Genomic DNA, 110643 nt, shown 5'->3' with positions numbered 1-110643 from the left:
AAATAAATTTAAAAAAAAAAAAAAAGGAAGGTGTGTTGAAATCGGTTTCCTTTGGGAGGGTGGGCATAGCTAACACAACTGTGAACAGACACGTCACACAATCACCTGCTGCTGGCACATGGCCTGGGTCTGCATTTGCCGGCCCCTCCCTCCACCACTGCTGGGGAGGCTTCAAGTAGCAGCTGTGGAACTGACCACTGCTGGGCTTGGGGCGCTTTGGCTGCACCCCTGCTTTCTTAAGTCTTAAGTGATGCCCCACCCAAGCCATGGTCGCCACTCCTCCACTCCCAGCCTTGGCCAAAGCTCCCTCTCCCACTGAAATCGGCTGCGGGTGAGGAATTCAGGCCTTCCCGTCTCCCCACCTTTATCAAGGGGTGCTACTTTCTCCCTCCTCGAGTCCCCTGTTGCCCGTCACCACCCAATACGCGCTGTGGTCAGAAGCCATCAGATGAGGTTGGAAGAGCCCGGCCTCCCTCACTTAGCTCCGGACCACAAGTTCACCTGCCACCAGCCTGGAAAGGGAACCCTGCTGCCACCATCAGCCCTTGAGTGTTGAGCTCGGGTCCAGAGGTGAACAGAGCAGTCACAGGGTAACTCAGACTGGCCAGCGCTCAGGATCCTTGGTGGATATACGCCTAGAGAAAGGCCATGCAGAGTCCTCGGTGCGCATGGTTCTGAGTTGGTTCCTTTTCCCCATAATTGCTTTGCTTTTACACATTGAAGAGGTTTGAGCAGGGCTCTCAGTCACTCTGGCCACCACTGGTCTGATGTGAGCCCGACAGCAGGACACTAGGCCCTGACCCTGGGGCTCAGGTTTCAGTGTTGCAAACTCAGACCCTCGGCAGGGACCCAGAGGAGCTCTGTGTTTGCAGATCGCCACGTTCCCCACTCTGTTCAGGAGGACCACTAAATGTTGAAATGTGGATGCATACTGAAATAAAGGCAATTCGTTGTGTTGCAAAAAAAAAAAAAAAAAAAAAAATCAGCTGGGCTGGATTAAGTTAGAATCAATCGAGAGTAACTGAGAGACAGCCATATTGATTGATTCTCTCTTTGTCTCTCTGTCTCTCTCTGTGTCTGTCTCTGTCTTTATGTCTCTGTTTGTCTCTCTCTGTGTCTGTCTCTATCTTTATGTCTCTGTCTCTGTCTGTTTCTCTGTTTGTCTCTCTCTGTGTCTGTCTCTGTGTCTCTCTCTCTCTGTCTTTATGTCTGTCTCTGTTTCTCTGTTTCTCTCTCTGTGTCTGTCTCTTCCCTTTATGTCTCTGTCTGTCTTTGTCTCTCTCTGTGTCTGTCTCTTTTTCTGTCTTTGTGTCTCTGACTCTGTCTTTATGTCTCTGTCTGTCTGTCTCTGTGTCTCACACACACACAGTTGAGGTGCTTTTCTCTTCCTGCCACAGGCCACCAGAACTCCAGGCTCTCTGGCCTTTAAGCCCTGTCCCAGCACGTTCTCAGGTTTTCGCCTTCAGGCTAAGAATTTCTTCCGAGGTCTTTGGACATGACATGTAACGTGGGCATCCTTGGATATGTCTCAGAACTTCTCAGCTTCCATAATCACATAAACATGAACCCAATAAACCTGTTATTTAGCATTTTTTTTTTATTTTTTATTTTTGTTTGTAAGACAGAATTTCCCCATGTCGTTCAGCTTTTCCTGGTACAAAATCCTGGGACTAGGGAGGTAAGTATATTAGCTGCTATAACCAAATACCGACAGGAAGCGACTTAAAGGAGGAAAAGCTTATGGTAACTCACAGTCTAAGGGTCCAGGTCACCTTCACAGGGAAGACCTGGGCATGGAGGACAGCTGGTGGTTGTGTTAGCTATGCAGTGTGAAGCTACAGCTCACATCTGGGCAATTCGAGAAGCAGAAAAGAAAGTATGAATGTCCCCCAGCTTCCTCCTTTCAACACTATTCAGCCTGGGAATCCCCATCAGTGGGATAGAGCAACCGGCTTCAAGCTCAGGGCAGGCTCCTCTCAGCCAGTCCTTTCTGAAAATGCCCTCAGGGACATAGACAAGGTGAGCCTCGATAATCCAATCAAGTTGACAGAACAAACTGCTTTTGATCTGTCTGTCTGTCTGTCTCCTATTTGTTTTGACCTTATGAACAATCCTACTAATATAAACTGACATCTCTCTTCTCTCTCTCTCTCTCTCTCTCTCTCTCTCTCTCTCTCTCTCTCACACACACACACACACACACACACAGTTGTTGTGAGACTGGAAGTGTCCTAAGAGGCCCTGGCTTAAATGAACAAGTACGCCATTCTGTTGTAAGAAGATGGATGGAAGATGGCAGAGTTCTAGGCCGCCTTTACCTGTCAGCACATCTGGATGACCACCAGCAAGGGACTAAAGGGGAGTCTGCTAACAGCCCAAGGAGTCTTGGGGTGGGGGTGTCTTTCCTCAGCTAAGTCCCTGTGAGACCTAGGCTGCTGTTCCAACCCTATTCTCAAACCCTTGATCTCAGCTTTTGGGAGCTAAAAACAGTGCCAGCCAGCTTTGGTAAGGCTCTCCTGTTCCAGAAACTCAGCGGAGGGACTTCTGCTGGATGGAGCAATTGTCCTGCTGCCTAGAAGCTAGGACCAAGGGATGTCCTTTTAACACTCCCCCCCCCAAGCACACATCACCCCTCCCCCCCAGTTACTCACTTGTAAGGGGGGGGGGTGTCTGTGTGGCTGCTCTAGGTCATGGCTGGGAGTCTTTCAGGCTTCAACTTTTGAAGAGAACATGTACCGCTCAGCGGCTGATTCCTCCAGTGCAGGGCTGAACCTGAAGGCTTACACTACCCTCACAGGCTATCTTGAAAAACACAGATATTTACATTAGGATTCATAACAGTAGCCAAATTACAGTTCTGAAGTAGCAACAAAAATAATTTTATGGTTGGGGGTCACCACAACGGGAGGAGCTGTGTTAAAGGGTCATGGCATTGGGAAGGTTGAGAAGCCCTGCTCTAGTGTGTGTGTGGTTGGGGGTGTTGGTTGGGTCTATCCCTCTCTTAAGAGAGCAGAGGGGACTGTGGGCCCAAGAGCTGTGATACTGAAGTAGTTAGTGCATAGGCAGACAGCTGGGGACTCCTCCTGGGTGCCTCTTGACTGTCTGCTAGGCTGGCCACTGCCCGCAGCTGGCTTGGCTCCTGCGTGCAGAGGGAGTCGGCTTTCAAGAGCAGGAAAACAGAAACATTCTCTTTTCCCTGCTTGGAAGGCAAGATCCACTGTGCTGGCCCCTGGCCCCTTCATATTGGGGAGAGGGAAAAGGTCACAGCTTGAGATCCTTGTCCCAACGCTTTGGAAGCTCTTGGGCTTGTCCTCCAGAACTAGCCTGGACCCTCTGGAGCAGCAGAGGGAGGGCTGGAGTCGGGTTTCCTGTTGGCTCTTGACAAGCGTTTGAAGCCTCAAGGCTGTGCTTCCATACTTCCCCACCCAGCCTGGTCTCCCTGCATCCCACCTCTCTGGCTATCAGTCCCGCCCTCCCTGACCGCCTCTCCCCTCCGCCCCCAATCCCAGGAGCAGTGAGTGTATCAGGAATCCTCTGCCTCCCCTCCCCCAATGCTCCCTTGCACACACAGCTAAACTCTCATCTGCCTAGCTAAAGGGATTGTCCCTTATTAAATTCCTTGGGGGATGATCTCATTAAGCCTCGTTATGGGCCACTTCTATTTCAGGGACAGTAAATTTGCTGCAATCTACGGGCAGCTAGTTAATTGAAACCCGAGGAAGGGGCTGGGGGAGGGGGCAGTGGTGGAGAAGCCTGGACACGCAGGAACTGGGTGGCCGAGCCCGGAGCTGGCACAGGGAATAGGAGGAGGCTGAGGTTCAGGAGGAGCTGGGGTACACACGAGGGCAGCTGATAAAGGGAAGACCTGAGCCTCCGAGGGGGAGGAGACAAACAGCCTGATGCAGCGACGCTGGCCTTGTAGCTGCCTGCCAGGCTTTGTGTTCATCCCAGACAGCTAGAGTCCAGACTGCCCCCCCCCCACCCACCCAGCGATAAGGACCTAGGCTAGGATGCAGCCGCTGCGATGGAAAGGAAAGAGGAACAGGAGAACTTGGAAACTAATTTGATCCGGGGACGAGGGGGAGAAAGGAGCCCAAGATGACCTCTAAAGATCCCTGGAAAATGGGGACAGGTGCCAGAGCGCCAGCCCAGCAGAGGCCTCAGGCCAGTGCCAAGTTCATTTGCTCGATTATTGCGTGCGCATCTCCAGCTCTCTGTCTCCATGCGCATCTCCAGAAAGCGTTTCCGGTCTTCCAGTTGGTCTCTTCTTGCTTTCACTCAGCTCCCAACCTCCTCAGCGCTTAAGCTGAGCCCAGACAGAACAAGTACAAACAGGAGTTCATCTTGGGTCGGACACTCGAAGCCCCTGCGGAGCACTTAGCTGCACTCAGAAGTCCCGTGACTTCGATCCCCTCTCTATAAGCAGTTGTATAACTTTCAGGACAGTTGCGGAAGAGCGAAGAACACAAACACATGAGCGGGGACTTTTGATAGCGCTTGGAGACAAGCGGCCTCTGACCTACTTACTTTGTCCTCTTAGCCTCGACGTCTGGGCTTTATGGTGTGAAAAAGACACAGGTGGGCTTTGGCGATTTCCCGGAACTTTTTTTTTTTTCTCTTCTTTTTCTGTGTTGATATTGAATGAATGTGGAGGACCCTGCCAGTGTGGTCAGGCTGGGATGTACCTGAGTGGTTGAGTGTGGGCCTAACAAGTGTGAGGCCGGGGTTGGCTCCCCTGCACTGCCAGGAAAAAGGAAACCTACTCAAGTGTCTGCCTGTTCTTTTGTTCCAGAAAAGGACCACAGAGGCCTGTGCCATAAACGGTTTGCATTGCAGTTCCTTGTTATTTCTGTGTAGCTAAGGTGCTGTGTGGACCTCCCACCATGAGTGCCTCTGGACTCCCCACCCCACCCCCTCTCAAAATTTATTTCTACGTACCAGGCATGGAGGTACTTTAATTCCAGCACTCAGGAGGCAATGGCAGACAGATCTCTGTGAGCTGGATGGTATGGGGGGGGGGTAACCTGGTCTATACAGAGTTCCAGGATGGTATGGGGGGTAACCTGGTCTATACAGAGTTCCAGGATAGTATGGGGGGTAACCTGGTCTATACAGAGTTCCAGGATGGTATGGGGGGTAACCTGGTCTATACAGAGTTCCAGGATAGTATGGGGGGTAACCTGGTCTATACAGAGTTCCAGGATAGTATGGTGGGTAGCCTGGCCTATATAGAGAGTTCCAGGATGGTAAGGGGCTATGCAGTAAGACCCTGTCTAAAACAAAACAAAACAAACAAAACCCAACCAACCAACCAAAAAAACCCTGAAGAATTTCTTCTTATTTATATGTCTCTGTGTATGGATTTCCAGGGAGACCAGGAGAGGATGTCTGATCCTCTGGAGCTGGAGTTATAGACAGTTAGGCGCTGCCCGATGCGGGTGTTAGCAACTGAATCCAGGCCCTCTGGAAGACCAGGATGTAAGTATGCAGATCCATCTCTCCAGCCCCTCTGGCCTGCCTCTCTTGGAAGGAAGATGACTTGCTTGATACAAGAAGTCCCTGAAGAGGAGCACCCTGACTGGTCCTCTCTGCAGAGCTTGCCTGCCCACAGCCCTTTAGCCAGCTCTCCTGTGAGGCGACCGTCCCAATGCAGAGGCGAGGCTAAGTGTTGCTCTGGAGGGGCGTTCTGTGGTCGCATGCTAGCACAACACTCTGCTGTGCAGCAGGTATCCGTGAAGAGGCCCTTCCACTGTATTTCTTACAGTCTTCTTCTCCACCCCTCCCACTTGCAGGCTACTACCAGGCTGGCGGACCTGGGTGGAAGGAACCGAGGTTACCAGCTCTTCTTGTTTTTCAGGAAAAATCTAAACTTGTTTCCATGTGTGCTGTTGAGTGGGAAAGAGAACAGGGTGAGTGGTGGTGAGGCATTTTGAGAGAAGCAATTCTGGGAGGCTTGGTTGGGAGAAAGATGCTGCTGTGCCCACCCTTGCATAGTCATCCAAGTACAGAAGGGTCCTAAGAGGATCTTGGGGATTCCAGCCTTGGGAAAGGTCTTCCCACTCATGCATGAGGCCAGAGACCCTGCCAGAGTGCATTGGGTTTCAACAAGTGAGGAATGCACCTAGATGAAGGTCTAAATCCTCTGTTTTTGGACAATTGGATTCTGGGAGTGTCTAGCAGCAGGAAAGGGAGAGAATGAGGCCTTGGTAATAATGGAATGAGCCCTTCTGGTAGGTGGGGGCCTTGGAGTAGAAATTAGACTAGTTTGGATGGGGGTATAAGCCAGGCATTGGAGTGGACGAGTTAGCACGTGTGAGACTGTGTGCTTTTTTCTGACTTTGAAGGTAGACAATAGATAAACAGGTTATAGACGGATCGATTTAGGTAAGTAGGTAGAAAGGAAGATAGATGGTAGGTAGTAAGTAGGTAGATGCCTCATTGGGACAGTTCCTATGTGGAAGAGTTAGAGGACAATATTATTATCCACTATACAAGAATTCTGAATATCTCATTATTCCCTGAAATGTTGCTCCACTCCCACCACACAGACACACTGTATAGAAGTGGTGCCAGATCTTTAACGGACTCAGAATCAGCTCTATCCTTCTTCACCATTTTGGGGAGTGTTTTGTCCTTCCCAAGACTGAGTGGGTGGTGGCCATCTTCACAGTGGCCTGTGGCAACTGGGCACAAAGGGACTCTCATCAGTGGATGGATGCGTCCAGCTGAGGACCAAAGGCCCTGCTAACTAAGGAGTCCTTCTATTGATCCAGGATTGAGGACCAGAGTGGAGAACATGGCACAGATAAAGTTCAACCGACTGCAGATGAAGGGCTGCCTAGAAGGGTCTGTGCAGGACAAGCAGGATGCCTCCAACTCTGAAGACTGTGCAGCCAGCTAGTGCCGGGCCTGCCACCAGGGAACCAGAGGTGTCACTTTTGTCTCATGAGGACTCTGAGAAACCACAAGCCCCACTGTCCTCTCTGTAGCCCGGCTGTCTTTGCTGCCCACTTCTCCCATTGTGAAGAGACCAAGGCTCCCTGCAGATCCCATGGCCGACTCTCATTGCTTCCAACCTTGGCTGCCTGGAAGAACCCAATCCGATCTCTACGTAGATACAGCCAGCAAGTCTACACTAGACAAGACAAACCAGAGTGTAGGGAGCCGTATTGGATTTGGGCCTGGCCATTTTGGTGACTGTATAGCTCAGAGTGGCTACGTGACTCTGGGCCGTATAGCCACAGATACTCAGCTCTAATATGACTGCCATAAAGTCATGAGATTGTTTGACAAAAGCCTCTCCTGCTGACTGGCGGCACTGGAAGACTCCGAGAACAACCACGGAATGTCCCCCTCCCCCCAATCACAAAGTGCTCTAGCCTGAGCAAGCACCTGATATCTCCGCCAGGTGATCTCCTCACCCCATTCCCCCTACATGAGGACCTTGGTGCCTACACAAGTTACAACTCCCGCTAATGACTGTGAATTCCAGAGCTCTACAATCAATGGTGCCCAGGTGTTCCGAAAAGGCAGTTAAGCCCTAAATCTCCTAGCTAACAACTGACAAGATACCTCAGTCTGTGTGCTCACCCCCACATTCCATCCCCTTGTATAAAAGAAAGAACCTGTGTCAATTAAATGAGACCTTGACAACAGAACCTTGCTTGGTCTCCTTTCTCTCTCCACCCCCTTGACCCTCAGGTAGCGCCTCTTCGGGACCCTGAATAACTGGACCTGGTGGACGGGTCACCAGAGATCAAAGAGGAGAAGAAAAGGCAGAGCGGGCACAGGAGGCAGCTGTTGTCTTGGGATACCACAGAAGCACACTTGAGGCAGAGGCCTGCCAGTGGGCTGCAGTGACACCTGAGGCATGGCATCTTTTCTGTCACTAGCCTGGCAGACATTGACAGGGAGGTTGGCCTTGGTAATGACTGAACATCACCAACCCCAGTAGCCATGGACAATCTCTTCCTGGAAGACAAGCCGCCTCCTTGCTTTTGCGGGCTCTTCCAGGTCGCCATTACCCGAGTTTCCGGCCGTGAACACAGCCTGCCAAGAGGCAGGCTGAAGGAAAAGGGACTACATGAGAGAAATAGGGAACCTGACCGGGTAGAAGTGAGCTTCCTGCAGCCCCACAGTATGGTTCTCCACTTTGGGTTGCCTCTCCAATCTTTGTTTTGGCATGGACTTGAGATGCAGGTGAAATTTGGCAGTGCTCTGTGAAAAGGCTGAAGCATTCGGAGTTTGCCCATTTGGATTCTTGTGTGTCTTTTTGGGGGGGGGGCGAGCATTCAAAGCAGGGTTTCTCTATGTAACTTTGACTGTCCTGGAACTCACTCTGTAGACCTGGCTGGCCTCAAACTCAGAGATCGCCTGCCCTTGGCCCCTCTGTTCTCTAGTCCTGGGATTAAAAGTGTGTGCCACCAACATCCCATTAGATTCTTCTTTATTTTGTGTGCTAGGTGAGTGCTCTAACCTTCAGCCACTTACCCCCAGCACACTGGAACCCTGGCTACACTTTAATTCCAGCCCTGCTGGTTGGGGAAGAGGCTTTCTTACCCACAAAAGCGATTTCTCTGGGTTCTATAAGAAAGCTGGCTGAGCAAGTACACAGTGCCCCTCCACAGCTCCTGTCGGGTCTGAGGTTCTATTTTGGCTTTCCTCAGTAGACTATGATTCAGGATATCTAAGCCAAATACACCTTTTCCTTCATGAATCACTTTTGGTCGTGTGGTAGCATATCATATCTCACTATAGTAATGGTAACCAGAACCAGTGTAAACTTCAGCTTCACAGTTTAGCTTTAGGTAGAGTTTCCTCTGGTGATGATCATTTCTCCAGGTGATGCGGTTTTTACTATCCCATTAAAGAACGCCTTAGGTCTCTGGAGGTAGTCTGGCCTCTTACACACTTTATGCATTCTTCAGTTTGAAGGATGTGTTCTCCCTGCTTATAGGTATTGGGCACTAACTCTCTGGCTTTGCTGGTCTATTATACTTTGGTGAACCTGTGTAAAAGTTCATGGCTTTTCTATGCTTGTCCTTGCTCTGAAAGACTGACATGGAGACCTGGTATTTTTATTGATGAGCTTCTTACACTATAACGGGGCAATACTGAGCTATTCTGATCCCTCTATGGGGCCTGACCTACTTCTCAGACACATGGAGACACCTGCCATGTGGGGGTTGGCTTGGCTTTCCTCATGGCTCCTCATCTGACCTCCTGGTGAATCGCCTCCCTCTTTTTCCACCCTGGACCCCCTCACTGGGATTGGAAGCCCCACCTTATTCTTTCCTGCCCAGCTGCTGGCTGATCAGCTCTTTATTAACCAGTCAGAAGTGATGGAAAACATTTTTTTTTTTTTTTTTTTTTTTTTTTTTTTTTACACAGCACTGAGACAGGGGATGCTTGGAAATGCCAACTTCAGGGTCTATAACCAGATCTCGGGGCTGAGTGGTCAGCATCTGTATACACAGTACACAGCACCATCCCCCAACAAGTCTGACTTCACTCACACAGTGCACAGAACCATCCCCCAGCAAGTCTGACTTCACTCAGGGAACCTGCAGGTCAGTCTCACGAGGGACTTCAAGACTTTATTATTATTATATGTAAGTACACTGTAGCTGTCTTCAGACACAGCAGAAGAGGGCATCATCTCACTACAGATGGTTGTGAGCCACCATGTGGTTGCTGGGAATTGAACTCAGGACCTCTGGAAGAACAGCCAGTGCTCTTAACCACTGAGCCATCTCTCCAGCCCTCCCCCATTTTTAAAGGAGTGGAGGTTGGGAGTCACAGACAGAACAGGATTTGGTTCCACATCTACCTGTTCTACTTGGGGTTGGTGACTGTCTTAGTTGGGGTTTCTGTTCCTGCACAAAACATCATGACCAAGAAGCAAGTTGGGGAGGAAAGGGTTTATTCAGCTTACACTTCCACATTGCTGTTCATCACCAAAGGAAGTCAGGACTGGAACTCAAGCAGGTCAGGAAGCAGGAGCTGATGCAGAGGCCATGGAGGGATGTTACTTACTGGCTGGTTTCCCCTGGCTTGCTCAGCCTGCTTTCTTATAGAACCCAGGTCTACCAGCCCAGGGATGGCACCACCCACAATGGGCTGGGCCCTCCCACCCTTGATCACTAGTTAAGAAAATGCCTTACAGCTGAATCTCATAGAGGCATTTCCTCAACTGAGGCTCCTTTCTCTGTGATAACTCCAGCTTGTGTCAAGTTGACACAAAACCAGCCAGTACAGTGACCTTGGGCAAGTCAACTGCTTCCTGCTTACTCAGCATTTCCTTGGAATCTTCTGTTAGTCCTTGAGTCTCTACAAAACGATACAATAACAATACTCACGGAAACCTCCTACTAGCCCTATTTAGAGAATGTAATAAATCCACCCTTATTAGCTGGATGTAGTGGTATAGGCCCATAATCCCAGTACCCGAGACTGAGGGAAGAGGATCATAATTGGGGGCTAGCCTGAGCTATATAATGAGACCCTGTCTCACAAAAAAAAAAAAAAAAAAAAAAAAAAAAAAAAAATCAAACCAGGGCCTGGGGAGACGCTCACTGGTTAAGAGCACTTGTTTTTGAAGAGGACCCCCGTTCAGTTCCCAGCACCCACATACATGTAACATGAAAAGAAATGAATCTAAAAATATTAAAATCTCTTCTAACAAAAGCATACCCATGAAAGGGATCGCATAGCAGATACAATGTATATTTGTTGGTATTAATAATAATAATAAAAAAAAGGGAAACAATTCGGAAGTCTGGACGACTGGCTTAGTGGTATCCCCATAGCCCTCCTGCCCACCATCCTCAGCACCTGAGACCTGTCAGCCTCAGTCGCTTGTTATACCCTCTAACTGAGCATGCGCAAAAGTGCTTTCCTACACGAATATAAAGTGGCTATACAAGGAACGGCCCAGGATTCCTCTGCTGGGGGGGGGGGTGCTCGGGGGTGTGTGTGGGGAGGCCCTCTGGTGAGCAGTCTCTGCTGGGGGGGGGCTCGGGAGTGTGTGGGGGGAGGCCCTCTGGTGAGCAGTCTGCTGTTGTGCTGCGTTCCTGTCCCAGCGGCATGGTTTGCAAGCAAGTTTCCTCTGCTCGTTCATGCTCTTTAATGATACAGGAGCATGTGAGAGGAAGCCACGAGTCCTTAGGAGCAAGGACAGGATGGAGCTAGTGCCTTGCACCGAGGCTCAAAGAGGTCTCAAAGACTGGCTTGAGGAAGGGCTGCCTTGGACACACCATTCTCTCGGCAGCTCAAGCACCTACTACAAGAAGCATTACTCTTCAGGCGCTTCAACACCCCTCCCATGAGTTGCTGATGAGTCTGCGCAGTGCCTTGTGCATTGTAAGCGACTTGTGCACTTAACTCTGCTGGTGCACAATAGCTAGGCGGTCACTGGGTGTGCACACGATGATGATGATGATGATGAGGAGGAGGAGGAGGAGGAGGATGAGGAGGAGGAAGAGGAGGAGGAGGAAGAGGAGGGGGAGGATGAGAAGGAGGAGGAGGCGGCTTAGGAGCAGCTTTGTTTAGTTTCACATACTAAAGGATTTTTTTTCAAAGTCAAATTTTAGGACATGTGTGCTAGGTGGGGTGGGGGTGAGGCGGGTTTCCTCCCTTAGGGTTAGGGAGGTGAGGAGGAATGACCAATTCTTTGAGACCAATGAAATTTCCAACCAATCAGCCCGGTGCAGTCTAGAGGGCTCAGTAGGTTAGGTGGTCGGGCTTCTGAGCCCAGCAAGGTTCCCAGGCAACATTCTGTTCCAGATCTGAACACGGGAAGGATGGGGATGTTCCTATGATCTCCATTTATATTCGATAGAATTCACAGAACTCAGATTTAATTAACCTTACTGATAGTGCATTATACTTTCGCCTATGTACTAATATTTGATTTTCATTTTTGAGATAATGTCTCATTATGTTGCCTTGGCTGGCTTGGAACACACTATTGTAGATTAGGCTGGACTCAACCTTGCCGCAGCCATCCTGCCCCACCCTCCTGAGACCTGGGAACACCGATACGGGATCTCACTGTAGGTCAGGATGGCTTCAAACTCACTATCCCCCTGCCTCAACAGCTTATTTGTTGTTATTAGAGGCACTTGCTTCATCTGGGTTTATTTACAATGTGTGTGTGTGTGTTGAGGGGATGGAATCCAATGCTTTATTCATATTGGGCAAAAGTTCTACCATCAAGTCCTAGCCTCAGATTTAAAGTATACATCCAGGAGTCCAAATCAAAGAGAGACAAGGGGCCAGAGGTTAGCTAGGAGCTCTATGTATTACCCAATGTAGGGTACAGCCCCAGAACTTCTCAAATCCCATTATTGGGGGTGGGGGAGGGCAGTTATTAAGGTTTCATTACACAGCCTTGCATGATTAAATAATCAGCCATTGGTGGGCACAGGATAGGTTATTTCTCCACTGGTGAAATGAGCCCATTCAAGACAGATTAGAATATATTAAAGGCAAACTTATTGGGAAGCTGCTCTCGGGTGAGATCACTGACCCCAGGGACCAAGGCCAGGGGAGTCACCATGGGGATAAAAGTGGGGCGGAGTAGGGGGGAGAAAGAGAGAAAGGGTACAAGCACAGAGAGAGAAGGGAAAAAATAAGAAGGAAGTGGGGAAGAGAGAGGGAGGAAGAGAGGGATAGGGGAAGGAAAAGAGGGAAGAGGGGGAAAGAGAGGGAGATGGGAAGAAAGGGAAAGGGGAAAAAAAAGAGGGAGAAGGAGAGGAGGGAGAGAGAGTGATCAAAAAATGTCTGGCTTATATAGCCTCTGTGGGAAAGGCAGCCCAGCCCCTGGGCTGGAAAGTTCAGGGTGGGGGAAAGGGTATGCCAGGTTGAGACTGAGGGATGTTGGAAGAACCTGGAGAATCTGTTTTGATATGTAAAATATGCACCTCAGTCCCTAATCTCAAGAGAAACAAAACCAGAGGCAGCTGAGGCAGGAGGAATTTGAATCTGAGGCTAGCCTAGGCTACATAGCAAGACCTTGTTTCAAACCAACACTCTTTGGCTTTTGGCAGTTGAATCCCATCTCTGGCCCTTCTCCTTCTCCTGGGGCTGGAGGTGAGGAGGGAGGGTGGGAGGAAGGTAGGGCTGAAAGTTAGACCCAGCCCTGTAACTGTAATTTTTGGAGGGTTTACAAAACCCCTTTGTTCCTGAATAACTGAAGGGTGTTTCCATGCTTGCTCTAGCCCATTCTCAATCCTGAATAAATGATGTAGAGACTTGGTATATTTAATAACAAGCTTCAAGCCTAAGCTGCGCAGGTTCTGAGCTATTCTGACTCTATGGCTACCTACTTCCCATGGTGTGTTGCCTGCATCTGAGTCTTGCCCTGGTACCTTCTGGTCCATGTGTGTCCTCATAGCTGTTCCTCCTAGTTCATCTCCACATTGTTTCTCCACTTTTTCCTCCCCATGGTCCTTCTCTACTACTTCTCCCTCTCTGGTTCCCCACCCCCTGACCTCCCTCCCTCCACCTCCATCCCCCTACCCCCAACTTGAATCAGAAGTCAGGGCTCCATTCTCTTCTGCACAGCTAAATGACTGATCAGCTCTTTCATTACCAATCAGGGGTGATGACACCCTCCCTCCCCCAACAGAGACTGGAGATGGCTGACCTTGCCTTAGTTAGGACCTAGAAATCACTATCTGAAAGCACAAAGCACAAAAACAGCTCCTAACAGGGTTCTCTAACTGAAGCTCTCCAGGTTCCCTCCTAGGGTCATGTCATTAGCACAAGGTCAGGCAGGTGCCCTCCAGTTGCTCAGAAATCCCCAGGGTGTCAGGAACCTGCAAGGAGACTGGCAGAGCCCAAATGTCTGTTTATTCTGTCCCCTGGTGCTGCTCTTCAAGGACATAATTATTAGAACCAGGGGAGGCAGAGGCAGGGAGCAGAGATAGTAGAAGAGCTCATAGCAGTCCAGCCCTTTCTTCTCAGCTAAGTGTCTTCTGTGGCCACCCACAGGGAACCTCTGAGGGAGGCCTAGCCTTGCCATTTCCTTCCCCCTTTTCCTCATTTCCTCCAGAGCCTTAGGGTATAGTCTTTTTTTCTCCCAGAGCTCCTACTGGTCTCTCGGGTAGATGGTTCAAATCCTCCACTCCCTCTTCTCTGAACTGTGACTGGGTGAGAAAAAGTCCAGATTCTACTTTCTTCTTTTTAAACATTTCTTTTTTCTTCTCTCTCTCTCTCTCTCTCTCTCTCTCTCTCTCTCTCTCTCTCTGCAACAAGTTCTCACTTTGTAGTTCTACCTTGCTTGGAACTATCTAGATCAGGCTGGCCTTGTGGAGGAGAGGAACATCGATAGGCCTCTTTGATCCTCTTCTAAATGTGGTGAGGGCTGTGAATCTCTTTTCTCCAGCACTTGTCTGCTAATTAGTCTACTGTGGCCAGGTAGCCTAACTTGTGATACCTGCTGGGGTCCAGACTCTGATCCTAACGAGGTCAGTAATGACTAGGAGACACCCATCATAGAGGGTGATTCTTTATTTAAACAAACAGGTGTCATGGACTGGGATGCGGCTCACTGGTAGCGTGCTTGCTGGCCTGCAGGCCTTGGCTTTGATCCGTAGCCATGCAGGAACTGGGTGACTGGGCGTCTCAGCACTTGGGAGGTGGATGGGGATCAGAAATCTTGGGCTCCGCACTGGTATACAGAGAGGGGCAGGGAGTGGGGAGGCTTGTAGGGGAGTTGAAAACCACCTTCTGCATTTATTTCCATTTTCCTTCTTTTAAGATGTTATGTTGGGGCCGGAGAGATGGCTCAGCGGTGAAGAGCATTTGTTCTTGCAGAGGACCCAGTTCAAATCCCAACATCCACACGATGACTCACCGACAACAACAGACCTGGCTCTGTTCTCCATTTGAACCTGAACCTCACGCCAGGATCCTGAGATTGGAATTGTGGACGAACATTGCTAGACTTCCTCATTCCTATTCTAAATGTGATGGCCGCTATGAATCCTCTTCTTTCTTTCTTCTTCTCTTCCTCTTCCTGCTCTTCCTTCTTTTTAGTTGGAAATATGACCTTTATTGAGTTTATCCACCAGAATAGAAATTACATCTGTATAAAACCAAAAGCTTGTTACTATAACTTCTGCATCACAATGAATCCAAACAGTTTTTTTTTTTTTTTTTTTTTTAAACAGTCAACTCAATCAAAACCCACTACTTGGGCTGGAGAGATGGCTCAGTGGTTAAGAGCACTGACTGCTCTTCCAGAGGTCCTGAGATCAATTCCCACCAACCACATGGTGGCTCACAACCATCTGTATCTGATGCTCTCTCTCTTCTGGTGTGTCTGAAGACAGCTACAGTGTACGCACATAAATAAAATAAACTGTAAAAGAGAGAGAGAGAGAGAGACTTCAGTGTACTCATATACACTAAATAAATCTTAAAAAACAAAAAACCCAACCCACTACCTCAGAATCAATAGCTTCTTTGAAGCCATATAGTAACACTTAAACGTGGTTAAGACTTGAGTGCAGAAATTTGGTGGATTAGAAGGCTAATTAAGCTTTAACTTGCTCAAATAGAATTACAAAAAGGCCAAACTGTTTTTCACAGAGATACAGCCCACTGGAATTACCAACACTGGACAGCTGTTAAGACTATTTAGTCCCTTAGACAGTCTTCTGTTGTCCGTTCTTCCCAATCGGGCGGTTTGCGGACGTGTGAGATGACACCACCAGCAGCAATCGCAGCCTTGAGCAGAGAATCCAATTCTTTATCTCCGCGTATAGCAAGTTGCAAGACAAGGGGCAATACGCTTTACCTTTAGTCTCTTGATGCATCCTGCCAACTCAAGTACCTCTGCGGTGAGGTACTCCAGAACAGCTGCCGTGTACACAGTAGCGGTCGCGCCCACACGTCCGTGGTTGTGCTAGATTTCAGGTGTCGACGAGTACGGCCCACAGGGAACTGCAAGCCGGCTCGCTGCGAGTGGGAAACCAGCTTTGTCTTGGCCTTTCCGGAGTTCTTTCCAGGCACCTCGGACTGTGCTGAAGCTCGGACAAGCGGCCAGGGGGACGCTCAGCGAGATCCCGGCGCCCATCCCGCCATCGCACCGTGAATCAAACTGTCACGAACCCCTTCTCCACAGAAATTGTCTCATCACACGTCCTGATCTGCACAGGTTCCAGACAGGCAGATGGTGCATATACTCACATGCCGGTGAAAGTCATACGTATGAAAGAAGTCGAAAAAGGAAGACTTTCCATATGCACCAGGTTTCGTTGGTTTACCTGACACGAGAAGCCTGGGTCTCTGAGCATTTCACCCAGGAATGACTGAGGAATGCCAGTCATCCTGGCAGGAAAGAAAAGGGGGCCTTTCTTAGTCTCCCTTGGTCACCTTCTGGTTCCACCTCATGACATCCTTCTGTGCTGTTCTGTTATGGCTCTGGTTTCATGTGATCCTGTCGTCCTGGGTGTGTGCCTGTGTCTGTGTGTGTGTGTGTGTGTGTGTGTGTGTGTGTGTGTGTGTATGTAGAATCCTGTTGAGATAGAATTGTTATTGTACCAAAGCACTGTGCCTGTACCTCCTTTGGGACTCCCAACATGTGACTAGGGACACTGGTACCAGAAAGGCAGACCTGATTTGTGTGTTCTCTCTTGAGCCAAGGATGGTAACAGGAGCTTTCTATTCATTTCTCATTTCACCTTCACCCCCAAAGGCATCAGGGGTCAGCCTTCGGACCAGCAAGGACTCCAAGGTTCATCGAGATCACTCAATTGCTTGAAGGTCACTCTGATGGAGTGAGGCAGAGCCAGGTCCAAATTCAGACTTGCTGTTATTTGGATTCCTTTGTCTCCTTCTAGATAGCCTTCCCTGGGAGGACGCAATTCGAGTAAGTTAACTCTGGAAGCTGTCACTTGTCTGAGGTTACATGCCTATCACAGTGCAGAGGCTCAGCATGTCCCCAGAGTACACCGCCTTGTACCTTTGACAGGGATTAAAAATACCACCAAGCCCATGGCACTGCTATGAGGTTCAGAAGAATAAATCCATTTAAATAGCAAAGGATCTGTCACATAGTAAGTATTTAATAAAAGTCATTATTATCTCTTCCTCTCATCTTACTTAGGACTAGAAAGTTCTTGTGCCTATAGCAGTTAGCAAAAATGAATGAAGTGTACAGGAGATATATATATATATATATATATATATACATGTATATATATAAAACAGGATACTATATGTACAGGATAATATATATTACAGGATACTATATGTACAGGATAATATATATATATTACAGGATACTATATGTACAGGATAATATATATATTACAGGATACTATATGTACAGGATAATATATATATATACAAAACAGGATACTATATGTACAGGATAATATATATATTACAGGATACTATATGTACAGGATAATATATATATTACAGGATACTATATGTACAGGATAATATATATATAACAGGATACTATATGCACAGGATAATATATATATTACAGGATACTATATGCACAGGATAATATATGTATATATATATATATATATATATATATATATATATACAAAACAGGATACTATATGCACAGGATAATATATATATTACAGGATACTATATGCACAGGATAATATATATATATTACAGGATACTATATGTACAGGATAATATATATATATTACAGGATACTATATGCACAGGATAATATATATATATATATATATTACAGGATACTATATGTACAGGATAATATATATATATATAACAGGATACTATATGCACAGGATAATATATATATATATTACAGGATACTATATGTACAGGATAATATATATATATATATATATATATATATATATATATGAAATGGCATCAGTATATCAAAGAAATCTCTGCACTTGCATGTTTACTACAACCCTGTTCACAAGATATGAATGTGATACACAGTAGAATATTATCCAGCCATGAAATTAAATCTGACCATTTGTTGCAACTTGGGAGGATTTGGATGTTTAAGTGGAGTATATCAGGTACCAAAAGACAAATGCTAAAACTTACTTAAATGTCGGTGTGTTGACTTTTCCAGAGGAAACATGGAGGAAAATCTCCATTCACCCCTGATAGAACATCTAGGACAGATCTAAGTAATGATTCCACTCGAGTCCAACTTAGTAAACCAGTGAGTTTACTAGTTCATTTATTATAGGAGCATGGGGGCTGAGGGGTTACCTACAGGAACTTGGATGATTCAAAAAGAGCTTCATCACGGAAAGGTCCTACTTCAGGAACGTTGTGGGGGGTGGGGTGGGTGATGACTAGTATTCCGGGCTAAGATCCCATGACACACCTGTTTTTTCTAGGATGTGATCTCAGTCCCCTTGCTGTTCTTGTAGACCTAGTTTTTACCGTATTGCTCCATGCCACTACCATGACTATGGGGACAAAGCTATTTCTGCTCCAAGATGGTCATGGGATAGCCATGTTTTGGCTGGTGGGAGAACCGATGTATGACATATGCAGAGGTTAAAGAGTTCCTCTCCCGGGAGCACAAAGGAGGGTAGTTGTTACCAGAGCCTGGGGAGGACACAGGGAGGACCGGATGTAGAGAGATGGTTAATAACAGGTGCGGCTGGGCAGGAGGAAGAGCTTGCTCGGCTTTGACAGCACGCTAGGATAACCGCGGCTGACGACAAGGTATTGGATAGAGCAGCTAGAAGAGAGGATTTTAAATGCTCTCAACAGAAAACAAAACAAAACGAAAAAACCAAAACACCGAGGCAATGGCGCATGTTTTGAAGTGGCACATTGTTCCCCCACAGAAGGTACAGCGAATAAAACACTTGCATACTCTTGAGAGAGCGCTGGCAAGACGACTCAGTAAGTCTTTCTCTCTCTCTCCCTCCCAACAGGATGATAATAATAATCCCGAGTAAACCGGAGAGCAGAGCGACATTAGGGGGTAGCTAATGTTGATGGAGGTGTGAGGTTTGTCTTGGTCCTGTTTCCTCCTATGGAGTTTGAGATGCAGGGGAATGAGAGCTAGCCAGGAGAGGACTCATCTCAGGAAACCTTTACCTTTGTTTCACAAGTCGCAGATGGATTCTTTGCTAGAAAGACCAATGACACGGAAAAGTTATCTGAAGGGTGCAGCGATGTGGCAGACACCAAATAACATTTCCCTCAGCCGCTTATCAAGAGGCGCGTTGGTTTTCCATCTTTTCCTTCCCTTTTCTCCGGTGTGCGTTGTCTCCAGACTCCGCTGACCAGAAATCAGAACAGATCTTTATCAGTTTGGAAAACGGCGAGACCCTGTCTAAAAACTGGAAAAAGGTCTGGGGACGTAGCTGAGGGGCGAACAGTTGCTTCGCATTTGCAGGGATCAGTTCAATTCCCCGTATTTAAAAAAAAAAAAAAAAAAGGTACAGATGACATTTTCTTCTTCAAAACCTTGCATTGTAAGCTTGTCCTCGGCGTCGGTCTCTGGAGCTCGCTACTTGCCAAATGGAGACTCACCCCCTTTTTCTCCAGGTCCCGAGCCCAGCACGTGCCCCGAGCCCATTTTAAGGACAGGTCTGCAAAACTCCTAGTAGTGTGTCACCCTTCCCAGGGCGGGCTGCCAAACCAAGGAGTGACTCTGCAGAGGTGGAATTTTGGGCGTCTGAGGCGTGTGTTGGCGGAGCGGGGTCCCCTGGAGGACTGTGTCACCGGCAGGTGGCGCGCTAGCCGCAAGCCCCGCGGCGTTTTCCGAGCCAAAACTTGAACAGGACGTTAGTGCGGGTGTTGGAAACGAGCGGTTCCCGGGAGCCGAGCTGTTGGCTCCCGCGGGAAAGTGACGAGAGAAGGGAGTAGACACCCTCGGGCACCCTGCTGGAGCAACTCCACGATTCGGACATCGTGAGCGACCTTCGGAAAGGCATCGTGAGTGGGTGAGTATGGGGCAGCCCTCGGGAAGCGGAGCCCGGTGCTTTTAAGGCACGGGGTTGGCATGGCCCGGCATTTCGTCCCTCCGAGACCGACGTTACCAGATAGAACGGAGGGCGCGCGCGAAAGCCCGGGAAGCGGGCGCGCAGGAGCCCGCGCTCAGCGAAGGGCGCGCGCGCGTCCCCGCCGCCAGATGGCGCTGCGCAACTTGCTCCGGGCCGGCCGCCAGCCAGCATAGGTTCCCGCCGCCAGGGCGGCCGCTCTAGCCAGCAGGCGCTGCTCTGTGGTTCCGGGCGGAAGTGAGGCGCAGAGCGGAACGGCCTCTGGTGACATTTTCTTGGGGCGGCGCGGACGACTGAAGGGAATTGGTGTTGGAGGCTGCGGAGGCGGCGAGCTCTACTCTGCCCCGCTGCAGGGGCTCCAGCCGCGCTTCTCTGCTCGCCGCTGGGAGTTGTCCGAAGAGAAGGGGGCGTTGGGGCCGCGGCGGCCCGAATCTGCGGGCCCGTCTGCGCCGCCCGGGTGGGCGCGTGCCCCGACGGGGCGCGCGGGGCCGGCGAGGAGGCACGGACGGCGGGGCGCAGGTGAGGCAAGAAGGGGCGCGGGGCCGCGGCCTTGGTTGCGGGGTGAGCCTCGGGGTCGGGGCTGCGTCCCGGAGAGGTGTTTGCGAGGCGGAGGGGAGCGGGGCCGGGCTCTGCGGCGTCCGAGCGTGGGGTCACGACGGCGGAGGCGCGGCCCGGACCCCTCGCCCGTTCGCCCGCCCGCCCGCCGCGGTGACCCTCGCGTCCTCTGCCCGCCCGTCGAAGGGCCCTCCCCTGGCCGCTGGCCCCGAGCGGGCAGCGGGCTGAAGGGACCGCAGCAGCCCCCAGGCCGCAGAGTTGTGTTGGAGCAACTTTGCGGAGCCCGGCCCGCGGGAGCAGCGGAGGCGGCCCCTCCTCCTGCTCCGTGCCGGAGGCTGGCGCCCACACCAGCCCGAGCCGCGGAGAGCCCTCTTCCCGCGGTGGCCTTGGAGGAACGAGAAAGGGCTTCCCGGACTTGGTGCTGGCCTCTCGCCGCTTCGGCGACTGTGGGTCGGCTGGTGCTCGGAATCAGTGTGCGTGGGTCTCCGATGTTGACCTGCGACTTTCTCAACTTTAGAGGCCAGCGCAGATGTGTTCTGAGGACCCCCGAATTAAGGACTCTCTTGCCTCCCCTGAGTTCTCAGAGTACCCCACCAAGATCACTTCTCACCGTTTATCTTAAAGCACTTATTTTTTATAGTGTATTGTGTTTTTCTATGGAGCAGACTGGTCTGCCATTCATTCTCACCTTTAAGTTACCCTATCTTTATCACAAAGTAGAGAGAGGCTTTCCGGTTGAAGGAAAAAAACCGGTGCAGCCTTTCCAGATCCTTCACCTCTCGGGCAGTTTGTGCTTTGCAGTGCTTTTGGGTTTGTGTTTGAGCCCTGGTATCTGGATCTTTGCATCCATTAGGGTGAACGTTCCATCGATGACTCTTTGTAGAGGTTGGGCCACTTAATTATAAACGGATCTGACAGTTTGTTTAGCTTATTACTGTATAGTATCGTTAGGCTCAAGTTAACAGTTTGAATCTCTTTCTCCTCTTGGGATATTTTAAGGACGGAGGCTATTAACTTTGCATTGTAGTTTTGCTGATCCTGGCAATTTGAATTTCTCCAGTAATCAGAGCATTACCTTTCGGTTTAACTAGCAGTTTAGAGACCTACATATGTATCGTCTGTTATCTTGAAGAATTACAGCAGTACCCCTCCTCCCCTTTGGAGGATCATATTTATATGCTATTATAACGTTAAGTAGAGTGTATGGTGCATAGTACATTGTTGATAAATGTGTAATTATTAGTTAAATTTGAATTTAGGAAGCAAGATGGACTTAAGTGACCTATATACTACTTTAAAAAGAAATTGAAATTTTAATTCATTTCTATTACATGAGAAAAATATTTTTAACATATAAACTGACTCTCAGAAATGCTGTTTTTTTGTTTATTTTGGTATTTGTTTTTGGTTCTCAAGACAGGGTTTCTCTGTGTAAACCTGGATGTCCTGGAACTAGCTTTGTAGACTAGGTTGACCCTGAACTCAGCCCTTTGGCTCTGCCACCCAAGTGATGGCAATAATAAAGGTGTGTGCGACTGCGGCCGGAGCCACTTAGGCTGGCTGTGTACTGCTGGATCCTTCTAAAACTTAAGTGTGTGAGTACACTGTCGCTGTCCTCAGACACCAGAAGAGGGCATCGGATCCCATTAGAGATGGCTGTGGGCTACCAGGTGATTGCTGGGAATTGAACTCAGGACCTCTGGAAGAGCCACTGAGCCATCTCTCCAGCCCCCCTCTGAATTCGTAAAATGGTAAACTATACTGACTCTGCCACTGTCCCCCTTTACCCCCACAATTCTGTGTGTGTGTATGAGAGAGAGAGAGAGAGACAGACACACAGACAGACACAGAGAGACAGACAGGCAGGCAGAGACAGAGAGAGAGACAGTCAGATTGGTTTTGAACTCCTTATTGTCCTGCTTCCATGCTAACTAGGATTACCAGTATTGTTGACATACAAGAAGAAAAGTTAAGATAGCTGTAACTAGAGGACTGAGTTAATCACATTGCTTTCTTTTTAAGCCAGTCTCAGTCCTCCTGCCTCAACTTCTTGCATGCTCAGATTTTTCAGTTTGAGTTAAATTTTTATGTTTGGGTGCATGCACTGTTTGATTAAGTGGCGATCAGAGGAGTTTTCGGGAGTTGGTTCTCTATTTACATCATGTGGATCCCAAGCACTGGGGCAAGTATCTAACTTATGGAGTCATCTTTGGCTCCATAAGTCAGATTTCTTAATGAAATGCCACCTCAACTTTATAGAAAGTGAATTGGATTTTGAAACAAGAAACTTTGTCCACTGTTAGCTTTATAATAAGTTCAGAGTGTATTTGTAATTTAGCTTGTATTTATTTTTTATTTATTGGTGTGTGTGTGTGTGTGTGTGTGTGTGTGTGTGTGTGTTGGGGAGGGACAGGGTCCAGGCTGGCCATGAATTTGTAGCAGTCTTTCAACCTCTGCCTCTGGAGTGCTGGGATTGCAAGTGTGTGCCATTGCTGGTGGCATTATTCACTCTTAATGTGTATTCATATGAGACTGCCATGATGGTTGCTTTATGTGAGAAATTCAAGATAAGTTTAACTTTCAAGTATAATGAAATTCTGCTAGAGCAACCTGTAGCTCCCATCCCCTTTGGGGCCGAACAATAACAAGAGATCCCATTATCAGATATCTGGCATATCAGATATTTACATTATGATTCATAATAATAGCAAAAGTACAGTTATAAAGTAGCAATGAAATAATTTTATGGTTGGGGGTCACCACAGCATGAGGAACTTATTAAAGGTTTACAGCATTAAAAAGGTTGAGATGTGTGCTGTGCTGGAACTCTGTTCAGTGTATGGCCTTTAAGGTTTTGCTCATAATGTTTGTGTTGATATCAATACTTTAGATTTTTTTGTATTCATATTTCTGGCATTGCTACTTTCTTTTTTACTGAGCCAGGTATGTATGATGGCTTGTGTCTGTAATACAGTCTGAGGCAGAAAGATTGCTTTAAGCTCATGGCCAACATGTGTGACTTAGTGAGACTCAGGACAGCCTAGATTATAATGTGGGGTTGAATCTCAGGAATAAATAAATCTGTTTACTACAGAACTGGTAATTTCTGTGAGCCTGTGTGGTTGGTTACTCATTATTCGAGAAGTTGTTTTTGTGGGATCACTAATCTTACAGTTTCGCTTCAACATGTACATGAAGAGACAGGATGGAGAGGTAGTTTGAGTATTTTCTCCACTTTAAAAGCTTGGATGTAGTAGCAAACTAATCCTTAGTTTGGTAACTTTAATAATAATTATCTTAGACCTTCATTTTCCTGAGTAACTAGCTGTATGAAAATAACTTATAGAGCATATTGTATTTACTCAATTGATAATGCGTGACAACTCCAGCAAAATACATTAGTAATGTATGTTCTCTGCATACTGATCTAAGCCTGTTTGTTTATTAAAAAGTTTGTTTGCTTGGTTATTGACAGTCTATATAACCCTGGCTGGCCTGGAACTTTGTAGACACGAGGCTGGCTTATAATTCATAGAGATTTGCTTGCTTCTGCTCCCCTTAATGATTTTAATGTATTATCTTAAGAAAGATTTGGGGCCCAAATTGGTAATTATGTAGGCAAAATGAAATAGACATAATAACCAGTAAAGTGATGGTACCTAGAAGAGATCCGGACAAAGAAGACGGTATTCATGAGGGACTTTTTTTTTTGGTGAGATGAGTCTTGGCTGGCCCGTAACTCGCGGAGATCCTGTCTGTTTCTGCCTTGTCAGTCAGTGCTGGGATTAAAGGCATATATCCCCACACCCTGGCCTCATTTAGCACCTCTTTATCCTCAGCCCTAAGCTATTGATTCTTAACACTTGCCAGCAGTTCCATAGAGCTGTGATGGAGCATGCTCAAGAACTTTTGAACCTAAGGTTTGAGGTAACTTCCTGCTAGGGACAGGCCTGAGTGAAGTCATGTCTATTAAGCTCTGAGTTGCCTGTGCTCTTAGGAAGGAATGGCCGTGTCACACAGAGTAGGGCCAAGTGGTGAGGATTTCTTAGTGCATTAATGGGGGGTTGTGAATTTTCTTTTAAGACGACTTCTTCATCTCTTAGTTGGAATGAGAACCTAATTAAAGACAAAGTATTCTAGCCCAGGCTGGCCTGGGATTTGTGATCCCCTACTTAGCATTCATAGTGCTGGAAGGTACACAGGTAGGTAGTGCTGGAGCAGTCACTGAGAGCTTTCACCCTGATTGACAAGCAGTAGGCAGACATGGGGAACGGGGGACTGAGACTGGGCATCATGGTGTGGGCCACCCCCAGTGACACACCTCCTCCAACAAGGCCATACCTAGTCCTTCTCAAACAGTCCTGCCAACTGGGACCAAGCATTCCAATATATGAGCCTATGGGGCCATTCTTATTCAAACCACTACAGTGGGAATGTGCCTCTTCTGAGCCCTCTCACTGGCCCTGATGGTTATTTTTCTTTAGTTACTTTGAATTTGACTATTGTCATGAAACTTTATAAAGACAATTTTGTCAGTCCTTGTCTTTTAAATGTACCTGCATTCCTTATTCTTTCAGAGCTCTCATTATTGAACTTGAGGGGAAGAAATAGTGCTTCTTGTGTGGGTAGCATCTCTCTCAGATGAGTGGGATTGATGTTCAGTCAGTTTTCGCACTCAGCCTACAGGGCCTTGTGGTAAAAGGAAGGATCAGGGTGAGCTAAGAAAGGAACTTGTTCTTCTTTTCAGTGTTTCTGAGCTCCTAGAAGAGGAAACATGCAAACCAAATATGTGTATACACACACACACACACACACACACAAAGTACAGACTTATCAAAATGTAGGAACAGCAGCTGGTGGTTCCTAATGTGATTTTAAAATGCTTTAGCCTATATGAAAGATTTGGTGAGTTGTTCTATTTGGGATTTTTGGGTTTGACTTGGTTCTTGTAAATTTTTACAAATCTTTACTTAAAATAAGGAACTTTTCTTCACTCAGCCAATAGGTAGACATTGTAAATCCATAAAGTATGAACTTGGCCTTATTTACACATTTTCCAGAATTTTTTTCTTTCTTTCTTTCTTTTTTTTTTTTTTTTTATTTTCTAGTTAGATAAAAAGTGTAACTTTTATCAGCAAATCACACTTTGTGTGAATGTAGGTAAATTTTACAAAGTGATTAAATTGAAATCCAATTTACTGAGTTTTGAAGTAACTCAATGGGGATGGTTATATAGATAAAATAGTTTCTAGCTAAGGAGATGATTCTAGACAACCAGATGATGCCTAAGTCTCCTTCCTGCTTAGAGTGTGAGTGAGAGGAAGTGTGCTATAAGGGGAAAGTACTCACAACAGTTGTAGGCCACAGCTGGGGTTTCCTCTATCATACAGTTTGGAGAGCAGCATTTTTCCTAAATGACTCTCTAAGTTTAAAGTGCTTTAAGACAGACAGACTTAATTCCTTCCTTCCTTCCTTCCTTCCTTCCTTCCTTCCTTCCTTCCTTTCATTCATTCTTTCTTTCTTACTTAATATACTGCCAATTCCTTTGAAAATGCATTTTTTCCACCTGAATTCAAGCTTATTATGTATTAATAAATTAGTGTGGGTGAATAAATTAGTGTGGGTGGTTGTTCAAAGAGCATCAGTGGTAAATCTATTAATATTTTGGAGTAGCTATATTAAAAAATCTTAAAGGTTTTATTTTTATTATTATTATGTGTATCTATGTTTATTTGTGTAAATGTGTGCCATCACTGTGTTTACTCAAGGAGACCAGAAGAGGGTGTTGGATTCTCAGGAGCTGCAATTACAGGGTTTAGTGGCCTTTAGTGGGTTCTGGGGGCTGAACTTAGGTTTCTTGTAAGAGTAGGAAGTCTTCTTAACTACTGAGCCTTTTTTCCCTACCCCCTAGAACAGCCTTCTCTTTTCCTTCCCCTCCCCTCCCCTCCCCTCCTATCTTCTTTCCTCCTTTCCTCTCCTTTCCCTTCTCTACCATTCTAGTCTTTCCCCTTACTCACCCCCTTCTTGGTTTTTATTTATGAATGCTGTTTGATGTAAATCTCTTGAAGATTAAATGTTGTGGAATGCTTTTGTGATTTTTCCCCCCTTATATTCTCTTAAATTTGTTGTATGTTTTTCTGATAGTTGAATTTTCTGAAATTTTATCTTGTCTTAAGTAGCTGCTTCTAAGAATGTGTTTAAGCTAGAAATATGCTTGGCTGGTTTAGAACTAAGCTTTCATTTGCATGGCTGACATTAGAGAGTGAAGATTGCTGACCAAATATTCTTTTTAGAATGGGGTCGTCGGATTTTTTAGACAAACGTTTTTATGATGCTAGAGTCAGTGTTTGTTAGCGGCTGTGTAGTTAGGCAGAAGTATTGGGGATAGGGAAGTTGGGTGTGGAGTATAAAACTCTAGGAAAACAGAGTTGTTTTCCTTTCTGTATTTAGAACAAAAACCTCATGTAGTTGATTTTAAACAGTGTCTTTCCTGTCTGCCTTAGTGTTATCCTAGAACCATATTTTTTCCGAAGAGTTGTGGTGCACACCTGTGATCCTATTACTCGAAAGGCAGCAGATTGAGAGTTCATGGTCACCGTCAGCTACTTAATGAATTTGAGCCAGCTTGGGTTTGTGAGGCCATGTTCCCCCTAACAAATGAGGGGCCCCAGCCACTAAGAGTGACTTTCTGGATTTGATCCTGGGGACTCATGGAAGGAGAGAAGGGATTCCTGCAAGTTGCTTCTGATTGCTTATGGACATATGGATACTGTGGTGCTCAAACCCACACATAAATGAAATAAAATTAAAAAGTATTTATTGAGAAAAGTTGGGTGTTTTATATTATTTTTACACAGGATCTCACTTTGTATCCCAACCTGGCCTGATCTCTAGACAGTCTTCCTGCCTCAGCTTCCTGGATCTGGGAGTATGAGAATGACCCACTATGCCCATCTGATAAAATGGTTTACAATTTTTTAAAAAAGATTTTTTTTTATGTATATGAGTACAGATCTCATTACAGATGGTTGTGAGCCACCATGTGGTTGCTGGGAATTGAACTCAGGACCTCTGGAATATCAGTCAGTGCTCTAACCACTGAAGCATCTCTCCAGCCCCTAAAATTTTTTTTGTTCAATCAACCACATGGTGGCTCAAAACAGTCTATAATGGGATTCAGTGCCCTCTTATGGTGTGTCTGAAGACAGCTACAGTGTACTCATATATAAAAAAAAATCTTTAAAAAGTTTTTAAATTATGTTTAATATACCTTAGGATGGACTCACACTAACTTCATAGCCAAGGCTACTCTTGAATTCTTGATCATCCTGCCTCCACTCTCAAATGCTGTAATTTGTAGGCTTGCACCAGTACTCCTAGGTGAGAAGCATACTCTTTCTTATTTTTTCTGAGGCAAGGTCTCCCTATGTAGCCTTTGCTGACCTGGAACTTGCTTTGTAGGTTCCCCTAGTCCTTGGATTAAAGGACCACCACCATGACTTTATTTTTTTTATTTTTTAAAGATTACTTTTTAAAAATGTATGTATGTGTGAGTGTAAAAAGTGAATGTGAGTGCAGATGCCCAAGAGAGTCAGAAGAGGTTGTTGGGTCCCCTGGAACTTGAGTTGGAGATAGTTGTGAGCCTCCTGGTAATGGGTACTGGAAACTGAATTCCCTGCAAAAGCTTGTTGACCACTGGGCCATCTTTCCAACCTCAAAAAATATTCTTAAATTAACATTTAATCAAGTGTTTGTTTCTCTCAGCTGCAATTGGAAGAACAACTTGCTATTAGCCTGAAGGTATGTATAGTAGATAGAGTTTTGATTTTGTCAGCAGTTTTTCTTTTTTTTTTTGGAACCTGAGATGCCAGCATATGTGGTGACCTATGCTTTGAATCATCTTCTGAGAAAGCTAGAATGACATGAGCAAATGTCTTAGAGAAATTAAAACTGTCTTCAGTTGTTCTTGATTTACGGTAATGGTGCTTCAGAGTGAGCACTTTAGAATGTTTTTCTTTGCTGTAGTACTTTTTGCAGTTGATAACTTCTTTGCCTCCTACTTGATGCTGCTGTATTCCCTGTCCTGGTGCAGGACCAGGTGCATGCCAGAAGTGGTGGCATCTACCCTGTGAGGTGACTTGAGTAGCTGTTATCACTCCTGGCCTGTTCAGACAGCTCCTATCAGTTTGGAGAAGGTTGTCTGGCATATATGCAAAGCTGCCTTTGTGGCCGCAGTCTGGCAGTTTATATTTCTGTGCTTGTTAGGCCAGATCCTGCATGGTCCTGATCATTCCATTCAGCCTTATTAATTTCAGTGTTCCTTTTATGTGCTCCAACCCTTTGGCACTCATTTTCCAGCCAACTTTACCCTTAAGGAAAGAAAAACCAAACAACTTGTAATCACAATGAAGGATAATAAAGTTAATAATTCCAAGTGTCTTGTGGGAGTGTTCAGGGTTCTTCATTATTTCATAAATGTGTTTTTATGGTTATTTAGATCAAGAACCAAATACAGTCTTTGTATTGTTTAGCAATCTCCAGTTCCTCTCTTTCTTTACACATATGAAGAAATCAAAAACTTCCCATAGTCTGTATTTGTTAGTTTTATTGCTGTAGCAGTGGTAAGCATTCTTCAGTGTGTTTGCTAATTAATGTCTTCTGTTATGAGAATTGATTTGTTTCTTTTTCTGTGATGTATATTCTTTCTTGGTCAGTTTTCCCCCCCTTGGATGGCAAAGTCTTTATAGTTAATCTTGAGTACTTACCTCAGGAGGCACATGTTTTGTTTTGTCTGTGATGATAGCCTCTGTTGGTGGTAATTGGCCAGCTCCATTAATGAATTTCTCCTGTTTCATCATTTCCAGTTGTGAGTGTGTGCGTGTTTGTAGCCTCTTTAGGTTTTTCCTTCTGGGAGTTGGGGAAGGATGGATTTGCTGTGGAGAAAAGACTTGTTTTGTACTAGTCTGTGGGTGTTTTTATTCTAATTCTAAGCTTTGGTTCCTGCATAGTTCACATTATTTGTGTTAGTGCTTCTCAGTGGAAAACTAATCTAAAATCCTTGCAAATAATTGAAAGTTGCTGGAAAATATTTTTTTTTTTGAGGCATTGGTACTTAAGAGTACTGTTGTTACCAGGCTTAGTGGCCTATGCCTGTGATCCTATTACTTGGGAGATGTAAGCAGAAAGATCGGGAGTTCAAGGCTAGCCTGGGCTACATGAAACCCTATCTTACAAAAACAAAAAACAAAACCCTCTTTGAAGCATTGTATTTGTTGTGACCATTGTCTGAATAATTCACTCAAGTGTTAATTTTCTTAGATGATGGGTAGTATTACAGTTTTCCACTTATAGCTGTCTGTCTATCTATCTATCTATCTATCTATCTATCTATCTATCTATCTATCTATCTCTCTATCTATCTATTTTTGGTGTAGTGTGGGAATTAAACAAAGGATCTTGTGCATGCTAGGTAAATACTCAGATACTGAGTTACATCATGGGAGTTTTATTTACTTATGTAAGAGTGTTTAGCCTGCATGTAATAAGTGTGTGCTTTGTGTGTGCGGTGGAGGTCAGAAGAAGGCATGGGGTATCCTGGAACTGGCAATATGGGCTGTGGGCCACCACACGGGTCCTGGCAGCAGAACCTGGGCCTCTGCAAGTACTCTTAACCACTGAGCCCTCTCTTCAGCCCTAGGTCTTGGTTTTTTAAAGGTATCTCTGTAGCTCAGGGTGTCCTTGAACTCATAGTCTCAGGTATATGTCATGCTCTGCTCACAGTACTGCAGGAAGGGCCAGCTTGACTAATGATGTGTAAAATAACGGTTTTGATTTTTTTCCCCCCAGTGTTAGGGATGGAACCCTGGACCTTTGCTAGGCAAGCATTCTATTATCATTGAATTGCATTCCTAACTTTTGAAATACTTTACATCTCTTTGTGGCAGTAAGTTGCCCCAAGCAGCAGGATGTAGGTGTACAGCATTGTTTGAAAGTCCTACTTCATTTTAGTTTGATCTTTGTGTGTTATCCTTTGTCTTTGTTTCCAGTCTGAATGTTTCCTGTTCTGTTTCTGTGATTTGGAGACTAAGCAGAGCCAGTAGCAATGGCCAGCCTGGACTTCATGTCAAGGTCCTGGGCTACACATCGAAGCTCTCAGATTCAGAGAACCACCAGCCTGTGCCTCCCCAAATTCTAGGATGAAAAGCATGTATCACCATACCAGGTCAACATTTTATTGTACATTTTAAGTGTAGAAATAGCTCAGAAAAAGGAATTACAGAAGTATGGTTAAATCCCCACAACTTGGTTGTTGTTTTGTTTTTTGAGTCAGGGATTCTCTACATAGCTCTAGCTGTGCTGAACTCACCCTGTAAGCAGGCTTTGAACTCACAGAGATTTTCCTTCCTCTGTCTCCTAAGTTCTGGGATAAAGGCATGTGCTACCTTCCTTGGCCATAACTTGTTCTTAGGGATTTTATTTTTTTGGAAGGGGTGCTCTTGATTGCAACTATTAGAGAAGTGTGTGTTGAAGATGCCAGGGCGTCTGTAACTTAGGTGGTCAGGCTTGGTAACAGGTGCGTGTGTGTTGGTGTAGGTACTCTGGAGGCCAGGAGAGGGCATGGGAAGCCCTGAACTGGAGTTACAGGTGGTCAAGAGCTGCTTGGTGTAGGTGCTAGGAAATGAACCCAGGTTCTCTGCAAGAGCAGCTAGTATTCTTATCAACTGGGTTCATTCTCCATCCTCATGAGTAACTTGTGTGTGTGCCAAGGCAAGCTCTCCTGTCGCTCAGGCTGGTCTTAAGTCCTCAGCTTTCTGCCTCTATAGGCATGTACGACCATGCTGAGTTTCTGTCCGGGTATAGAACCCAGGGCACCATGGTAGACAAGCACTCTTTCTCAGCCTCTTGAATATGCCTACCATATTCAGCTACACTTGTTTTCCATTTATTTAAATAGTTAGTGTGAGTGAGGGGATATTTAGAACATTTAAGGAAAGCCTTTTGCTATGGTCGTAGTTTTTGTATTTTCAAGATTTGTATGTTGAGATCTTTACTCCCAGCATTGGTATTAGTAAGGTGAGGTTTGGGAGGTGATTAGGTCATGAGGGATCTGCCAGAGTGAGCAGGATTAGTGCCTTTATAAAAGAGGCCAGAGAAAGATTAGATGAGATCAGGAGTGTTCAGGCTACATTGGCTGTGGGCATTGGAGAGGTATTAGATTGCTTCTCCCTTCCTCCAAGTGAGGATTCAGTGAGGAGGAGCATTCTGTTAGCCAGGAAGCAGACCTGGGCCAGGTACCAGATCTGCCAGAACCTTGATACTAGGCTGTCTAGTTGCTATGACTGTGAAAAATAAGCTCTGCTGTTTAAGCCACCTAATTTCTGACATGTTACAGAGGCAACCTGAATGCACTAAGCACACTTTTCTTCAAGAACTACTTTTAAGAAAACTCTTGTTGTGTATATGTATGACTAAGTGTGTGTGTGTGTGTGTGTGTGTGTGTGTGTGTGTGTGTGTGTGTTTGGGGCTAGAACTTAATACGGAGACCAGACCAGACTGGCCATGAATTTGTACTGTTTCTCCATTCTGTTTCTTTTTTCTTTTAATTTATTTTTATTTTATGTGCACTGGTATGTGAAGGTGTCAGATACTGGGACATGGAATTGCAGATAGTTTTGGACCACCATGTGGTTGCTGGGAGTTGAACTCAGGACCTGGAAGAGCAGTCAGTGCTCTTAACCACTGAGCCATCTCTCCAGCCTCTTTTCTCTGTTTATTAAGTCCCTGGCTTATTTATTTGAGACAGAATCTAGTTTTAAGCTCAGGTTGGCCTTGAACGTCTTATTGACTCTTTTGTTTCTCAAACTCTGAGACTGCAGACAGGCACTAGTATGTTTGGTTTAAAAAAATTTTTTTTTTAAAAAGGAGTCTGCAGCTGAAGAAAACTTATTTTAAAGGACTGTTTTAAATCTTAGTGTAGTTGTATATTTACCACCTTCAGGGGAAGCTTGCAAGTAGAAGGCCCTCCTGAACAATTTAGTCAAACTTTGTTTCAAAATAATATTAAAAAGGGGTTGATGATTATAGCCCAGCGGTAGAGCACTTGCCTAGTGTGCATTAGGTTATGCCCCAACCCTCAATAATATAAAAGCAAACTTTTACTTACTGATTTGAGGAAAAGTTGATTAATTAACCTTCTCCTTTTCTTCCTCCTCTTTTTCTTTTCCCCCTACTATGTAGTCCTAGCTGGCCTGGAATTTGATACGTAGACCAGGCTGGCCTGGAACTGACAGGAGATCCATTGCTACCTTTGCCTATGGAGTGCTGGGATTAAAGATGTGTGCCACCAAGCCTTGTCCTGTTAAGGATATCATAGCACAGATCTTACTCCAGGGTGTTAAAAGGAAGAGAAACACTGAGAAAGAACACATGCATATCTAGGGCCTGGTGAGTGTGGGCTTTTCAAGGAAGCCTTATTTTATGGCAGGGATTATAGGCATGTCCTAACATACCCAGTTTTTGTGGTGCTGAGCATCCAACCCTGGGCTTTGTGTATGCTATGTAAGCACTCTACCAAGTGATCTCCAGCCCCAGCTCCAGCAACAACTCTTGTCTTTAAAACATTACAATCCAGTTCATCTTTTGTAGAAACCTGGCTGTTTAGAATGTTTATATTTGATTAAGAGGTTGCTATTGTAGCATGGTTCAAGCTTGAAGCAGGATGGAAATTCAGAAAGTGTTCTAAATATATCTTTCTAAATATATCTTGGCTATTGACCTACATATTCTGTTTTTAGAAATGAGTATTTATTTCAGGTTAGTTATGATCAGTAGTAAAAATTAATAAATTGATTTCAAAACCTAAAATAGAATTATTTAAAGAGAGTTATTATTGTCGGTATATTTTGTCTTTTCTGTGCTAGAGATCAAACCCATGGCATCATGCTCTACTACAGGGATACATTTGAAGCCCCAGATTACAGCATGCTTACTTATTTATTCATTTATTTTATTATTGCTTTTACTTTACTTTATCTTATTTTTTGAGACAGGGCTTTTCTGTGTAGCATTGACTGTGCTGGAACTCACAATGCAGACCAGGCTGGCTTCAAACTCAGAGATCTGCTTGTCTCTGCCTCCTGAGTTAAAGTCATGCACTACCACTGCCCAACTACAGCTTTTTAAAAAGCCTAATATATTCAATGTTTAAAATAGAAAAGGTATGTGTGGTGGCACCTGTTTGTTACCTTAGATTTGGGAGATGGAGACAGAAAGACTAAGAGTTGAAATTAGGGCTGGAGAGATGGCTCAGTGGTTAAGAGCGTTGACTGCTCTTCCAGAGGTCCCGAGTTCAGTTCCCAGCAATCACATGGTGGCTCACAACTATCTGTGAAGAGGATTCGATGCCCTCTTCTGGTGTGTCTGAAGACAGTGACAATGTACTCACATTCATGAAATAAATAAATAAATAAGTAAGTAAATAAATAAATATGCTGTGATCCTTTAATAAAGTTGTGGTGACCCCCAACCATTAAAATTATTTAAAAAAAAAAGTTGAAAATTAACCTTTGGTTCAAGGCCATCCTGGGCTATATACAACTATTTCAAAATAATAAACCTTTTAAAATCTAAGCCACTTAACAAATTGTCAAAAATTGGCCATGAACTTATGATCCTCTTCAGTTAGCTTCCCCAGTGCTGGGGTTATAGGCAAAGATTCTTGAATATATGTTTCAATTTCTGTATTCTTGTAGGACATGTGTTTATGTGTTTCTTCATGAGTTTTACTAGTTTTGTTGTGGAAGGGGGTAGGTATATCAAGTTTTCATTCTATTAATCTAGAATCGGAACTCACAGTACTATCTTTTTAAAAATTAAAAAAAAAAAAAAAAAATGTCACCAAGATGTCAACTATACTGTGCAACCTAAGCATTTCTAAACATTAAAACATATAATATGAGAGTATTAATATGTGTACTAGATCTGTAAGAATTTAATACAGTTTTAGTGGTGTGTGTTTTGGGGGTGGGGCACATACACAAGTGGTGGGTCAGGTAAAAACTTGTTGAGTTGGTTCTGGAGGACAAACTCAGGCACTTTGGTAGCAGGCACCCCCTGAGGTGTCTCACCAGCTCCAGTTCATTCCTTTCTGTGATGTCAGGCTCTGGATAGTACATGGGTTGTTGTGGTTTCTGTTTATTTGCTTTTCTGTGTATATCTTTTTGTGTTTTTCTTCTTTCTCCTTTTTCATTTTTCTTTTCTCATAGGATTTGAAGAATCTGTATAGGGTTGTTCTTTGGGAGTTTGAATAGTTTAGTTTGAGTTGATATTCTGTGAGTTGATTCTGTCTCTGTGTGAACCTAGAACTTCATACATTTGAGGTAAGCACTTGACCACTGAGCAGTACCACTAGTTTGTTGTTACTGTTTTAATCTGTATAAATGTTTGAAGACCTTGTCTATTTGTAGCCTGCCCTTGAATTTTTGTTCCTTCTTTCAGCCTCTCAGTGCTGGGATTATAGGCTCATGCTATTATGCCTTGTTTCCTTTGAACATTTTGAAATTTCCTTGTTGTTAACCTTTGGTTCAAGGCCAGTCCCTACTCGGTTAAACTTGGGTGATGAAGATCCTAAGTTGGCAATGCTGTCCTTTGCTTTCTTGCTTTTTCAAGGTTTCTTGACTATATAGATGATATACATTTGAATTCCAATGTGGCTTTATAATGACCCCCATACGTTCATGTATTTGAATGCTTAGTATTCAGGGACTGACACAGTTTAGAAGGATGAGGTGTGTCAATTTTAGAGTAATGGAAGTGTGTCACTAGGAGCAAGTTGTGCTGTGCATGCTGCCATGCCACCTGCCATGATACTGGACTAACCTCTGAAACTGTAAGCAAGCTTACACCAAATAATTTTATAAGTTACCTTGGTTGTGGCATCTTTTCACTTCAATAGGCCAGTGACTAAGACATCTATACAAGTAAGTAAGAGTCAGGCAGTGATATCAAATTCTCTGGGTACTGATCTCCTTGTCTTTCCTGATAGACCTGTTGGCACATGTTGTTTACCTTTTAGCTAATGATAGAAGCCACTATGATGGTCTTGGCTCAAGAGTATTAGATCGGGCTATCTTCTTTGCCCTGGCCTAAAATTTGATCTGTTACAAAATTAATTTGGTACTTGCCCCAAGGCAGCTTTTATTCAAAGTTTTGGCAGTGTTTGTGTGTGTGTATGTGTATGTGTATTGTGGTGGTGGTAGTACTAGGATTAAAGGCAGGTACCACCACTCCTGGCTTTTGACTCTGTTTTTCCCCCTCTTCCCCTCTCCTCCCTTCTCCTCTCCTCTCCCCTCTTTTGTGTCTTTAAATTGAAAACGCATAGAATATATTCTGATCTTGGTTTCCTCTCCTCATCTCCTTTCAGATCCTCCCTTCCTCCCCACCTATCCAACTCTATGCAAAACCAAACCAACCCCCCCCCAAAAAAAAAGAAAAAAGAAAGGAAAGAAAGAAAAAGAAAGCACAAGAAACAGACACAAAAACAAACCAATAAAACTGCAAAATTTGAAACCATAATATACAAGGAAAGACCAGTATGATTTAAAAAAAAATGATGAAACAAGACAATATAAACAGCAAATCTACAAAACACTATTGAGTTTGTTCGAGTTGGCTATATATTGCTGGGCCTGGGTTTATATGACCAGTGGACTCCATTAGAGTCCTTTTTCCTTTCTAAGAGGTCAGTTGGAGTTAGATTTTGGTTAGGGATGGGAGCTCATGTCCATTTCTGATTGTTAGTACTGGATCCTGTCTGGCTTGAACTTGTATTGACCCTATGCATGCTCCCATAGTCTCTGTCTATGTACTAGTCCTATTGTATCTGGAAGACACTGTTTCCTTGGTATCATCCATCCCCTTTGGCTCTTATAATCTTTCCACTTCCTCTTTTGTTTAGCTCCCTGTCCTGGGGAGAGGAGTTTGATGACATTTCTTTGCTTAAGACTGAGTGTAACGAAGTTCCTTACTCTTTACACATTGTCTGGTCAAGGCTCACTGAATTAGTTACCATTTACGGTAACAGGAAGCTTCTCTGATCTTGGCTGAGCAAAATCCTGATTTGTAGGTAAGGTAGTAGGATGATTTGTTAGGAGTCACCTTAGTACTGTGTTCTTTTAGTAGAACAATAGTATTATTTCCCCTATGCCAAATCTAATGTCATGTTCTTGGCTACCTGAGCAATATTAGGCATGGGTTTCATTTCATGGAGTGGGCCTTAAATCTAACCAGCTAGTAATTGATTACTCTCACATTTTTTTTTTTTTTTTTTTTGTGCCACTATTGTGCCAGAGTATTATGCAGGCAGGACACTATTGTAGATATCTGGGGTTGTAGCTGGCTCGGTAGTTACCTTTTTCCTCCTGGTGGTGTGCAGAGTACCTTCCAGTACCATAAAGGTTCTAGTGAGACACCAGCTCTGCATGTACACGTTGAATATTTGTGACTTCACTGAGTGCTTGTTGAACAGGTCTTCAGTCCAATTAGAGAGCTGTTGATTACTGCCGTGGTATGTGTGCCATACTGCACCCTTAGGGTTAGTATGCCATACTGGTTCCTAGGCTGCATAGCTGGTAGGACTGTTGGTTGCCTCCCTCCTTTGGAACTTGCATGGTATCTTCAGCAATAGGTATTTACTTTCCATCTTTGGGGGTGGACAGTAGCAATAGACTGTGTTTGGGACTCTTGGAAAACCCTGGCAAACAACTCAGAGGGATTCTCATATCTGATATTAGGGTTTTGTTAAGTGGTGTTTGTCTCTTGTGGGGGAGCATTGGCCAGTTCAAATGAGAAAAGTTTATTAATATATGTTAACATATGTGTATTAATAATATAGAATTAATCATATTAAAAGATTTTAGATAGTTAATAACTATGATTCATTATAGCTTTCCCAGACATCCTTATTGTTAATTTACCCTCCTTTCTCCTTCTCTACCTCCCTCTTGCTTCCCTAAAGACTCTCCCCTTTTCCATTTCCCTTTTCAGATCACTTGTGCCTGCTATTCCTTTTACTTCACCTCTTGTTCTGTATTTACCTCCTTCCCTCTCCTAAAAGGAATAAATGTTCTCTTTTTCTAGCATCCCCTCCAGCATATAAAGTACAGTGTTCTTTCTTTCTTTTTTTTACAACTTTATTTTAAAAAACAAAGATAAATGTACAGATTTTAAGCATTTATGCATAAAAGTATTCGAATACATTTTTGTCAGTACTTGATTTTTTTAAAGGTTTGATAGTATGCATTAAAATCTTACTAGTTACAATGAGCATAAAATACCTGTAAAACAAGATGTAACCTGGAAATAGTCAAAGTTTTCTTGGTGTGTAAAGATTAAGCATAATGGTTTTTCATTTTCTTCTTTTTTTTCCCTTGAACTTCATATAGTCTGTGAGTTGTTTCTGGGGTGTTCAGAGCTTTCTGGGGTTAGTATCCAATTATCGGTGACTGCATGTTATGTCTGTTCTTTTGTGACTGGGTTACCTCACTCAGGATGATATTCTCTAGATGCATCCATTTTCTTAAGAATTTCATAAAGTCATTGTTTCTGATAGCTGAGTAGTACTCCATTGTGTAAATATATCACAATTTTTGTATCCATTCATCTACTGAAGGACATCTGGGTTCTTTCCAGCTTCTGGATATTATAAATAGGGCTGCTGTGAACATTGTGGTGCATGCGTCTTTGTTGTATGTTGGAGCTTCCTTTCTTTGTTTTTTTTTAAAAGATTTATTTGTTTTATTTATATGAGTTACAATGTTCTTTTTTCTTAAAGATCTAATTTATGAGTATACTGTAGCTGTACTCAGAAGAGTGCATCAGATCTCATTACAGATGGTTGTGAGCCGTGTGGTTGCTGGGAATTGAACTCAGGACTGCTGGAAGAGCAGTGCTCCTAACTGCTGAGCCATCTCTCCAGCCCCTAGGAATAACTTTTAAAAAATACTTTATTCAACTTTATGTGTATGTGTGTGCCTGTGTGTAAGTCTTTGTATTATGTGTGTACCTGGGCTCTGAAGAGGCCAAAAGAAGTATCAGATCCCCTGGAACTGAATTTACCGATGGTTGTGAGCTGTCATGAAGTACTTGGGAGCTGAATCTGGGACTTCTGCAAGAACAGCAAGCACTTTTAACTGCTGAGCTATCTCCCCAGCCCTGTCACTTACGGATAGCTTATGTAATTAATTTGTTAGAGGCAGCAAGAAATTTAACTCAAATTGTTAGCTTTGTTGCCTGAAGAGTTCTTCTCAGGACACTCCCCTTAAAAACTGGTGTGTCTTGGCTTAGATCTTAGGAAAAAAATTTAGGATGAATCAGAATGGAGCAAAGTTGGGGGTTTATTGTAAAAAGAACAGAGTACACCCATGGGGTAGATTATGCTTCTCGGTCTCTAAAATGCCTTGTATGCATGCATGTATGTATGTATGATTTTGAAATTAACATTTTAAAAAGAATACAGTGTGTAAGTGTTTTGGTGCTAGGCATGGGTGCACATGTCTTAATTTCAGCACTTGGGAGGCAGAGATAAACAGATCTTTCTAAATTTGAGTCTAGTCTGATCTACATAGCAAATTCCAGGCCAGCTAAAGCTATGTAGTTTTTTTTAAAAGGCAGTTTATGGGGTGCCTTGTACAGGTTTATATAAAGAAGAATTAATTCTGGTAAAATTAAAGTAAGAGAGGTGATGGTGAGATATCCCTGTGGTTAAGAACGCTACTGCTCTTCCAGAGGACCTGGCTCCAAAGTTTCAGACCCCCATGGTAGCTCAGAACCGTATGTAACTCCATTGCTGGGAATTTGACACCCTCTTCTGGTTCTTGTGGGCATTGCATACACACAGTACACAGACGTACATGTAGGTAGGTAAATACATAAAATATGATTAAAAAAGACTAGGAATTAAATGTTTTTTAAAGCTATATATAAGTCACCAGGAGGTCAAGACATTTTATGTTTGTAAATATGATTCATCATCATGTATGTGAGGTTTTCTTAGGCAAAACCAGTTTTATAGATGAGAAAGAATATTTTTCAAACTTGAATATTTTATTCATGTTTGCATATGCCACACGCATGTGGCTGCCCAAAGAGACAGATGGTAGCAGGAAGCGTGGCTGCACACAGAGACTGGAGCAGGAGCTGAGAGCTACATCTCATTCCATAGGCTCAGAGACGGGATTTGGCATAGTGACGTTTCAAAACCCACTCCAGTGGCACACTTCCTCCAACGAGGCCACACCTCCTAATTCTTTGAATCCTTTTCAAATAGTGCCACTCTCTGGTTACTAAGCATTCAAATATATGAGCCCATGGAAGCCATTCTTATTCAAACACTTCAAAGAGAGATAGTTTAAAATTTCGTTATGTAATGTATCCAGGGAACAATACAATAAATCATTTTGTTTTTGTTTCTTGTGTATCTTTGAGTAAGGGTCTTTTGATGAAGTCCTGACTGGTCTAGAATTTACTATGTTGACCAGGCCTATCTGAAGCTCTTATAGATCTTTCTGCCTCTGCCTCCAGAGTGCTAGGATTAAAGGCATGTTCATGCCTAGCCCTTTTTAGTTATTTTTATTAATTTATTTTTGAGATCATAATACAGTTATAACATTTCTCCCTTCCCTTTCCTCCCTTCAGACCCTCCCTTACTAATTTATGTATTGTTATTGTGCGCGCGCACATGTGTGTGTTCTTCATCTGTATAGTTTTACTTTTATGTATATTTTTCAGGCTGTCTTATATAGATAGATAGCCCTTGAACTTCTACTTTTTTCTACTTTCAAGTAGTGGGACTGTAGAGGTATTTTAGGTAGCTATTATTTTCATGTATTTAATGTTTGCTTGAATTACAAACCTGAAATATAAATGAAATAATTACTTTTTTGTACATTTCAATTATTTTGTGTGTATGTGTGTGCACACATGTGGCATGGTATTACTACAGATCAGAAGACAATTTGTGGGAGTTGGATTTCTGTCTACCACATGGATCTGGGTTTTGAACTCAGGTCCTCAGGCTTCATGGTAAAAAGCTTTTAGGGGTTGGTTCATCTCTCTGGCCCCCTTATATTAACTGGAGGATAAGATTTAAGAAAGAGTATAGACTCTTGTACTCGAGCCCAGCACATTCCCACTGCTTCTTGTCGCTCATTATTTTTAGGGTCATACCACTTTTTTTTTTTTTTTTTTTTTTTTTAAAGATTTTATTTTATTTATATGAGTACACTCTAGCTATTTTCAGACACACCAGAGGAGAGCATTGGATCTCATTGCAGATGGCTGGGAGCCACCATCTGGTTGCTGGGAATTGAACTCAGGACCTCTGGAAGAGCAGTCAGTGCTCTTAACCACTGAGCCATCTCTCCAGTCTATACATACCACTTTCTTTTGGTCTGTGAAGGTCTCTTTGCATTTCTTTTTTTAATTTTGAAAGAATAGCTTTGTTATATTTGGGGATCTTGGTCAACAACTTTCTACCCCAGCACTTGGAAAGTTTGGGTCTACTAATAATGCCTTTTGTTTCAAAAAAGATATCAAATTGCTGAAATAAGGCTCCTTTACATGGGGTGGATTATTTCTGCTTACTTGAGAATTTTTATTTTATATTTTACTTACCTGTGCTGTGGATGTGGACCATTGCCAGTTTATCCTCTCTGAGGGCTCTGAGCTGCTGCTGATTTTTTTTTAAGACTATGTGTGAATTGTTAATTTCTCTCTCTCTCTCTCTCTCTCTCTCTCTCTCTCTCTCTCTCTCTCTCTCTCTCTCTCTCTCTCTCGTCTGGCCTTGAGCTTGCTTAGTAGCTGAGAAAGATATTGTACTCCTGCATCTACCTTTCAAGTACTGGGATTACAAGTGGATGTTACCTACCACTGGCTTTTGAGACCTTTTTTTTTTTTTTTCCCAATTTTATTTCTTGTGTTCTTTTTTTTTTTTTTTTTTTTTTTGAGGATTACCATTAAATGTATGATGGTGTTTATTATTTTACCCATTCTGTCAATCTTCAAAATACTGTTTGTTTTTCTTTTTTTCTTTTTGTAAAGATGGGGTTTCTCTGTGTAGCCCTGGCTGTCCTGCAACTCACTCTGTAGACTAGGTTGGCCTTGCACTCAGACTTCCACCTGTCTCTGCCTCCTGAGTGCTGGGATTAAAAAAACATGTGCCAACACAGCCACTGGGCTTTTTAAAAATAAGATTTTAAAGTGTGTGTGTGTGTGTGTGTGTGTGTGTGTGTGTGTGTGTGAATTTGAGGCTTTGTGCATGTTTGGTAAGCTCTTTATTACTGAGGTTGCACACCAGCCCCATCCTTAAGCTTTTGAACACATTTAAAATAGCTCCTTTGAAGTCTTTAAATTTTTCCTGATGACTACTTTTTTCTTTTTGTATGAGTCACAGTTTCCTGTTTCTTTTTGAAGTCTTAATTTTTTTTTGTTGAAATTGGGCATCTTAGACAAAATATTGTTCCAATTTTAGAATTTGATCTTTGTCCTTTTGAAGATGTTACATTCTTTGTTTAGATAACAGATCTGTGAATGTTTTCACTCTGGTGTATGGCTACTGTTTTTGTTGTTGTTGTTCAATATTATTTTCTTTTTAAACTGTTAAGTTTTGTAAGTGATTGCTCTTCTCGTTTATGATACTGCTCACTGATCTACCAGACATCTGGATGTAGATAGTGGGATACATTTTAAAGCTGAGCCTTTTCAAAGTCTGCCCACCACTGTTGTGCTTTTCCAACGGAGCTCAGCATCTCCATCTGTGTTAGTTACCTTTCTGTGTTAGTGATAAAATACCACTACCAAAAGCAACTTAAGGAAGAAAGGGCTTTTATTTTAGCTCATGGTTCCAAGGGGATAATGTTTAATCATGGTGGGGAAGTCAGAGCATGTTAGCAGAAGCAGGAAACTAGTTGATCACATTTGTGTCCGTATACAGAAGTAGAGGGGTGGTGGTTGTAGGAGTGGGGGATGGAGTGGGGAGAGAGAAACAAGGCTATAACTGTCAAAGGCCACCTTCATTGCACATGTCTGCTAGCAGTTTTCCCCCTTCCTAAAAGGAATCTAAACCCCACCACCAACTGGGGACTAAGGATTCAAATACATGAGCCTTTGGGGAGGGAGGGATATTTCTCATAAGGTACCACATTAGCTGAGGATATGGTTGATACGTTTACAGCCAGCTCTTGGCTACTCTGTTGGATAAGATTATCATTTGCCAGCAATACCTGGATATAGGTTTGGTCTATTACTTCATATTGAAATGAAGGAACTTTGGCAGTGCTTACAGTAGATTCTCAGTACATGTTCCACATTAGGAGACTGCTGAACTTGCAGATCGCCTCAGGCAAGAATGTTAACTCCTGTTGTCAACAAAATTCAATTTTCAAGCATCAGCACTTATTTTTTGTATGCTTTTTTGGTGGATTTCCAGAGAACTGAAATGGTTCTTGTTAGTTTTGCTTTGCTTTATTGTAATTAATATATATTATATATTTATATATTATATATATCTCTTTTCTTTCTCTCTCTCTCTTTCTCTTTCTTTCTTTCTCTCTTTCTTTTCTTTTTTCTTTTTCTTTTTTTGTTTTTGAGAGATTTGCTAGCCCCCAAACTTGCCTATAGCCAGAAAGCCTGTATGTAACACAAGGTCAGATGCTATTCTCTGTTACTCTCCACCTTAGTTTCTAGGAAAGGCTCTCCCAGTGAGCTCCCATGATCCTCTTGTCCCATACTTCTCTGTTCCTTCTAGGGTTGCATACAGACAAATATGCCTGGTTTTTATATAGATAGATTCTGGGAATCTGAACGTAGGTTCCCATGTTTGTGTAGCAAGTACTTCCTCATCACAGCCTGGTCTTTTTAGTTTCTTTTTTTTGTGTTGAGGTGTTCTTATGTGGCCTGGCGCTCATAATCTTCCTTCCATAGTCTCCTGGGTGCTGGACTCTTTCCTTTGTCCATACTTTCAAGTCGTTCTGAACTCGGCCTTCACACTTCCACCTATGGGTAACTTCTACCTTTACATTTTAGTATAAAGGTTCCCTTGCTTTATAAGACATTTTAGGGGCTCTCCAGCCCAGATGGCTCAGTGGTTAAGAGCACTGACTGCTCCTTCCAGAGGTCTTGAGTTCAATTCCCAGCAACCACATGGTGGCTCACAACCATCTGTAATGGGATCTGATGCCCTCTTTTGGTGTGTCTGAAGACAGCTACATATATATAAAATAAATACATAATTCTTTAAAAAACTTAACATAAAAGACATTTTAATGTACAACTAAATGTCTACACATAATCTGTCACTTTGCATGGTTTTGAGCTTTATATACATTTGACACTTTTTTCTTCAGTTCCCTTATCATTATTTCTAAAATTTACCCATATTAATATAGTTGTGCTTAACTTGTTTCTACTTTATATACTTCTTTTACTGTTTTTCAGTACTACATTTTTAAAAAAGAATTCTCAAACTTTTTATTGGTTCTTTGCGAACTTTACATCATGCACCCCAATCCCACTCATCTTCCTTCCCCTCATACTTGCCCTCCATCCTTGCAACCTTTCCCCAACAGAGAAAAAAATTTCATGGAAGCTGTAGTGTATGACAGTGTGTCCCACAGCATTCCCTTTTCTCCACACTTCTTTGCTTGCACTAAAATGTTCGTTGCAATGACATGGTCTCTGGGTTCTGCTCCTCTGTCAGTACTGAAAGCTCACTGGGGCTCCTTTGAGATATCCTGTTGTTACCCTGTGTCATGGAGATCCTCTAGTTTTGGATCTACAGGACTGTCCCCTTCATCCACTCCAGCAGTTCATTGATGGGGTAAATGTTGGGGTGGATCAATTGGAAGCCCTGGATCTAGGCCTGAGGGGTTCCAGAAATGGTCATCTCTCCTGCTCTCATGCCCGCAGGCTGGCTCACCAGCAACCCCTGGCACCAGGGCCAGCTCTACTCTGCTGCCCAGGTGAGATGCAGGGCCCTCTCTCCTTGAGTGCTGCAGCCAATGAAGGACAGATTTTTCTAGATTCAGGCTTGATTCCCATTCAGACCTATCTGGCACTGGAGTGGTGGCTAGCTCCCTGTTCAGATCCTCTGAAACCAGACAGTGTTGGTCTCAGGCATGCTTTTTTCAGGGATTGTTAGGCTACTAATCATTCAGATGTTTGTAGATCAGAACACAGAATGAAGACATAAGTCTCTCTACTGTCACCTACTGATGCACATGTGACACAGCAATCACATCTGCAACACCTCTAGGGGCAGGAACACTACATTTTATTATTGTATCTCTCTCAGTGTGTATGTGTGTTTGTGTGCACATGTGTGTGTGCAAATATTTACAAGTACATGCCTGTGTTCCATGATACTGATGCAGAAGTTAAAGGACAACTTTGGGCAGTCAGTTTTCTACCATATAGGTTCTGTGGATTGAACTAACTCATGTTGTCAGGCTTTGAAGCAAGAGTGCTCTACCCTTTGAGTCATTTTGCTAGCCCAGTGCTTCTTCAATAGAATGTTTCATAATTTATTTTTTTTAACAAATAAATTGTATTTATGTGTTGTATTGTCAACATAGCTTATGATGGGTTATTTTTTTTCCAGGCTGATCTCAAACTCCCTGTTAGCTGATGATGACCTAGAACTTGTAAATTTTCCTTCTTACACTTCCTCATGTTGGAATCAGAGCTGTGTACCACCACTTCTGGCTTGTGTGGCGTTATGGATCAAATCCAGGATTTGTGAGTGCTAGAGAAATAACACATACTCTTACCTTAGTTACATCACAGCCCATGTGTACATATTCTCTAAGGAGTGCTTTCTAGGTTTCAGGCTGCCGTGGGTTATGAAATCAGTTTACTGAATCATGGCCAGAATTACTTTTATTACACACACACACACACACACACACACACACACACACACACGGATTTTTAGTGTATGGGTGATTTGCCCTCATATACGGCTGTGTATTTTCAGTGTGCCTGTGGAGGTCAGAAGAAGGAGTCATAACTGGGACTGGAGTTACAGGACCTCTGAAAGAGGAGCAAGTGTTGTTAACCACTAAGCCACCTTTCCAGCTCCAAGAAAAAATACATCTTTTTTTTCTTTTTTTCCTTCTCTTCCAGAGCTGAGGATCGAACTTAGGGCCTTATGCTTGCTAGGCAAGCGTTTTAACACTGAGCTAAATCCCCAACCCTGAAGAAATACATCTTGAGTGTATTACATGTTAGGGTAGGTTTTTATTTCATGAATGTCATAAAAAAAAAAAAAGAAGAAAAACACACTCTCAAGTCATGCTGTATTTCCTACATGATAATTTCTGGAGAAAGCACTGCACTTCCCTATTATGCGTTCTCCTCTTTCCAACTGTCTTCAGTTTGTACAGTTCTCAGCCTCTTCTGAACCTTTTCCTTTTCCTCACGCGGTTCACTAGTGGTGTTCTTCTCCAGCAGTCCTCGGCTCCTCCTACCTGGAGGGGGCGGTAAGTGGTTTTCATGGTGCTCATTGCCACTCTTCTGATCATTTTTCTTTTCCTCCTTGAATCTATTTTCTGTGTCTGTCTGTTAAATCATTGTCCCTGTGGAACTTGCTCTTTAGTTTCATCTTGTCCATTATTACCTTTTTCTTAATTCTTGGTGATTTCAGTATACATATAGATGATTTTTATTTAATAGCCCCAAAGTTTTGTCAACAACTCTCCTGTGATGATGACGTTATAACGTATGATCTTACCTCAGCCAGGTTGTAGCATGGCCAGTAGTAGTTCATGATCTATCCATTAGAAAGTGATGTGTGTGTGTGTGTGTGTGTGTGTGTGTGTGTGTGTTACTCAGGTTCTGTTCACTTTTATTTGTTTCACTATAGGGTCTCCCTCTGGCTAGGAACTTGCCAAGTAGTACAGACTGGCTGATCATTGAGCCTCTAAGGATCTGCCAGTCTCAGCCTGTCAGTGCTGGCGTCATCAACACACATCATCATTATCATGACAAGCTTGTTTGTTTATTCACTTATTTATCTATATATTTATTTGTTAGAAATAAAGCACATGGGTTCTAGGGACTGAAAGGCAAGCACTGTACTAAATGAGCCATTTTCCCATAGAGCTGAGGCTGGCCTCAAATTCTGAACTTCTAATCCCTCCTGCTTCCAAGTTTTGGGATTACAGGCATGTGTCATCACACTACCAAGAAGAATTTTCCTCTAGGATGCCCTTGTCTAAAAACGTTGCTTATCTCAAGTTAGGTTTATTTGTTCTTAGGAGATAGGGTGAATCTATTCTGGTTGATCTGATCCCACATGGGAAGAAAATGGATAGCAGCAGAGTTGATACTAAAACCATGCATAACAGTGCTGGATATGTTGAGTCAGTAATTGGCATCACTTACTGCATTTACTTCCTAGCACCTACATCAGGTGGCTCTCTGTCTTAAGAGGTCCTGCAGGCATGTTGTGCACATAAGCTCACTCAGATGAATACACATACACGTAACAATCTTTTTTTTTTTTAAATCTTCCATGTTTTTAATTAATAGACATCAGGTATTTACTACAGGAATGGAAATTGACTGATCCATCAAAGCCACCCATTTAGAAAGCAAACCGAGTTAGAATCTGATATCAGGATCTTAGCTTATCCTCAATCTGCGTGTTCAGTCATCAACAAGTTAGTTAGATTGTTCTATGCCCAAATCAGTAAATTCTTAGAAATCTACTCATGGAATGGACCCATTCCCACAGTCTTCTGACCAAAATAAAGATGGTACATCTGCACCACTTTATTCTTTATACAGCTAAGTATTCTGGAGAGTGTGGGACACAGAAATACTGTCAAATATACACATAAAGTAACTTGGCATTTCCTCCAAAGATGCACACCGTCTTGTGACATGGGACTCTTGCTGTGTACTGGACTTTGTCAGTGTGTCTTCCACTCCTAGGCTTAGGGAAGTCTCTGGGCGCAGCAGTCGCGGAAGTCTTCTCGTCTTTCTGCTGACGAGCTCGGCGGCCAGGCGCGTCAACGGATGGACGGGAGCAAACTGTGCTTTTAGCAGCAGAGGTAGGAGGAAGGCCAGCCTGGACTACATAGTGAGAACTTCTGTCAAAAAAAGGGGTGGGGGTGTAGCGTCATGATAGACTGCTCCGTCCCCGTGCACCGGGATTTGAACCCCAGCACTGGAAACACAGAGGAATTGCTGGTATTCCCACTGTGCATCTGACCGGCACAGGTGAAGAGCGGCCACACAGCACTCACACGTAACAATCTTAAACAAGCGAACTTAAAATAGTGGCATTCACTCTACCAAGTTGACAGGAGAGACTTATAGTACTTCTTTTTCTTTTTAAAAATTTTTAAACATTTAATGGTGTGTATATGGGTTAGTGCATGGGTGCACACATGGGTGTGCGCATGCGTGTGTGTTAGTGTGTTAGTGTTCAGTTCAGGTGTGTATTCTATATTGTGAGATGGGGGTGGAGAATGATTTTGGGGTTTGTTATTTTCCATTTGTGACCTGAGATGAAACTCAGGTCATTAGGCTTGCTCAACAAGGGTGTTTTAAACCAATTGAGCCATCGTAACCAGCTCAGACTTCATTTCAAGGCTTCACTCACAGATTCAATTTTATTTGTTTTGCAAGTTTGGCTGTTTCTCAAGCATTGGATCATTGTTACTCTGCTACCAATAAATTTACATATGTATTCATGTGTGTATGTGTGTACAAAGTTAGCAGCCAACCTTCAGGAATTGGTTTTCCCTCCCTTCCTCTCTTCCTGCCTTCCTTCCTTCCTTCCTTCCTCCCTCCCTCCCTCCCTCCCTCCCTTTCTTCCTTTCTTCCTTCCAAATAATTTACTCTGTCACTGTCTTCAGACACATCAGAAGAAGGCACCAGATCCCATTACAGAAGGTTGTGAGCCACCATGTGGTTTCTGGGAATTGAACTCAGAACCTCTGGAAGAGCAGTCAGTGTGCTCTTAACCACTGAGCTATCTCTCCAGCCCTGGTTTTCTCTTTCAAATGTGGGTCCTGAGCTCAAATATTTGGGCTTAGCTTTAAGCTCTTTTACCCACTGAAATGGCTGACCTTTGGTACTTGCATTTCTTGATTCAAATTTAAAAGTATAGTACAGAGTAAAATTGAGAGTATATGATAAGCCCCAGTTTGCAGAATTATTTTGTTTCTAAAAAACCAGATTGCAAAGCAACCAGCTAAAGAAATGACCAAGAAAACTGGGGAGACTTGTAAACGTGGCTTATTACCTTATTTTGTATAACCGAGTCTCAAATTCCCCAGACATTTGTTGAAGAATGGCATGTAATATCGGTAATATCTCAGACTTCTTGTCTAGCTAGTTAATATTCACAAAGTAGCTTATTGTCCAGAACCATTCTTTCAAGCAAATGCAGTGAGTGTTTCTGCGCAGTACTACCCTTGATTTTTAAAAGCATTTTGGCATAAAACTATATGAATATATTTTTGTCAAAACTTGATTCTTTTAAAGGTTTGATAGTATGCATTGAAATCTTGCTAGTTACCATAAGCATAAAATAAAATGTAGACAGTACTACCCTTGTAATGAATGCTTCTGCACAGTACTCCCCTTGGTGCTGCAGTCTTTCTGCAGCAGCAAATGGGCTCCTTACTTTCTTTGCTAGTGGGTTTCTACACTGTACCTCCTGAATATGGATGTCAAAGGACAAATAATTCTATTTACTGTGTGAATCCCAGAGATTAAACTCCGGTTGTCGGGCTTAGCTCAGGTACCTTTATCTGCTGAACCATCTTGTCAGCTCTAGCTTCACACTTAAAAAAAAAAATCATAATTTTCTACTTCCAGCTACTTGATTATCCCTATGAAAAAATCCACGTTTTGGATAGGGGAAAGCCCATGAGACCTCTTCCCAATACTAAGAACTACACTAAGGAATGCACCTAAGGAACAGCTAAGAGCAGGAGAAATAGTCTTCCCCAGGGAAGAGGACACTAATTGGTTATCCAGTACCAAATGGATAGCCCTGAAACCCAAAAGGAGGGTTATATGGGCAGGTCTGGAGGGAGGAAAGGGAAGGGGAAGGAGATAGAATTATATTGTAATCTCAAGAAGAAAATATAAAAAGACAAAGTCCACTTTTTGATAATTTGATTCTTTGGCATGATTAAACAGTGTGTATCTTTGCTGTTGTGCTTAGAGAACTTTATTTAGCTTGGATTTCTGTTTCTAGCGACTTAGACCCAACCCTGTGTTTAATTATAAGAAAATTATATCCTAGACGGAAGGCTTTGTAGAATTTATTGATGAAAAATAACCCAAATGGTATGGTCCAAAATAAAAGCACTGCCCTCTTTCAGAAGACTTATGATAGAGCTTTGAAATAAGTATACAAAAATATATTTATTGTATATGATAACAAAAGAGGTACAGAATTGCACATAATAACATCTTCTATTCCTTGTCCTCTTCTACTTTGTTAAGGATCCTTCTAGAGATTGTGCCCTTTATAAATAAAATCATAAATAAATTTGCTTATTCTTAAACTGATAGTATAACTACCTTTTCTGTTCATTTAAGGTTTATGTGTGTTATTCATGTTGGTGTGTGCATGCACGCACATGTGTATGGAAGTCAGGTTGATATCACTTGTTTTCTCTAGGTCACTCTTCACCTTGTTTATTGAGACAGTCTCTCACTCAGCCTAGAGCTCAAGGACTTGGCTAGGCTGGTTGGCCAGTGAACTCCAGGAACCTGCCTGTTTCCCACTCCACTCACACACCGGGGTATAAATGTGTATGATCCAAATTCAGGTCCTCACGTGTGTACAGCAGACACTTTACCAACTGAGCCTAACCTGCTGGCTTCCTCATTTAGTTTTTCACTGCAACTGCTATTTAGCCAACTGTGACAAAATCTCATTTGAAACTTAAGTTTAAGGATTTTGAAATGCAAGCTAATTGATTGAAGTATAATAGTGAAAATAATATTATACAAAAAAAAGTAGTTCAGATTCATTTGTGCTAGCCATATAACTTATTCCCTGAAGAAACAAAGAGTCATGGGCATTTTAAGTAATTAACAGATTTTAGCTTTTTATTGAACATGTTGCATAAGAGTTTAGTCAAAAGACCATAGCTGGGATGGAGAGATGGCTTGTTGATTAAGAGTACTTGTTCTTACAAGTTTGGTTTGGTTCCCAGTACCCAAATCCGGCAACTGTAACTGCTTGTAACTCCAGTTATAAGCCTTTTTCTGGCCAGGAACACCTTCATACATATATGTGGTGCACATATACTCTGGCACAGACATATGTACATAAAATACATAATTAAATCTTAAAAAAATAGGAACAAGACCAGACTAAAGTTAATGTCATTATAACTGTCTTGAATTCTTTTTCTTTCTAAGATTCATTTTTATTTGTGTGTGTTTGTGGAGGGACAGTCATACTCATACACAGAGGGAGGGGGAGGGAGGATATGATTATGAAAATGTATGTAACATGTGTATGTGTGCCTGAGGAAGTCAGAGAGAAGCTTATGTCCACTCCAGCCAGAGCGACAGGCTGTGAACTGCTGCCCAATGCTCGTTCTAGAAACAATGCAGGAGCTCTGGAAAGGCAGCAAGTGTTTGTAACCATCACTCCATCTCTCCTCTTCTTGCCCACTCTCTCGATCCTTGTTTCTTGTTTCATCTTTCTTGTTCTGATGCAGCAGTAGGTGGGGCTTCTGCTAAGAGTAATGCCAACTGCATGAGCAGGTCCAGCAACCTGTGTTGCGGATGAGACTCCTGGTGCTGACATTGGCTGGGACTTTGCTAATAAGTTAGACCAGATGGTTCAAAATGCACACCAGCTGCTTACATGAGCTGTGCAGGTCACCTCATCATCTTGCAGGATGAGAGCAGAGCAGATGCAGGTAAACATGGAGATAAGCCATGGTGGACATGGCGATGATACTGGGGAGACTGCCATTGCTGGGTGTTGTGCTAGTCTCGAGATGGAACAAGGCCCTCATCCAATGGCAGCACTGAGGAAGGGCCAATAAATTATTTTTCAGTCCTATGTTATGTTGTAATACTTTGAAAAAGTGTAATGCTCCCTTCTTCCAAAACTACACTTTGATGTATTTGTTATAATTGGCAGTATTTTTATTTTTGTATTTTTATTGTTAGATATTTCAATTTTAATGAAAAGAACTCTTAATAGAGGGAGGGGAGGCTGTGGCTGGAATGTATGAGAAAATTTACAAACAAAAAAAAAAAGGGAAAAAAAAAACCTCTCTATTTTAGAGTATGAACGATTTGAAACAGAAGAATCAGTGTTTTCTCTCTCTCTCTCTCTTTAGGCAAAGTCTCAGCTTTAGCTGGCCTTGATCTTGTTAAGTAGCCAAGGGCGGTGTTGAACTTTGATCCTCCCAATACTGCTGTGGATCTGTCTCTGTGGTGTCAGGATTACAAACAAATTTAACTGTGATTTGTTTGTGTACTGATTGAGCTTGAACCCAAGGCTTTTGTGTTTTAGGCAAATACTCAGCCCCCAAACTCTGAGCTCATTTTTTTACATTTACTTATTGAAGGGTGGGGATACACACATGTGATGTGTGGTAAGAACACATGGAAGGTAGTTGCCTTTTTCAACCCTGTGGGTTCCAGGGACTGACCATGTTGTAGGCTGGGGACATAGGGGACAATGCTCTTACTTATCTGTTCCCATTTTGCCAGACCAGCCTTTTCTCCTTTACTTTTATTAGAAAAAAATGGGCTTTTCAAATGCTTCTGTTGATAGCAGACTTTATTAGTGACTTTCATCTATTGACTGAGCTCGTGCTTCCTCTGTTAGCTCACATTTCTTTACAACGGTTAAGCATCTATGCTTGTTTTCATTTAGTTAAAAATTAGCGTCTCAAGTTAGTAACTACTCAATAGGAATAAATATTTTAGTCTGAATTTGTTAAGGAAACTATTGCAGTGCTTATTTTATTAGAGAACAGGGCTATGCAAGGAAGAAAAGACATAAAATATCATGATTAAATCAATAAAAATGTTGCTTCAAATTTTACACCAATAAAGAAATTTTTTTTAATATTTTCTGTTTTTTTCCTTCCTTCCTTCCTTCCTTCCTTCCTTCCTTCCTTCCTTCCTTCCTTCCTTCCTTCCTGTCATAAAAGGAACTGATATTTGGTAGACCCAAGTGATAGAGATACTGTATTACACATTACTAGCATACTGCTAAGATTAACGTTTGCATCTCTTTGACCTATGGGGTCATTATGTTACCTTCTGTAACATTCTACGTACAGAGCGAGGGAAGTAGTTTGCTTTGCTTCACCTGTCCTGCTAGGGAAAAGCCTAGGGAAAAGCCTAGGGAAAGGCCTGAGTGAAGTCATGTCTATTAAGCTCTGAGTTGCCTGTGCTCTTAGGAAGGAATGGCCGTGTCACACAGAGTAGGGCCAAGTGGTGAGATAGCTCGCTTTCAGAAGACCTGACTTTGATACTCAAAGCCCATGTTAAAAAGTCAGGTACTGGGGAGGCAACCTCCTAAAAATCACTAGCCAGCCAGCATAGTGTGATTGGCCATCTCCAGGGAATTTTCTCAAAAAACAGGCAGATGGCTTTTGAGGAATGACACAGGAGATTTTCCTCTTGCCTCTACATATAGCATACATACATGCATAAGAAAACACACCACCAACCCCTTAACAACCCATAAGTGTACATTAGATAGCTCTCCTTTTTATAATCTCCTCTCCTTTGGGGAATTGAGAATAGAACCCATAATTTTAGTTGCAGTGACTCCAGCACTAGTGCTGTATGGAATGTTTGGTGGTGCTGGGGCATTGTACATGTTAGGCATTAAAAGATTTATTTGTTTATATGTGAGTACACTGTAGTTGCCTTCAGACACTTCAGAAGAGAGCATCCTATTACAGATGGTTGTGAGCCACCATGTGATTGCTGGGAACTGAACTCAGGACCTCTGGAAGAGCAGTCAGTGCTCTTAACTACTGAGCCATCTTTATATCTATGTTTTAATGTGTAGAAGTATGTGTCTGCATGTATATATGTAGCAGGAGTATTTGATCTCCTGGAATTGGAGACGTGGGTCTGGGGACCTAAACCCAGATGTTCTGCAGAAGCAGCAAGCACTATTTATTAACCTCGGAGCTATTTCTCTAGCCCTTTATTTCTCATTTAAGAGGGAGTTCCCAAGTTGTCCAAGCAGGCCTTGACTCTGGGATCCTCAGTTCTCACTCTCCCAAGTAACTGGAGTTATATACCTATACTACTATGCCTAGCTCAGACTATTATTTGATTTTTGGTTTTTGTTTTCTTTTTTGATATAGGCTCTCATGTATCTCAGGATTGCCTGAAATTTACTATGCATGACCTTTGACTTCCAATTCTCCTGCCTCTACTTATATAGTCCTGAAACTACAGGCATGTAGCATCATGTCTAGTGCTATGTAGTAGTGAGGATTGAACCCCAGCTTCACGTATGCAAGGCAAACCTATTACCTACTAAACTACATCTTCAGCCTCAGAAGAGTCTTATTTCAAACCATTCTTTTCATTTATATTAAAGTCGAGTCCACATTAATTATATCAAAGTTTTTCAAAGATTTCTTTCTTGAATGTTTTAAACTTTTCTTATTTGGTGCTGAAGATTGAACTCAGGGCTTCATGTACCCCAAACAAGCATTATACAGCTAAGCTACTTTCCAACCCTATCTAAAGTTCTAAACTTAACTCTTTGGATACTTGCTGTAATTAAAATAGAGGCTAATATTCTGTTTTTAATAGATAAGACTGCTTGGATTTTGCTGTTAAATTCTTTGAATCTGACTGCCAGTCAAGCAGAGTATGGGCACAAAGTGTCTTAAAGGGCTGTTGTGTAAATGATACCTTTTGGCACTCACTTAGAAATATAGCATGCTGCATAGGTTAAATAATCTTCCATTTCTAGTAATTGACTTTATGTATTTTCATACAGGCTGCTTTCCTGTTGCATCTTTGATATCGTTTCCTAGACACTGTTCCATGATTTAATTTGGAATTCTGAGATGAAGATGGAGGAGGCAGTGGGAAAAGTAGAAGAACTCATTGAGTCTGCAGCCCCACCAAAAGCATCTGAACAAGAGACAGTCAAGGAGGAAGATGGTTCTGTAGAACTGGACTCTCAAGTTCCAAAGGATGGCGGAGCCGACTCTACAGTTCTCTCGTCAATGCCCTGTTTGTTGATGGAACTGAGAAGAGACTCTTCGGAGTCTCAGTTAGCGTCCACAGAGAGTGACAAGCCCACGACTGGCCGAATCTATGAGAGTGACTCCTCTAACCATTGCATGCTTTCCCCTTCCTCTAGTGGCCACTTGGCTGATTCAGATACATTGTCTTCTGTGGAGGAGAATGAACCCTCTCAAGCAGAAACAACAGTAGAAGGAGATACTTCAGGAGTGTCTGGTGCCACTGCTGGACGAAAGTCTAGGCGGTCCCGTTCTGAGAGTGAGACATCTACTATGGCTGCCAAGAAAAACCGGCAATCCAGTGATAAGCAGAATGGCCGAGTCACTAAGGTTAAAGGTCATCGGAGTCAAAAGCACAAGGAGAGGATCAGACTACTGAGGCAGAAGCGGGAGGCTGCTGCAAGGAAGAAGTACAACCTGCTGCAGGACAGTAGTACCAGTGACAGTGACCTGACTTGTGACTCAAGCACGAGCTCGTCAGATGACGATGAAGAGGTTTCAGGGAGCAGCAAGACAATCACTGCAGAGATACCAGGTAGAGGATGTTTTTTAAACTGACTGTAAGCACCTGGTGGCCTTTCTCAGCTGTCAGGCTCAGTTAGATGAGTGACACTTGAAAAAATCCAGGAGACCTGCAGCTCTGTATAAATTTGAAGACTGCAGTCTATTAAAAAGACATGGCCAACTTAAAAATACAACCTATTCTGAGTTGCCAGTGCACTTTTTAGCACATCAGCAAAACATTAAATGGTTAATGATAGGGACAAGATTATTTTTGAGAAATGGAATTCTCACAGGTCTTTCTCTGTAACATACTATCTGAACTTCCGTCATTGCCTTTTTAGCATTGCATAGTTTTAAAATTCATTGTTCAGCATTATACTAAGTACAGGTACATTTTCCTCAGGACTAGGCACCTTGCTTTATTATGTAGCCTCTGCACTTGAGCTTGTGGTGTCAGAAATGATACATTCTTTCATTAAAGCTTTCTAATTACTGGTCCTCCTAAAATAGTTTTTTTTTTCTGTGTCTTCCCTCAAATTTAGTGGATGATAAACTAGTTACCCGTATTGCACATTTTTAAAAAAAATTTATCCTTCCTTGTCACTCAAATTGTAAAGAATGTTCAAAAAAAATCTTCCCTTTTATCTCTCAGGCTTTAAGAAGTTACTTGGAAATTGGCTTGTTTGAGCTCTCACAAATCAAAGGGTCTGTAGTTTGTTATGTGTTCAGCATGTATGTTTTCCCCGTGTTATTGCATCTGCTGTGTGCTACAGAGGCAATCTCGGAGATTTTATACAGGAAGAAAGATGGTCTGAATGGTTCTTAAGTGAAGAACTCTCACTGTTGAAGAGCACTGTATAACTAGGACTGTTTTGTAAGTAACTGATACTAGGGCATGACAGCAGTGTTCATTGCTGAACTAGAGGGGAAAGTTTTGGTTTTCTAAAGTTTTATGGGTGATTTTTTTTTTCATTTTAGTTTTCTATTTTATGCATAAAGCAACACTTCTGGTATACGAAGGATATTTCAAGAAAAAGCATATTGGTTATCTAAATCTATACCTAACCATGTAAGTCCAATAGCAGGAACGATTTAAACAGGAGTTTACAGGTTTAATGTGTAACAATGACTCTTTCATATAGATATTAAATATGAGTTTAAAGGCTTTAGAAATGCTTTTCTGTGATACTATCTTGATTAAATTCCTTTAGTAGTTTCTTATTATTAAAACTAAATGAGAAAAAAGTTAAATGAAGCTCATAAAAGAAGCAGACTTTTGGGTGGTTCTAAGGCATGTTCTAGGTATATTTCCATTTACTATTATTTTTAAGGAAGCCTTATTAAACACCTATAAAATTGTGTATTCTCATATCTGCTCTAATCTGTTAATCAAACTCATTATTGCTCTTCTGAAACTTAGCTCCAGTTAAACGGGTTTTCATGTAACCATGTCATCACTTTGACTTTTCATGGAAAGTGAGGAGGGGGGTGAGTGAAGTTCTCTTCAAAGCTAGAGTCTCATTGTAGAGGTGAGATGAATACTGTCCAATGAACACTTCCTATTTCCCTAACATGGAGGCTAAGTATGTCTTGTTCATATCTGACTATCATTTTTAAGACTGAAACATTGGTATTCTGTTTGCCATCTATTCTTAATTGTGTACTAATCAAACATTTATATATTAGTAAGTTTTTGTCCACTGGGGAGAGGTAACAGTTTCTAAGGTAGTTGTGGAAAATCAAATGGTAGTTGAAGATGAGGTCCCTGTACGGCTGTGGTATGCACTGCTCAGACTTTTGGAGAGGAAGGTAGCTGTATTCACACACAGGACAGGCATAAATGGCCTTTTTGCAAATGATGCAAAGAGGCAAACATAGAACTACCTAGATTTTAAATATAAGGAACTTCAGGTCAGCCATGTTGCTATGTATGAAAAAACTGTGGCCATGTACAGTTCTACTGTAACAGACATGTACTTTTAAATTTTTCTGAGTCACCTGACTGGGCAAGAAGTGAGGCACACTCAACCTTATAGCAAGAGTGGTTGCTGACAGTGTTCTAAAGCAGCATGAGTGAAAAGGACAAGACATCTGGGTAAACTTACACTGGATGTGCCTGAGACAGCCTTCTGGATCCTGACATAACCAGTTTAGTAATTCAGAAGAGTTTATAAGCTTTTGTTTAGTCACGTCTTAAAAATTGAAGGAAGCATCTGATTGTACTATATGCCAAGTAATCTAATAGTATATTTTCATTTAAAGAGTGAAGATAGTGATTCAGACTAGTTCGAGCTTACTAATTTATTTTGATATCTTGGGAAAAAATGTTTAAAAAGTTTTTAAAAAGATCAATTAACTAACTAATGGGCTGTTTAGTATTACATTGTATCATTTCTTGACTTCTTTTGGGAAATAGGGAGCTTTAACGGGAGGAACAAGAAGATAATCTGGCAGTACTTTCATTTGGAGGGCTTAGAGATATTAGAAATATATAGTATTTTATAGTAAATTAGTGTAAAATGCTATGTGAAAGTTATCTTGAATACTCAAGCCTTTTTTCAAAAATGCCTGGCTTATTTCTAGAGTTTTTGGTATGCTTTATATATTACCTTTGCAGTTTTTGTGTGGAGCATTTATAGCCTTTGTTTTTTTTTTTTTTTTTTTTTTTTTTTTTTGTTTGTTTGTTTTTTTTTTTTTTTACAGTTTATAAACATCACTCCTCATGGGGGTTGCAGTTTCTGTACAGCCACTCAAGCTGTGTAAAGTTTGTTGGAAGGATTTGATTTTAATTCATAAGAACAATGGGCATTAGACTACTAAATTCAGGGAATTAGTTTCCTGAGTGTGTGCATCAGTGTATATACATGGCCGTTCAGAAAACATTTTCTTCTGTAAATTCTCCTTTTCATTAATAGTTACCATAGGGTGAGTCTCAAGGTAGTTTGGTCTCATCTTGGCTGTTATGGCCTACATTTGTGTGGTCAATGAGTATCCATTGTGGCAGTAAGAGTCAGTTGTCTCAGCTGGTTTACCTTCTTTGCAGTGAGTGAAGGTGTTATTGAGGACAGCTGTCTAAGATCACCTGAATTCTTAATTTATGTGAGGTGGTCAGACCAGCCCAACCCCACTGATCAGCATCTCTGCATCTAACATCCACCACACAGAGATGTGACAGACTTGCCTAACTTGTTTTTCTATAATTATTATTCTTAGTCAGATAATTCTTGTCTAGAATTAAACATTTTTTGTTTGTTTGTTTTAGAATTAAACATTATTTAAAAAACAAATTTGGGGCTGAGAGATGGCTCAGTGGTTAAGAGCCAGCACTGTTCTTTCAGAGGCTCAGTTTCTAGCACGAACACAGGGTAGCTTACAACTGCTTGGAATGTTAGCTCAGCTGCCTCTGGCAGATACACACACACACACACACACACACACACACACACACACACACACACTCACTCACTCACTCACTCACATTAAAATAAAGATAAATCTTTTACAGAATAGTAAATTGAACTTAGGTCTTCTGCAAGAACAAGTGTTCTTAACCAGTGAGCCTCCTCTGTCGTCTCCAGTAATTCTACTTTTGTTAAGATTTAAGTATATCTTCTATTATATGTAACAAAATTTGTAATAGGATATACATCTGTCTTTGTTTTCTTTATATCATTGCATTTCGAAACTTTAACCACATTACTCTTTAGATTATTTGGATTTTAGATAATTTAATATAAAAGTAACCCCTACTGTTTTGGGCCATTTTTCTATTTTGCTGTTACAAGTAAGAGTATGAACATTTTGAGTTTTTGATCATATATCATAGTAGTATGTTTAACAATACATTTTATTGTATCTTGAGTTTGAGTGTTTATGTATTCTTTCTATAGATAATATATGTTTAGTCTTGTGATTTGGTGGAAGAATTGACACTTCAGGTTAATTTGTATTACTTTGCTATTTAGTGAAGTTGAAAACTACCTTTGCCACTTGTTCTGGTAAACAGTTTTTATATTCGACACACAATTTCTTCTTGGCACATGTGCTTTTCTTCTTCTTAACTTGTAGGAATTCTTAATCTTTTGGGTATCTAATTGTTTAGAAAAGTTTTGATATTAATCTAAGCAGTGGGGACTCATAGTCCCGAGACTCATAATCCCCATGAAGCATTGTTTGTTGACCTAGACTGAATCTGAAGTGACAGTGACTAAAAGCTTCATGGACTTAGTGTGAATAAGTGTCTGCAATCTGGAATTAGTTTGGTGGCTGTTTAGGAGACCTGGTAGATAATGTTGTTAATAAAATACAGAGGCAAAAATAGGTAAAAGCTGTTTTAAGCTTTGTAAATGCTGAAGATTTATGTGGGCTTTTTTTTTTTGTTGTTGTTGTTGTTGTTATTTTTGATTTTTTTTTTAAATCTGGCTTTGTATTTTAATAGCTGTTTAAAAATTCTGGTACCCAGGCCACACTCCAACCCAATCAAATCAGAATCTTCTGGAGTCTGACTCTCCAAATGAACTGCTCAGTGAAGCAAGCCAGGCTGTGTGGGATAATCGGTAGTGGTTAGAATGGGGATGTAGAACTGGTAGGCTGGCCAGTCATCTGAGTTGCCAGTGGGTGTGATGTTTTAAAAAATGGGGTCTGGTTTTTAGAAATCAAAGTTGTAAACTGTGTTTGGTTCTATATTAATTAATAGGCATGGGTACCTTCTTTCTCATTAGGTAACTGGCCTTGACCAGTGATTCTGCTGACTCCTCCTCATTTGCCCACTACATCTGCCCAAGTGTTTTTACAGACATTCTGTAAGTGGATTAAAGTGCCCCTTGAAATAGATATCTTTTGGCAGACTCTTGCTTTAAAGCACCAAAAGACATTACTTGCATCCTTATCTAAAATCAGTGTCAATGCTAACTTTGTATATACATCACAGATTACCTTAGTGTTGATAAAAAGACCATGTTTTTTAAGATGAGATTATCGGTCCTTTTTTAAATTTTTTGTTTGTTTTTGTGTGTGTTGTGAGACAGGGTTTCTCTATTTAGTCCTGGCTGTCCTAGAATTCACTGTAGACCAGGCTGGTCTTGAATTCAGAGATGCACCTGCCTCTGCATCCCAAGTGCTGGAATTAAAGGTATTTGCCACCACTGCCTGGCTTTTATACTTACTTTTTAATAGACTACTTTTTAGTAGTTTTTATTTCACAGCTAATTTGAGCAAAAATTCTTCCAAATTCCTGCCTCTGCATATAGCCTCCTACTGTCAACAACCCAAATTAAAGAGTTTAAGTATACTTTTTTTTCAGTGATAAACCTACATTGACCGTCTGTTATTACCTAAAGTCCTTTATGTATTGTTAGGGTTCACTTAGTTTTTCTAAGTTTTGTGGATTTTGTGTGTCTTGTAGTTCTCAGAATTCATGCTTGTTAGTCAGCAGTCATACTTTTGAGGCTGCAACTTTAGTCTTCTAAGTGTTTTCTCATTGTTTCCTAAGGTCACAGTACCTATTTTTATATTCATCCAAAAATAGGTGATGCCAGTATTTAATAGATCAGCTTTCTGTTTTTTGCCCTACACTTTTTTTTCTACCCAATACATATAATGGGGCTAAAGGGAAAATGGTTACTTTTTAAATTCTGCTTAAGCCAAGTAGGGTGGTGAGCATTCAGTCCAGCACTCCAAAGGCTAAGGCAGTAGCTTAATTCAAGGCTGGTCTGAAGAGCAAGTTCAAGGCCAATCGAAGTCACCAAATGAGGTCATATCTCTCTGTGGTGTGGTGATGCTCTAGTCACTCACAGCCCCCAGGAGACTGACGCAGAATGATGGGAAGTTAGACCAACCTGGGGAACACGATGACACACTGTCTCAAAAACCACAGGAAGATAAAGTGCACATTCTATTGGGTGTGGGTTTCTGAAGGCTGGTATTGTAGGAGAAGATACATCCTTCTCAAAGAGTTATGGATATAGAGAAAAGGCTTTGTTTTTAAGCATTAAAAAAAATGGATTTAGTGGAGAAACGGTAGTCAGAAGAGGAAGAAGATGAAGTTGAGGAAATGTAGGTAACAAACTTGAAAAGTTTTTATTATCAAGTAGAATGGGATTAAATTTGTGCACAAGTCTGTAGGTATAAAGATGGTGTCGTTTAAAAGGTTTTAGTGTCTACAGTTATTCTTGATAAGGAGGCAGTCTTTTGTATCTTTATAAGTAGCCACTAAGTGATGAGTCATGTTTGAAAAAGAACATGTAGTAAACGGGACAGAGCAATTCGTTAGATTGTGTTTTCTAATTTTGTCTTGTTTTTTGGTGGTGCTGGACATCAAGGCCTTATACATGCTAGGCAAGTGTTCTGTTACTGAACTAGATCACAAGGTTAGGTCTGTTCTTCATACAACGTCTTGATGTAGGTAGATGGTAACCCAACATTAGCCATTTTATTCAGAATTCATTTATTTATTTTTGTACCTGCTATACAGTGTTGGGGACATAATAGTGAATGAAGTCTCTTCCCTCATGAAATAAACTCTTCCTGGTAGCCAGGTAATTAATGCATTCATTATCATTAGGTGGTTTCTTACTAAGAATAATAGTAGCAATGGTAAAGCATAGGAAATGAAGACTGAATGGGGGGTGGATAGAAAAGTGATTGTAGATAGTATAGTCAAGAGCAGTGTGAGAAGGCAACCTGTTTAATACTGGTCCTGAAAATGAAGATTTTAAAACTCTTAGTTTTGTTAGAGGCCCAAACCAAGACAATCCAGCTCAAGGATGAAGTTTGTGAAGGGTCAAATCTTAAACCATAATCTGGTGAAACTACTCTTCTATAGATATTACAGTGCACATATTTGGATATGTTTAGATTTTATGAAAAGTTTCTTTACTGCAGGACAACTTAGAATTATTAATATATCCTATATAGGGGATATATGCCCGCCCTGTCTGTCTGTCTGTCTGTCTGTCTGTCTGTCTGTTTACCTTTGAGACAGGGTCCTATTGTAGCCTAGTTTAGTTTGACTTCCAGTTGTGGATGACCTTGGACTTCTGAACTCTCACCTTCCAAATATTGCTATTATAGGAGTGCACCACCACCACATTTGGATTCACGCAGTGTTAGGAATTGAACCCAGGCTTCATGCATGCTAGGCAAACACTCCACAGCCTACATCCTTATTACCCTGCATACTCTAGACTTAAAACCAAGAATCCTTTGCTCCCAGTGGCACACAGTCCATTTGACATCCTGGCAGACACTAAGGTCTTTTCAAGACTCACCCAGAAGTACACATAGATTTTGTACATCCTTTGCATAGTTTTCATACAATTAAAACAAGAGCTATCAGTCAGGTGAGAATTATCTTGTAATGGTTGGCTATCAGTTCACTACAAAGTATTACCTTTTAGAATTCTAAAGCTGACACAGTTAAACTATTCAAATATACAGTGGTTCTCGACCAAAATTATACACTACGTATTATCTTGAAAACTTTAAAAAACAAGTATCTTGGAGCCATCCTGATTTGTGGTATTGTTAAGCCACTCTAGATTCTTAAAACCAGTTAAAGTTATAAGTAAGAGAACACATTTTCCCAGATAGACCATTGAAAAAGGGTAACACCATATGATATTATTTTATACTTTCTTTATAAGAAGTTACTTTGGCTTGGTTAGTGAATTTTAACAGTGCTTATTAGTGCTGTATATATCAGGCTTAAGAAAAACAAAGAAACCAAAAAATAATGCCATTGCCACTTTCCTGAGTTGTGTGCTGAGATAAAAATACTCTTTTCTAGATTATTGTTATGTTGAGTGGCCTCAGTGTCTCAGAGTTGTGCTAGGGGACTTGAATATGTATTTAAGGAAACAGAATGCCAGGACTACTTGACAAAGGGTGTGGTGTGATCGGAACTTCATAGGCAGTGCTCTAGAAGACAGAGTGACTGTTAAGTTACAGAGACAGACAGACAGGTCCTGAATGTATATGGGAAACTAGCTGATTTCTACATTGGTTAAGACCATGGGCAGTCCTTGAATCCAGTGGCCCAAAGCATGACTGGTTACTCCAAGAATTTCCCCTCACCCAGTCAGGTGCTAAAATGCTGGTGCCCAACTTGCAAGTACTGCCACACGATGCTTTGTTACTTAATGTTCCTTGCCTGTTTGAAGGTTGACAGTGTAATAGAATTTCCAAAGACAGTATTTTCTAGATAACTGCTAAAAGTGGGAAGATTTCTCTATCACCTATGAACTTGTCCTTAAATTGTACTGTCTATAGATTAAGGAAAGTGTATACTTATTAAACGTTTCTTTTGATGCCTCTTTAAAGACTGCATAGTAAACAGGTTTTTGTTTTGTTTTCAATTAGATATTGGCTGAGCCTGGTGGCATATACCCATAATCCCAGCACTTGGGAGATAGGGAGGCAGGAAGACTAAGAATTCAAAGCCATCTTCCACTATAGGGGGAGTTTGAAGCTAGCCTGGGCTATGTTGAAACCATTTCCAAAAACAAACAAAATAGTATTTAGAACAGAAAGCAGTAGTTTGGTAAACACAAGTTTAGCTTGTGTTTTATTTTGTAGGTTGGAAGGTAGGTTTACAACACTAGATAGGAAGGAATGATTCTCTTTTATGTTCATGCAAAAGAAAAATCTGAATAAAAAATTTAGTAAAAATGACTCAGTAAAAGCGGGTAACTTGAGATTGTCTTAACCAGTTATCTGTTCCATAAACCTCACTCTGATTCAAATCCTATTTGATTCGATTTTTCTGATTCAGTTTTTCTATGTAGATTATGAAATAATGTACTATATAAGCATTTAAAAATATTTATTATATATATAAATATACTGTAGCTATCTCCAGATACACCAGAAGAGGGCATCAGATCTTATTACAGATGGTTATGGTTGCTGGGATTTGAACTCAGGACCTCTGGAAGAACAGTCAGTGCTCTTAACCACTGAGTCATCTATCTAGCCCTACATAAGCATTTTTATTCCTTGTTATTTAATGAATTTGTCAATAGTCATCATTAAATTATAATATATTATACATGAAAAGCATGTATTACTTTCTTGAGTAAATATTTACTTTTGTACTAACTATGCAATATATTGTATGGAATATCAGGGCATGATATTGCAGGCCTGTAATTCCAGCATTTAAGAGGCTGAGGCTGGAGGATCAAGAGTTTGAGGTCAGTCTGGGTTATAGGAAAATCCTTAAGGGGAAGGGGAAATATAATGAAGGTCACTTTACTGTGGGTTGATTTTCTTCAAGAGGAAAATAGTGCAATAGTTCCCCTTACTGGGAGAGGGTATGTTCTAAGATTTCCAGTGGATACTGTAAGCTTTAGATACAGTCCCGAACCTTGTATATACTGTTTTTTCCCTGTATGTGCATCTCTACTATAAGGCTTAGTGTATAGATTAGTCACATTAAGGTTTATAACAATAATAAAATACAAAACTTACAAAATGACACTGACAGGCTATGTGAATTATTGCCTCAGAATATGCCACTGGACTATATTCACCCTTATTGTGGTGTAGTCAGAGGACAGATACAGTGCCTACATGGCCTAGCGCTGGCTGCATGCAAAGGTTTCTTGGACAGAAGCACTGGGATATTAGAACAGTCTCCTAACTGACATGGTGGCTGTCTTTGGGGATACTGTGGACAAAGGAATGATTCAGAGGTTGAGCTCAGGGCTGTGGAAGATTTCATCACACTACTCAGAATATTGTGAAAATTAACATTTGTGACTTAGTCATTTCTGCATTTTTTCTTTATTAATTGGTCCTCAGTTAACTTTAAGGAATTGAAACAATGGGAAACGAAACTGTCCTTTATTGGGCAGTATTATGTTTCTCATCATACATGGATAAACTTTAATCTTGGGCTTTAAATTAACCCTGGTAGATAGCAATCAGTTGAATCAAATGCGTTTTAACTTTTCTAGTGAAAATAGTTAGTATACTAGTTTAATTCTGTTTTCATTCATTAGACTCAAAATAAATAATCTCTGGTCATTTTAAGTGTCTCCAAAGGGAATAAACATGGCAGAGTTGATGGGCTTGTTGGCCATGTGATAATAGTTTCTAATCCCAGGAGCTCAAAGTCATCCCTGGCTATCTAATAAGCTCCTCTGCCTCTGACACAAAAACAAAGAAAAATCTTGCAGGATGGTAGATGTGTTTGTATATAGGATTTACAAGCATGGTTTTGAGGATTTGTAGGAGAATGGTAAGAGATAGCTAAATTGGCATGAAAGTCTTCAGGTAGGGAGATGTAATTTTGCTAATATTAGCTGGTTTTTAAGCTTTTACTTTTCTTGCAAGAGAAATTTGGCCTTTTCCTTCATATCAATAAAAAAAAAAAGCATTCTGTGTTTTGTAGATTAGGCATGATATTTAGAATTTTATATGTAAAAAATTAAAACCTGTAATTTATCTTAATATTTATCAGTAATCTTACGTGGGGAAAAAAACCCTTGTTTCTTCGCACTTAATTTTGAGACAGAGTTTCTTATAGCATAGGCTGGTCTTGAACACTGTGTAGCTGAGGGAAGGAATCTTAAACTTCTGAACGTCCTGACTATCACATCCAGTTTATGAGGCTCTCAGGATCCAGCCCAGGCATGGGTGTCAGGTAGATGCTCTGCTAACTGAGCTGGTCCAAGCCTGTTTCTTTAACCAGGCCTCATACATGCCAGGCAGCTATCACTGAGCATACAGATATTTGTAACTTTTCATTAGTAGGAATAGTCTAAGCCAAGGTTTTCCTTTTCTAAGAAGGGTTGGATTAAACAAATACTTGTAATTTAAAAAAATTTTCACAATACAAGTGTATGAGAATTGTGAGTTAATTGTGGAAGGTTTAATATGTTTTTGCCTAAGAATATCTTTGTAGATTGATGTTCTTATTACTGTGTAATGAGTTCTAAGTTTATGAACCTTATTTTCAGTCTGTTAGGGTAAACATCAAGATTTTTCCCTGTAATAATATTGGAGTTTCTAAATAATGAGGTTTTCTCTGAAGTGAAAGTATAGTTACAAACTTGTCAGTGTGTGTGTGTGTGTGTGTGTGTGTGTGTGAGTTTTATACCAACGGAAGGAACATACTGTTTTTAGGTAACTGGGTTTTAAATTAATCAGCAATCTTTTCTCGAAATTGAGAGATGTTTCAAAGGAAATTTATTTTGTCTTTACTTTTATTCTAGAATCACAGATTTTATTAGATAGAGACTTATAGACACAAGAAAATACTACTTTCGTTTTGGCATGCTACTATGACTTTTCTAATGCATGCATGAACTGATATGAGTTCTGTTTTTGCTTTTGATAAAATATTTAACATATTAAGCATGACTGAAAATTACATTTACTTTTAAAATAAAAAGACCAATTCTTTTAGGACTAGCATATAAGAAAATTATTGCTGGTATTGATTGCATTGACTGGATATAATCTCATTTTGTTGTTGAATTAGAGCTCTATAGTTTTTTGTTGTTTTGTTTTGTTTTTTGTTTTTTGTTTTTGTTTTTGTCTTACTTTGTAGTCCTTAGCTAGTTTGGAACTCACTATGTAGACCAGGCAGGCCTTGAACTTGAACTCACAGAGATCCACCTGCCTTCCTGAATGTTGAGATTAAAGGCATGTGCCACCTTGACTATATATCAAACAAGGAAAAAATTCAATGAAATTGGAAATTTCAAGTAATAGTTAATGTTGTAAAGTGATGGAATAGTGTTTTAAGTACCTGAAGAGATGTTAAACACTTGTCATTTTGGGAAGTCTTTTCTGCAAAAGTTTGGATAAAGATATAGAAGTGAGTTTTGTAGAAAGAGGGACTCCATAACACTGATTTAATTCAAAGAATATATACTAAAATATTAAGAGTTTATCTTAGAATAAGACTTGGCATTATATAGTTTGAAGAGTTTAGCCTTAAGGGTAATTTTGCAGTAGAAACATACAAAAATTTATTCTGATTGAATTTTCACACAGTGCCTTAAAGATAATACATTACTACTGGATTATTGTTTTGAGAATAGATTGCTCTAATGATAGCATCATTTCCAGAATGCACAGATTCAAAATTTGTCCTTTAAAATAACTTGAGTTTGTATTATAGACTCTTAAAGAAGTGGACTATTAAATTTGCCTTCAGTGTCGCTGTTATGGAAGTGCCTAGTAGTCTACACTTCATTTCTCGTGAGTTTCTGTAGTTGTACAGCAACTTCAAAACAATGATAGAAACTGCATCCTGTTTGGACTTACTTGTAGTCTATAAAGGGATAGTCCTGGCAGGAAGCATCTTTCAACCAACAACACTAATCCAGGGGTTGCTGAAATGCTTTTCTATCAGTGTCACCCTTTATTTGGACTGTACTGTCTTCTGACATCTGTGTATAGCATTGTCTTTTATCTATCAGTTGTTTTCATTCATGGGCTTTTCACGTTGAAGACTTACCAACACGTTGTTAACCCACTTACTGACCAGTTTCCTCACCGCATTTTACTTTAGTTTGTAGCATCTGAAGGCCACAATCCCCTCACTAAGTTTAACATTTTCTCATCTTTCTGCAGCCTGTTTTCTCCTTGCTATTTACTAGTTTGGCATTCTGCAACATTCTATACCTAATCATTTTAAGAGACTCTTACTAGCAGATTAAAGTAATCCAGTTATTAGAGCCACTTATGAGACAGTAACAACTATATTGATATATATTTATAGGCATTATTGAAATTGAGGTAACTTTAAAGTTCAAGTAAAATTTTAGTTTAGAATACATGAGAAATTAAAAGCTTAAGATTTAATATTTTGCATGAGTTTTTAATTTAAAAAATATTTTATTTGTATAAGTGTCTTGCTCAAATGTATGTATGTGTGCCACAGTTAGCCTGTTGCCCTCTGAGGTCAGAAGGCAGTGGATCCCCTGGAATCTGAGTTACAGATGGTTGTTAGCCACTATATGAGGCCTGACCTCCAGTCTTCTGCCAGAGCGATTGCTCTTAGCTTAATAAGAACCATCTCTTCAGCCCCCTCATGAAGTTTTTAAAATAAGAAATTTACCTTTAATTTTCTCTTTCTCTTTCCTTCTCTTCCTTTTTTCTTTGCTCATTTCTTTCTGTTTTGTTGTCCTAAGCAGCAGTAAAAAGGGGTCTAATCTCAGGGAAGTGTCATATATACACATATATACCTATCAGCATAATTCTGAATTCATCTAAATTGTATTGGATGAGTGGCTAGAGGCAAATTCCAGTGTAGTAGTCTGTACTGATAGAATGGATCCAGTCATTAATACAGTACCCATTCCTTGCTTCCTAACGTGGGGTTTGGGGATGGGGAGGAAATGGTCTGCTCAAATATATACTTAGTTATTATACATAAATGGAAGAAGCTAAAGTGGGGGAAGACTTTACTTTTAAGACAGTATTTTGGGACATAAATTATTGCTAACAGGCCAAATTAAAAAAAATGTATGAGAGCTAATCTGGCATGGTGGTACATTTCTTTAATCCTCGCACTTGGGAGACAGAGGCAAGTGGATCTGTTGGTTTTTTTTTTTTATGCTAGCCTGGTGAACATAGCAAGTTCCAGGCCAGTGAGGGCCGTGCAATGAGATCCTGTCTTTAAAAGGCAAAACAGACATACAGACAGACAACCCCCTCACAGACACAAATGAATTTGTCTTGCTTACTGTTACGTAGGTTTTAAGAGAGGGCCTCTGAATATAGGTTTTTCTCAGCTTATGAAGGCTGTATGTAACTCAAACAAGCATACTGTCATTAATGAAAGAGTTACATAGTATATCATTTTGTTCAACAAGGCATCTTGAATCAATAATAATCTTGTGTTTTGTTAATGACAAGGTCTTGTGGTGCAGCTGCCTTTGAACTTGTACCCCTCCTGCCTTGGTGCTGCTGTTCCCTGAGATTGCAGGCCTTTGTCCCCTTGCTCGGCTTTCTTCCTCTTCTTGATTTTTCTTGATTTTTTTTTTCATTTATTTATTTTTATGACAGGGTCTCTTATTAATGCAGGTTGGCCAGTACTGTGTAGACAAGAATAATCTTGAACTCCTGTTCTTCTTGGCTCCACCTCAGTTCTGGGATTGCAGTTTTGTATTATCACACCAGGTCTGTCTCATTCTTAGTATTGTAGTTGACTTTGCCCAGTGGCAAAGTTACATTACAGTTATAGGAAAAATGGTATGTATGCAGGTGTCTTGTTATCTTCATGAGTACATAATAAAAGTTACAGGCAAATTACCTTACCAAAAGGCAGTTTTCTAAAAGTATTATATTTTATTTAGTTTATATTTTTTATTATTTCAAAAATGGTTTAAATAATAATAATGCATGGGGGTGGTGAGAAGATTTTGTGTTATGCCACATGTTAGAAATATAGTATTAAAATAGTCCTGTCAAATTTATTAAACTTACACATTGATTGAATATATTTTGTTAATTTGTTATATAAAATTCTTTTAGGTCGTCTCAAATCCTCTTCAAAAATGGCACAGGTGCCTTTAATCACAGTATACACGAGAAATATCTTGGTTTATCTAGAAGGTACATGAATTTACAAATGTAGATAACACTGAACATGACTTCATTTCTGTGCTCTTGGAGGAGTTCTTCCTTCCTAGAGCACTAAACATGGGGGAGGTGGCTGAATTGCTGTATTAGGTCACCACAGTCTTACAGATATGTCGTAAACAAAAATGTGTTATTTTTATTAGAACTTTCAAGATTTGAGAAGAATGTTATTTAATTGCTGTTTTTATTTTATTGCATTTTCTTTATAATCTATACATCTGTGCATCTGGAGTGTAACTAATAGATCAAATAAAGCATTTGAAAAAAATGTTTCTTGTTACTCTATTGAGGACTCTTGTAACTTTAGTCATTTCCTACTAGCGAATTTATAATTATTCCAGATAAAACTAGCAGTATACTGAAAGGAAGATAAAATACCATTATAAACATAAAAATCTCTCTATTAAACTATATGCTTTCCTGGTTAGCATGTTAAAAATCGGGGTCTGGAAAGGTAGCTCAGTGGATGGCAGCATTGGCTTCCCAATTTAATTCCCAGCAACACACAGTGGCTCAGATCTATAATGGAATCTGATGACCTGTCCTGTCTGTCCTCTTGTCATGCAGACATACATGCAGATAGGGCATCCACATACATTAAATACATGAATAAATCTTTTAAAGGAATTAAGGAATATTCGGAAAAAAATGTAGACTGGGTCTGTTTAAAGAACTCAGTGAAATATTGAATGAATGACTCTTTAGGAAGGAGCTAGACTGGGAGAGATGGTTAAACTAGTGTGTAATACATGCGCTCTCTGGTGGTGTGCAGTGTCTGCTTTAGTCTGTTTCTATAGCTCTGAGCCCTTAAAGCAGATGCCAACCTCTTCAAATACTCTGGGCCTGTGTTGGGTTCCTGTAGGTATCTCTATAAATGATTCTGCCTTCTCTTTTCATTGAGCCAGCACATTCTTATCTTTGTGCTAATGCTGATGTGTTAAGCTGTCATTTCCTTCTGATCAACTTTTTGGCATTCTGAGTATTTTGAAGTACCCTTTACCTCTTTTATCCTTTCAAAGTGGTAAATGGAACTTGTTCATCTATCATAGGTGGCTTTTTGTCTGAACAAAATGACATATTGTTTATCAGTATGAGACAATGTTATAATTCCTAAAACTATTTCCATGGTTGGAACTTTATGAAGTTTAAACTTTTTAGTTATTGAGATTAGCAGACTGTCTCCTTTTTATTTTAAAGGCAGTATAATTCCTAAACATAACGCAGTACATAAATTTTATTATGGTTAGCTCCCTGTTGGACATTTTGTTATATTAAAATAGCTTTATGATGTCATTCAGAAGAAAACTAACACAGCCTTTTATACTTAAGCTTGCTGAAGGTTGCTTGTCCAGAGACAACACTTCTTTGTTTTACTTTTGTTTTCTGTTGACACAATTCTTTTCTAAGAGTTATTTGGCTACTTTCTTATATATTCAAAGGGTTCTGGATTTGTACTTTTTTCTTTGATGGTAATGAAAAAAACAAAATAAGTATTATCAAGCATTTTTGCCACTTACAAATATAAATTTGTGTTTCAGTATTCTAGAATATAGTAAGATTAGTGTTTTTAAAAGTAGGTTCTTTTAGAATTCACTCTCCTTATATCTTTAAGTCTGTCCCTTTTCTTTGGTTCCTCAAGCCTACAGGTCATTCCTGCTAGCCAATAGCAACACTTTGGGAATAACTTGTTTGAAAGTCTTTATCAGTAGAAATACAACTTTTGTATCTGTTATCAAAATCTCAAGACTCACTCTCAGAGTCTTTCTTTAATAGTTCTACCCAAGGAACATAGGTATTTCATCTGTTCTAAAAAAAGTTGGGTGGGGGTAGGTACCTAGGCTAGACCCTGTTTCAGAACTTTAAAAAGGCCATGAGTATAGCTTAATGGTAGTGCCCTGAATTCATGAGATCCAGTTCTGGAAAATGGGGGATGGGAAAGCAGTTAAACTATGTGATTAGCTTGTATAGTTATAAAATGGTATGCTTCTAGTTACCAAATTTGAAAGGAAAAGTCATTATGGATAAGCATATTAAAGAAATACTTTATTTTTTAAAGTGTGATTTTTATTCTTTTCCCATTAGAACACATTTGAAAAGAAACTAGTTTTATTAAACATTTACTATCAATAGTGGAGAAGGTTGGAGATCAGAAAGAGTAAACCTCAAATTTATCAGGAATGAGTAGCAGTACAGATTCATCAAAGTTTGTTTTTGAAGAGTTAGGAACCTGCCTGGGGGGAACCAGCTCACTTCGTAAAGCACTTGCCACACAAGCTTGAGGAGATGAGTTTTCAGGTCCAGAACCCGGGTAAAAAAGCCAGGTAACACTGTACATTTCTAGTTCCGGTGTGGGGTAGAGGAGGACCCCTGGGCTTGTTAGCGAGGCAGCATAGCCTACTTGGAGAGTTACAGGCCAGCGACAGTTCTTGTTTCAAAACTACAACAAAAGGCCAATGGTGCCTGAGAAACGATTCTCCGGGTTGGTGCACTCACATCTATGTGTACCAGCTGTGTGTGTGTGTGTGTGTGTGTGTGTGTGTGCGCACTCGCGCGCGCATGTGCGTGAAGATTGATTGATTAGAACCTATTCATAAAGGAGCTTAGGACAGACCTAGCATGGTGTATTGTGTTGCTGGAAATTAAACCAGAACCTTGTGCGTGCTAGGCAGGTTCTTGACAACAGAACTACTTCCCTAGCTTTGGGTTGATGTTCTTACATAAAAGGTGGTTGGCAGACTTTGGTTTTAAGACTTTTTTTTTTGGTATTTGCAGCAAGTTATAGGAGACTCAAAAATATTTCTGCCAACTGGACATAATAGGTGCATGTCTGTAACCCTAGCTGTCCTTCCCTAAAGCAAACAGTGAGGGAAACAGCACATGGATAGACTACACATTGATGTTATTAACTAATTGTATTCAGTTTCCACGTATAAGGAGATACCTTTAATATGATTTATGAACACTAGCAAATTTACTTTCATGTGCTGATGTCTATGGCTGTGATTGCTTTCAGTAGACCGATGGGAGGATATAGTTTGAGTAGCCTTATGTGTTGTATGGAATATGTTTATGCTAATAATTGAATCTTTTTTTTAAAGATTTATTTGTTATTTTATGTATTTGAGTACACTGTCAACTGTCCTCAGTTGAGAAAGGGAATCAGATCCCCGGATGGTTGTGAGCCACCATGTGGGTGCTGGGAATTGAACTCAGGACCTCTGGAAGAGCAGTCGGTGCTCTTAACCACTGAGCCATCTCTCCAGCCCCTAATAATTGAATCTTAAACTTAGTGTTTCCATGTAGGCCTACTTGAAGTGAATATTTGGATATTTTTGAAAGTTAAAACAATTTCTTAGTAGGAATTGAGTTCTTCAAAGAGCATTCAAGAATTAACAAGAGAACAAGAAGAGTTATGCACTGACAGAGTTCAGCCTTTCTGTTAACAGAGTTTTCCTAAAAAAGCAGATAAAAGGGTTATAAAATGGCTCAGTGGATAAGGGTGCTTTCTGCAAAGCCTGACCTGAGTTTGAGCCTCAGAACCCACATGATGGAAGGAGAAAAACTGATTCCTACAAGTTGTCTTCTCACCTGTCCATGCAAATGGGTGCTCTCACACACTCCCATAGTAAATGTTATATTTAAAAAAAAATTATGTTCTATGCAGCCAGAAAATCCTGTCAAAAACTGTCACCATTAGTTAGCTAATATCACATACATTTAGAGATCAGACCCTGGTGCCAATGCCTTACACTTATTGTTCTTGGTGGTGTAAGAGGACCTTGGGACATATACGACCTTTAATAGTGCTTTTTCACCTAAAGTCGATGTTGGAAAGGTACTTTACTAAAATTTGTATAGTTCTAAGTTGTCATTGTTTTATTCTATTGGAAATGAAAACTGACAGTGAACATAATTTAACTGTTAAGTATAATAAAAATGAAAATATTGCTGTCTTTGTTTATGATAAATACTAAATTTAAGCTAAGTTATAAGGTGTGCGGTTTGGAAATATGGAAGATACAAGAATGAAGCCAGATAACAAGTTTATGCTTGTATTTTCTACTGATGAAGACTTTCAGACAAGTTGTTCCCATGGGTAGGTGATGTGACTCTGCATGTATACATACATTCGTACTTATTTGCATGATCATACATGTAGGAGTAGTACAATTTTGACTTGACTGGTGACCTCTTTCCTCAGTTTGGGGGCAGAGGTGGGGAATACATGGGTATTCTATATTGTTATTGCTTATATTCATTTTAGAATAATCAGTAAATAATTCATTGCAAGCATCTGAAGAAACCCACAAAGCTCTTTCAAAAGTAGAACGTACGGTCACATAGTCAATATTGTACTTGGCCCCTTCCCTCTGTCCTTAAATATTTGGATGCTACCCACTATCACGATTCCATAACAATCATTTTGAACTCTGACGAGATTCTGTAGAAAGATGTACTTTTTTTTCTTTTTTCTTTTTAAAGAAAAGAAACCCCCAAATGAACAAATTTTGCTGTTTGAACTAAAATCTATCACCATCTTGTTAAATTTTACGGGCTCTGATGACTTTATTTACCCCTGTAAGGGAACTGGAAATGATTTTTTAATGGTCAACTAAGATTGCCATGATCGTCAGAATTTCATATTGTGATGTGTCCGTCCTTTATATAGTGGCATCTGACAACTCATTTGCTTTTTTATGTTTGATCACTTTTTATTTTAAAAAATGTTGCCATATAAAATATGGGATAAATGCTTGATTTATATTCTGTGTTTGTTCAGTGCTAGTTTATACAATGGATAAATATATATATATGTATATATATTTTGATTCACTGATACATATATTCATAGGCAAGAGTGTCATAAACATGTGTTTGATACTCATTTGTTGGATGATGTTAAATATCTGAATGGAGAAAAGTTGGCTTGCTCTCTCTCCATAGCCAGCTATTGGATAGGACTCAGCACTTCCTTCAGCTCTGTTCTAAAACGGGGTAGAGGGATTTCCTGAAGGAAAACTGTTTCAGAATACTTTTGCTGCTGTGTTAAGACGAGGGTGGCAGTACCATTTGAAAGCATGCGCTCACTTTCTAAGCATGCCAACTGGGCTATTGTTGCATGAATTACTGCAGCAGAATTACTTTGGCACTTATCTGCAGTCAGGGATAGGATTTGGGATTGGGAGCATGTTCTTATTTTTCCAAAAAGAGCTTTCTCAGCTTTCTTCAAAACCTACCCACAAAGTTGCTGTCCTTTACTTGAATGAACTTATCTTTCTTAGGGAAAAGAAAATATAAACATTCTTTCTCCTTCATTTAAAGCCCAAAGCAAAATCCTGAGAGTGGGTTTTTGTGGTGTTGTCTTTTTGCAGAGTGTTGTGAAGTGAGAACATCCCTGTTATTGTAAACAGGGCCACACTGGAGGTAATAAGTTAGTGGGCCAGAGCTCTTGTGCCAACTTTGTTTAGTAAATAAGAAAAGGGACTTGTGATTTTCCTCTACTAGGAACTTTTAAAATTACCTACTAAATGATTCATTTTTCCAAAGCCATTAAGTTAGATTTCAACAGGTTACTGTAGGTCCCCCTCCCCATTTTCTTTGTGGAGTCATCGCCTTTTCTAAACCTGTTGCTGTGTAGAAATAGGTCAATGTTACATTGTTCACTAGTCTTGTCTTCTGTTCTTCATAGTAAGTAATGCCTCTTTCCAAAATGTGTCCCTCATCTTTGTAAACTTGGGTTATCTTTTCTACTTCAGCATCATGTTAAAGTCAGCATCTAATCAGATGCAGTGATAGTTAAGGCAACTGGCATTTAGTGGCTCTTAATTAGTTGGAGAGGTATTTCTTACCCCACAAGCTAGATACAAGTATACATTTTTTTTCCTCCCTAGATGGACCTCCAGTTGTAGCTCATTATGATATGTCTGACACCAGCTCTGACCCAGAAGTGATAAATGTGGACAATTTATTGGCGGCTGCAGTAGTTCAAGAGCACAGTAATTCAGTAGGCGGCCAGAACACAGGAGCTACCTGGAGGACCAGCGAGCTTCTAGAGGCAGGTTGGTCTCCCTACCCCTTCTCTAATGACATATGCATGAGTCCTACCAACCATTTCTTCTGGTAGTAGACCCTGCTGAGAGCAGGCCATACACAGCCATCTGTCCTTGAATGATTGTGACTGTCCAAGCTACCCTGTGTAACAGATTTGAGTAGCGTGTCATTTCACTTCTTAACCAGAAGGAAGCAAATACACATATAAAAATGCAGGCAGTAGTATAAGTTCCAGGAGGAACTCTGGGATGAAGGATGCTTTTATGAAAAAGCCACTCAGATGGCTCCTGGGCCAGTCCTTTCCCTGCCTTACCTCTGGACAGCCACCTTGCTGCTTCTGAGGGGCTGTGGCTGCCTGCCTTCTGCCTCTTCATCTGTGGGGCTGTTCCTCTCAGCACCTCCCCAGTAAGCTCTCTCGCCTTTTTAAAGCCCTTCTTTCACTTTCTGCCTTTGTCATTTCAGGTAGAATCTCCTTGTTTTGTGTCATATTATTTTAGGTCTCTGACATTCTTAAAGCTGTACTTAGAAAGAACGTCACTGCCTATCAGGAGACTTCTCACCGTGCCTCCAGCTTCTCTTCACGTTCTTTCTCAAATGTTCTATTTTTATATGACCTTTAAAAAGGATTAGTCCTTAAGGTTAAGATAAAAGGAAAAGAAACCTTTAAAACTTTTTATTCAATATATTTTCTTTGTTGCGTTCAGTGGATTATGTTCACTGGTTTAAAGCATTGGTTTGGTAGTTAACCAAAGTATTACTTTTATGGGAAGTTTTATAATATTAGTTTTCTGCATAAAAACAGTGCCAGTGATCATTATCCTGAATTCTTTCTTGCGCCATCTTTGATGAACATTGAAGAAGAATAACTTACTGACCTTCTGATTAACCTTTTTTCTGATTTGGAAATTAAATTTAGTGTTGATCTTGAACCAGTTGTTTTTCTTCTGGAGTTTTATTTTTATGTGTATAAATAATTTGCCCAACAAGAGTCTTTTAAGGATTGATTAGTATTCTATATCAGTACTTTGAAAAGAAGTAATATTTTAAAATGAAAAATACTGGCCACATTTTATATAACATGTTTCCAGAGCTGTGTGATTTAGCTTGTTTTATGCACTAGACAGTTTGTTTTATTCTTATGCATGGCTGAAGAAGCAATCTGTCCATCTCGGTTTTATTTTCCTGCTTTCCTAATGACATCGTTGCATAGAGACCATTTCTAGTAAATTCTTGGAGGATAAAAATAAACAATTCCCAGCATATTCTTTAAAAAAAAAAAATTAGCCAAGTGTGGTGTGGTAGTGAATGCCTTTAATACCAGCATTCTGGAGGCAGAGGCAGGAGAATCCTTGAGTTCAAGGGTATCCTGATCTACAAAGCAAGTTCCAGGAAAGCCAGGGTCACATAGAGAAACCCTATCTCATAAAATCAAACCAAACCAAAAGCCCCCAAAACTAATCTTTATTTTGTGGGTGTGTGTATGTGTAAGCACAGGTTGTATGTGCCTGCCTCTCTGTGTGTGCACCTTGTAATGCATTATTTATAGAAACCAGGACAGGTCATCATTTTCAGAACTGGAGTTACAGGTGGTTGTGAGCCACTGTGTAGGTGTTAGGAGCTGTAACTGTGTCTCCTTTGCAAGTACAGCAACCACTCTTAAACATTTACATGTCTGGTGCCAAAAGATGGCATCAGATTCCCTGGAACTGGTACACAGTTGTGACCCCCCATGTGTGTGTGCTGGGAATCAAACTTGGATCCTCTGGAAGAGGAACCAGTGCTGATGACCTCTGAGCAGTCTCTCTAGCCTATGTAACCCCCGCCCCCATATTTTGGGACTGGATTTCTCTAACAGCCTTGGTTGTCCTAGAACTCTCTTTGTAGACCAGGCTGGCCTTGAGTTCACAGAACTCACAGAACATGTCTCTGTCTCCCAAGTGTAAAGACATGTACTACCACACCTGGCTTCCCATGAAATTTTTAATATAGAAAAATTTTCATCTTAGCGTGTCTGTGAGGAATTTATTCTAGAACCTCTGGATAATAAAATAAAATGCCAAAATACGCCACAGGGACTAGGCCTATAATCCCAGCGTTTGGCAGGCCAAAGTAAGTCACTTGGAGATTAAGGCTAGTGCGGGTGACAGGGTAAATTCGTGTTGATCTGGGCCACAGTTGTGCCTGGTATAAAGTGGTATAATAGTTACATGTGATTCACACACATCTTTTTATTGCCGTTGTCCTTGGGTCACTAACAAGCCCTCGCTGTTGAACTGTATGTTATTGGGGGATGTGACAAAAAGACCACGTCTGTTGTTCAAGTGCACTTTTTCTCCCTGAGTATTTTCCACTTCATGTTGGTGGAAATCCTGAATGTGAAGCAATGGACATGGAGGATTCACTGTAAACTTTTCCTTGTTTATTTAAAGCATGATTGTTGTGTACCTACTACCATCGTTTTTAACAAATAAAGCTGACAGCGTAGGGAGAAATGTGACATGTGGCTTCAGCTCTGCTACCTCAGCTCCTCCCAAAGCTGACAGTCTGCCCCAAGTGGTTCTAAGGGCCTCCTCTTAGGACACATTCCTTGCTTCTTAGTGAGTTAGCACTACTTTAGGTGGTTGTGAACACAGATGAGTGTTCATGAGAGCTGGTGAGCCGTGGAAAGAGAGGAGACTACTCCTAGTCATGACTCGGATGAGTGAGCCAGCCAGGGGCGTGCAGTGGACGTGTCCCTGGAAGAAACAGCTGCAGGTACTAGAGGGTGAAGGACTGTTTGACCAGTCTCCAGATTGGGTTAGGAGCAGCTTCCTTTCCAGAGGAGTGGGACAGAGGCAGTGTTGGGTGTAATAATTAAAAAACAAATCCAGCTAGGCACCAGCTGGCGGTCTCCCATCCCCATGTCTAACCCATGTGGCGTCCGCCCAACTCATCGCTGCTCAAGGTTTGGTTTGCTTGCTGTGGAACTGCTCACATCCCCAGTCATCTGCCATCTGTGGCTAGCTGTCACAAATCCCCGTAACTCAGTAAACTCAAAACTCTAGAGGCTTGTAATTTATCAGTCAGTTTTATATCAGTAAATCCTCAACCCACAAACACCCATACAAAGAACTCAGTTGATGTTGATACAAGCGGCCCACCAAGACTGAACAAATTACCCTATATTATTTTATGCTCTTCTATAGCTACCTGTGGCTATCTGAAGCCATGTGGATCATGTTCATCCTCTTCCTCCATCTTTGTCCTTCTGTCCTCTCTGTTCCTCTTTGTCCCGTCTCTAAAACTCTCAGCCTGCCATCTTTTTTCACTGCCCAGTCAGAGACTCCAGTCTTCATTTCACCTGCCCTCACCCGCCTATTGGCAGCAATCCACAGGGCAGCATTCAGGAAAGTCAGTTTCATAAGGAAGAGGAGGAAAGTCAGTGGTTTACCCTGAGCTGATATTCCACAGAGCAGCAGAGAACTTGTTGGCGCGTGAATTGTGGGTGGCCAAACACAGCAGAGAACCTGGATGGTGGGGTCCAGCCTTTCTGAGGCGGAAGGGAACACCACAGTGTGGCTTCTCTGCCTTCTGCCTGTTCTTTCGTTTTTTGCATCCAGGGCCCTCTGTCACAATTTTGTCACAGACATGTCAGCACTGCAGATTTACACTAAGGGCTTTTCTGTACTGTTACTAGTACTTTGTTGGGTCCGGCCCCAGGACTCCTGGCTGCGTTTTCCGCTCTTGGGTAGATTCACCTAGCATTATCTAGTTAGCTTGTGTCTACACTGCTAACCCTAACTGGAGACCGCTACATGGTTGCATTAAGGGTCACTTTATTCCCCTAAATCTGCAATTTTACCTTGACTCTCAGGCTCTTCTTTCCTTTGGAGTATTTTTCTTTTCTAACCATTTTTACCGTCCTTGCCCACACTAGCCAACATCGTGTGTATCAGCTGCCTGCCACTGCTGTCATCTCATCTCTTCCCCTGACACAGCCTGCTCTACTCTTTAACGTGGGGCATGTGCACTCCTTCAAACCCATCTCCCTTGCTTAGCACTGCCAGTCCCTTCCCTCCGTTCTCTGCCTGTTCCTGATTGCCCTCAGCTTCTGCTGTATGGTCACATCGTTCCTGAGTCATCTCAAGGTTTCTGCTTACTTCACGTTTTTCTCCATCAGAGAACACGTAGATTAAGAAAACTGAAAGAACTCCCACGAGTGGGAGGGGCTCCAAGTGAATATTGCCTTTTCACTCCTTACCTGAGCCCTTACCTGTCTTTTGTTGGTGGTTTGATTTTCCCAGAGACCCTTTTTTGTGCCATCTTTTGGGTAGTGGTGGTCATCGAGATTCTGTTCAGTACTTCTTTCCCTCCCTTCTCTCTGGGCTGCTATGGATTTATCTATCTGTTCTCTAGATCTCTGAGTCCAAGAGGTTTTAAATAGTTCCTCTGTCTGTCTTCTGTCTGAGAGTTAAATACATAGGTGCCCTCAGCCTTCATTGTCTCCGTAGAGTTCCTTAAATCAGCAGTAGGCGTCACTCTGACTTTCTGTATTCTTCCATGTAGTGGATCCCAGGGTCACGGGAGCACTTCCCATTCTGCACCTTCCCCAGGAACATGCTGCTGCCCAGTAACTGGTTCCGCCCTCTGCAGTTTCTCACTCTGCTCTCCATTGGACATCTATACTCCAAAAGGGAGTCTTTAAAATACAAATCTAACTATGCCACTTTGTAGGTCTTTCAATAGTCTCTCACTTTTCTTTTGTTCCCCTTTTCACTTTTATTGGATATTCTCTGTATTTACATTTCAAATGTTATACCCTCCCCCCCCCCAACTCCCCTTCCTACTCACAGCTTCTTACTTTTCAAGATCAAAGCCATACTCCTACCTGTGATTTCTCAACTCTGCCGATATTGGTCTTTTTCTATTTTTAGCTCTCAACAAACGTTTAGATCCTAAAAGGCAACAGTGTTCCTGTGGTACTTTACCTCTTACTTGTGCCCAGTCTTTCCTGGGAGTTCAGCTTTTCTGATAAACTTTTAAGTCTGAGTACCTATGTACTGAATGTACCTATGCTGTATCTCCCACACTACTTGACAGATAGCCCAGGCTGGATTCCAGGTCCTAGGATTACAGATATGTATGTGCATTGAGAACAGTGCCTGTGTCTGCCTTGTGTCCTCTAGTATTTCTACTACCTAGTATAATCTATACCATGCCCTGAGTAATGTATTTATTGTTATAGAGCTCACAGATAATTAAACAGTAAAATGTACTTAAGTTATTGATTATAGACTTGTTGAAACTTGAGATGAGAGAGGTTGTCAATCTGTCCCTCCCCCACGATGCAGCTGGAGCAGTGTGCATAGTGACAATCCTAACTAAAGCATTAGGGCACAAATGGATAAAACACTTGGTCACACCAAAGTATTAAGACAGAATAAGGATCTAGCCTTACTGTTTTTAGGCTTAGCCAAGTCCCATTTAAACAATGTTTAGATTTAACAGAATGGGTGCTGTATAGTGAATATTTTTTATGTAGGTTTCAAAGATTGGTGCCTGTTGCCAGTGTCAGCACATGAAATCCAAATCATGTTACAGACCCATGCAGACTGTGATATAGTCTCAGTCACTGGTTCTTTCTCGTCTTTAAACATTGATTTATTTATATGTCTGTGGGCACATGTCCCACAGTGCACCATGTGGATTCTATGATCAAGCTCAGGTTGTGAGGCTTGTCCACACGTGCCTTTACCCACCGACCATCGCACTAGCTTTTAAACTTGCCAGTTTTTTCTTCTCACCTACATCCTTTTCTGTCTCTCTTTCTAAAAATTCTCACACAATACATCCTGACCTCCACTCTTCCCAGTCCCCACTTCCTCTCTCCAGATCCACTGTTCATTCGTTCTTTAGAGAAGAGTGGGCCTCCCAAGGATGCCAACTGAGCGCAGTATAGCAAATTAATCAGGGCTGGGAGAGGAAAAGGGTCCTAAGGGCAGGCAAGAGTCAGACACCCCCCCCCCCACACACACATACACTGTTAGGAGCCCCACAGAAACCACAAGCTAACAACCATAATATATTTACAGATGACATAGTGCAGACACACGCAGTCTGTGGGTTCACAATCCTTCCTCCCCTTCATCCACGAGATTCCCCAAGGTTATCCTGAAGGGATCCGATGGAGATCTCCAGTTTGGCTCTCTCTGCACCTAATGTTGGCTGAGGGTCTCTTCATCTGCTTGCATGTGCTCCCATCAGCTACCAGAGGAAGCCTCTCTGATGATTATTGGGCTAGGCACTGATCAATGAGTATGGCAGAATATCATTAGGAGTCATTTTATTGATTTTTTTTCCTATCCTAGGTTTATTGAAGAAATGTAGGTAAAAATAGCATTAAGCAATAAGCACTGACAATATCAACCTGGACTACTTTGACAGCTTTCTTTACTGACCACACACTTTTATAATAGCACATATTGTGTTTTAAATGTTGTCTGTATCTGCTCCCAAGTTTATGTTTGCACTGTAGTGCCCATTGCTGCCTGCTGTGATGTTTAACTTACGTAGGTCTTTTCCTCTTGGAGAGAATTCTCCAGGATGTGTTTGCAGGGGTAGAGGATGCAAGCACTGTAAGGTTTTGACTTGGGCTGCCTGTGCTTTCCCGTAAGTGTCCTGTGCAGAGGTTGATGGGAGTGAAAATACAGGACTTCTCAGTGGTACTGGCAGATGCACTGGAGCGGTGACAGGACAGAGAGCAGCATCTGTCTGTAAAGTCCTCCTTTCCTTGGTCTCATTTGTATAAAGTTTCAATAAAAATTTTGTTAAGTATAGAGTATTTGATAACTTTTGGGGGTGGAGTGGAGGTGGGGGGGTTTCAAGACAGGGTTTTTCTGTGTAGCCCTGGCTATTCTGGAACTCAGTCTGTAGACCAGGCCTCTAATTCAGGGATCCACTTGCCTCCACTTCCAATGCTAAGATTAAAGGCATGCACTATCACCACCCAGCCTGATAGCAGCATGTCTAAATGCAAATACCTCGTAAAGAATAAATGAAAGTTGGTGCTAACTGCAACTGTGTTAATTTGTAGGAATAAATCGTGTGTGTGTGTGTGTGTGTGTGTGTGTGTGTGTGCGCACGTGCGTGCATGAGAAGGTGGGGAAACATAAAACAACTTCTGGGAGTTTATTTCTCCCTTTTGTTGTATTCCTGGGGACAGAACTCAGGTTGTCTAGCTTGTGAAATAAATGCTTTTACCACTGAACTTTATTGCTGGCCATCCAGGAATTTAAAGTTCAGTTAAGATGGTATATTTAAGAGCTGGAGATGTAGCTGAATTATTTTCACTCATACATAGATTGTTTTTAGAGCCATGTGTTTTAATTTGATGTTGTGCCATTAACCTTTCTGTCAGCTCTGTGACATTAGAAGCGTCTTACTGTATAATGTAATGAATAGTTTATGGAGAGGCCTGTGAAGAAGTCCTTTGTGTCTCAGAGCATTGAACAGGTTTCTGTTTCCAGCACTCGGGACTTGTTCATGTCTAATGAGAGTTGTGAGCAGTGTGCAGCGTACCTTTCAGTCATGCAAACCCCAAAGCTCCTTATGCCTCTTGTCTTTGATTTTATATGGATTTTGGGATCAGACTTTGCCAGATTGTCCTTCCTTGAGAAGGAAAACATGTTAAGTCTTTCATAAAGCATATTGGTGTAAATATAGTATTAATTTGGTTACTTTTATTCTGTGTGTGCCTTTGTAGATGTTGATTTAGAATTTTGTTCTATGATGATAAGCAGTAGAGAACTACCTCACTGACCTAGGTGGGTATGCAAGGCATTAAAAGTGGACAAGGGCTGAATGCAGAAAGCATCACAGAACAAGAGACAGGAGTGATGTATATGTGTATATATATATCCACACACCATATACATACATGAAAAATGGAAAAAGGGAAGATAACAAAAAATAACAGAGTTCTCTCTGCCTCTGCTTATTTGACATGGAAATGGTTTTGCTGCAACTAACTTGCTTTAAACCTAGATGAGTAATTTGTTGGTGAGCTGTCTCTGTCTAAAGAGATCAAACGGTTTTGTTTCTGTTCTCCCCTTTTCTTTCAGGTCATTTGGATCCAGGATTCCTAGCAAGTGACAAAGCTTCTATTGGCAGTGCACCGCTTAATGAAGAGATTAATGTCGCCTCTTCAGATAGTGAAGTGGAGATTGTGGGTGTTCAGGAGCATGCAAGGTGGGCTAATGATTGGTTCCTGGTAATTTAAATCAGGAAAATAAGATACAAAGACAGAGGCATAAGTGACTGTGGAGCAGTGACACTCAGGTGTGTCTGAACTGAGGTACCCCGTGAGGCTTCCTCGTGCTTCCTGATGGACTGTTCAGCTAAGCAGTGGCACTGCCTCTGTGGACACTAGTCCTGGTCACCAGTCACTTCCTTTCTCACTTCTGCTTTCATAGTTGCTCTCCCTGTTTGGGCGAGATGAGGTTTCTACTTTTATCATTTCTTCATGACTTAATAAAAACATTTTCCATAAATTCTCTTATGTTTTTCCTCTTTTCTTTTAATCTGATTTTTCCATTAAACTAGGAAGAAAGAACTACTGATTTACCCCTTTATTAACATGTTTTTCTATTGGTTTATTTCTTATATTATTTCTTAAAAGACACTATTCCTTTTAAATCCTGTATTAGGGCCTTCCTCCCTCCCTCCCTCCCTCCCTCCCTTCCCTTCTTCCTTCCTCCCTCCCTCCCCGTCCCTCCCTTCCATAGTCACTTGTCTTCTATCCCTGTCACATCTCCCTGCTTTATTGTTCTTTCTTTTAGAAATAACAGGTGCCTTTCTTCTTAGTTTCTTTACTCAACTTTCTTTTCACTGTGAAATTTTTAGCTTCCTTAAAAAACTTTAAAAAAAAAGATTTATTCATGTTTTGAGTGTGGTTTGCCTGAATGTATGTATGCACACCACGCTCATGTTTCATACCTGCAGAGGTCAGAAGAAGGCATCAGATCCCCTGGAGTCGCAGTTATGGATGCTTGTAAATCACCATGTGGGCGTTGGCAATTGAATCCAGGTCCTCTGCCAAAGCAACCACTGCCCTCAGCTGCTGAGCTGTCCACCTCTCCAGCTCCTGGCCATACAATCAATATTTTGGTGCCTGGGATTGGTTTTATCATCAAGACATTTAATTTAAACTCCAGTGTTTCTATAACCCTAACTCAGATACCATCTCTGGTATACTCTTCTGAATTTAGTATTTGGTCTAGATGAATGGTTTTCCACCTTTCTAATTCTGAAACCCTTTAATATAGTCTTTTTTTTTTTAATTGCTATTTCATAACTAATTTTGTCATAATGTAAGTTTTTGATGCAGATGGTCCTGTGGTCTTAGGCAACCTCCGTGAAAAGGTCATTTATTTACCATCAAAGGGTTCACACTTCACAGGTTGAGAACTACTGGTATCTTAGGGTTTCTATTCCTGCACAAAACATCATGGTCAAGAAGCAAGTTTAGGGAGAAAGGGGTTTATTCAGCTTACACTTCCACATTGCTGTTCACCACCAAAGGAAGTCAGAACTCAAGCAGGTCAGGAAGCAGGAGCTGATGCAGAGGCCATGGAGGAATGTCACTTACTGGCTTGCTTCCCCTGGCTTGCTCAGCCTGCTTTCTTATAGAACCCAGGACTACCAGCCCAGGGATGGCTCCACCCACAATGGGCTGGGCCCTCCCCCTTGATCACTAGTTGAGAAAATGCCTTACAGCTGGATCTCAGGGAGGCATTTCCTCAACTGAGGCTCCTTTCTCTGTGATAACTCCAGCTTGTGGAGCTTCTAAAACCATCACTGTGTGAGAATTACCTTACAGAAAATTTCCATCTCTGTTGTTAGACATTATAAATTATTTCTCTTGTGTACACTGTAGTTGAGATGTTTCTCCAGCACTCGCCTGCTTTCTGAACTTTACAGAAAGTTCCTGGGCTGGAGAGGTGTCTCTGTTGGTTAAGTGCCTATGGCACAAAGCATGAGGATATGCTTCCTGGTCCCAGCTGTGTCTAACCCAGTGCCGGCAGATCCCTAAAGCTCACTGGGTAGCCAGTCCAGCTGGACTGATGAGCCTCTGGTTCAGTGAAAGACTGTGTCTTTGGGGCGGGGTGGGGGTGGGGAGAAGCAGAGGAGCAGTCAAGGAAGATTGCTGAAGTTGTCTGCTGGCCTGCATGTGTGTACATGCTCATGTGAACATACATTAACCCTCACCCCTCAATTGTTCATATATTTTCTCTCTCCCTCCCTGTAAGAAATTAAAAAGCCTCACTGTGTTTTATTCATTTCTTAGCTACACAAATAATAATGTACACCTTAATTTTTGCAGGCTGTTCATATTTAAGCAGACAGGCATTCTCTTGTGACTGCACTTGTGGTCTTGACTTCCCCTGACCAGTCCCGCTCTGCTGTGATCCTAACTTACAACAAATTCTAGTCACTGATAGCCTTGGAGCTCATATTAGCATTTAATTTAATTCTAGAAGACGCCTCAGCGTGACTTTTTCAGAAAATGTTTGTTTTTAACTGTGTGTGGTGGTGGTGTTCAGGAGCACAGGTGCCTTCAGAGGCCAGAGGTGTCAGATCCCTTGGAGCTGGAGTTAAAACTTGTGAGCCACCCAGGGTGGGTGCTAGGAACTGAACTTGGCTCCTCTATAAGAGAAATAAGTCCTCTTACCCCCCCCCCCCCAGCCTGAGTCTTAAGGGGTAATTTATTCTATTCTGTGCTGCCTGGATTGTTGTGCAGAATTGATCATCCAAAACTTGCCTTCTAGAATTTGGTTTGTTTCACTTTGCCTTTGACATTTCTGAAAGGCAGAACGGTACCTTTCTTTTCTTTTCTTTTCTTTCTTTTTTTTTTCTTTTTTTTTTTTTTTTTTTTGAATTACAAAGCTACTTTTAATACTTTGGGGGTGTGCCCCACAGGAATATAAAACACTGGGAAGGGGTAACCCCCTCACCCCCAGGAGTGGCCCAGAGGGAGAGAGGCTACCTGAGGGGAAGGAAGCACAAAAGGAACCCGCTGCAGACTCAGGGCAAAGGGAATGCCATCAGTGCTGGGACCTGTGAGCACTACAGGAAGAAACTCGAAAATGGTGGGACTGGCATCTAGGCACACAGGCGTAGGGCAAGAGGGTTGGACACGAAGCCACAAAGCTATTTGGGTTCCTCCTCCTTCTCGTTTGCCCTTTTCTGCTTCTGCTGCATGATCTCCGAGTCCCTCTGCTTGTGGGCGGCAGCAGAAAGCCCATCATCTCGGCGCTTTCCTTTAACCGAGTCGCTCTGTTTCTTCATGTTCTTCTGGCGAGCGAGCTCTCGCTGGTTACCGCAGGTCATGGCGACGGCAGCGGCTCCAACCTGCCGGTTTCGTCCCCTCGTTCGGGCCCAGAACGGTACCTTTCAATGGGACTGTACAGTCAGGAAAGCATTGGACCAGAGAGTTTTTAATTCTGAAGACAGACTCAGGTGGTCAGGGCTTGACTTCATCCATTGTTCTTTTAGGCGCTCCAGTGTGCTAACTGTCCTTTATTACATATGGTGATGGAGTTGCTTATACCTGGTACTGCAGTGACTGTTAGTGGCTAAATCCGTGTCCTTTGGCTTTGGCTGTCCAGTCTTCAGTAGTAAGTGCAGGCTTTAAGTCTACACTCTTACTCCCTACTCTTAAACCAAGTACTTTCCTAGACTCTTGGGAAGTTTAACAAATACTCCTGGGTAAGAGTACCATTTCAGTTGTCATTGGAGGACAATAAGCCTGAATGGAAATGTGGTTTTGCTGTAGTTCTATGCTTAGGTTGCATTTCATTCTCTTCTATAAAATACGGATTAGATTCGATCCCTAAAAAGCTCGTGGTTCCTTAAGAGTAGCAATGGCACTTTACACCCCAGAGCTCAGAGGCTCTAGGAGATCTGCCAAAAACTACATACACTGACTGTCGTGTTGGCTACTTAGTCCCCAAATTCCTACTAATTTTCTATCCCTGAATTCTTACTAATTTTCTAGTTGGCTTTACTTTAATTAGAGTGCTATGCTAATGAGTTTTGAAGTTTTAGAGAACATCATACTTTTAGATGGTTCATTTTAATTACATGACTTGCCTTAAAGTTCTTTGACCTAACACTTAAAATATTGTGACCAAGGTAAATCCTGCCCCCCCCCCCCAAGCCTGTTTCCATCTGTAAAAATATTTTATTTCCCGTCAGTTTTTTTTAATTGTTCAGTGAGGTGATATACAAACTGCTTAGGAAAGTCATTAGTCCCCTTGTTTCCACTCATCAAAACAGGCTTTGTAAATGTTGACAGGACACCCTTAGCCCAAATTCTTCTGCTTCCCAGACAGTTTTCCTCTTTATAGACACTTAGTCTGTGTTTACTTAGTGGTTGTAGGATTTAGGATTAGACATGGTGCTGTAGGTCTCTATTTTAATACTTTCACTGGCTAGCCTTGGAATGTATTGTGTCTGCTGGCTTAGTAGCCACTTGGCCCATTTCTGAGCAGACTTTGTATCTCTGCTACTATAAGAAATGTGGGTTCAGAGCAGGTGTGGCAGCCCACACCAGTAACTCTAGCACTCAGGAGGAATGGAAAGAGAGTTAGTATGAACTCAAGGTCAGATTGTGGTACCTATTCGGTCTAGGCCGAGTCTAGGATACATGGCAACGCCTTGTCCAAAAGAAGAAAAAAAACCAAACCTAACCAACCAAAAACTAAAACCCAAATAAGCCTATTGTACCAAATGCTCTGTTCTTCCACGCTTCTCTTGGTTGTTTGGCAGGCTAACCTCTGAAAGAATGTGTGTGTGATTTTGCAAGGTGTATGGTTTAAAAGCAAGGTTTTTCCTTAATCATTATTATCACTGTGTGTATGATAGGCAGTGGTGGTTGAACTCTTGACTGTTGACTGCCACAATGCATGCTGCTTGTAGCTTCGCACATGAGTCACATGAGGACAGTCAATAATTTCTGATGTTGTCAGTTACTGACTGGAGCACAGCTCATGAGCTGAGTTGAGCCCTCAGTCTTCTAAAGGCTGAGCTGAGAGGGGGGAAGGAGGAGACAGGCGTGTAGAGCGGGGAGAAAGAGGTAGTGGTGGGCGTCATGAGCTTGTACAATAGGACTGGCAAAGTGTTTGTCAGTACAACTAATGTCATATTATCTCGTAGTTTTCTCATGGTAAGATTAACTGGACTTTATTCTTCTCACAATTGCAGGTGTGTTCACCCCCGAGGAGGTGTGATCCAGAGTGTTTCTTCCTGGAAGCATGGCTCTGGTACGCAGTATGTTGGCTCCCGGCCAACACAGTCATGGACTGCTGTGACTCCCCAGCAGACGTGGGCTTCGCCAGCAGAGGTCGTTGACCTTACCTTGGATGAGGATAGCAGACGTAAATACCTACTGTAGTGCAGTGTCACTGTCTCTGCCCTGCTCCTCCAGCCCCTCCTCGCTGTGACATGGAAGCTCATTTCACAGCTTCAGCTCCCGAAGCTGTTTGTGGCATTTGTGGGATGGAAATTCATGGTAGCCTCCCCCTTTTTATTAAAATAATTCCCTTAGGAAAATAACTTAGCACAGAGAAAGACCCTTTCTTTTCCTCAGTAAGAACATGAGAGCGGTGGGTTTTATTAGACAGCTACATTTTGCTTGGTGACCTCCCTTAAAGTCACCCTCCACTTAGAATAGTTCTACTTCCTAGGCAAAATGGATTTTAGGTTTTGAATCTTATATTTATTTTTCTGTATAATGAAACTAATATCTAGATGTGACCACTCTCTGTCACCTCATTGTCACTCCTGGTCTCGGGCATTTGCACACAAATTAGTCAGGTTCCCCTCATTGGCGCCTGGTAGGGCACGTGCATTTAGAAAACCCTTCCCTAGATGTGGAAGACAGAAGTATTATAAAATATATTTTTCCTTTAGCTTCTTCTGCCTTCTTTCCTGACAGCTCTTTGCCATAACACAAATATTTGAAATGCCCCCTTTTATTTCCAAATACTATTAAGGGGACTTAGTTTGTCTCTTTGTTGCAATAATTCATAATTGTTTGAGATTTTCTGGATATCTGAAGAGTGCATTGAGAGATCAGTGGGAAGTCTGTATCTCTCCAGCCTTTCCTCCTGTTGTTCAAACAGTAGGCAGACATGGAACCTGTTATTCAAGTAGGAAGACTATACAAGGCTGTGAGGCCTCTGAGTCTGTAGGCACTTGCAAATCTGAGCAGACAGTGCCTTGCCTCACATCTGATTACTCCAGAGAGGGTGCAGCCACTGTTTAACTGGACCCCAGGCTGTGTTGGAATAGTTTTCTTCTCTGCCTTCTGAAAGTATGTACACAAGAGAAACCAGATTCAAAGCACATTGAGACATAGCACTGTAAGTAGTACAGTGTTTGGGACGATTAGTGACGAATAACAGGAACTTCAGGGACTTTAGGAAATGCCAGCAGAGAAATTGTGTGGCACTACTGGTCACTACCCTTTCCTACAATGTTGTAGTTACTAGCAGAGTACTTTTAAAAAGCAATACCTAGAATTAGAACCTATGTACTGTGCACAGGGGCAGTGAAGTGATATTGGCCCAGAAGACTTCACGTGTGTTTTGTTTTCATTGTCACGTGCGATATTGCTGTGTCCTTTTGCCTCCCTCCTCAAATGCCTTGGTGGTTCTTCCTCATTAAAGGATGAGACCTGCCATTTTCATTCAGTGCACACACATTGACCAAGGACCTACTGTGCATAAAGCACTGTGCAGGGCAGATGCTGTGCAGGCCTGAGAGGAAGGAGACACAGCCTGTCTGCATGCTCCTGCATGAGTCTGCCTGGCATTTTCTTTTCCCACATAAAGACGAGTTTATCCGTTCGTCTGGCTACTCAGTCCTTTTGTAGACTCCTTTAGGAAGTATTTGACCTGCCCTCTGCTCACCATCTCAAGTTTTTCTTCAGTCGACTACTATCCCACTAACTAGGCTTTAAAATCATGAATCTCCAGTTGTAGTACATCATTGGTCACTCTCACCTGGCCACAATTGTAGATAGAAACCAAAGACCCAGAGGCCAGAGCAAAACAGAGCTTCTGAAAATTCACTGCTGGTATATCTTTGGACTGTCACATCTTGCTTTAGGATTAATTTATTGAGTTTTACTGTTACACACATTTTTTTTTTACTTGAATTAAAATACTCAACAAAGAAGAAACATAATTTCTGGTCTATGTTTTCCAGAAAATCATTGGTAAGAGAATACAGTGGAGGGTATGACTTGAAGATTTTGCAGCTTAGATCTGTGTCCCCCGGTATCAGGGCACAGCCCCATTTTAAAGAATGTTTTTGCATTACTTATTTTCATGTTAATAATATTTTGTCAAGTCTGTACAGCAGGTGGTTTCCCCTAACATTTTATTCAGCCTTCCTTGTCTTTGGGGGACTGTGGACTGGGACAGAATGGAGCTGCAGCCAAACTCTTTCTGGCCTTTTATCTTAGGTTGCACACAGATCCTCCTAATACAAGACCTGACTACTTGACAGGCGCATCGGAGTGGAGACTTAGACATTAGGATAGGAAGTGAAGGGATGCTTGAAGAAGTCTGCTCTCTAGCAAGTACGGGGCTTTCTCTTCTAATGACTAATTAAGAGGGCAGTTGGACTCCTTAGTCATTGCTGCACCAGGAGTGGAAATGTGGTTTCTGGCAAGGTGTTGATCAAATTCTGTGATACACAGCTCCTACAACATTTGAGATCTCTTTAAAAGTATTGTTTCCTAATCAAACCTTTACATTTGGTACCATAAGGAGTTCTTTATGCTTTGCCAAGACAAAATTGAGGGAGACAGTGGGATCACAGGTTATGCCACAGATTGATTCCCTTCCCCTCCAATTTGAAGAACCAGAAGCAGAAACCTGGCTGTTTGTCACTGTGACAGCTACAGAGCAATGGCTCTCAACCTGTGGGTCATGACCCCTTGGGGTGACTGGCTCTTTCACAGGGGCTGCAGCATTAGGAAGGCTGAGAACCACTGCTCTAGACTAACTGGATGCTGTCAGCGGAAGGGATCAGCCCTAGCATGCGTTTGTCTGCACAGTTACCAACAGGACCTGCCCTGTTTGCTAGTTCAGTCATTCGTTCACCTACTGCTAGAAATTAGTCCTGTGAGGAATTTAAGACAGATGCTGCCTGCTTCTTTTGTACTGTGTCACTGGGCTCACAGAAGCCTGGGCACAATTAGTCTTAGTTTGACCTTTTTTTTTTTTTTTCATTTCTTTTTTAAAGGCAAAGAGCCAAGTCCAATTCCTGTTCTCCCGTATGTGTGTGTGATGTGACTTCCATGTGTATATAAAACTATTGCACCCTAACCAGACTTCCTCAGACTGTGCACTGTTTGTTTAAAATAATCACGTATTTTAGTTCAATGCTGTTGTATTTTTTTTCTTTTTATTTAAAACACTACTTATTCTTTAACAGATTTCAAAGGGTAGTGATCTTAAAAAAATCACTGGAAACTAGGAAATGTTTTTGTTGTTGCTTTGTTCTTTAAAGAGGGCAAAGGTCATTGACTCTTTTGCTCTTCTTACCTTGAACATGAATTGTCAGCCATTGTATGGCTAGGAACCAGTGCACTTGGCGTTCGCAGATCTGCTGTTGCTGAGACTGAGCAAGGACTTGGTGCAGTGAGGACAAATCATTGCGCAGAAGTAATGTTTTCCAAATGTGCAACTCAAGTTTGTAAAATGAAACTTGGTTCTTTACATCATTATTTAGGTTTTGTTTCCATTTAGTATTTAATGGTCTTTGGAGAAAAAAAAATAAACAGAGTGTTATATATATATATTTTGGTGCAAGATAAGATTTTGTTTTTTGAAATAAGTCTGTAGCATAAAGGTTAAACTATTTTAAGATAAAATAAAAATAGAGTGTATTTAAACAATGATACTTTGTGAGAATGTTTCTTTTTTTCTGCCTCAGTTAACAAGGTGTGTCTGGACCCTTTCCAAGCTATCCTTTGGAAGTGAAAGTATGTTATATTTTGTTAACAGACCATTATAAGAAGCCTAGTTTTCTAATCTATATCTGTGTCCAATTTCCAAGATGTGTTACTAAGTAGCCTGTGTCAGATCTAGGGGTGGGGTAGTTTAATGGGATCAAGGGTTGGCTCAGTTGGTAAAGTACTTGCCAAACCTGAGGACCTGGGTTTGGTTCCCGGACTTCTGTGAAAAGCTGGTGACACTCTGAGCCTGAGCAGCTCACATGCCGGGGAGGTATAAGACGAGGATTGGTCCCTGGAGCATCATGGCCAGACAGGCCAACTCTGTCTCGAGGTGGATACATTCCTGAGGATGACAACCAAGTAATCAATCCTCTGTGTCCTCCTTTCCACACACACTTGGTATGTGTCCTCCCCAACACATAAAAAGCAATAAAAGAAAAAAGGAAAGACAGTTTTACATTTCCTTCCTTATAGCCTGGCTAGGTCCAGTGAGATTTTAGGCACAGTTGAAGGGACCTTTGCTCCCAGGAACAAAATTCCATTCAGAACTAATCACTTTTCAGAAAAAAAAAACAAAAACAAAAACAAAAAACATGTCAGGGTCTGACTGACCTGCATGTGATTTTTAACACTGTATTTCACAAATAACCCCAAGAATTCCTTTCCTAGTTTGGTTCTGCTGAGTTTTATTTTGTTCAAGAGCAGCAGGAGCCATAGATGACCATGTCACGACTTCTGTAAAGTGCATGAAGGATGGAGATCTAGGGTGAGTCACTCAGCTCCAGAGTCTCTGAATCCAGTACTTAGTGGTTCTGTTTACCAAGCCAGGGCTGTTTCCGGTCTGTTTGAAGGTACCTTCTTCATACCGCCTTGTACTTGGAACCCGGACGCAGCAGCACTCACCAAGAGTCTGTGGTCACACAAACGCATCTCTGACTCTACAAGGAAACTGTTTGCCGTTTGTAGAATAGGCACAAGCAAATAAAGCACTGTGTGTGTGGCTGGTACTTGTCTCACGTGGCCTTCCTACCGAGTCTTCGCCGGACTGGTTTTCCTGCCCTTACTGTAGAGGTTCTCAAGCTGTGGCTTTCGGCCACCACAGGGTCTGCACAGCAAAGCTTTACATTACTATTCATAACAGGAGCAAAATTACACTTAAGAAGTAGCGACTGAGAATTTTAGGATGGGGATGGGGCACAACATGAGGAACCACATAAAGGTTGGGAAGGTTGGAGACCACTGCCTCATTGGTTTGTTTTTAATGTAGATACCACCTCTCTGTAACTTCAGTCTAAAAGGAAAAAAAGTCAGAGAAATCATATATAGATAGATACAAATAAATACGTAGTACACATACATACAGTTTTATTTTAGGTATGTTCCTGCTCTGGAAGAGCAGTCCTCTTAGATCTTGGTAAGTATGATTCTCTTCCCTGATGCCTCCTCTCCCCTCCACCCCATTCTCTTCTCTTGAGAAGGGGTTTTACTATGTAGGCCTGGCTGGAACTCACTATGTGAATCAGACTGACCTCCAACTCAGTGATCCGCCTGTTTCTTCCTCCAAGTGTGGGGATTAAAGGTGTGTTCCATCACACTCAGACTTCACCCCGCCATCCATCACCATCATCAGAAACTTGGGGGCTTAAGAGATGACTCAGTGGTTAGGAGTCCTGGCCATTTTTGCAAAGGACTCAACAGCACCCACATTGCAGTCTATGGCAGCCTATAATTCCAGGTCTAGGGGATAAAATATCCTCTCTGAGAGAACCAGACATACACACCAGCGTACACGTGAGTAAGTCTAAATTCTAAGATGTTTGTACTCCTCCCTTTTCTTTCCTCTTTCTTTTCTTTGTCTCTTCCTCTCTCTCTCTTTCTTTTTCTCTCTCTCCCCCTCCCTCCTTCTCTTTTTTTTCTCAGCATTTTTCCTAAATGACTCTCTAAGTTTAAAGTACTTTAAGACAGACTTAATTCCTTCCTTCCTTCCTTCCTTCCTTCCTTCCTTCCTTCCTTCCTTCCTTCCTTCCGTCCATCCATCCATCCATCCATCCATCCATCCATCCATCCATCCATCCATCCATCCATCCATGTGACTGCACTGTTGCTCTCTTAAGGGCAGCAGAGGACATCAGATCTCATTACAGATGGTTCTGAGCAACCATTTGGTTGCTGGGATTTGAACTCAGGACCTCTGGAAGAGCAGTCACTGAGCCATCTCTCCAGCCCCACCCCCTTTCTTTTGATGCCCACAGGCACCTGCACTCACTCTTGTACTGAGGTCAGAAAACAACTTACTCCCAGTCAGTTCTCTCTGTCATCCTGTGAGTACCGGGGTCAGACTGACACATCAGAGAACCTGCCTGGAGCAAAAGGACCCAGTAGGAAGCAGCACAGGAACAGTGAGCTCAGAAGATGAGCCTGAGCGTCAGACACAGGGAGGAGACGCCGGCTTACCCGAAAGGCCGCGGTGCTTCGGTCCTGCCACGCCTCTGCCTTTCAGGTCGACGGGGCTTTATGCAGGGGTCCCTGCGTGTGATGGGGCTCCCTGATTTCTTCTGCAGGCCTTGGTGTTGCATTTGATGGGCAGGTGAAAGATGGGTGCACACGTCCAGTGACTCAAGTCAGCTCTGCAAAGGGTATGGCGCCGTGGCTGTGCGATCCAGACTTACCGTGCTGCCTGACAACGCACCCGTTTGTTGGTTTCATCTGTATCACTTCCTACTCACCGCTGAAAGAAGCTTGTGGGTACCCTCTGCCCTTTGTTGGTAACTGACACCTTAGAGGAATTAGATCTGCTCCCCTCAAGTAACACTTGAGTCTCAAGAGTGAGATGGTTAAGTGAATCTTTGTGCTACATCTGATTGTGCAGCAAGCACATTTGATTTTAGGGTGGCTCGTTATCCCGTGGCGGAGCTTGTCAGATCAGAGGTGGGTGAGTGATTTATAGGACGGCAGATAATCTGAGAAAACTGGATGCTAAAGGGACTTGAGGTTTACGTGTTTGCTTGTTTTAATTTAGAGAATATTGGTTCTGTAAATGGGCTTTACAGCTCTAAGGAACTCTTGTCTCTAACAAAGCTGTGTGGGGATAACATTCATTGTTGGGCAGTGCTGTGGGCTTTCCGGGTTCTAGCTGCTTACTCAAAAAAGCTGTTCAAAGGACATTAGCATGCTCTTGCTGAAGTTTTCAGAAGGTGTTGGATAACCAACACCCACACGGCCTTGACTGAACTCTGCTTTCAAGGTTCTGAAAGAATGCTTGCTTCTCAATTTCCGCATGGGATAAGAAGCGCTAGATTGTTTTAAATTTACAGCTCAGAAGCCGTGACAATAGATTCAGATTTACGCATACAGACTCACCTAGGACAACTTGGTGCTTTATATGGTTTCAAACCCTCTTTTCTTCTCTTGGTGTTTCCCTTTGTTTCTTTATAAAAAGATTTTATTTTTAATCATGTCTGCATGTGTGTGTCTGTGTGGGGTAAGTGCAAAGTGTAGAGGCCAAAGCTGGTCGGGTCCCCTGGGAGTAACAGATGGCTTTGAGCTGCTATAACCAGACTTGGGCATCTTTGAGAGCAGTGCCCGCTGGTAACTGCTCATCCGTCTCTTCAGCCTTCCTTAATTATTTTTGCCACTGGGGTTATCTTTTACCAGCCAGAGGAGAAGGAGAAATCTGTCTGAGTAGATACGTGTTTGATTGGTCAGAGATTTGAACATACATACCCAAACCAACCGCAGAGCTAAGTATGGCTCCGGGCTCAGGCTTTGGATTGGCTCTGGAAACTTTCTGTAGGAGATTCTATAGTTACGGATCCTGAAAATTCAGATGTTCTATAAACAAGAAAAGATGGAAACTGGTATTACAGAATGACTTATAATTAGAAATGGGTACATATTTTTAAAAGGAGACAGACAGTAACAACTTGTTTCTTACCTTTTGAGAGCATCATTTTCCTCAATAATTGGGGGAACCTAGTAAAGCTGAACATGTCTATATGTTAGGGTCAGGCAACTTCTTGGGATGGTCCCTTTCAGTCATTTCATATGTGGTTGTAGTGTGTAGAAGGAAGTCACTCTGTCCATTAGCCAGTTTGTTGTTTCTTTAAAAGCAGGGTCATAGAAAACTCCTGGAGACAGCTCTGTTACACAAGCCCTTGTGTGTGTATAAGTGCTCACATACATACACAGGGGTAAGAAATGAAAGGTGTTTAAACTGTGGCATAGTTTTAAAGGAAGGAGGCAGACAAGGGTCAGCATAAGGAGAAGAGGAAAGCCATGTGCTTAAAATGCTTCTGGCCGGTTTTCCATTTTGAGCTGTTTCAGATGGGTCAGCGCTTCAGACCCGTCAGGATGTGTTTCCCTCTGTCCTTCCACTGTGAAGATGAGTGAGTGGAGGTGTGTTTGGCTTCTGTCAGCCACTGCAGCGTGATTTTGTCTCAGCAGTGGGGATTAGAGGCAAAGCAAGATGCACAAGAGAAATGATGTCACTTCCTTGGAAACTTAAATGAAGCAGGGTGTTGGGAAGTGTTAGCACGTTCTGTCTCTGCCCTCGGGGCTGAGAGTCTCCTCTGTAGCCTCTGTCACCCTCCTCCACGATTCTTTGAGGAGACTCATAGGGGGCTGGGTGTCCTGGAATCTGGAAGTGATTCCCAGCACTCAACCAGAACCCTCACTGATGCCCTGAAGGACCTCAGCATGCACAGAGGAAGAGAAACTTGGAGATAGGTCTAACACCACAGGCAGATGGGTCCCTTGGAAGAAGAACCGGAGAAGTCCAAGGCAAGAGAACAAAGAGATCTGAACGGGTAGAAAGGGTGATGTAGAGTCAGCTGTGATTCTATGGAGATCATCTCAGAAAGTGCAGAGGGACCCGATTACGTTTCTTTTTCTTCTTAAAAAAAATTTATTTATGTCTGTCAATACACTGTAGCTGTCTTTAGACACACAGAAGAGGGCATCAGATCCCATTACAGATGGTTGTGAGCCATCATGTGGTTGCTGGGAATTGAACTCAGGACCTCTGGAAGAGCAGTCAGTGAGTTCTCTTAACCACTGAGCCATCTCTCCAGCAGCCTCCCCACCCCCACCCCTGTTTGAGTTTCTTAGCACCCATTTGAGATAAAACTTCGGGCACTACTGTTAGGAGGCCCGAGTGCAGATGTCTCTTTAAGCCCTTGGATATGTCTGTTCTGTTCCCTTTCCTGAGACTGTCTTTTAGCCCAAGTCCCTTCTTAAGGGTGGGGTAACACTGCATATTGATGAAAGAGTACACACAAGTGAGAAAAACATTCGAGGGAAATGTGTCACCAGGCACAGCCCTCAGCTTTATTACCAGGTTCTTAGATTGGGTAATAAAAACACAGAACCATAACAGTTTGGTTTGAGACAGGGTTTCTCTGTGTAGCCCTGGCTGTCCAGAACTCTCTCTGTAGACCAGGCTGGTGTCTAACTCAGAGATCCGCCTGCCTCTGCCTCCTGAGTGCTGTGATTAGTGGTTTGTGCCACCACCACCAGGCATCAGAACAATGATAGTGTTTTGTTCTTTTCTGAAAGTTTCACCATGTTTGGCCTTGGACTTGTTACTTTTTTCTTTTCCTGTGTCGTACGGTTCTAGGGTCCATGTTTGACTTTTTGTTTTAATATCTAATTACTTAATGCCATTTCTGTATTAAATCTTTATGTTAGCACCAAAAGAGTTTTAAGTAGAATAGAAACCCTTTTCTAGCTTTCTTCATGTGTCACTAGAAATGCATACGTTCTGGAGCTGGTTCCTGTTAGCTGCTTGCAACACTTAGAGATATTACCAAGAGCACAGGCAACGCGACTTTTAAAAAAATTTTCTGATAATTTCGCCTTGTTTAAATCCAAAGCTTTTGTGAGTCAAAGGATACCACCAAGAAATAGAGACTACTCACCCAACAGGGAAAAGCATTTAGAGGGCTCAGTCTTGTCTGAATAAACTCTTCAGACTCAACTTAAAAACACACATGAGTGAACAGAGGCCATCTGTGGTGGCACACATCTTTCACTCAGCACTTGAGAGAGAGAGGCAGGTGGATGTCTGTAAGTTCCAGGCCATCTTGGTCTACATAGCACGCTCTGAGCCGGCCAGGGACACAAAGTCAGACTGAAAGAGAAAGATGGGTAAAGGACCTAGATATCTCTACCTAGAAAACAGCAATAGCATCATGGGAGAGATGCCATCAAATATGTGACGGCTCACTGTCACCTGCCCTTATTTCAGGCTCCTAGATGCTTTTCTTACTCGTTGGAACCAGAGACCCAAAGAGGCAACTTAAGGGTGGCAAGATGTCCTAGTTTGCATTTTACTGCTGTGAAGAGACACCATGACCAAGGCAACTCTTACAAAGGACATTTAACCGGGGCTGGCTTACAGGTTCAGAGGTTTAGTCCATTATCATCATGCTGGGAAGCATGGCTGCTTGTATGCAGAGAGCTCTGGCTGATCCGCAAGTAGCTGTGTACCATACTAGGCATGGCTTGAACACAGGAGACCTCAAAGCCCACCGCTACAGTAACACTTCCTCCAACAAGACCACACCTACTCCAACAAGGCCACACGGAATAGTGTCCCTACCCCATGAGTCTTCAATCTTTGTAGTCTTCAGAAAAACACCACAAGCCAGGAAACGGGTGCTCAAAACAAGACCCTGCAGGAGACGTATCTAGCTAGATTCACACCAGTGTAGAGGACTGGTATCAAAGCATCCAGGGAAGATGACAGATTTAGAACCTGCCTCTCTCTGATGTGGAAAACAAGGAGAGGAGGAGAGGAAGCTATTAGAAGTCACAAAGGAGTCGAAGTGTGCAGGGAATCATCGCCTCTGAAAACAAACAGGGCTCTACCACACAGGTCGGGCGGGGGCAGGGGAGTCAGGGAAGCCGGAGCTCTACCTGGAAGACAATCCAGGCAGCACTGGAGAGAAGGGGCAGCTGGCCAGAGTCAGTCCTCTATTTCTAGTGCTTTCTGAGGACTGACTTCAGCTCTTTAGTGGTGGCAAGAGCCTCCACTGCTGAGCCATCTCACCAGCACCACCTCCCACCCCACCCCTCTGATTGTTTTGATCTCTAGCTGAACCGGAAGCTCATTCATCCATCAGCCCAGTGGCCACTCCAGGAATCATCCAGTCTCCACCTCCCTAGGTCAGCATTTAAAAAAAATTATTATTTACATAGATGCTGGACATTGAACTCAGTTCAACTTTTATACCCGATCTCGTTTTTCTTTTGGTTTTTGTTTGTTTTTGAAGCTTTTATGGATATATTTAGTTTTTTGGTTTTTGCTTTTGGGGTTTGTTTGTTTGTTTTTGTTTTTGAGACAGGGTTTCTCTGTAGCTCTGATTGTCCTAAGAATTTGCCTTGTGGACCAGGCTGGCCTTGAACTCTGCCTCCCAGGTGCTGGGATTGAAACCCTGTACCATCACCCGGCAGCTTTAATTTTTTAATTACTTTATATTTAAAATGTTTTTGGTTATTAAATTTCTCATTGTTGGTAATGTTCTCTTGCTCGTAACGGTTTCTCTTCACAGCATTCTCTCCTCCCCTCCCAGCCCCCCTGCCTTTTTTTTTTTCTTTTTGAGACAGTATCTCACTATGTCATATAGCCCTGACAGACATGGAACTTTCTATGTAGGTTGGCCCGCCTCTGCCTCCTGAGTGCTGTGTCACCAACTCTTTACTCCCACATAAGCTTTGGTCTTAGTTTTCCCTCTTTGTCCATTTCTTTCCTTAATCTCACTCATTTGCTATTTCTGTATTTGCTCCAAAGACTTTAAATTGATGGTACACTCTACATTGTTGTGTTCTGTTCTATAGCCATTGTGGTGTATGGATGGGTTTCTGTCTCTTACTCCGGTTGTTATTGGGGCTGTTACCATGCTTTATGTTTCTCTTTTGTAAGTGGTACCGGGCATTGAACCCTCAAGAATGTGCTGGTCCCTGAGAAGATACAGAAATAAAACTAGGAAGTCTCCAGGACAGTGGATGTTCAGATTGATTCACAGAAACCTCAGAAGTGGGAGGAAGCGAAGTAACATGGCTGTCCAAAGAGCATAACTGTGAGGTAAAGAAGATCTCAAAGAACCACAAACGACCAAGGAGCTGAAAGCGGGAGAAACGGCCTCCCCCAGGGAGAGCACACGGTTTGGTTGGTTAACCAGCACCAAATGGGCAGCCCTGAAACCATACAAAGATGTCACATACAGACTGAGCAGGTTGTATTTACACACTGAGGAACACACACACCACTACCACCAGCAACAAAGAAAAAGAGGCTATGATAGAAAAAGAGGCCGTGATTTAAGAACGGGGGAAGTTGTATGTGGAAGGGGTTGGAGGGAGGAAAGCTAAGGGGGAACTGTCATAATTATAATCACAAATTGAAGGAAAAAAAGTTCAAAGAGCAATAAGCAACCTCAGAGTGAGCCGTTAGGCAGCAAGCTTCCATCTTGATCTCTGCTTTGGTTCCTTCCCTGACCCCCTTCAAAAATGCACTGCAGCTTGAAAGTATAAGTCAACTAAACCCTTCCGGAGTTGCTTTTGGTCCTGTTCACCACAGCAACAGAGGAGAAACCGGACACACATGACTGCAGCTTCCAAAAACTAAAGGACATGATTAAGAAACCAAGCCTGCTGGGCGTTCGGGAGGGGGGGAGCATGCCTTTAATCCGGAGGCAGAGGCAGGTGGATCTCTGTATCTCTGTGAGTTTGAGGACAGCCTGGTCTACAAAGGGCACCCAGGACAGTCCCTACACAGGGGCAGGACTACACAGAGAAACCTTATCTCAAGCAAACAACCCTAAAGCACAGGAATCTATCTGTTCATGAAGTTATAGAAGAAAATGTCGCAAATCTAAAAGGAAATGCACACACAAGAAGAGAATCATTTCAAACCCTAAGTAGACGTGGCCAGAGAAGAAGCTAGACATGACGCATTTTGGTACCAAGCAAGAAACAGCATTAAAAGATGCCGTCCTAAAACACCAACACACACAGGCAGACCCATCAGAATCTTGTCAGGCTTCTCAACCCAAACTGGCAGAGTTAGGAACCATGAATGATCCTTTTCTATCTCCTTGTGTGTCTTGTTTTCTTTTCAGGGATGGATTCACTTTGGCCAGTGGTTTGAAGGTATTGTCCGCTCTGGAGACATCTCAATCAGGAAACAGCCTTGAATAGGAAGTCATGCCCAAAGTCCCTACCCCAGCAACCTACTTCCTCCAACTTGCTCCTACCTCCTAGTGTCTACAAACCTCACCACCAACTGTTGGGAACCAAGTGCTTTGAAAACAGGAGCTTGTTGGGGCGAGCGTCACACAAAAGCACACAAAAACTCTTGGTTCCTGTGTGCGCACAGTCATGTCATAATGCAAAATGCACTGAGTTCAACTACAGAAGTCTCCATTGTCTTAGACTTTCAACTATTCAAAGGTCTATAGCTTCAAAGCTTCCAGTCAGTCCCCCCACCCTCCTGCCTCATTCACAGTATAGTAGCCAACCACACTTGTCTAAGAGCTTGTGCTGTGAGCATCAATCACGCATGGCCTTTGTCTATGAGCTCATACCACGTACCAAGGACGAAGCGAACTGACCCACCTGCAAGGCTGGAAACTAAAGGTCCATAGTCATTGTTACCACACTGCGGAGCTGGGATACTTCTTGCTGTCCCGCAGTGTGTGTGCACTCTGCTTGAGCTGACTGACCTCTAGCTTCTGGTTAATGATGTTGGTTAATCCCCAAGCACTAAGGATGCGAGGGAGACTGGGAAGCAGAATATGGGACACTTCGGGCCTCTGTGAGTCATCCTTGCTCACGGGCCATGCTAATCCCTGCGTCAAGGTGGTATTGTTAACTGTGAGTGCCTGCCGAAAAAGAAATAAAGCTTTAAGTTATATATTTTTATGATGTGGTAGTACAGAGCAAATATTACCCTTCCAAGAAGGAATGTCTCTTCAGCATTCTGAGGCTCCGGTTGGCATCTGCAGTTTCAGTGGCAACCAGCCTTACCAAGTCACCCTGCCTCCTGTAGAACATGGGGGCTTCTTTCTTGGCTCCACCACATGCCTGCAGGGATGCCTGAGAGATGGTCCACACTCTTAGTACTTCTAGTGTCCTTTTAAACCGAAGCTTCAGTTGACAGCTTCCTGAACAGCCAATCAGGGGCCCCGTGCTGGGAATCTAACTCAGGTACACATTGCCAGTCCTTAACTGCTTTCTGGAAGCTTGATGCAAGTCCCCCTGACCTTGTGGCTTGCATGACTTCAAAACCAGGATGACAAGGATGATGAAGCCAAGTTCCACTGCCAGTCAGAATGCAGCCTGTCCCTCTTTCACCGCAGCTGCAGTGGCCTCTGTGCCTGGGTGGCTGATCCTGGAACAACACTTCCCCTAAGAGAACTTACTGAGCGAGGGAACGTTGAGACACTGTTCAGGAACTCTCCTTTGAGATAAATGTTTTCCAGAGGCTTTTCAGTTTTACTCCTTCCAGTGGGGTCCAGCTCATGTGGTAACGTCTCTACTGTCCCAGTACGAAGTCTCTGGCCTGTCCTTAATTGCAACAGCCTCTTTGAACAGCTGCATCTTTTCCCGCACCACCCTTGTCCCCTCCGACTGAAGCTTTAATGGCGTTCACCTTCCATTCCCGGAAAAACGGTATTCTTCAGATCTTTCCGCTTCCTGCTTCTAGCTGAAGATACTGAGCAACTGCCGTGCCACAGCCTGGATGCTATTCACCTTAAAGTTTTCTCCACCAAGTAAATCAGTCCATCAAAATTCAGCCCTACTCGGAGTTTTAGAACCCGGGCAGAGCACGCACGGATTGTCAGAATGTCGCCGACAGTGCTGGCGCTTCAGTTCTCTTCAGACTTTGTGCCTCCCTGCAACCTCGCAAGCCTGGCACCATCAGCGTGGTGGCCTCCTGAACTCCCACCAGGAAAGCTCATTACTATCTGGGTGTGGTTTTCTAGAGCTTGTTTAGCCTGCAGCGCTCAGGGAAGGGAGTTGTGCAGACAAGTTGGGCGGTTTTCTTCCACCTGTTCTCTGCCTCTGTCCTGGGGTGTTTCTCTACCCCAAAATCCCATATAAATAGCTTTCCATACAGGTTTATATATTCAACTCTCAATCCACAAACCCTTTACACAACAAGATTACATCAAGTAGACAAAGATACAAACTGCCCTTCTATATGAGATATTAGACCTGTAAAATCCTTAATGTTCATAGCTAGTTAACGCCAATCAGTCCCACCTGGGTCTAGCTGGTCCTTGAGAACCTCCATGTTGTTCTCTCTCTCTTGACCTCCTCAGACCTTTCTTCCCTTCACCTCCCTCGCCCCACCCCAGAACAATCTACAGTGTTCCTTCAGATAGGCTACAGATAAACCTATAGGACATCTTCCTGACTGGTGATTGGTGTGGGCCGTGCCATCCCTGGGAAGGTGGTCTTGGGTTGTATAAGGAATCAAACTGGGCAAGCCAGGAGGAGCAAACTGTTCTCCATCTCTGCTTCCTGCCTCGAGCCCTTGCCTTGATTTCCCTTCATGTGGCTTGGGATGTGTAAACCATAGTGAACCCCCTTACTGTTCTCACCAATACAAAATGTAAGTTTGTATTTAAGAGTCGGGCGGCATTAAGTGTGGCAGAAACGGAGAAACCAGTCCATATGTACCCCTGCAGGAGAATAAATACTGGAGACTTTTTGAGAAACCTTCCAACTGTTCCTCATATGGCTAGTCTTATTTGGTCCAAAAGCTTAGTGAGAGAGGGATGAGCCTTCAAATCACAGTTACATGGTAAAAGCCACTTGTGGAAAAGATTGCACCTTCTTCTCTTTATGGGAGATATAGGTTACTGGTTGTCAAGGAGGAAAGAGGGGCTGAATGCTAATGTATAAGGGCTGTCTCTGGGGACAATGGAGCAGTTTAACATTGTGTAGGTGTGGCCTGGAGAGATGGCTCAGTATATGCTGCTCTTGAAGAGAACCTAAGCTGGCTTCTGAGCACCCATGTGAGGTGGCCTGCAACTCCTGTTCCAACGAGTCCACTGGCTTCTGTAGATACCACATCCACAGGTATGATGCATCTCTGTCTATCCATCTGTCTGTCTAGTCTATATATCTAATTTATATATCTATATGCATACACAGGAAACCACTTATAAAATTGAATAAGTAAAACCTTTAAAAAATAATTTAGGGGCTGGGGAGATGGCTCAGCGGTTAAGAGCACTGACTGCTTTTCCAGAGGTCCTGAGTTCAATTCCCAGCAACCACATGGTGGCTCACAGCCATCTGTAATGGGATCTATGCCCTCTTCTGGTATGACTGATGACAGCTACAGTGTACTCACATAAATAAAATAAATATTAAAAAACTTTATGGTACATATCTCTTTTAGAAATATACCAACTACCTTCAGTTCTGAGGGTAACAAATTTTGGGCTGTTAAAAATCTTGGCGTCACTAACCTCCGTATACTTTTCAGAAGACAATTTTAAATGGTTCAGGCACAAAAGGTAGTTGGAAGTTATTACCTAGGTACAGGCGACCCAGAAGACAGAATGACTGGCTTCCTCACCACTTACAGACTATTCTGACACTAAGAGGAGACTTCAGAAGAATCCCCACCCCTTTGAGAAGCATGGGTTTCCCACTTTCCAAACCACAGATGACAATTACTCCTGTGTAACCAGCCATCATTCCCACTTCCTGGGAGTGCTTGCTGGCTTCCTGCAGAGGTTCAGGGCAGGCGTTGTGTAGACGGTGGGACAGGGTGCAGTGAATTCTCGGGATCCCGCTGAGCACCACCCCTCTCTCACTTTACACAGAAGGTTTTGGCGACCACTCTAAGGAGCATGTTCCGTAGCTGGCATCCTTCCAGTGTGGCCGTGACTGCATCTTCAGGGCACTGGTTTGAGTTGTGACAGCTCAGTGCAGGTGCCCCTTTCTGTTCTAAGATCTGGTTGCTGAGGTTCTCGGTTGCAGGCCCCCAGTCGCTGTCACAGCAGAGAGACTGTGGTGTTGCTCAGGGTTGCTGAGCAAGAATGTGTCAGCCCTTGGCTTTAGGTGGTGCCGATCTCCTCCAAGTCTCTGTTGATCAGCTCCCTGGCCCTTTGCCAGAGCACATTTTTGACTGCACTGAAAAATGCAAACCTTTCTCTTAGCAGTGAAATATTGAAATTCATGTAAGCACCACTTCAGGCACTGACTAGCTGGAACCAGCATTGGAGATGTGGCTGTCAGATGCTCCTGGGAACTCAGTCTTTTGATGCATGGCGACCTGTTACTATGTGTAGGACTGCTGATGATCAGGGGAGGCAGGGGCAGGAGGAGCCCTACAACTCTGAAATCTGTCTGGTCTCCATAGCAAGGTTCAGGGATGAAAGTGAGACCCCGCCTCAAAAATCAATTACGAAGATAAATGAAACTGAGTGTGGTGGTGCATGCCTTTAATCCCAGCACTGGAGAGGCAGAGGCAGTCAAATCTCCTAAGTCTGAGGCCAGCCTGGTCTAGGACAGCCAAGGCTACACAGAGAAACCCCATGAGAACAAAACAGAACAACCAAAAATAAATGAAAAGAGGTTCTGTTTCCTAGAGGAGTTTTTTTAAATCAAAGTTTCTTTTATTTCTTTTTTTCCTTTTCAAGTGAAAGCTTCTGGGTTAGAAAGGTTTCCATGTAGCCGTGTTGGTATATACAGCTGGAACGGACCTGTTGGTACAGGAAGGCATGAAAGTCATCCAGATCCATTGCTAATGGGTCACCGTTCCCACCTCCCTCCCCTCTGTCCCTCCACCGTGAAGGCCTGATACTCTGACCTTCACCCTGTGATGGCTGCCGACACTGCGGGGAACCACTCCAGTGTTAGACAGGGTGTACTCAAGGAACTGTGGCAACTGGTTCCAATTATCCTTGGTCTAGTAATTTCCTGGTACATTTCTGGCTCGCCAAAGAGCCAACCAAAAGGAAGACCAAGTCTGCTCCAGAGTCTCGCCAAGCACATCACCTGGATCTTTGGCCTCGCTCAGTAAAACCTTGCCGGTCAGATTTAGCCGCAGGCTTCTGATTTGCTATCTTCTGGTTGCACAGACTTCACTGAGTCAGCCAAGGCTTAAGTATGTGCTGGGAGCCGGCCAGGCCCTGGGGCCAGTCCTTCTTCTCAATGAACTGATACTATCTGGTTTAACAAACCATCACAAAACCACACTATGTAAAAGGAAGTCTCCTAAACCAGACAGCCGGGGTGGGAAGAGTGAAAGCCGGGGCTCCCGTGAAGAGATGAGTTTTTCCAGCCAAGTTTGAAGAATGGATAGGAATAATGGTTTCCAGCAAAGAGGAGGGTGGAAGGTGTGGGCAGGCTAGTATTATTTGATTATAAAGCCTGGACAAGGCATGGAGGATCAAGAGGGGGACTGTCAGAGAGGGCAGCTGCCTTGGGAACACCTCAGGTACACTAGACTTGGAAGCCATGCTGTTACCCTCAAAAATACCTCTACACTTAGAGGTAGGAAGTACCCATTAAAAAACGAAAGTGTAGGGGGCTGGAGAAATGGCTCAGTGGTCAAGTACACTGACTGGTCTTCCTGGAGGTCCTCAGTTCAAATCCCAGCAACCACATGGTGGCTCACAATCATCTATAATGGGATCTGATGCCCTCTTCTGGTGTGTCTGATGACAGCTACAGTGTATAAATAAATACATCTTTTAATAAAAATAAAGTGTATCCAGACATAGTGTCGCATGCCTTTAATCCCAACATTCAGAAGCCTGAGGCAGGGGCTCACTTAAAATTCGAGGCCCAGTCAGTTCTTAAAGCCCCATAACTACAATCAAAGTGTACTTCTGAAATCTGAGGGTCACCAAGGTGCTGTGTGGAGAGGGGCATAGGGCGGGCAGCTCTTGGTGGTGAACTGAGTTAGAGGAGAACCGATATTGGGAAATGGGAGTTTTTGTTAGGAAGATTCTATAGGAACCAATAGATCAGTGATGAGGATGGAACCAAGGCATAGGGGACGCAGTGGAAAGAGCAGAATGAGGAAGTACAGGAGAGGTGGGCAGACATGATGGGTATCTGGGTGGGGTGTGGATCACACACTGAGGAAGAGACATGAGTGGGGTCACGTTTGGAGAGATGCTTTTGTGTGTTTCATGTCATTACCCTTCCCCCCAACACCCCGGCCCCCACCCCCAAAGGTCACAGGCCTTATTGGGAATTCTGTGAGCAGGTTCTACGGCTGCCTGGACCACACAGACGCTGGGCGTATGGTGGAGAGTATGCCGTGTGGTAATGTGGATACACAGATTTTGGAGCATCCCCCATGTTTTCTGCCGCAGAGAGCTGAGTTCGAATACCGTCTCTCCATTGGCCGGGCGGCCTACTGTGAACTGGGTTTTGTTCCACTCAGATATAAATCCAGGCTGATACAACAGCAGTCCACCCAGAGATGGAAGAGCTACGTCTGTGTTAGGCATGGACGGGACCAGAGGTTACGAGTTGGTGACAGAAGCCTCTCCTCAGGTTTTCAGTACGTTCACCCTGGGGTGCTAATGACTCTTCAGATGACAGTAGTTTTCTTGTTTGTTTGATCCGTGAGCAGCTGATAGAACACCAGTCGTCACAGGCCAATGTGTTGATGTTAACCAAGATGGACTAGTGTCCCCCCCTAAATCTTCTCGTTAACGTAGCCACGAATGGCAGTGGATGGGAGAAACCTGTGTCAGAGCTGACGGAGCAGCCATTGTGACAAGGCGGAGAGGTCAGACGCAGGGGTTCTAAGTTCGTGTGACCACCGAAGGCTACCTGGACAACTCCTCGGTGCGGGTCACCTGGTGATGCTAGAGAGCCCCAGGCTCTGACGGAGCATGTCAGTGAAGGTCTCACCTGTACAGAGGGACACTTGTGGGTCAAGTCCTCAGGCTACCGAGCTGACAATGAGGAAATCTAGAGCAGATGTTAGTGCAGGATAAGTGGTGTCGGCTGCAGGGCCAGCGGCCGTGAGCTGTGCTGTTGTTTGCCCTTGTGACGACCTTGTACGAGGATCTTTCGTTGTTGCCAGATCTAAAGCTTTGAAGACTCAGTGGCAGAATGAACTTCCTGTGGGGCGTTCGCCGCTCAAGGTGACGTGAGGAGTGGGCCACCAGCAGAGCCTTATTATGTTTCTGTTGCTCTCTGACTTCAGCGAAAGGTATGGTCTGTGGGTCTGTCTGCATCTGGATTCAGGCTAGTGGCACTGAGGGCACGGGGTCTGGCCAGTGTGGTTTACCACAGCCCAGAAATCACGGAAGTTAATGGCTGGAAACACATAGCAGAGGAGGACAGAAAGCAGTTAATGCATCTCCTGGCTTTATATGTCACAATCAGGTGGCAAACATCCCAGTGTATTTGGGTGGGGTGGTTCTGGGAGGCACTCGGGACACTGACAGCAGTGGCTTTGATAAAATGCCCGGACAAGAACAAGGGGCCACTCTCCACCAGGCCTCCCTCCACTCTCCCAAGTCTCTGCCTCAGGCTCTGCTTTTAGGAGAATTAAGAAAAGCCAGAAGGAAAAGGCCAGAGTTCACCCTGAGACCGATGGCGCTGGAGAGATACGCACTGGAAGCAGGCAGTAGGTGTTGGCCCCATGGAATTCGGAGCTGTGGATTTCTGTATTAGCTTATGATGGTGGTAGCCACACATTTAGATAAGCCAAACTCATCTAAAAAGAGCCATGGAAGAAAAGCCCTTCTGAGACAGCACTTAACCAGGGGCTTTTCTCACACTGAGTAGAAGTCACAACAATGGCACCTTCATGTGTGTGTGTTGGGGGCAGGGAGGGAGGATAGATAAGTATCCTACTAGTATCTAGTGAGGTGAGCCCAGGATAGTGCTTAAGTCAGACCCCACAAGAGAGAACTCCCTAGCCCGCGTCTCAGTGTCGTAGTGCCCAAAAGGAACAGTAACTAACACCCCAGCCTTCTGAGCTCCTCACCCTGAAATAGGCTTGTCCAAAATCATTGCAGTGCATAGTTGATATTAGAGATACACTGTAACAGAAGGCATTGTGGGCAAAACAATCAAAGTATGCTTTCTATCACATAACACATTTCATAATCAGACTTAGGGACCTGTACACTTTATGCCCAGATGCTCTGAAGCTACCCAGCCAGGACTCCATTCTGTAAAAACCAACGTCTGGTCTCACCGGGTCTTAGCTCTGCCAAGTGTAATGGGTAGAAAAGTTGAAAGGCAGGCAGAGTAAGAGGCGAGAAGCAGGCCCAGCTAGTTCTACCTTGATCTACCCATCTCCCTGTTTCTAGAGAGCTGGCCCAGACTCAGAAGGCCCAGCGCTAGAATTGGCCTAACTGCTCATTGGTCTTGGGATCTTAGACCTCGGTGTCAAGCAAGGCTAGGGAGGTGAGGATAGAAAGCTAATGGAATAGGCTGTGGTTGCCTGCTTCTTAGGAGCTCTCTCTAGCCTGGTCTGTACCTCTTACTTCTCCTTTCCAACACGAAAAAGACAGGTTCTTAGCATTCCTGCCTGGGCGTTCTGCAACATTAGTTACATGAGCCTGTTCAACAGGTCAGTCGGCACAAGGTGAAGATAGAAAGATGGGGGGGCTCCCCTCAGGGAGCTCCACTTCTACTTGGAAAGAAGAAATGGCCGTGGACC

The 110643-nt window shown here is 42.5% G+C and overlaps 2 protein-coding genes and 1 pseudogene across 5 annotated transcripts; 1 reads left to right on the top strand and 2 right to left on the bottom strand.

The window, feature by feature from the left end:
* Window positions 1-15653: 15653 nt before the first annotated feature.
* LOC308423429 (histone H2A.Z-like) lies at window positions 15654-19561 on the bottom strand (annotated as a pseudogene). The gene is made up of 2 exons: window positions 19516-19561; window positions 15654-16031 (listed from the first exon to the last, which is right to left on the bottom strand). The product of its transcript is annotated as a histone H2A.Z-like (transcript).
* Window positions 19562-19771: 210 nt separating this feature from the next.
* On the top strand, window positions 19772-92924 carry ARK2N (arkadia (RNF111) N-terminal like PKA signaling regulator 2N). 3 transcript variants are annotated; one of them, XM_080919858.1, is made up of 5 exons: window positions 20282-20504; window positions 54571-55355; window positions 75814-75981; window positions 84073-84199; window positions 89216-92924. In XM_080919858.1, the coding sequence occupies exons 2-5, from the start codon at window positions 54641-54643 to the stop codon at window positions 89403-89405; spliced, it is 1200 nt and encodes a 399-aa protein (XP_080775984.1). In that variant the 5' UTR covers window positions 20282-20504; window positions 54571-54640; the 3' UTR covers window positions 89406-92924. The 3 variants fall into 3 exon arrangements, with proteins under 3 accessions (XP_080775983.1, XP_080775984.1, XP_080775982.1); XM_080919857.1 differs by lacking the exons at window positions 20282-20504; window positions 75814-75981 and adding an exon at window positions 19772-19928; XM_080919856.1 differs by lacking the exon at window positions 75814-75981.
* On the bottom strand, window positions 86997-87590 carry LOC308423603 (small EDRK-rich factor 2-like). Its single transcript, XM_080920397.1, has one exon. It carries the CDS (start codon window positions 87338-87340, stop codon window positions 87161-87163), a length of 180 nt encoding a protein of 59 aa, XP_080776523.1. The 5' UTR covers window positions 87341-87590; the 3' UTR covers window positions 86997-87160.
* Window positions 92925-110643: the final 17719 nt, after the last annotated feature.

This window comes from Micromys minutus (assembly GCF_963924665.1).
Source record: "Micromys minutus genome assembly, chromosome: 8".
Lineage (NCBI taxonomy): Eukaryota > Metazoa > Chordata > Mammalia > Rodentia > Muridae > Micromys > Micromys minutus.
This window is presented reverse-complemented; position numbering and strand designations above follow the sequence as displayed.

Excerpts from the sequence above, each read along its gene's own strand:
- ARK2N (XM_080919858.1), top strand. The coding sequence starts at position 54,641 with ATGAAGATGGAGGAGGCAGTGGGAAAAGTAGAAGAACTCATTGAGTCT. Across the intron at positions 55,356-75,813 it reads AATCACTGCAGAGATACCAG|ATGGACCTCCAGTTGTAGCT; the intron begins GTAGAGGATGTT and ends TTTCCTCCCTAG. Across the intron at positions 84,200-89,215 it reads GGTGTTCAGGAGCATGCAAG|GTGTGTTCACCCCCGAGGAG; the intron begins GTGGGCTAATGA and ends TCACAATTGCAG.
- LOC308423603 (XM_080920397.1), bottom strand. The coding sequence starts at position 87,340 with ATGACCTGCGGTAACCAGCGAGAGCTCGCTCGCCAGAAGAACATGAAG.